At 42.3% G+C, this 144,179-nt stretch overlaps 1 protein-coding gene across 2 annotated transcripts; it reads right to left on the bottom strand.

Annotated features, from left to right (window-relative positions):
• Window positions 1–56,339: 56,339 nt before the first annotated feature.
• LOC124619900 (odorant receptor coreceptor-like) lies at window positions 56,340–135,987 on the bottom strand. Of its 2 annotated transcripts, none has more exons than XM_047146534.1 (8): window positions 135,831–135,987; window positions 122,384–122,641; window positions 110,571–110,714; window positions 98,760–99,265; window positions 83,781–83,880; window positions 78,849–78,962; window positions 64,304–64,459; window positions 56,340–56,629 (listed from the first exon to the last, which is right to left on the bottom strand). In XM_047146534.1, exons 1-8 carry the CDS (start codon window positions 135,858–135,860, stop codon window positions 56,582–56,584), a joined length of 1,356 nt encoding a protein of 451 aa, XP_047002490.1. In that variant the 5' UTR covers window positions 135,861–135,987; the 3' UTR covers window positions 56,340–56,581. The 2 variants fall into 2 exon arrangements, with proteins under 2 accessions (XP_047002490.1, XP_047002491.1); XM_047146535.1 differs by having other exon boundaries at window positions 122,384–122,638.
• Window positions 135,988–144,179: the final 8,192 nt, after the last annotated feature.

Raw genomic sequence — 144,179 nt, 5'->3', positions numbered from 1 at the left:
TAAAAGAAAATAATTAAAATGACACAGACAAAAAACAAAAGTCGGTCGTAAGAGTCGTAACTGGCATCTATGAGCAGTACGTAGAAGTAACAACAACACTGTGTTCATTGAAACTACGCAAGGAAAAATAGTCGGTTGTGTGAAATAGATCCAATTCACTAACGGGGGTATGAATTTACTTATTTGTATTCGTTAAAAACCCAGTCACTCTATCACCTCATTTTATGGTAGGAGGTCATACCTGACTACTACTGTGTCTTCGAAGAGTCGACCTGCGACGGCGGAAGGCCAGCGAGCAGTGAGCACGTCAGCAGACGGCCGACTCCTGGCAACCCTGCCTGCAGACGAACACTTTTGTGTGCTGGCGGTAGTCTCGGTTTATTAAGTACCACTCTCGACGATTTTGTGTCCTCTGCCTGCAGCTTGACATCAATTACAACTACGCACGTAGAGAACTTTCTAAGTACCGCGCTTTGTTGAGGGCCGAGACTACAACGAAGCGGAGATCAATTATTAACTGATACTTGTTATAAACGGCTCCAGACCACTGTGTCATTTTCCAGATTTTCTTCTTGTCCAAATGCCAACGACAGAATGAATTAATCTGTAAATTGCAGAGTGACTTGAATGCCAATGACCTGAGGACAGATTCCCTTCGTAATTCAGTGCTCGTTTACAGTTTACCTCGAATCTCATTCAGTTTTAATTTGCTGTGGGCAATGTCCCGTAACAAACTTCTAGTACCAACATGTGGAGTTGTGCTGCGGAATCTGGCTGCTACGATAGGCACGTAATTTATTTATATGGGAAGCAAAACGTGACTTCCTTGAGTTTTGGATTGTACTGCTCGTCTTTCCTGATTCGACATAAGTTACCTTTATTAATAACAGGAACATTAGAAGCCATGGAAATCCCAACCGCTGCGTGAACCGTTTGCGTTATCAGGGAACGCAGAAAGCATTTTTCAGAGCAGTTTTGTTTTGAATAGACAAGGAGAGTCATATACTACTCAAAATTAACGAAAATTCGAGCAGAGTAAAGTAATTCACCTCCCACAAAAAAATATGATACATGCAGGGTGTAAACGATAACTGTCCACAGCACCTGCAATGCATGAGCGCCACTTGAAATTTTTCGATATCCTCTCGCCCTCTAATATCACCGGCTTTTGTTAGTAATTAGTAGGTTAATTTTTCCTGTCAGGGCAATGACAGTGAAAAGTTATGCAAAAAACTAGTTATATTTCGAATTCGATGTAATCTTAACCCTTAAATGCATGGTTTTCTCGTAGTGCGAAGGCCTTAGAAACAATAACATTTATTGTTAATTTTACGCCGTTAAAACACACGAAAATATGGGGTAAAATTTACACGAATCTCAATTTTACATTCTGTAAGTGCATGGGGTTGGGGTGTTTGGGGGAGGAGACCAGACAGCAAGGTCATCGGTCTCATCGGATTGGGGAATGACGTCGGCCGTGCCCTTTGAAAGGAACCATCACGGCATTTGCCTGGAGCGATTTAGGGAAATCACGGAAAACCTAAATCAGGATGGTCGGACACGGGATAGAACCGTCATCCTCCCGAATGAGAGTCCAGTGTCTGTAAGTGCATGAACAAAGGGTTTTTAATATTCCTGGACTCTTTTAGCCAAAATATAGTGCAGCTTAAGTGGCTTTTGTGGGCCATTTTGAGGCTACAAATGTCCCGTCTCAAACTGTTCTTTTTTCTCGACTTCAGTTACGCCACTACGCTACGTTGTAAACAATTATCTTTTATACCCTATATAGTCAATGTAGGAGGAATGACTGTATCTACAGACATTCCTCCCTTAATCGTCCGATGTCAGATGAATACAAAGGGACACTGCTAGCCTTTAGAAAAACAAATGATCTTACAAAAAAATAAAAATAATACCTCACAAATAAGTTTTGGGAACAAAATTGACGTTCTATTATAAAACAATCCACTGATTCTAGCGCATCACGGACAAACAATTGCAGCACCAAAAAAAATGGTTTGTGCAACATAAACGAAAGTTGTTAGGCATGGTTCTACATCTGAAACATGATATCTATTCAAATATTTCAAGCCGGCCACTGTGGCCGAGCGGTTCTAGACACTTCAGTCCTGAACCACGCTGCTGATACGGTCGTAGGTTCGACTCCTGCCTCGGGCATGGATGTGTGTGATGTCCTTAGGCTAGTTGGGTTTAATTAGTTCTAAGTCTAGGGAACTGATAACCTTAGATGTTAAGTCCCACAGTGCTCAGAGGCATTTGAACCATTTTCAGATATCTCACCAGCTACATGAGGATGTAAATACACTCTGTAACGGTCGCGAGCTTTAGTTAACATTGATATTGGACGTGAGTTGATATAAACCAAGAATGCCTGTAAGGCGACGAAGACGAAGGGGTCTTTCGCAACAGACCTCGCTCACATACCGCTGTTGTAGCCCAGCTTGCTCTATCGACATGTTGCCTTGGCCTCCTCTATCAACACCCTGAGATGACCGACCAAGTGCATCAGACATGGAATTTCGTCCCACAGTCTGACATCCGGGACCTGTACAACACAATACATTCACGTCTGCCCGCTTGCATTCAGCCTTCAGGGGGTTGCACCGGTTATCAATGAACCGGTACTCCACATCTGCAATGGCTTATCTCCTGCTTACATTATCTTGTGATCTTGAAATGTTAACCACTTAAATACGATACCTAGAAAAATTTATCCCCGAAATTTCATTACTCTCCATTAATTATTTTTGGGTGTTGCGACTTTTTTCCGTCAGTGTATCATTAAGCTGTTACTTGAATATCCACCCTTTTTTCGTGTACTTGTGTAGATTCCAGCTGTGTGCTACTGAAAAAAAATTGCTGTTGGTTAGCAGAGAAAAATATTTACCGTAAGAAACCATTCATTTTTTAATTACTACTCCCATTGGGGTCATCTCACAGTGCAATGTCTCAGCAAAAATTCGCTTTGCGATTGAACCAAAATGTTACGATCGATATTTATTAAGGCAGATTGCGTCGGTATAGCAATATACTACAAAAAGGAAGCAGCTACTCGGGAGCTTGTTGACTGCACATGCGGACGTTTTTTTAGGTTAGGAGCTCGTTTGAAGTACTCTGATGAACACTCGCCAGTCGATACATACATAGCGAAATCAGACCGCGTTCAGAGTAAAGACATTTCGACTCTCAAATTTTTTCTGGAAATTGTCAAATTGTTCGTAACAAAGTTCCCTATTTACTGCCTTTGGCGAAATCTTTAGCACTTAAATTATTCTCAGGACTGAGAGGTGGCTGAAATCTGGAGTAGAAAGCTCTGAAATATTTGGCAATTCATGGAAAGCATTTTGTAAAGACACATTAGACGCCATAGATGGGGAAGTGTTCATTGCAGTTTATAAAAATATTGACCCTACTGAGATCGAACTAGAGTGTTGTTGTGAATTTATCTGGACGTGTATAAGAGGTCCACGTGAAATCATGTTAATTGTTGGATGTTTTTGCCGGCAACCTGATTCTCTCGTGACAGTTTTAGAATCATTGACAGTCTTACGCTTAGTAGCGCAGGAATACCCAGCTCATGCAATATTAATTCACGCGACTTTAACACATCGAGCATAGATATCTGAGGATTAAATGCGGAGGATACAGGAAGGTGGTCCTGTGAGGTACTTTCGAGCACTTATCAAAAGCTGCCTTGAAGAGCTCGTTCGACAGGCCACATGCTGTGGATATATGTCAGACCTCGTAGTTATGAACAGGCCTGACTTTATCAGTGACGTCGGCATAAAGACAGGGTTTATTGATCATAACGTCACCACACCTATAATGGTTACTGAAGTTAATAAATCAATTAATTAGGCTGGGAGAGTATTTTGGTAGTATCCCATATAGGCAACTTGTGGACATCATTCAGTTTCGCAGAGGAATTATGCACAATGCTTAAACTGATTGTAAATCGCGCTGTGGAGAATTGACTGCTAATTAAGTGGATTAAGGGGAAAAAAGTACCAGCGTGATTTACTAATAAAATTCACAAAATGATGAGGAAGCGAAGACTGTTTCACTCTAGGTTCAAAAGAGAACCTCCAGTTTTCGTCATTTGTTTCGTAATGACGTAATGCCAGATCGTCACATTGGTCGCTTTTCTCTCGGAAACGTTTACATTTATCGTCTGGAAATTTATGTCACGTGCTGAGGTATCCAGTGGCACCACTAGCAACAAAATAGAAGCTTCTAAGTTGATGCAATCGGCAAGTAAGAAGTAGTACAAGTAAAGTTTTAGTTACCGAAAATTCAATTATTATTCAGAAATCAGTAGCGATTCATGCGTCTGTAGAAAGATATGTGAGCGAATCATGCAGCTACCACCGTCATACCATAGCAAAATATCTTGCCGATAATCGAAGAAAGTTCTGCTCCTCTCGTAAAATCACTGCGCAGGTCAAAGACTTCTATTCAGTCACTCATTGACCAGTCTGCTGTGGCAATAGAAGGAAAGTTGAAGTTTTAATTTCGCGTTTAAGGAGTCGTTCATGCAGTAGCACTATATAAACATAGTTTCGTTTGACCATCGCACGGACTGCCGTATGTGGACATACTACTAATAGGCATTCCTGGCGTAGAGAATCAATTGAAAGAGTTGCAAACAAATAAGTCTCCAGGTTATGATGGAATTCCAATTTCAAATAGTACTATATGGCATCGATCCTTTAATCAGCTTGCCAATCTCTCGCTCATCGCAAAGTCTAAAGTGAGCGCAAAAAGAGCAGGTGCCTCCTGTATATAAGAAGTGTGCAAGTACGGACCCGCAAAATTACAGGCAAATATGCTTGACATCAGTTTGCTGAAGAATTCTCGAAATCATTCTCATTTAGAGTATAATAAGTTTCCTTAAAACAGAAAGCATTTTCCTACAGATCAGGATGGTTTTGGGAAGTATCGCTCGTGCGAAACCGAGGTAGCCCTTTTGTGACATGGTATTCTGTGAACCACAGATAAAGAACAACAGGTGTTCCTCGATTTCCGCCGGCCGCGGTGACCGATCGGTTCTAGGCGCTTCACTCCGGAACCGCGCTGCTGCTACGGTCGCAGGTTCGAATCCTGCCTCGGGCATGGATGTGTGTGATGTCCTTAGGTTAGTTAGGTTTAAGTAGTTCTAAGTCTAGGGGACTGATGACCTCAGATGTTAAGTCTCATAGTGCTTAGAGCCATTTGAACCATTTGAACCATCCTCGATTTCCGAAGAGCTTTTGTCACCGTATCCCACTGCGGCAAGGTAACGAAAGTACTAGCATATGGAATAGGTTCCCGAATATGTGATTGCCTCGAAGACTTCTTAACTAACAGAGCACACTACGTTGTACTCGACGGCGAGTGTTCATTAGTGACACGTGTATCGTCTGGAGTGTAGTCCTGTGTGATATGACGAACAGGGTGAGCAGCAATTTACCCCTTTTTTACTGATAATGCTGTGGTGCATGGGAAGATGTCGTTGAGCTAGTGTAGGAGGGTAAAACATGACAGGCATAATTTCTAGCCGGTGTGAGGAATGACAGACAGCTCTGAATGCAGAAAATTATAAGTCATATCAGATAAGTAGGAAAAACAATCCCATGACTTTCGAATTCAGCATTAATGGTGTGTTGCTTGACATAGTCAGGTTTATTAAACGTATAAGCGTGACGTTGCAAATCGATATAAAATGGAACGAGCATATAAGGATTGTAGCAGAGTAGGCGAATGGTCGACTTCTGTTTATTGGGACAATTTTAGGAAAGTGTGGTTCATCTGCAAAGGAGACCACGTATAGAACTAGTGCGCCCCATTCTTAAATAATGCTCGAATGTTTGGGATCGACACCAGCTCGGATTAAAGGAAGACATCGCAGTAATTCAGAGGCGGACTTCTAGATTTGTTATCGTTAGGTTCGTTCAACATACAAGTATTATGGAAATGCTTCGGGAACTTATAAGGAAATCCCTGGAGGGTAGACGACGTTATCTTCGAGAAGCACTAATGAGAAAATTCAGAGAATTAGTATTTGAAACTGATTGCAGAACGATTCTACTGCCGCCAACGTCCACTTCGCATAAAGACCCTAAGATAATAGGAATTAGGGCTCGTAAGGAGAAATGTAGATGGTCGTTTTTCTCTCTTTCTATTTGTGAGTTAATCAGTAAAGTAACTAACTGGTATGATACAAGGTACCCCCCACTACGTGCCATACGGGGGCTTGTGGAGTATGGACGTAGACGTAGATGCACTGAAACTTGATAAGGCAACATAAATATGGAAATATAAATTTGTAAATATAAGTACCTGTCTTATCTGCATAAAGGTGACAGAGAATAATGTCTCATTAATGAAGGCAAAGGTTCCTCGATAGATTTCTGGACAGAGGAATACTAAATAGCGTTTTAAATGAAGTGGAGTTCTGTAGTTTGCTTCAAGTTCCATATCTACACCTCAAACTTTTTCGGATATTGAAAAAGCATTTCTTTTTATCAGCCATTCAGTTGATTATATGTCACCTCCAGTCTTTTGTGTCTTGTCAGACACTTTTTTCTACGTATGTATCCTACTGCCAACATCCTCTATAATATGCTTTATGAACATCATTCCTCGCTTGGTTTCTACGGTTTGCTGTTCCTATAAGGGTAAGTGCTTTATCGCATATCCTAGTATTTCGTGGCCTTTTCTGGTACGGAATAGCAAACTTCTTTTGGCTTCTTATCTTTCTATTACTTCTGCAGAGTTCGAGTATGTGATCTCTAACGTGGCAGGCCTCTATGGTGGGTGGTGGAACCAAGATGGTGTATGTCAGAAAGCCATTAGTTTACCACCTAGTCTGGGTATCAGTGGAGCAGTGAGTGGATACCTGGTATCATAAAGGAAACGTTGTTGAAACATGCATTTATTGTTCAACAACTATGACAATCATTGTAACTGTATTGTATTGAATTCGGGACCTAGAAACGACGGAGAGGCTTCGTTCCTACCGTAGCCCTCAGTGGTACACAACCCCACAACAGGTCACAGCAGTCCACTCACCCCACCCCCGCCCCACGCCGAACCCAGGGTTATTGTGCGGTTCGGCCCCCAGTGGACCGCCGCCCCCCCCCCTCCCTCCGGAAACGTCACACACCATACGAGTGTAACCCCAATGTTTGCATGGTTGAGTAATTCTGGTGTACGCGTACGTGGGAAAAATGATTCAAATGGCTCTGAGCACTTGGGACTCAACTTCTAAGGTCATCAGTCCCCTAGAACTTAGAACTACATAAACCTAACTAACCTAAGGACATCACACATATTCATGACCGAGGCAGGATTCGAATCTGCGACTGTAGCGGTCGCGTGGTTCCAGACTGTAGCGCCCAGAACCGCTCGGCCACCCCGGCCGGTGCGTGCGTTGAGAAAGTATTTGTGCAGCAATCGGCGACTTAATGTAACTGAGGCGGAATAAGGGGAACCAGCCCACATTCGTGCAAGGCAGACGGAAAACCGCCTTAAAAATCATGGTGATACTAGGGGTGCCGAAAGTTCCTTGGATGTAAGCGGTTGTTGGACATCGGCAGGCGGTTACGCGTCGTACAGCACCGTACGGCTGGTGGAGTGACGACGGCAGCGACTCCACGAGGTTTCTGACTACAGCTACTGGCGGAGGCTCACAGTGCAGACTAATGGCTGCCGTGCTGCGCAGGTCGGGACACTGGTATCGCAGTGACAGGGAGAACAAGGCAAGTGCCATGACGCGATATGTCAGTTGACGACGGTCAAAGTTTGGAGGTATTTTCGAGACACTTCATCTGCATTTTGCCGCTCACTGTTCTCAGACAAAATTTTGGCTCACAAAAGTCTGGCTTTAGGAGCCGAGCAGTGCGGACGTTCCGTGAGTCCGCCTGCAGAACGCGCGTTCTAGTTTCGTTCACCTCCTGTAGCCGTTACTTCCTCACCGTCTAGTAGTGCACAGCAATGGCGAACAGATTTCGTAAAACAACACATTTCACGTACTGCAACGACTACGCAAGACTAATTCTCTCGAAGTACCGCGGTTTCTTTGTGATGTAGCCAAAGCCCTAGAAAATGATACAGTGGGAATCCACATATCAAAAAGGAACAGTATGATGTGTGTTAAGTAACCGATGACGCGGCTTGTGACTGATCCTTCGCACCAAGCAGCAGGGGCTCTGTTTCAGTCTCGCTGATGATAACGCTGAGTCGATCAGTCAGGATTAGGTATGCGAAAAATTTGGGTCTTTGAACTGTTGTTGAAACCCACGGCGGCCAACATCACGGATGCCTTCCGTCTTTATGGCACATTTCGCGGCCATTTAGCTAAGGATGGCCACAATTTCGAACATACTCGGTCCTCAATGGCGTTCCCCAGACAACCATAGACTTACATCGTTATGTACAAACCTACACCATGTGGTCAAATGTATTCGGACACCCGGCTGAGAATGACTTACAAGTTGGTCGCGCCCTCCATCGGTAATGCTGGAATTCTGTATCGTGTTGCCCAGCCTCTGCAGCTTCCTCTCTCAGGTATACGTTCAATCATCTGCTGGAAAGTTCCTTGGGGAATGGCAGCCCATTCTTCAGGAGTGCTGAACTGAGAAGAGGTATCGCTGTCGGTTGGTGAGGCCTGGCACGAAGTCGGCGTTCCAAAACATCCCAAAAGTCTTCTATAGGATTCAGGTCAGGAGTCTATGCAGGCCAGTCCGTTATAGGGATGTAGGGATGTTATTGTCGTGTAACCACTCCGCCACAAGCCGTGAATTATGAACAGGTGCTCGATCGTGTTGAAAGATGCAGTCGCCATCCCCGAATTGCTCTTCAACAGTGGGAAGCAAGAAGGTGCTTAAAACATAAATGTAGGACTGTGGTGCGATAGTGCCACGCAAAACAACAAGGGGGTGCAAGCCCCTCCAAAAAAAAAAAAACGACCACGCCCTAACACCACCGCCTCCGAACTTTACTGTCAGCACTACACGCTGCAGATGACGTTCACCGGGCATTTGCCATACCCACACCCTGCCATCGGATCGCCACGTTGTGTACTGTGATTCGTCACTCAAGCCAACGTTTTTCCATTGTTCAATCGTCTAACGTTTAGGCTCCTTACACCAAGCAAGGCCTCGTTTGGCATTTACCGGTTTGATGCGTGGCTGATGAGCAGACGCTCGACCATGATATCCCAGTTTTGTCACCTCCCGCCTAACTGTCATAGTACTTGCAGTGGATTCTGTTGCATTTAGGAATTCCTGTGTGACGGTCTTGACAGATGTCTGCTTATTACACCTTATGACCCTCTTGAACTGTCGGCGGTCTCTGTCAGGCAACAGACGAGGTCAGCCTGTAGGCTTTTGTGGTGTAGGTGTCCCTTCACATTTCCGCTTCACTATCACATCGGAAACAGTCTACCTAGGGATGTTTAGGTGTGTGGAAATATCGCGTACAGACACATGACACAAGTGACACCCAGTCACCTGACCACATTCGAAGTCCGTGAGTTCCACGGAACACCCCATTCTACTGTCTGACGTTGTCTAATGACAACTGAGGTCGCTGATATACAGTACCTAGCAGTAGGGGTCAGCACAATGCACCTAATATGTAAAACGCATGTTTTTGGTGGTGTCCGGATACTTTTGACCACGTAGTGTATCTCCAGATGTCCGGCCGTTATTTAAGACGGGCAGCTACGAACTTGTTCGATTGGAATGTCTTAACGCCTCATCACGCCCGCTCCACAACCGACGTCCATCCAGTGCAACTTCGCACAACCCCTGAATGCTATATCGGCGCCCTTACCGGACTCCACCAATACAACCGTTGCACAACCTCCACAACAAGAAAAGGCCGTGTCAACACCACCCCCTGGGGAGGCCAATCATCCCGCAGACGACCCGATGGAGTTTACATCAACGACAGTACTGGTGACAGCCTTGTGCCAGAATGGCGCATTTCACACCTGTCTTCCAATCTTGGAGGTTGGTCGCGGAAACAGCGGTCACCCAAGCGCCGTAAAGGCAGACGTCGGATGATCTCCAATCGGGATGCCTCGCCTCCTAATGAAGCCTCAGTTCCTGTGGACGATGACCCAGAATCGACTGGGTTTTTGTATGTCCATCCTTTTGACTGGAGGTCTCTAGGACCACGGCGTTTCACTATTGTAAGAAAATGAAACGCCTACAGCCGTCCTTTTTGAACCGTGGTTAATTTTCAAAGAATATTATTTAGTAATGATTCATCAAGAACATTAACACATTTAATCACACTACGTAAGCATGGAAGTAGTTGCCAGGGAGTAACTGATGAAATCATAACCAAATTCCTTTTAACAAATGGGAATTTTATTCACTTTAATAGTGGCTAAAAGATTTTTTTTAACGAAACAGATTTAAAATTATAATCACAAAGCAACCTATAAATATCAAAGTTACAATTTATTCAGAGGCAGAAAGAAACAAGTTTTGACTGTATGAGCTTTCGGGCAGAGAACTTTGCCGCTCCCTTTTGACACGGCCGTAGTTAGGACCGCTCACAACAGCCTCTGAAAGACTACACTGGTGCAAATCTGCAACACACCAGATAACTTTAAACTAAGAGTTTTAACAATTTACACAAGCACAGAAACTATGCACCCCCCGTAGGAGGGATGGAAATGGTACAAAACGCTAACAATTAAAATATTAACCTTGCCACTGAAGGTGCAACTTGATTTTAACTTCTAAGAAAAGTCTTACGGTGAAAGGGTGGAAACATTATATACTAAAATAATCATTTAAATAAAATCCCATGAAATGTAAACTTATATAAAATTCTACAAGGTTGGCCAAACAATAGTTAAGATGCTCTACAGTACACAGATACCGCCTCTCAAGATCATAGGCAATAATATCAAAGGTTCCAAAGATCAAAACATATTGCAGGTATTATGCCGTTACACTCCAAGCAATAAATTCCTTAACACACCAAATCCGACAAACATGACAAAGGCAGCTACTAACGTACGGTAGATTGATAGGGAGATTACTGAACAACTAGAACCACAGGTTGCTCTAACCCACCCCTAATCCACAAGGGAAAAACGGACCACCTTCCCGCGGGTGGGCAAACGGAGAAGAATGGTGGGACGAACCCAAAGGAAAATGGCTGGTGACCTCACCAAGAAAACGAGATATAACGAATCACTTAACTTCTAATAATCTGCGATTTCTCGAGAAGACCTGGCGCAGCACCCCCAAATCGCTCTCCTGAACCGTCCGTTGCCAGCCGCTTCAACTGACGCTGGAAGGCGCGCCGATCTCCCGTCTCACGGCGTCGCAGCTCGTACCGGCCAGACTGATGTCGTGCGTTGACTCCTGTTGCTCTCGTGTCGACCGCGAAGTCACTATTCCTCGCTATACACCGTGGCCCACTGGACTCACGTGGCGACCTCACATGCGCCGACGCTCAAGACGGACAAGTCATCTTGTGTCTCAATGTCCGACCGACCAACCGATCGATCCAACCGCCAATGACCATTGACTGAGCAAACTCGAGCAGACTGGCGGCCCAATGCGCGGACTCAGATGCAGGAACTAAGCCCCACCGGGCGACCACTTGCTGAGTTCTCTTACTGGCGGAGTGGAAAGACTCGCATTTTGCCTGCTTTAAAGGTTGATCCGAACGACAGACATACTAGCACTCCGAACGACAGACTGACCCTAAGTGCCTAACAAATGCGGACGAGAGACAGACCCATGCTCACCGACTGGCGAGCTCATAGCAGCCCTTAAATGCACGTGAACAGTCAACCTTTACCCTTTCCCACCAGACGGAAGCACCAAAGCTGCGATTACCACAGCGGCGCCACCGCCAGAAACGGAGGGCGATTGCATCACACTATGCGCTGCGGCGCGCTCTTCAAAACAGCAACTTTTAGCACTGCTCACTTATGGTGTTATTGATTGTGTAGCTACCAGTATCGGCCTTTCAATGCCCTATTTTAGGCCATAGTTGACGCTGAAGAGGTTGAGTTGCAATTTGACGGTTGGAGTGCCGAGACCGCAGATACAGATAGTCTGCGTAAACCAGCTGTGTTGAACACTGAAGGAGCATATTTATAGATAGTGATAACCCCTTCCGCATCAACTGCGGCCTGAAAATGGCCCACTGAAACTCTGAAACTGGTAGCTACACAATAAATACGATCATAAGGAAGGCAGTGGGTGTTTCATTTTCTTACTATACCAGTCGACTGAAGTCGACACCACTGTAACCCCGACTCTCACGAACGAATAGCCGCCAGCCCTGATAGCAAGTTAAAGTGTTCTCGAACCAGAGGACGCATCCATCCCTCTGGACGCTTCTTCGTTAATCAAGCACCCTGTACCGTCGCAGCGAACGAATGATTCGCCAGGTCCCCACACATCTGTATGGAAAGACGACATCTAGATTGACCTTGACCCTCGCTTGGTGGCGGCGCCTCCGGCGCCCACGACCTAAACACTGTAACGTACCTACAACTATTATTTAACGTATGTTCGTCTGTGAAAACGGACTCGATAAGCAACCTGAGCTATTAGTAATCAGAACCTAATCTGCATAACACTGTGTGCGTGTTGTATTAGTGTCAGTTTCACAGTCATTTAAGCCTCAACGGATCGTTGCATGAAAACTTAAAACTAACATTTGGATAAGCTATCTGACTGCGTATTCAAATTAAAAAATTTTCGAATGATCCAGAATCTGACTTGTGTGACAGAATTTACTGGATTACAGTACATGACATGTTGTGGTGTGGCAGTGTCTCTGTTTTGGCCCTAAGTGTTGAACTCATCTCTTTAGATGACTGCCTTTTTCCAAGTGGTTTACAGCAATTTGCAGCAGCATGAGGCATCAGCGGCTAAAGCCTATTATTACTAAGAATAAATTTAATAAAGCGGTGGTGTGTTTGGGTATTGTTAACTATAAAAAGACTTGTAAGAAGGGATTTCATAAATTAAGTCTATTTAAAAACTTGATCATCATGACGAATAATAGTTTGATAAGTATAACTATAGCGAAATGCCTGACAATGACATAAGTATCAATAGTGGCTGGGTGCCAGATTAACAAATTATTTGAATTTCGAAGTTGCATTAACATTTAACAACCACAGCACATTTATTAATTCGATGTGGAGGATAATTATTTTTATTTGGAGGGTAAGGGGGCTTCTTTTAATGACAAGCAAAACATGGGATTATTGCAAAGTCGGACTAAAAGTCATGAGCCTAACCCAGCAATTGCGTTTTAGGCTATGCCTGCCAATTGTACCTTGAATTCCATTTTCAAGCGCAGTTAAACAGTCTAAGTCCCTCGGTGGCTATATAAATGAAATCAGGCCTTGAGCGTGCTAAGATCCGCCATCACCGACGTGAGGGCAGCGTGGCACGACTTCAGTCTCCGAGCTCTCGACCAACACTACTGACTCGTCTCTCAACAATGCTTAGAATCGCGCTCCCATGTTTCGCCCTCAGATTGTTAGAGTTTATTTACTTTTAATCTTACACAATGCAAAGAATAGCCTTAAGTTGGCTATATAGTTTTCGATACTCAATGTAATATTAAATGATTGTAATGGAGAGTTCTGACACACTCCTTACAACATACCTAGACTAGAGTCTTGGAGGTTGGACGGAACGGTCTATGACGTCCTTGTCTGCCTTCTCTTACCGACAACGTAATACCGAACCTCCACTTATTGTGCCACCAATCATACAGGGTTGCAATGATCAGTACCACCCATGTCAGTTCGCCTCCGAAATTATCTGTGTTACGAGACATGTCTGGACATCTGACACTGCACTACTGTAGGAAGCGCCACTGGGTGCTCTGCCTCACCTTGCCGGATACATACCTTACACCTCTGTTGGTGACCCTCTTGGCAGGGGCGTGGCTGCACACATTCGTGAAGGAATATCTACACTCCTGGAAATGGAAAAAAGAACACATTGACACCGGTGTGTCAGACCTACCATACTTGCTCCGGACACTGCGAGAGGGCTGTACAAGCAATGATCACACGCACGGCACAGCAGACACACCAGGAATCGTGGTGTTGGCCGTCGAATGGCGCTAGCTGCGCAGCATTTGTGCACCGCCACCGTCAGTGTCAGCCAGTTTGCCGTAGCATACGGAGCTCCATCGCAGTCTTTAACACTGGTAGCATGCCGCGACAGCGTGGACGTGAACCGTATGTGCAGTTGACGGACTTTGAGCGAGGGCGTATAGTGGGCATGCAGGAGGCCGGGTGGACGTACCGCCGAATTGCTCAACACGTGGGGCGTGAGGTCGCCACAGTACATCGATGTTGTCGCCAGTGGTCGGCGGAAGGTGCACGTGCCCGTCGACCTGGGACCGGACCGCAGCGACGCACGGATGCACGCCAAGACCGTAGGATCCTACGCAGTGCCGTAGGGGACCGCACCGCCACTTCCCAGCAAACTAGGGACACTGTTGCTCCTGGGGTATCGGCGAGGACCATTCGCAACCGTCTCCATGAAGCTGGGCTACGGTCCCGCACACCGTTAGGCCGTCTTCCGCTCACGCCCCAACATCGTGCAGACCGCCTCCAGTGGTGTCGCGACAGGCGTGAATGGAGGGACGAATGGAGACGTGTCGTCTTCAGCGATGAGAGTCGCTTCTGCCTTGGTGCCAATGATGGTCGTATGCGTGTTTGGCGCCGTGCAGGTGAGCGCCACAATCAGGACTGCGTACGACCGAGGCACACAGGGCCAACACCCGGCATCATGGTGTGGGGAGCGATCTCCTACACTGGCCGTACACCACTGGTGATCGTCGAGGGGACACTGAATAGTGCACGGTACATCCAAACCGTCATCGAACCAATTGTTCTACCATTCCTAGACCGGCAAGGTAACTTGCTCTTCCAACAGGACAATGCACGTCCGCATGTATCCTGTGCCACCCAACGTGCTCTAGAAGGTGTAAGTCAACTACCCTGGCCAGCAAGATCTCCGGATCTGTCCCCCATTGAGCATGTTTGGGACTGGATGAAGCGTCGTCTCACGCGGTCTGCACGTCCAGCACGAACGCTAGTCCAACTGAGGCGCCAGGTGGAAATGGCATGGCAAGCCGTTCCACAGGACTACATCCACCATCTCTACGATCGTCTCCATGGGAGAATAGCAGCCTGCATTGCTGCGAAAGATGGATATACACTGTACTAGTGCCGACATTGTGCATGCTCTGTTGCCTGTGTCTATGTGCCTGTGGTTCTGTCAGTGTGATCATGTGACGTATCTGACCCCAGGAATGTGTCAATAAAGTTTCCCCTTCCTGGGACAATGAATTCACGGTGTTCTTATTTCAATTTCCAGGAGTGTATTACAGGTCTTGCCAGTCTTCCAACAGAACGAGGAATGGCCTTCTCCTCTATGGACACTCGTGTCATCAACATCTACACTCCGTCTGGTTCCACTCGTCAACAGGAAACGGCCACATGCTATATAGAAGGTACTACACTGTTCTTAAGGCGTTATGCTAATTGCGTATTTAGAGAGGACTTCAATTGTGTTTTGCGCCCCAATTAACACCTGTCAGGATCTCTGCATGATCGTCCGAGATCTCTGGTTCAGTGAGATATGGGAAGATAAGTTTGGCAATATATCAGAGAAACCGTTTTGAAAGTCGATGTGACAGAATTTATGCCTCCCGCGAGGATCTGATTTCCAAAACGCTGAACTGTGGCCTCTGGCTTTTGCAGAACTCAGTGCACGTATCTCCACGATTCTCCTTAAATAGCAACCAATCTGGCGTAATCGCAAGTTGTGGAAATGAACATCACACGTATCCAGGAGGTGGAATGTCAGCGACGGATAATAAAGACTTGGACTATCTGCAAACGGCGACTAACCACTTACAAAACGACCTTAGAGTGGTGCTTAGGGTGTGCCAAGCTCTCCTTATGCAAGACCCTTATGTGATATAGGAAGGTCATAGAGGAATGGCGCCGGACACAACTAACTACTAGTATGCCATCCTCCCGAGACAGGCATCCAAGGACCTGACTGGACCATCCAGAGGGAACGGCAGGAGGTGAAGCACGTAGTAATGATGGCCTGACGTCGTCCACATGAATCTTCATGGAAACGCGTCTACACGACTTACTGGACCACGGGATACTTACTATGTTTCATATCACAACCGACGATAGCTCATAACCAAACTCGTCACGGCACACCCACAGACTCTTCCACCAATCTGAAATAGTCATTGCCATCGTCGATTACTACTGGAGCGTCTATGGCTCCGTATCACCGGCGCAACACCAGATTGTCTTACATCACACGCACCATCCCCGATGGAGAGATTACTCGGTTGATGGAACTGATCACCAGGAACGGAAAGCAAGCTGCCATCGACAAGGATGCCATAAACAAATGTCTCAGTATGGATGGTATGCCTAAAAAGTTCTATCGTGCCTTCCAGACGTTAACGGTCTCTAGATGGACCAGCACATTTTTAGAAATTTTCACGCTGGGCCATGTTACCTCTCCCAGCTTTGTCAAAGGCATCATCATTCCTATGCATAAGCCATACTGTGGTGCAGAGATCACAGACTACAGTCCGTTTATCCTCCTTAATGCGGATTACAAAATGTTTGCCCGCATTTTGGCGGCGCGCCCCCGTCCCCTTCTTCCCATCATCCGTTCACTGGAACGAGCGATCCTACGTGGTCAGGTGACTATGCAGCCAGCAACCGGTGAATGTCTTCATGTGTCAGCAATGGCCACGACGTGAGGGCTCCAGACATCTACAGTCGCAATCGCCTTCGGTAGTGTGTATGAGAAAGTACATCATGGTTTCCTATTCTGGGTGATGGCTTGGATGGGCTTCCCATTCCACTTCCTCAACGTCACATGTGCAGCCCCACAAACAAGTCCACGGTGGCTTAACGAGTCCAGTTCCAGTATGACGATCTATCCGCAAGAGTGTCCGCCTTTGCGCTGGAACACCTCACTGGGAAACTCAAATCTACGCTCTCGGGACTCACGCTATGACAGCACACCTTCCGTTATCCAGCATACGCCGACGATCCGCTCCTCTTGGTTCGCTCGGGAGCGGAAACACGACACACCACTGAAGCAATCACGACATACGGTGCAGCAACAGGAAGCTCGATGAAGATGAATAAATCTGCAGCGCTGCCAATAGGACGCTGCCTCCCCGTTGCTGAACTAGCGCCCTTTCTGCAGGTGCAGACCCTGAAGTACCTGGGCATTGTCTTCATCCCCCACACACCCTGGACGACGATAATGAATCTTCGGGACTTGTTTCAGAGAATTCGTGTCGAAATCTACAACAACCTACTGCGCCGTCCCGATCCTCTTAGGCAGGTGGTCTAACTCAATCGCCATGTTGTTTCAAAAATGGTACATGTGAAACGTCCCCTTTGAAAAATTACTGACACACAATATTTTTTTAGTGCAACGCAATCTGACATTCAATAATCCCTACAAAAGAATGGCCCTGACTAACATTAACCTATACCTTTCACAAATCACTTACCTCACAAAAATCTTCGTTACTCGAACTACTGCAATACAGCGAGCGCCACTACTGCCAGCTAAATAAAAGATTCAAACTACGGAAGGCACTAACTACTGATAGGCATAGTTAGCAAATGAAAGATTTTAATAGAAAACAAACAATGTATTTACCTTAATAGTCATAATATATATAGCAGTTCATGTCATCCAGTCTTACAAATTTCAAAACTCCGCCATCTCTCTCCCCACATCCACCACTGCTGGCGGCTCTCCTCCAACTGCGCAACTCTACGCGCTGTTCACATCCAGCTGCCGCTGCCCAACACTACAGTGGCAGACAACAATGCAAACTAGCCACAGACTGCACACAGCACAGCCATTAATTTTCATACAGAGCGCTACGTAACGTTGCCAATAAGAAAACAGACAGCTTACTTACATAGCCCCCATGCTCCCCACAAAGGTTACAAACTGTTTTGGGCACTGGCCAATACAGATTTGAAAAAATTTTTCATAGTTACAGTAAGAAAGATATCAAATGCACACACTTATTAATACAATGTTGGTCAAAAGCTAAAATTTTCTCACAATCCATAAAGACAGTCCTGATCATTCATCACAGTAAAACTGCCGTTTCTTTTCTCAAAGTCTGAGCAGTAAAAGATAATGCACACGGAAGTAGTGGATTTCCATGCAGTCTTGTAGAAGTAGTGTTGTCCTTCCAACGGAAAGACAGTGCTGACTCTTGACATGCTGACAGGTAATGGGCCACAACAGAGCAAACCCACAGCAGAGTCATTCGACGTTTTGAAGAATATTGGTAGGTAGGTCATCACAGAGCAGACCCACTGTAGTCCTGGTAGAGACTACAGTATTGGTGGGCCACCAGAGGTGCAGACCCACTGCAGTCCTTGTAGAAATAATGGTATTGGTGGGGCATCAAAAATGCAGACCCACTGTAGTCCTTGTAGAGATGGCCAGCAGCCATCTGTTGTGACTGTGCAGGTGCACAATCACCATTGAAGAGTCTTGCGGATAATGTAGCAAGTCCATAACCACCACTTGTGCACTCACAAAGTTTTTGAAATTGTCCTCAGAACCAGCAATGCCGTTATCCAGTCCCTTGCTGAATTATTAACACACGTGCAAACACTAACAGTCCCTACTTCTCTCATCTTGTCCAAATACTATGACCAACAGGAACGTGTGCAGTGAAATGGAACTTACAAGTTACTTAATTTGATGAACTGGTGCCAATTACAATTTTATAACATAAGAATACAATTACAAAGGTACAAAATACATCATTAAAGAACATAATAATACAGATAACATTTGTAGTAACACAAACTTTACAAAAGAATAGAAATAAACATATACATCAGTGTTACAGGAATTATGAAAAAATATCAGAATAACTTTTGAAACATCAACTTCACACATGAGCATTAAAACAAAACAGAATAAATAAAGTCTAAAAATCTTCACAAAGTAAATAACATATTATTAGAAAAATTCTACAACATAACTCTTATTAGTTAAACAGATAAAGACAGGAAAAACGCAAATATATAAGAGTACACAAACACATAGGGGGATAACACAATGGAAAGGACAGGGTTCGTTTTCAGTGTAACATTTGGTACTGCAGTCCAACCCAAAACTTCATTCCATAGATCTTTCGTCTTATTTCAACATTTGTTTTCACCAAAACATCCTATCCAAGCATGCTTTCTGTATTTATATGTTCACATATTTCTTACCTCATTATTTATTTTCCATTATCTTACATCATTTATTTCCAAGAAAATCCTACCTAAACTTGTTGTCTCTAAACCCTACTCTTTTTTGTTCATATCCTCTTTCAAAATACTTTTTTTGGCCAAACCATATTCTTATAGCTTTTCAATGCATTTCTTCCAATTCATCGCAACTCGTTCTCTTATATAGCCTACCCCATTTTGAGCTAACTTAAATCTACTGAGCTCAGATATATATACTAAGGAACGAGGCAATGCAGCAGCACAAAACAATTAACACAAACAGCAATGATAAAAAATACAAAAGGCAAAGCAAGCAGCATAAATTAGCAAAGCAAATGCAATATTACAACTAATATAAGGCAATGCGCAGCAAACAAGAAAAATAAATTCGTAGTAAAACTGGCTTAACAGAGTAATACAAAGTGAAATTTAGTAGCACTATGCCTGGCAAACAGCAACAGCAAATGCAATAACTTATATCTAAACATGACATAGCTCAAGCAGAAAAAAATATTACACTAAAGACAACAATGCATACAAGGGAAATGCATATTTACATCGTAATGTCTATGTAATTAAAGTGGTGCACCACAAAAACTATTCTACAAAAAATTACCAAGTACTTGAAAATAAAATTATATATGCAGTTACTGTTATTAGTCCCTTCTTATTGTTCTTTCCATTACAAGAGCTCCTTTTCCGCAGAATGTGGATCATAAAGTAATTGTTTAAAAGATCTGTTGACAGAAAGTGTTCACATTAGCAAATGCATTTAATTTTATTTTATGAAACCAATGCTGCAAGACAGCTGGAAACCAGATATCAAATGAAATAAGCAACTATGTACAAAGTAAAGCATAAAATAATCATTCAGTAGTCATGAGTCATTTCATAAGTTAGTAGAAATTCTCTCAATTCTCGTAGATAGACACTTGTCCTAATCAGGTGTGCAGATGTAAGAATGTTTCCAAGTTATGAGCGCGTCGTATTTGCGGTGCTTTCTACAAAGGAATGTCAATAGCGAGGTTAATGGCCTCCTCTTTTCTCCACCTGTGCCTCTGAAAGGCACACACTAATGGCTTTTTTTCCAGGCAACTGTCACACGGCTGGGTGCTTACAGTGACCTACCTTCCTTACTGAAATATTTACGACATCAGTTTCCGCTACAGTGACAGTTTGATAGAAATAAGATTTTACAGGTCGAAATATTTGCGTTCCAAATCTGTAGAAACAAAATCCTATAAATATAACAGTGTCCAAAAAAATTTCGCCGGCATTGTGATACATTCATGCATTTACACATGTTTCGTAACTCTTAAAGTATGATTCTTGGTTTCCAACATCATTTTTCACAAGTCAGAGTCCCTAACCACTACTCATTATTCCTTACCTTATTACACATATACATATTCATCAACACGTCTTCAATATTTCATCATAATAAATACATAGCATAATCAGATTCCTCATGTAGCATCATCTCATTGATAATAAACATACCTCAACAACATAATACACATCGTCATCATAATAATAACATCATAAAACCTCAGTCAAATCTCAAAAACGTTGTAGCTTTCTGCAATAATTTCAAAACCTAAAAAAAATTCTCTGCTCATTTAAATAGTGTCATCCACCTCAAACGTACTTTAAATATGATGACCCATACCAAATACCTCATTCAAAGCTCTCATAGTATCAAAATGATTCTGAAAAAATATGAAGAGTTCACAAAGTACATACAAAATACAGTTTCATAAATGTGAAGTTACCCAAATGTGTAATTGCGTAAACATGTGACACTGATGTAGTAAAAAAAATTTTGTTTCTCTGTTTAACAATCAGATAGCTGTGTAACTCTGTGTTAGAGAAATATGGTAACAATGTGTAAAGTTGTATAAGCAAATACCATATTAGCTAGGGCTCCTTGTGCTTGCCACACACATGGTACACAAAGTAAGCGTGTACCCCCCTGAGGATTAATGTAATTATACCCTCAGGTGTTACAGATTACAGAAATGGAATGGCATGTGTCACGGAAAACTTTCATTGTAATTCAAAATTCTTAAAAATAAATGGTTTAAGTACAAAATTAATCACTCAAATGCGTCTCCTGTAGCTCTGAATGTGCGTCTTGCTGTAAGATAATTCTGTGGAACTGTCGTAGTTATCGTCCTCTGTAAGCAAAGTTCTGCTGAAGTCAATGTACTTACCTCATCATAAACGAAAGTGAAATGCTTTGCGTATAGATATCGTAGTTATTATGTACCTTACAGTGATCAAGAAAGTACTATAATGTAACGTATTGTTGTGATACGAAAACGGTTGTCTCATTGTAGTTATACCACAAAAGTTACTACTAAAACATGTTTTACTTTCCAGAAGAATTCAGAAAAACTGTGCAGATATAAAGCAGATACAGCACAAAAGCAACAATGTAAAATGTGTCACACATTAGTAGCGTCGTGATATAATTGTGTAGCTGTCAAAGAAACCAAATGCTTAGTCATCTTTAATCTCACAGAAAGTACTTCAAATAAAGAATGTCTTTCCAAGTAAACCAAAATGTTGCATTAAAATCTCATTAGCAGTACAAGTTCTAAGTACGTAAGCCTGATAGTCGTTATGTAATTGTGCAACTTGTTGCAAGAATGTACAACACTGTGTTGTCTGTTCACTACAACAATGCATTCGTAATTACTGTCTAAATAAGTTGCCCAGGTTCTTGACTTACATGTTAACAGTTTCTAATTGTGACAAAAAGTACTAGTAACGTGAAGTGAAAGATTTTATGGCAAAGACTAAGTTAAAAGCAGATTATCTCTCAATAAACTGTTTTACATATGAAATATGGTGCAATCTTCTACCCTTTCTAGTGCGCAGAGTTTCAACTTCAAAGCAATTATCATGTTGTATACGTCGGTAAGGAATGCTAAAATTTTTCTCAAGGTTAGCGTCTATGTTATTTTTCTCTCAGCCAGCCGGGGCACGTGTCTGCCTGCGGTGCGAGTCATTGTCTGCTATCTCTTTGTTGGCGTGCGTCGTTATAGGGATAAGGAGACCTAACTTCTACAAATTCACCTTGCCCAGAGGGCCATGCCCTGTTTGAATCCCACCAGTTCTGATAAAATTCAGGTCTGTCGTTATGATTATATCGTCTGTCGTCATGTCGGTAGATTCCACAGTTTCTTTCTTGTCGGTCACATGGTGGAGAATTTCTCCCTGAATCGTAACTGCGCGATGAACTGTTGCGTCTGAAATTATTCTGTCTCCCTCGATAATAATAGTTCTGGTTACCATATTGTCTGTTTCTATGATTGTCTCTGTCATATTCATTACTACGGAAATGCGAACTTTCTCTGTAACTATTACTCTGCCAGTGGTTGTCATACGGGTGGTGTCTGTTTTGGTCACGATTTACGTTGTAAGAATAGCCTTGTCGTGTATTATTTCTGTCATCGCGGAATTGTGACAGATGTGACCTGTAATTGTTGTGCTCCTGTTTTCGCGTTCTGCGATTGTCAGTGTCAATTTCCAGTTCTTGTAACAGTCCCTGAAAAGCTTCAATGTCGTCTTTGCAACGTCCTGCTAAAATAATATGTAGTAAATGTTCAGGCAATTTGATTAAGCAAGTGCGGATGAGTTCTGAGGGGCTGTATGGGTTTGAAAGATACTGATTCTTATGCAACATGTCTTCAAAATATTTCATAAGACTGGAAAATTCAAATTGTAGGAAATGTTTCATCATTATGATGCTATGTTTTTCTCGGTCTTGTGTGGCTTGAGACAAATATGCTGAGAGGAAGGCATGGTAAAATTCTCCTTCACTGTGGCAATCGTGAATGACCGATCGCATTCTTACAGCTGGTTCATTCTCTAAGTAGCCACACATAAATTCTAATCTGTGTTCTAATGACCAGTTGGGCGGAAAACAATGAGAGAATTGATGAAGCCACGCTTGTGGATGAATGTCGTTGCCAGAATTCTTAAATGTTTTGAATTTACGTGTAGTAATGAACAGTTTATAGTCAAAATCATCATGTCGGCGAGTCGCATGTTGGTCATTGATACGTCGTTTCGGCGGTTCCATCTCAAAATTCGGTGTACCTTGCCAATTTCTTTCATAATGTCCGAAATGCCCTGTGTTATTAGTTTGGGGCTGTTCCGTATTTCTATGTCCCTCTTCCCCTATTGGAGCGCGAGTGTCCTCTAAAATATGTAATTCATGTATTACCTGTGTCAACTGATCTTGTACTTCCCGGATTTCTCTTTGGTGTTGCGTATTAATTTGATTCTGATTTTTTTTGACTTTCCTAATTTGTTCACACTCGTCTGTGTCATTAAAGACTACTGGTTTTGTGTCATTCAGATTATCATCTACCTTCGTAGAAAAATAATTTAGCTGATCCGAAAGTTCAACTACTTTCTCTGATAATGAACTAATTTCCTCCATGTGTCTTTCTGAACCAATTTTCAGAGTATCTACTGTGTCCTTTAAGTTTTCCTGAGTTTTTGCAAGTTGCGTAACCGAATTGGTAGATGCAACTGAGTCAATTTTAGCTTGCAAGGTGTCGTGATTTTCATGAACTATAGTTTCCAGTTCCTTTATGGCTGCTTCGTGATTCTGTAATGCATTTTCATGACGCGAGAAAATAGGTTGGAAATGCTCACAAATTTGTGTTTTTACGCCATTACAGACTTTTTGACATTTCGATTCGATTTTATGTAACTCAGTAGTTAAATCTTCACGTGTTTGTTCAAGTGTGGTGTCTAACTTTTGAAGATTTGTTCCATTGTGTCTAAGTTTTGAATATTTTGCCCCATTTGTTTCTGATTTTGTTCAAGCGTTGTGTCTAACTTTTGAAGATTTTGTTCCATTGTGTCTAACTTTTGTAGCCTTTGTCCCATTTGTTGCATTAACTGTAATAACAATGCACTGGTGTCTGAAACATGTTCCTCAGTGCTTTTCGGCAGTGAAGTTGCACCGGCAACATTCACATTTTGACAAGCAGAAAATGTGTCTTGACTCATTTGAGAAAACGGTGAGGACCCACAACCTGAATCTGCAGTAGTTGCAAAATTGTGTCCTGTCATTCCCGATTCCTGTGGGGAGCTGTTGCCGACCGATCGATCGATAATGCTTCCCTGTTCACTAATTGCTTCACTGTCTACACCATTGTTTGCCGCCAGCTCCATTTCCCTATGCACAGTTACCAAATTACTACTTTGAACATTAGTTAATTCACTACACGGTGGCGCTAGCACACTGCTTTCGTCTTCATTGTCATTTCTCAGTTTACTTTGGAGCGTAGTATTAGGTTTTTCACATGCCATTATTGTCACAATATTTCACACGACAACACAGAATAGCACAATTTGAAGAGCACAATAAGGAAACACATTAACATAGCATTGAAAATGATATCTCGTTAATTGCAAGCGCAGCTGCGAAAAACTTGGTGCAAATTTACATGCATGCCACAACTGTTTTACTGTACAACAATGAAAGACTGCAACTACAAAGGAGATTCTCTCTACAATTACGTGCTAGCAATAAACTAAAGGTACACTAATTACACAAACTACAAGAAACCATCAGAAGATTCCAGTGAGGTATCCTCGGCTAAGGGTCGACATATGAAACGTCCCCTTTGAAAAATTACTGACACACAATATTTTTTTAGCGCAACGCAATCTGACTTTCAATAATCCCTACAAAAGAATGGCCCTGACTAACATTAACCTATACCTTTCAAAAATCACTTACCTCACAAAAATCTTCGTTACTCGAATTACTGCAATACAGCGAGCGCCACTACTGTCAGCTAAATAAAAGATTCAAACTACGGAAGCCACTAACTACTGATAGGCATAGTTAGCAAATGAAAGATTTTAATAGAGAACAAACAATGTATCTACCTTAATAGTCATAATATACATAGCAGTTCATGTCATCTAGTCTTACAAATTTCAAAACTCCCCCATCTCTCTCCCCACATCCACCACTGCTGGCGGCTCACCTCCAACTGCGCAACGCTACGCGCTGTTCACATCCAGCTGCCGCTGCCCAACATTACAATGGCAGACAACAATGCAAACTAGCCACAGACTGCACACAGCACAGCCAGTGATTTTCATACAGAGCGCTGCGTAACGTTGCCAATAAGAAAACAAATAGCCTACTTACACATGTTACACAAGTCGTACCCCTACCGCACACGACTGGACTTCACTTGCAACGGGCTTCTGCTACTGTCTGACGGTGGGAACAATCTTTAGTCTGGTATGAACCACTTATCCTCCCCTGCATGAGGGAGGAACTGGTCTGCTCAATGTATGGCGCAGAGCTGATGATGCTCTGGATATGCAAACAATGTGGAAACAATGGACTGGACCGGTAACATTCATTACATGAAATTTAATGGAGGTTGTCATCCTGGCGTCCATTCTTCCACCAATGCGGAGTGGTCACATTCATATCTCATTGTCACTTATTTCGACCTTTATTGTGGCCTATAGTTACGTGCTTACCGCTCTCCCGACCACACGACCTCCTACGGGCAAATACTTCTATTTCACCTTGCTAAATCAAGTGTCGCGCAACATGGCCGATCCGCTGGTCAAACAAATGGCGCCGTATACACCAACTTTACATCCCGACACTTGTAAGGCCAATATGGTACTTGGTTACCAATGGCATAATTCCGGCATAGCAGAAGTTACATGCAACTGCATTAGCTGACACTCTATTGTGTGCTGCCTGCCAACATCTGGACGAGCATATTCACCGTCTCACATGCTCGTCAATCCTTGACGTCTGGAAGCTAAGCCGCAAGATGGTATCCGCATTCCTCTGGCTGTGGGTGAACCTAAGACATAGATTTTCCCTGAGGGCATGTACCTTCCAGCTGCAAAAATTAACTCCAAGCTCTGGATAAAATGCTGTGCTGACAGGGACAAATCAGGCCTCGGCCCTTGGTGCAGGTTATAGACTGCCTACACCGACTTGAAACGACGACCCAGTTACAAGATCCTGATTGCCAACTACTTTCATGGTGTATTCATGCCTCCCCACCCGCCCAGTTGGGGTAGCACCATGACGCTTTACCCTCTCTTTGAGTGTCACCTGAACTGGAATTAAATAAACAAAATGAGGGCTCCCCCACCCCATGCTAACTACCACAGACACTCCGTTTCTAAATATCCAACTGGGTAGAGGATCGGGGCACCGTGGCCAGGCCTGAATTACGACTCCTGCCCTCCTTGCCCTTGGGCTCCGCCGATGGACGGGTGTACAGCCCCAATTGCTTCGCCACTGCCCTTCGTTTGCTTATGAAGTACGTTGTACTATAAATACATTTATCCATTGTTCCTCATTGGTTTTTAATAGTAAACTATAAGAAAAAGTGGTTAGGGTCGCGGCTTATTAATTTTGCGACCAGTGTTCGAAATCCAATTACTGTTTTTATTTCGTTGTATTTTTATTGTTTTCATTTATCTACCTATTTACGTTGAAGGTTACTACTCGAATGTTTCTTATCAAATTAGGTGATGCAAGGGCGTTATATGAACTGTAAAATCACAATTGTATTTTAAAGTAAGTGTCATATACTTTTAAGTGATACATGTGTGTACGATGTGTTGAGGGGTTATAATCTTCTTAAATTTTCATATTCAAATATTTCATTCTCATATCATTTTTTATATTAATTCTTATATTTTATTCAGGTGTTAATTCTTAAGGAAGATCTTGTGAATTACTTTGGGGTGTACAGCTATGGTAGAAACATTAGAAACATAGATATTCAAGAAACCATGAACATCGCGCGGAGGTAAATTTGCCACAGTGGCATTCCTTCGTATGAATCTCACTTGGGAAAGGAACGTCGTTAATATTAGTGAATATTTAGCACGCTGGCAATAATTTTGAGGCAAATCATACATAACGGATTACTTTTCCGCAAACTGGAGCTGGTAGTTGATTACGAATCAAGATACACTGCTGGAATCTTACCGAAAACAATTTCAATTAAGTTTTTTTTTTTTTAATTCATTTTTCTGACATACAATTAGTGGACGAATGAGGACAGTGTTTTGTCAATATACACTGGAAAACAAACATTCTTGTAGTTAGTTATCTTCTACAGACACACAAAAACACAAATAAAAGTAATAATCGAATTTCGAACACAGGGCGCAATATTATAAGCCGCGACGCTATCCACTGCGCCATCATTTCATTTGAGAATATAGCGCGGACAGTAGCTGGAAAATACCTCGTAAACTTCGACTGTCGTTTTTCCAGAAACGGTCGGGTATCTACGGGAAAGCCGAGACAGGTGCGCGCTTATTTTGACCTCTCTTCCACCGAGTGACGTTTCTGGGAAGTCGGGTTACGGCACTTGTCATGTTCTCTTCTTGGGCGAAGCCGAAGATCTGGCGTGTATGGGTCACAGCAGCAACAGCAATGTCTGCCCATACGAGTAGAGGCAGGCAGTAAGCGAAGGCGGCTGTGGGGCCGAACAGTCCTGGGCTCGAAGAACAGGCAACCAGGTGGTCCGCCGGTTGGTGGGTGCCGAGTCCACAGCACTCGCCTCAGCGCGAGCATCAGGGGTGCTTTTAGCAGTGGCAGAGTCAGATGGTTGAAATTAATTATGCAATGATCATCATTAAGGTCACCTACCGGATTTCAGCGTCGACGCACCGTGATGTGGGAGCAATGAGGCCATGGAAGGTCTCTGCCGGGAGTCGAGTCTCCTACTTGCCGTAAATTCCGGTGAGGGAGGAGCGATATACTCTGACACCACGTTCAATCACATACCAATTCTGCTCCATAGGGTTCAGATCTGACGAGCTGGGGGACCAGAACATCAACCGGAACTCGCCACAGCGTTCCTCGACCCAGTCCATCACACTCTTGGCTTTGTGAAACGGGACATTATCTTGCTGGAAAATGCCACTGCCGTTGGAACATGATCGTCACGAAGGAGTGCACTTAGTCTGCAATAAACGTACGATCTCCTTGGCCGTCATGGTGCCTTGCACGTGTTGCACAGGATGCCAACCTGAATGTTCCCCACGGTATAATGGAGCCGTCACCAGCTTTTCTCCGTCCTGCAGTACAGTGTCAAGGAGCTGTTTTCCGGAAAGACGGATTCACAACAGCCTCAGCATGACGAAAAAGATATCGGGACTCATCAGACCAAGCAACTTTCTGCTTCTGCACCAACGGTCAGTGTCGATGGTCACGTGCCCATTTCAGACGTAGTTGCCAGTGTCGTGGTGTTAACATTGGTACGCTTATAGGTTCTCTGCTGTGGAGGCCCATCATTAGGAACGTTCCATGCACTGCGTGTCCAGACACACTTGTAGCCTATCGAGCATTTAAGTCTGATGTTAGTTGCGCCACAGTTCAAATGTTCAAATGTGTGTGAATTCTTACAGGACTTAACTGCTAAGGTCATCAGTCCCTAAGCTTACACACTACTTAACGTAAATTATGCTAAGGACAAACACACACACCCATACCCGAGCGAGGACTCGAACCTCCGCCGGGACCAGCCGCACAGTCCATGACTGCAGCGTATTAGTCCGCCATAGTTCGGCGCCTGTCCTATGTTACAAGCTTCCCACTCTACGTCTTCCGGCATCTGTAATGAGGAGTGGCCCACGTCTGGACGTGGTTTCACCTTGGATTCGCCGCGTGTTGAAGACACTCACCACAGCACCCCTCGAAACCCGAAAAGTCTTGTAGTTTCCGAAATGCTCGTGTCGAGTCTCCAGGCCATCACAATCTGCCCTCGGTCAAACGCAGATAGATCTCGGGCCGTCCCCATTCTACACGCAGACAGCACTCTCACTGATACAACATACACCGTGCGTGTGTCTGAATAGCAATCATCCCTCGCCAGCTAACGCTGCTATCGCCTGGACGGGTTTATATCGATAGCATCTGGGTGGTTATAATGTTTCGGCTGATCTGTCTGAAACAGTCTAGATCTCAAAGGCAAGTTTACTACAATGCGACACGGTTCGATCAGCACATGATCACCTTCGGACCTTCTAAACCGTAATATGATACAGGATACAAATTAGAGAGACATATGAAAGTAACTTGAAATTAGCTATAAAAGTAAAAAGTGTAGACAAACCCATATCGATGGACAATGGCTATAAACGGAGCAGGAACTGCTGAATGACGAGATTCAGTTGGTGGAGAGAGCAGCGCAGCCATTTCTTAAATATCGGAAGCTCCTGCTGACAGCTTGACGACAGCCTTAGCCAATCGGGTATAAGCCGAAAGACGAAAGAATTGTGCACAAAAAATGTACTTATAAGTAAAACTACGTAGAACAATTTTATAATTAAGATTAAACAGCTTGTTAATGCGGCTATTGTCAAATAAATATGCCAAGAACTACAAAAAGGAAACAAATAAACATCGCATACATTGAGCATAGGCTGTCCTCTAGAGGCCTGCTGGAAAAATAATTACAGTGTTTTTTTTGTATCTATGGAGATGGTGGACACCTTTCCAACAAAGGTAGAGGAGCTGGGCATTTTCCAAAGAGATGGCGGAGAGTACTAATAGGCTATGTCCAGCAGAGGACCTTCCATAGATGTTCGAAGTAGTTGGCTACTAACGAGATGGTAGACGCTGATCTCGGGCGATTTCCATTGAAGTGACTAGAAACACCGATAAATTATGTTTAGTAGAGAACGCTCCATGGGTGATGTCCGGATGTAAACAAGTGGTATCCGTTACCGTATTTGTCGATCAATAGTAAACAGTTGTTGATCGTAATATTCTAACAAATCCTACCACAAGTGGCATGCGAGACTAGAAATATTAACGAAAATACGTGACTATATTATAAACTGTGAGTTGCGATAATTGTTTAAAAAATAAGTAATGTCACAAATTATTTATCTAAGATAATTCCATGGTGAAGAAGAATAAACTAAAAATGTCGTGCTGTAACTGACCTATTAGTTCATTATTTACAGAATGTAATAAGGTAATAAAAACGCGTAAGTAAATAGCGTACCTTTAAAGAAAAAAATTCATAACCCATTAGATTTAAACAAAATAACACGAAACACATTAATATGGGTCACAATATAAAGAGTGTGAAGTAAATTGTGAACTAGATTTGTATACTTATAAAATCAAGACATCAGAGTAAGTATTCTAAAGCAGTTCGTCAAAAATCTCAAAGATATCTTTGTCTTTGAAGTGTAGCGCTCTTTTATAAGAGATATAAGTCGGTCGTGTGTTTTCATAGTGTGAATAAATTTCGATTTGTACTAACGTACTAGGAAATAGGTGGATTATGTAAAATGTTCTGGTTTCTAGAAATGCAACCTTCAGAGATATTACGTTCGTCAAGATTCTGACCAAACAATGATTTGGTACTTGCAGTTCTAGAACTGTGCTATCTGAAAAATATTAAAAGTTAATACCAGATCACCAGACATATTGGTTACCATAGTCGTTGAGGCGGGATGATACCTGTAAACTCATAGACTTGTACACAGTCATGTTTCCCAAACCGCGGAACTGGTGGTCGGCGAACAGCAGTAGGTTTGACGAGTAACAATGAGTATTGGCTTGGCCCATTCTTGTTTTAGTGTAGCATCTGCTCTGTCTACATAACGGCCGTTATGTAGACAGGAGTGACACCACCAGCAGTCGACCAATGGTGTAAACGACCAGAAGATGACCCCCACGTTGGGTTGAAACCGGTTTGCGGTACAATAATAATAATAAATGCGATTAAGACTGTTTTTGAATTATTGATTAATCATACTAATCGCTGCTTCTCTCCACAACCATGTTGTCCAAAACGAGATACCTACCCCTTAATGTCCTTGAAAGGAACCTGTATGGAGGTCGTGGTTTGACGGTGTGGGGCGGGATTATGATTGGTACACGTATACCCCTGGATGTCTTTGACAGAGGAACTGTAACAGGTCAGGTGAATTGGGTCGTCATTTTGCACCAGTATGTCCGCCTTTTTGGGGGTGCAGTAGGTCCCACCATCCTCCCGATGGATGATAACGCACGGCCCCATCGAGCTGCCATCGTGGAGGAATACCTCGAAGCAGAAGATATCAGGCGAATGGAGTGGCCTGCCTGTTCTCCAGACCTAAACCCAATCGAGCACGTCTGGGATGCTCTCGGTCGACGTATAGCTACACGTCTTCAAACCACTACGACACTTCAGGATCTCCGACAGCCACTGGTGCAAGAATGAGAGGCTACACCCCAGGAGCTGCTCGACCACCTGATCCAGAGAATGCCAACCCGTTGTGCGGCCTGTGTACGTGTGTTTGGTGATCATATCCCATATTAACGACGGGGTACATGCGCAGGAAACAGTGGCGTTTTGTAGAACATGTTTTTAGTGACGGTTTTCTCAACTTGTCACCAAAACCGGTGACTTAAAGATCTGTGTCCTGTGTGTTCCCTATGTGCCTATGCTATTAGCGGCAGTTTTGTGTAGTGCCACGCTGTGTGGCACCACATTCTGCAATTATCCTTAATTTATGAGCATGAGCATGAGTGTGTTTGGCCCAATGAAGTATGACCCCCACGGGAAGTAGTGACTGATGATATGAGGTTATTGTTACAGCCTGGTAGCAGTCTGATGAATCATTATGAAAACATCGTTTTTAAAACATTCATTCACTGTTCTTCAACTACACCAAATATGGTGATAGTAGAGGCATGCAGTGTTGTATAGCCGATGGAGAGTTGACGGCAGCGAGCGGCGGCCCAAAATGCAAAGTACATGCTGTCCTGCTGCACAGTACAGGGCGCACTGAGTCATGCAGAATAACTCAATGGATCCAGGGTGAATGAGATGGCTCACTGCAGCCGCAGTTTCTGCTCACACGAGCAGAGGCAAGCAGCAAGGAGTTTGCCCACACAAGCGAAGGAAGCTAATGAGCTGCACCGTCATGGGCACAAACTGTGATCCACCAGGTGGCCCAGTGGTTGGTGTTCACTAAGTCCACAGCAATGGTCTCGGTGGTAGCAGCAGGTGGTAGAGTCCGGAGGTTGAGACTGGTTGATCCATGTAGACTTGTAGGGCACCTCGGAACTGATTGCTTGGAGACTGCATGTTCATATCGGCATGGCCTCTCCTTGACTTACCAAAGCATGAGTTTTAATTCAATAATGGTATCTGAAGAACAGAAAAACCCTGGTTAACCGACTCGGGTCAACCGATACCCAGGGAATTCCCCATAAGTATACTGTATATTAACGTACTGTGATCCCATTACTAATTCTAACATTCATAAACATTAACGTAGCCTACAAAGAGACTCTTTTTTAAATTCGTTCGATCTTCACAACTTTCAAAAGTACGTACAACAGAAAATACTGTAGATATTTATGGCTTAACTGAAAAAATAGTTAGCCTAAGCAGCTTCCCACTCCCCCTTTTATTTCGATTAACCGGGGACATATTGTATTACCAATTTTTAATTTTCCACTTTGCTGCTGTATGTGTGTCTCTAATATACACTGAAGCTCCAAAAATACTGGTCTAGGCATACGCATTCAAATAGATATATGTAAAAATTCTGAATACGGCGCCGTGGTCGGCAATGGCTGTATAAGATAACAAGTGTCTAGCGCAGGTGATAGATCGAATACTGCTGCTACAGTGGCATGTTATCAACATTTAAGTGAGTTTGAATGTGGTGTTATAGTCGGCGCACGAGCGATGGACACAGCATCTCTGAGGTGGCCATGAAATGGGGATTTTCCCATACCACCATTTCACGAGTGTACCGTGAATATAAGGAATCTGGTAAAACATCAAATCCCCGACATCGCTGGAGCCGGAAAACGATCCTACAAGAACGGGACCAACGACGACTGAAGAGAATCGTTCAACGTGACAGAAATGCAATCCTTCCTGAAATAGCTGCAGATTTCCATGATGAGCCATCAACAAGTGTCACCGTGCGAATAATTCAACAAAACATCATCGATACAGGCTTTCGGAGCCGAAGGACCACTCGTGTGCCCTTGGTAACTGCACGACACAAAGGTTTACGCCTCCCTGGGCCCGTCAACACCAACATTGGACTATTGATCGATGGAAACATGTTACCTGGTCGGATGCATGTCGTTTCAAATTGTATCGAGCGAATGTAAGTGTATGGGTATGACCACAATCTCATAAATCCATGGACCCTGTAGGTGAGCAAGGGACTGCTCATTCTGGTGGATCTCCGTAATTGTGTGGGGCGCGTGCAGTTGGAGTGATGTGCTACCCGTGATACGCCTACATACGACAGGTGACACGTACACATCCTGTCTGATCACCTGCCTCCATTCACGTCCATTGTGCGTTCCGAAGGACGTGGGCAATTCCAGCAGGAAAATGCTACGCCCCATACATCCACGATTGCTGCAGATTGGCTCCTGGATCATTCTTCTGAATGTAAACACTTCCGCTGGTCACCAAACTCCCCCGGCATGAGCATTATTGAGAATATCGGGGGTTCCTTGTAACTTGCTGTTCAGAAGAGGTCTCCATCCCCTCGTACTCTTATGGATTTATGGACAGCCCTGCAGGTGTCAATAGGCTCCAGCACTACTCCAGACATTAGTTGAGTCCATGCCATATCGTGTTCTGGCGCTTCTGCGTCCTTGCGGGGGGCCTGCACAGTATTAGGCAGGTGTACCAGTTTCTTTGGCTCTTTAGTGTATATTGTGATGCTCCAGATGTAATCCTTCATACGCTTTTTCTCAGTCTGACGCAAGTATTTAAGACATTTAGAGCTCTTTTACTAAGAGAGGTTTCTCTGCATGCTTCAATCTACTTCGCAAGTCTTCTTTGGCTCTTGCGTTTTGTGTATCCTTATTTCCTATAGATATAATATTTGATTTGTTTTGAAATGTTACCCAGAACTTTAATGATTTCCTTACCTCAATTAATTAGTTTTACATTCATTACGACGTTTATTCTACTTCAATAATATTATACTAATCCTTGCATACCTCTAATCTTTGCTGATTTGTTCTTCATCGAAACATTAAGCTATTCCTTATATACACTATGTGATCAAACGACTCCAGACACCCCCAAAAACATACGTTTCTCATATTAGGTGCATTGTGCTGCCACCTATTGCCAGGTACTCCATATCAGCGATCTCAGTAGTCATTAGACAGAGAGCAGAATGGGTCGCTCCGCGGAACTCACCGACTTCGAACGTGGTCAGGTGAGTGGCTGTCACTTGTGTCATACGTCTGTACGTGAGATTTCGACACTCCTAAACATCCCTAAGTCCACTATTTCCGATGTGATACTCAAGCGGAAACATGAAGGGACAGGTACAGCACAAAAGCGTACAGGCCGATCTCGTCTGTTGACTGACAGAGACTGCTGACAGTTGAAGAGGGTCGTGATGTGTAATAGGCAGACATCTATCCAGACCATCATAAAGGAATTCCAACGTGCATCAGGATCAACTGCAAGTACTATGACAGATAGGCAGGAGGTGAGAAAACTTGGATTTCATGGTCTAGTAGTTGCTCATAAGCCACACATCACGTCGGTAAATGACAAACGACGCCTCGCTTGGTGTAAGGAGCGTAAACATTGGACGATTGAACAGTGGAAAAACGTTGTGTTGAGTGACGAATCACGGCACACAACGTGGAGATCCGATGGCAGGGTGTGGGTATGGCCTGTTGAACGTCATCTGCCAGCGTGTGTAGTCCAACAGCAAAATTCGGTGCCGGTAGTGTTATGGTGCGGTCTATTTTTCATGAAGGGAGCTTGCACCCATTGTTGTTTTGCGTGGCACTATCACAGCACAGGCCTTCATTGGTGTTTTAAGCACCTTCTTGCTTCCCACTGTTGAAGAGCAAATCGGGGATGGCAACTGCATCTTTCAACACGATCGAGCACCTGTTCATAATGCACGGCCTGTGGCGGAGTGGTTACACGACAGTAACATCCCTGTAATTCACTGGCCTGCACAGAATCTCGAACTGAATCCTATTGAACATCTTTGGGATGTTTTGGAACGCCGACTTCGTCCCAGACCTCACCGACCGACATCGATACCTCTCAGTTCAACACTCCGTGGAGAATGAACTGCCATTCCCCAAGAAACCTTTCAGCACCTGATTGAACGTATGCCTGCGAGAGTGGAAACTGTCATCAAGGCTAAGGGTGGGCCAACACCATATTGAAATCCAGCATTACCGATGGAGGGCGCCATGAACTTCTAAGTCATTTTCAGCCAGGTGTACGGGTACTTTTTATCACTTAGTTTACTTCTAGAAAGGTCGTGTCGACTGTGATGTTTACAAACTGATCTTCCACATTGGTTAAATACGTTTCACTTCTATAAAAAAATGGTTCAAATGGCTCTGAGCGCTATGGGACTAAACATCTTAGGTCATCAGTCCCCTAGAACTTAGAACTACTTAAACCTAACTAACCTAAGGACATCACACACATCCATGCCCGAGGCAGGATTCGAACCTGCGACCGCAGCAGTCCCGGAGCTCCGGACTGCAGTGCCATAACCGCACGGCCGCCGCGGCCGGCTCACTTCTATAGCTATTTCAGATTATTCTTTCTTATGTTTACCTATTTTATCCATAATGTCAAACATACTATTTCTGTAGCACCACCGATACTTCCTTTGTTTTTCTGGTTCAAATGGTCCAAATGGCTCTGAGCACTATGGGACTCAACTGCTGAGGTCATTAGTCCCCTAGAACTTAGAACTAGTTAAACCTAACTAACCTAAGGACATCACAAACATCCATGCCCGAGGCAGGATTCGAACCTGCGACCGTAGCGTTTGTTTTTCTGTTTTCTTCCTTCGGCAAAGGTAGACGAGGTAATACGCTACATTTTCTTTACCTGATGGCAAATCAATTATCACGTATTATGTCGTATATTGTTAAAGTCATTATCTTAGTGTTAGTTCTTCCATCAGTCCTTCATCTCCAGTGTTTACTGATAGGTGTCTGGCCACATTTTACGTAACAGATCAAATAAGTCTACCATTTATAAGCTGCTGATTCATGTCAGTAACTTCGCTAATATCTTACCAACTCCTGCTAACTTATTTGATCTGTAATACATACGGACTTTATCGTGAAATCACCTACTTAGTCCAAGTTGTGCTGACTTTTGATGTGTTTTCTGTGTGCTGTTTGGCCATATCTGACTGGCTTAATTTTTTGTTTTTGTTTTTATGTAAATTTATCACACAAGCTGTTGCAGTAGAACTTTGAAATTTTGGCTGTGGTTGTCGGAACCCAGCCTTATCTCACTGAACAGTAACCTATGTTTCTCCTGGTTGGTAAAATATTGTAAAATCTTTAGGATTTTTTGCCGATTAAGGGGTTTCTAATTGGGAATGATTTAATATACGGGAGAATAAACCAGTTCCTGGTCATGAGTAACACCTTTTATTTTATATAGTCTCTGAGAATGTGAGTATTATTGATTTAGTTGTTTGCAATGGAAAGGTCGAGGTAACAATCACAGCCTTAAATACCAGAGGATGTGTTAAAAGTAACTTATTTTTAAAATTCACTATTAATAATGATTTTATGATCAACAATATCAATGACAGTAGTTTGTATCATGTCCTGGTTCTTTTTCCTCACCTAGAAGCATCTCTCTCACGGTTGCCCTTGCATTCTCGATATTAAATTCAGCTGCATAGTCAGACTTATGTATATGCACTTTGTCTGGGCGTAAAAGATGGTCAATGATATTAACACGAGGAATAATTACAAACCTCTCCAGGACCACCATTTAATGAAGTAAGCATCACCGATGCCTCGGTTCCAAGTTTTCTTTCCAACTAACACATTCTGAGACAGACGAGTACATATGAGGTTGTGGATCAACTTTTTTGTGTTTCGAGACACAACCACGAAGACATTTTTGACAGTACTAGTGTGCGCCAAGTGCCTATACAGTTTTTAGTTGCTTCTATAACAGCAACTGGAATACAACTTCTATGGTACAAGGAATTCCAGGAGCTTGAGTTTTGTTTGCATCACGACATAGGATCGTCTGAATAAGCAAAATGAAGAGGATTATCATGAATCGATGTTCGATAAAAAGATGTTGCCCATATAGCTTGTCTCATTCCCACTTCTCATTGCCATACTATAGTAACACTGAAGTTCATTTTAAATTTTATGTTCATGCAACTCCTAATATTTACACCATCGAGGCGCAAAACAGAGAATCCCAGATGAAAAACTGAAATGTAAAAGCAGTTGATTGCTATGACAATGATACCATCTGGAAGATCAAAGCTATTACTGCAAATGAATGTGATCCACAGCCATCCATATCTCCCATGCCCGACACTGCTACTGTTTGAATGTGGATATATCGCCAGTTAGCTATTATTATCAATTTTTTACAATTTTTAAAAAACTGTAAACAAAAAAATTCTAAAAATAAATTTTTCCGTCATTGTAAACTAAAGAATCAAAATTATTTTGTAGTCATAAAAAGTGGAAACGTGATTATTCATCATGTGGCACCATTACGACTACAGAGATTAACCATAGGTACCTTCTAAGTCATCACATTTAGTTAGAACTTCGTTAAAAAACAAGTGAGGCTCTCTATGCAGCTTCAGTTTATACTGTTGATCAACTCACCTTATGCTGCGAATTCTTGTATTTTCGTCTTCATGTTTAAAATAGAGTAGTTCGTGAGTTGTTCTCCTTCCCTTGCAACAGCTGTTGTGTCGCCTCCAGCGTAACATTTCCCATTTTTAATCTATTCAAATGCTTCTTCCATGAACTTACTACAAATTAGCTGCAACGCTTGCACTTAGCTGTCATGGCTAGGATAATTCTTCTTGCTCTATCTTAGATAGTCAACATCCCTTTCACCCTAGATTGTTTTCTTTGTTGTATGTCAGTGATACGATACAGTCAGCACCAATGACCCCTGTTGATATCACTCGTGTCCAGTGGTATTTACCAGTCTAATCGCGTTTTATATCTACGAATATTGCGAAGATTAAAACTGCCAGGAAGTTTCATATCAGCGCACACTCCGACGCAGAGTGAAAATCTTATTCTGTGAACTTTGGAAGGTAGGAGACGAGCTACTGGCTGAATTAAAGCTGTGAGGACGGGTCGTGTGTCGTGCTTGGGTAGGTCAGTTGGTAGAGCACTTGCCCGCGAAAGGCAAAGGTCCGGAGTTCGAGTCTCGGTCTGGCACACAGTTTTAGTCTGCCAGGAAGTTTCAGTTGTTCAGGTATCTCTAAATACTGACAGTCCCGTCCTTGTACATATATTCCATCGCGCAGTTTGATATTGGCCGTATTGACATATCCAGAAGAATCAATGAACATAGATGGGAAAACAGTTTGCACTTCGATGATACTTCCTTTACTATTGTACAGAACGAAGTGCACTAGCTTCAAACAGTACGGAAAAAAAGAACTGATAGACCTTAAGCATTGTAGTGCATGTAGAGAGGATTTTCTTGTGGCACCTTCCTATTTTGTACTACAGTTCCTCATATTAATTTCGTTTTCTCTGTAATGTGTTATCTATTCCCCACTTTTTTTTACTATTTTATTAATTCTTCCGTTTAGAAATTTTCTAACCAGCGTTCTGTAAATTATGTGGGTCCACTGACGCGTTCTTTGACCGAATATCTGTGGCTCCAACATAATGGAACCTGATAAATCATAGAAAAATATATTCGTTAAATACCGACTATATTCTGCTTTATGTAAACCACATTAATGTAGATCAGCTACGGACCAATGGTCTAGTTCATGTTTGGATTTTCACTTGTAAGCAGTCATCGTTTTAGTCTATGGCCAAATATCGCTTTCGAATATACTTAACACTTGCAAAAGTATTACCTGGCATTGATAGTTTTCTGTCATGGCAGACACAGTGTATAACATCATCTTCTGCTTCCAATCCTGCTTGTACACTTCAAGCTTACACCACAGTATTGGCTACATTTCGCTCGCAGATATGGAATACTGACGTTTTGAGAACTGACCATGTGCGTTTGATGTTCTCTGAAACCGTAGATACTTCGATAACTAATAACACAGTAAGGAGTTGAAGGGAAGTGAATGTCTATAAAGAGGGCAATCAGAGGGCACTGTCTGAGAAGAAATCTCGAGTAATGGAAGAAAACCACAGTTGGTCACCGGAAGAAAAGTACACAATGTGGACTGAGGGTAGACCAAAAGGATATGAAAGAAACGAGGAGTATCGGAGTGAGATAAAATTAACACGAAGCTGGTGGCTACATACTAAACGAATTGAAGGAATTCTGCTATCTTGGTACAAAATAACAAGTGACAGATTCTGGAAGGAGAGCATAGGTAACAGTCTAGCACAGGCAAAGAAGACATTTCTAGTACTACTGGATATAAGGTCCGCCTGTTATGCAAACCGCCGTCACTTTCATATGACCCAAACATGTTACAGCACGTTCGCGCCATGATTAGTGGCCCTTATTTATTCAAATTTGTGAAATATGAACTTACCTTAAGAGATAACTAATCTACGAAAATTAGGCCTGAAGATAGTTTTTTGTCATTACCTTAATTTAAATTATACAGTTATGTAGGAGTCTTGTTGTGCACTGTTAGCTTGTCATCTGCAACTAAATGATGTTAATGACTGATTATCGAGTTAACACATCACTTTTTACCTAAGCATAATTTCCTTGATTAAGATATTTCGCCCCCATATTTGTTATTACTCACGTTTTGCTTTGGAAAATCCTCAGTCATTTGCATTTTCATGAGTTACTGAAAAACACACACACAAAAATTAAATATATTCAGCAAAATTTTGTAAATAACGCTTCCTACTTTGCCAAAACACAGTTTGAACGTTATTACTGTGTGTACAGTTTACATTGTGTTTTGCCAAAGTAAAAAAAAAGTTATTGACGAAACATATTTTGAAAAATGTATCTAGTCTTTTTGTGCGGTTGCCATTACCTTATGAGCACGCAAATGGACAAGGATTTGCCAAAGCAAAACATAAGTTACAGTAAATATACGCACAAAATATCCCGACACAAGGAAATTGCGTTTCGATATAAAATGACGTGTTTACTAACCAACCAAACTGATATTAAGATCCGTTAGTTGCATGTGACAAGATACATGAAAATGTTCAGAAGGTCCTGCATAAATGAACAACGTAAACTTGAGGTAATTACAACTACAAACAAGAACTGGCTTTAGGCCTAATATTTGTAGATTAATTGTCACCTTAAATATGTTCACATTTCAGTATATTCACATTTCACAGGTTTCTACAAATAGAAGCTACTGATTATAGCATAAGGGTGATGAGACATATTTGGGTCATGTGAGAGAAAAGTTTCTTGCATAAGAGGGGAGATCTCATACCCAATAATTTTGTCTCCAAACATGTCAAATGCAAGAGCAGTAAATCCCAATAATGAATATTGCTAGTACTAAACATAGGCTCAATTTCAGGAAGGAATTTCGCAAAATGTATGTTTGAAGCTCAGAATTTCATCGAAGTGACTATGGCAAAACGGGTAAAGAGAACTGAAGCATTTAAGATGTGAAAGGTGATGAAAGTTAAGTAGGCTTATAAGTAACGAGGAGGTTATCCTCAAGATTGGGGAGTAAAGAAATATACGGAAAGCGCTGACTAGAAAAAGGAATAGGATAATAGGACCTGTGTTAAGACTGGAAATAACTACTCTGACATCAGGGGTGGCCATTGACTGATAAGAAACTGTAGGGATAGATTGGATTGGAATATACACAGCAAATAGTTGAAGGCGTAGCATCAATCTTATGTGATATTCACAGGACAGGAAGAAGTGATTGGTGCAGGGTGTATTTAGGCACAAGATCGTTAAGGAAAAAAAAAACTGTAACGTTAGTTCCTGGCGGCATCCTATTCTAAATCACGTATGAAGTTAATGTGATTCATTACGCAATGTCTCCTGGTTTTTACAGTGTCTTTGTTTTTACTACCAACATAATGCAGAGAACATTAGCAGAACAATTTCCTTACTGTTAATCTAGGTAAAGTATAGTCCTGAATGAAACAGATCATTTGTATTCTTAGCATCTCGTTTGTGAATACTACTGTTTCAGTGCAGCTTGGTTAATGATAAATTATTATTACCTTAATGTTTTATTCCTGTTATCATGCGTATAGTGTGTATAGGTTAATTACTGTATTTCGTGATAATGTTTGAGAGGTGGCATGAGCCCCCTCTCATATTTCTATCTTGCGATTTTCGTCTCTAATTGCATGCGGTGAAAAGTTGCTATTCCTTTACACGCGGACTTCCCACGCAGCGTCTCTCGTCACCCAGGTGGTCCGGTGACAGGCGGGCTCTGCCGATCTTGAAAGGGTAAGCCGACGGGTGTGAGGGAGTCGAGTGAATGCTTTCCAGACGCCGACATTGTCAAAAGACACGCCCGGAGAGTCCTGAAGTAGCGGCTGGGCTAGAGGTTCCGTTACTTCGCAGAAACTTAGCGAAAACACTTTCTCGCGGGCTACCAGCGAGGCGTGGGAATGACTTGTGTTCCCAAGCAGCCTTGGCGCGCAAATTACCGCGTTTTCTGCCGTATAGTAACTGTGATTGGCTTGCTCAGGGCATAGCTCCGTGACGTAGCAAAAATCGGCGCAGAAATTGGCGCCAAGAATCTCCATTGGTGGAATGGTAGTGCTCCGGCAATAGAGTGGAATTTTCCGCCGGTTTCCGAGTTGCTGATTGGAACGTTTAACCACGGCCACTGTCGTGGGGGCGGGAATGTTCTATGTTCGGCCTGTACGGGTGCTCTAGAGTAGAGTCGGCTCTCGCCTTTCGGTCGGAGTAGGTTACAAGACTGAGCCCTCGCCGCTCTGGACAGCCGGCCTTCCGTTGGCTGCTTAATATACTTTTATTTAATTGTAACTGTTTGACGAAGTTGCTGAAGTTTCGACTTCAACGTAACTTTCGGAGTACAGTTGGCAATTGAGCGTTCTGCGTACAAGCGGTCTATGTTGTCTGTCTTGAGCAGTTTTGGCTAAAGTTGACTGTATCGGAGTTACAGTGTGACTTCGCTTGATAAAATCAATCACTGTACCGTCAGTGACTGTGTGGTGAGCCGTCTTCGTCTCCCTCAGAGGCGCATTTGTATTGCTAGGAAGTCTTTAGTCTGGAACAACCAGACCAGGATAGTTAGTTTCGGGCTATACTCACGGCATTATCATCACCACGACGGGACGTCGAAGCAACCAGCCATCGCCTCCGGTACGCCAGATCGTGTTCTTGCAGTTAAGAAGACAGTTTGGTAATGTATGTCCGAAGCACCGGCAGATAGGGATTTTCCTAGGTGATAATCAGAGCTAAGCAGAGCACGCCTGTTCGTCTTTCTCTAACTTTGTTCTGTCTTGGGTGTTCATCGTCTGAGTTCTCACTAATGCAGCAGCAATTAATGTTGGGTTAGCTGTGTGCCTCTCTTAAGATTTGAGTGGCCAGGAATTGGCTCGACATACCACTTCGTCATAATCCTCACAATCTAGTTTAGGGACAACTTCACCTTCACAGCGTTTGTTTGAGTATCCAATTTGAGCTAATTTGATGTATTGTAAATGTTTCATAAGTTTTTGTTTATTATTTTGTGTTAGTCTTAATAAATCATATTGTTATTTTGGACAGAACTTTCATTCTCTTAATCGGTAGAGCAACCCTATCATTTCTCACTACGATAATGGAACCTTCGTTTATTTAACTTTTTTATCAAATTAAATTATTGCAGGTGCCAAACTCTTTTCTACTCCATTGGCAGGGTTGATTAGAGTCAGTCCGCGTTTTTTTTTTTTTAATCCATGTGCAACAGCAAAAGTCGGAGTTAGAATAGGGGGGGCTTAGAGCATCATTTACATATGTAGATTCTAGAAGAATTTAGTGTTAAATACACTGCTAGCACCGGCACCTCGCATGTTTAGACACTATCTAGCGACGAGTTTGTGCTTATTTAAATACAGTGATAAACCGAAACATTATGACCACTGCCCACCGCGACGTTGTATACCACTTGGTTGCTTTGCAGCCACGTGACGTGATAGCAAAAGTATGTAACTGGAGCAGAAACGTACGGGGGATCACAATAGCAAAGGAATAAATGACGTCTGACTAGGGCCTCCCGTCAGGTAGAACGTTCGCCGGGTGCAAGTCTTTCGATTTGACGCCACTTCGTCGACTTGCGCGTCGATGGGGATGAAATGATAATGATTAGGAAAACACAACACCCAGTCCCTGAGCGGAGAAAATCTCCGACCCAGCCAGGAATCGAACCTAGGCACTTAGGATTGACATTCTGCTGCGCTGACCACTCAGCTACCGGGGACGGACCTAGAGAAGAAATGGGTTGCAAATGGGGAAATCCATTGAGATAGGCAACTTTGACAAAGAGCAGATTATTATTACTCAGAGCCTGCGAAAACGGCGAAGCTGGTCGAATCTTCATTGTTGCGAGCATCTACAGAAAGAAGTAGGAGGACAGTGAAACTAACACTAGGTCCTAAACGGTTGGACGTTCACGACTCTTCACAGCCATACTTCAGAACAATTAGCGGCTGAAGGCCTGAATTACAAGAGAAGAAGTCAACTACACGTTGAAAGTACAAAAATAATTTTAAAACAACCATTTACAAAAAAATGACTGTAATAAAAGGTACACTGACGGTTGAAGGCCTTATTAAGTAGAATTCCAATTATTAGTCGGTGAAGACCAAAAGCAATAGGAATAATTTAAACAACATATTATTTTAAGCATTTGACACAATCAGACCAAGTAAAGAAGGGAGTGATCCATAGATAGTGTTAACAGAATCGACCTGAGGAAAGTCCCCACAACTGCGTAAGCCATGAGACAGGCAGCCAAGAGTTATGCTCACTTAACAGGATGACAACTCAAACTAGGGACAGCTTAAACGCCAATCAGCGAGTACTGGCTCTGCGGACCTCACTGCTGTCCCCCCCCCCCCCCCCCCCCCCCCCCCCCGCCCCCGGAACTCCGACACACGACGACGCGGAAATACTAGAGGTCGCTCCAAGGATAGTGCCACAGTACTCGCTATCGATAAACGCCGCTGCTGCCACTCACGGACAGACAAAGCGAGCAAACGTAGGGACACCAGTGAACGCTCTAAGAAAACCAAACCACGACGCCAACCTGTCAACGGCACAAACGCGAGCCGGAACACGGCTCAGCGAGGTGAATCACATTTTTGCTCCACTAGGTCGATGGTCGTCTCCACAAATGCCATTATCGAGTTGAGCGGTGGCTCGAAATATGCAGCGAGCCCCGGACACAGGCTTGCGGGAGCAGTATATTACACAATGGGAGACATTCTCAGCGCTTGCATAGGACCTGTGGTACTAATCGAAGACGCACTGACAGCTGAGTGTGAGAACCACCTGTACCCCTTCATGCTTGATGTCTTCCGCGACAACGGTGTCATTTTTCAGCTGTCCGTGTCTCGATCCCAAAACCATTCTACAGCGGTTTGGGAACATTATAGTGAACTCACGTTGATGTCTCGGCGACAAGAGTCGTCTGATGTAAATCCTATTCAACCCAGTTGGCTCGCTATCGGACGCCATCACCGTGTACGGAAATCAGCGGCCCGTTATTTACGCGAAGTACATGACCTATGTGTAGACATCTAAAGCCAAGTACCTCGGCCAGCCGGAGTGGTTGAGCGATTCGAGGAGCTTCAGTCTGGAGCCGCGCGACCGCTACGGTCGCGGGTTCTAATCCTGCCTCGGGCATGGATGTGTGTGATGTCGTTAGGTTAGTTAGGTTTAAGTAGTTCTAAGTTCTAGGGGACTGATGACCTCAGATGTTAAGTCCTCTAGTGCTCAGAGCCGTTTGAACCATTTTTGAACCAAGTACCTCCACAAACCTGCCCAACAAACTATCCAAGCCCTGACACGTAGAGTCAGTGAAGTATTACTTTCCAAAGATTGATAAACAAGGTATTAAGCAGATGGTTGTAATATTTTGCCTCCTCAGTATATGCACCTGACGTATCAACCATCATTGAAGAACTGACAAGAACGTGATTCTCTTCTTTGTGTTTTCAGAACACGGCTTTTGTGTTGTGGCAGTTCCGGCACTAACAACCAGAAAAATTTCGTGTAACTGTGAGCTGGTGGGTGAAACATCTGTTTTTACTTTATTAACCACGCTGTGTGTGTTTTCACTCATTACTTGTTTTATTTTTGTGTTTTTACGTGCTTCAAGCTTCCTATGCGGCAAACGTGTCAAGAAGCTTTTTTTTTTTTGTCATCAGTCTACTGACTGGTTTGATGCAGCCCGCCACGAATTCCTTTCCTGTGCTAACCTCTTCACCTCAGAGTAGCACTTGCAACCTACGTCCTCAATTATTTGCTTGACGTATTCCAATCTCTGTCTTCCTCTACAGTTTTTGCCCTCTACAGCTCCCTCTAGTACCATGGAAGTCATTCCCTCATGTCTTAGCAGATGTCCTATCATCCTGTCCCTTCTCCGTATCAGTGTTTTCCACATATTCCTTTCCTCTCCGATTCTGCGTAGAACCTCCTCATTCCTTACCTTATCAGTCCACCTAATTATTCACTTCCATTTGCTCTTTATATTTATCATTCATAGTGGAGGTTCAGTCTGAGGGTAGCAGGATTTGCTAGTACTGTTGACGTTATTCTTGGTGACTGTGCACTTCCAGAGGAGGTACAAACTACAACCGTTATTTTCGCCGGGGGCATGCAGTTGTACTGTATACTCTTGGGTAAAACATTTTGGAGGTAAAATAGTCTTCCATCTGGATCTCCGGGCAGAGGCTTCTGAGGGACATCGTCATCGGAAGAAACTAACTAACAACAATACAGCGGGCGGAGCATGTAATCTTAGATCCCCTAACCGGGCGGGTAGGATAGAAATTTTGTAATGGAATTGGATAGATTTGTGGTGTCACCGCCAGACACCACACTTGCTAGGTGGTAGCTTTAAATCGGCCGCGGTCCACTAGTACATGTCGGACCCGCGTGTCGCCACTGTGTGATCGCAGACCGAGCGCCACCACAAGGCAGGTCTCGAGATACGGAATAGTACTTGCCCCAGTTGTACGGACGACATTGCTAGCGACTACACTGACGAAGCATCGCTCATTAGCCGAGCAGATAGTTAGAATAGCCTTCAGCTAAGTCCATGGCTACGACCTAGCAAGGCGCCATTAGCCTTACATAGCAATTGATAGTTTGATAGTTATCGTATGAAATGTCTCATCAAGAACGCTGTATACAAATGGTGGATTAAAGTTAAGTATTCCAGCAGCTACGTACTTTTCTTTATAGCATTTATGCAGTATCCTGTTTCAGACCATCAAGTCCGCCTGCTTGCTTAATGGCCGCCTCCCTTAAATAATATGCGTAGTGTTGGCAATTTGTCAACACTACAAGGTTGAAATTAGATATCGTGAGGATTAGTAATATTCGGTGGAAGTATGAACAGGACTTCTGGTAAGGTGAGTACATGGCTATAAAGACAAAATGAGTTAGGGGTAATGCTGGAATAAGTTTAATAATGAAAAACAAAGTAGGAATGTGGTAAGGTATTATGAGTAGCGCAGTTAATCTGTTGCCGTAGCCAAGATGTGCACGAAGTCCACATCCACCGCCATAGTACAAGTTGGTATGACAAATGGCTCCGGAGAATGCGAAGTGATCGGAAAAAATTTATGATGAGATAAAGGAAATCATTCAGATAGTTAGCAGTTAACAGAGAGGAAAATTTAATTGTGGTGAGGGACTGGAATTCGATGGTAGGAAAAGGAAGAGAACCAAAAATAGCAGGTGAATATGGGAAACGAATGAAAGAAGAAGCCGCCTCATAAAATTTTGCAGAGAGCATAATTTAACAATGGCTAACAGTTGGTTTAAGAATGATGAAAGAAGGCTGTATACGTGAAAGAGACATAGGAACATTGGAAGGGCTCATATATTTATTTATTTATTTATTTAACCTGATCAGACTAGGGCCATCAGGCCCTCTCTTATATCGGACCAGTGTTTCACACATGCAGCATTTCACACATCAGAGTTACATCATGAACATAGTTTAAATGAGAAAATTAGCTTACTCTAGTGACAATATGAATAAAGAGTAGTGACTAAGACATAATAAAGTAAATGCGGAAGTATTTTTACAACAGTTGCTATACATACAGATTATGATAAAAGCAATAATAATAACAGTAAAACAAAAAATCAAATAATAATGATAAACATGACTAAGACCTAATAAAGTAAATGCTGGCAGTATTTTTACATCAGGTGCTATACACACAGATTATGGTGAAAGCAATAATAATAACAGTAAAAAAAATCAAATAATAATGACAAACATGAGAAAGATTGGCAATAGTAATGAAGGTTTGTGCAGATGTGCATTAATATTTTGGTGTGTAAAGTAGATGTTTACTAGTATAGCGAGTTTTGGGTAAGGGAGGTTTAAGGATCGGGGAGAGAGGGAAGTAATGAGGTGAAGTGCACTCATGTACAGAGGAAGGCATTACTGTTGCTTAAGTAGATACGTCATTAACTGTTTTTTGAAGCCGGTCATGTTTTTAAGTTCTGTAACATAACGAGGGAGGTTATTCCAGAGTCGGGTTCCCGCTACTGTAAAGGACTTGGAGAAGGTGACTGAGCGATGCAGTGGAACGGAGAGGATTTTATTATGATGGGAACGTGTGTTTCTATCATGTTGTTCCGACATGAGTGTTAGGGAAGAGGAGAGATATGAGGGACAGTGTACATTCATAAGGCAGTAGATGAGACAGAGTGTATGGAAATCTCTGCGTTTGTCTGCACGCAGCCAGGACAATTTTGCATATGCTGGTGAAATGTGATCAAAAAGTCGAACGTCACAGATATATCGGACGCAGGCATTCGTGACCAGTTCTAGACGTCGGGAATTTTCCTGAGAGAGGCCTTGTAGGATAATATCGCTGTAGTCAATGATTGGGAGTATAAGCGTTTGTACTAATTTCTTTTTCAGATCGAAAGGGAAGAGTTTTTATATTTTTGTAGGACATGAAGGGATGCTGATGCTTTTTTGCACACTGCAGTTACGTGCTCCGTCCAATTTAGATTTTCATCTATTATTACTCCCAAACTCTTTGTTGATGGCGCGAAGTTAATATTTGTTCCATTTAGGATAAGAGGTGGTACGGATTCCCGATGTTTTGGGCTAATGAGCTTAGAGTGACCAACAAGTACCGCTTGGGTTTTAGATGGGTTTCGTTTTAGACCTATGTCCTGTGCCGATTTTGACAGTGCATCGAGGTCAGTATTGAAATTTTCAATAGCTTTCTTGAGATTGCTTGGTTTCGCACTTAGATACAGCTGAAGGTCATCAGCATACATGTGGTATTTTCAATAGGTCAGGACCGATGACAAATCATTGACATAAAGAGAGAAGAGTATAGGACCTAATACTGAGCCTTGGGGAACGCCTGACACTACCTGCCGCCATTGTGATTTTATATCCCCAGACAGGACGCGTTGCTGACGACACGTCATGTATGAGCGCTTTGTGAGAAATTTAGACCGCTAAGTTCGGCTAGTAAGATGTCGAAGTCGACAGTATCAAATGCTTTGCTGAAATCTAAGAAGCAAATAATAGTCGCTTCTTGTCTGTCCATGGCAAGTTTCAGGTCATCTGTCACCTTTATCAGAGCGGATGTTGTGCTTCGATGTTTACGGAAACCTGATTGGTATTCGTCTAGTAGGTTGTTAGTAGTTAGGTAGTTGGTGAGCTGGTCATGAACTATATATTCTAAGGCCTTTGATAGTGCAGGAAGAAGGCAGATGGGGCGGTAGTCAGAGGCTGCTGTGGCGATGTCCTTTTTAGGCAGTGGCTTAATTTGTCCCAGTTTCCAGGCCTCAGGGAAAACACTTGTGATTAATGAATCGTTGAAAATGTCTGTTATAGAGGGCAGTATTTGGTCACTAATAAGTTTTACCATCTGGATAGTGATACCATCATGTCCAGTAGATGCTGATCTAATCCGCATTATGGCTTTCTTGACAGTACTGCAAGTGACGTGCTGTAGATAGAATTTTTCTTTGCTACAGTCGTTCATCCCAATGAAGTAATCAATGATTCTCTGTTTTCTTTGCGGATCAATTTTGGTTGCAGGTAATGTGAAGATTCGGTTTAGTTCTTCAGCTGGGACCATGGGATTTTCTGCAACTTTTATTTTGCCTAAACCGAGACTACGGAGATTTTTCCACAGGATAGCTGGTCTACATCTATTGTCAGCTAATGTTCGGGCATGTCTGAGCTTAGCGTTTCTCACCGCTTGACTGACTTTGTTTCGTTTCTGCTTGTATACAGCGTGATTTTCAGGTGTAGGGTGTATCTTGTATGCTCGATGTGCAGCATCTCTGAGATTCATGAGCTGTTTTAGTTCATCAGTCAGCCAAGGTGCAGGTTGGCTTTTTACTTTTCTGGTCTTTATTGGAGCATATTTGTCATATAGCTGAGTAATTTTGTTAGTGAAATCGTGGAGTTTGTCGTTTATGTCCATGAGGGGAGTAGAGGTCATCCCCCAAACTATTTCTTGTGCCTCAGTTTCGAGTTCAGGCAAATTTATGCGTTTGAGGTCTCGGTATGTAGACAGTTTTTGTGTCTTTCTAGGGCATTCTAGTGAATACGTCATGGAAATGATGTCATGGGCAGACATGCCAGGCGCAGATATTTGAGAGGTGCGGATTATTCTGTTCGGAGATTTCGTTGCGAATATATCTATGAACGTGTGACTGGTAGTCGTGTGATGAGTAGGTGCCAGCTGAAGTAGCGTCATATTTGAGGAAGAAAGCATCCTCTTAAATTTCCCAGTGGAAGGACTATTGCACAGAAAATTAATGTTAGTGTCACCATCTATAATTACATGTTCATATGACGATTCGAGACTAGAGAGGGCAGTTTCGAAGCAGGCGAACCCACCTACTTTAGGAGGTTTGTAAAGGACACATATTAAGCACTTTCTGTTAAGTGATTTGATCTCTATGAACATATATTCCACTTGTTTATCTACATTGTTGTCGGATGTGTGTAGTACTGTAGGTGACAAATCAGAGCGTATGTACGCCCCTACTCCGCCCCCTCGTCTGTTGCATCTGTCGTGCCTGAAGTTGTAGGAATACTTGGTTTGAGCCAAGTCTCTGACAAAAGTATTACGTGTATATCAGCAGTTTGAAATATATATTTGAACTCGTCGACGTGAGCTGGCAGAGACTGGACATTTGCATGTGCAATATGCAGCTTGGTGCGTTCGGGTGTTGATTGCCCGAGGAGGCTGCCGACCGATGTTTGCGGGTCGTGGTTGGCGGTGACAAGAGGGTCTGGCATGAGGAATGCGGAAAGCGTGTGAAGGAGAGGCGGGTGAGGGAGTGTCCTCCCAGTTCTGTGCAGTGAAAGCGGCCGGGAGGGGGAGGGGGTAGGTCCCCGGGGAGACAACGGGATCTGCGGCCAAGGTCAGCGAGGTCTGCAACGGTTATGGAAGTAGCCGTGGGCTGGCAGGGGAAGGAATTTCGCTAAATACAACGGGAGTAATCTGCACGTTATGACAGAGTGTGATATTAATTGCACTTATGAGGATAACAACTAAAGTATGATGGTGGGTTGCTAATTAAGGATGGAAGTGAGACTACCTTATGCAATAATTAACAAAATTACGTGAGAAAAACAATTAAAAATGAAAATAGTTATGTGGAGAAAAGAAAAGTTGATAATACAAATAATAACAAATATTACACGAGAAAAAATAATTAGAGATAAAAAAATAGTTATTTAGAGAAACGAACAATTTGATGATACATTAGTTACGATATGATTGACAGTGTAAACAATATAAACATACAGGTTAGTTGCAGCAAGATTAGACATGATTTAGCTTCTAAAGCACAGGCTTTCGAGTTCATTAACACTGCAAATTGTTTTCTTTCCGTTTTCGGTCTTAACCATTATCCTGCCGTCATTTGTCCATACGTTATGTAGCCCAAATTTCGAAATCGCGCTCTTCAAAATGTTTAGTCTTTCAGAGGTCAGATCCTCGCGTACTGTCAGACCCGACTTCGCGAGATTCTTCTTTGCTCTGAAGATTTCAGATCTCTTCCTGTACGACATAAATTTCACTATTATAGGTCTCGGTTTTGTAGAACCTGGCGACTTACGACCCACTCTATGACTTCTGTCAATGTCACTCAGAGTCACCTGCACGCCTAGCTTTTCTTGGACAAAGTTTATCACACGTTCATCTGTGTTCTCCCTGCTGCTCTCTGGAATGCCGAACAGTCTGAGATTATTGCGTCTCTGATATTGTTCGAGCTCGTCCGTCTTCTCGATCAATTTCTGTTCGAGCAGTCGTACTTCCTCCTCACTTGCTTTTAACGATGTGTCCAGTGCACGGACCTCACTCGCATTCGCCTCCAGAGTTTTCTGTATTTTGTCCGTCACTGCTGCAGTGACAGCATCAGTGATGGTTTGAACAACGAGCCCGAGCGTCTCCTTAGCCTGCAGCGCGGCACTCACCTCAGCCTTCACGAGTGCGGCGATGTCAGCGATGCCGGGCGGAGCGGCCGCAGCTCCCGGTGTAGACTCCACGCCTGCGCTGTCGCCGGCCTGGCCGTTGGCTGCACTGCGCGTTGTTCGGCGGTTTTCCATTTTTAGTACGGTTCCGTGTAATTGGTGCTCAGTATGTGATGTAAAATAGGACACTCGGCAGTAGATATACGGCTTTAGTATATGTAGACTAGCCTAACTGCTTAAAACACCTCCAGATTTCACGTAAACTTGCGAGCCAAGCTAACGCACGTCACTCACTCGCCGCCATGTTTGATGATTCATATAATTGTAAGAAAGAGATTTCGGAGCCACATTTTAAATTGTAAGACAGTGGCAGTTGTGGACTCTGAACTATATGTTAAAACTAAAAAAATAGCAAAAAGGTAGGAAATTAAGGATATGAAACCTGAAACAATTAGGCAACGCTTGAATAGAGCAGGGGAAAGGAATACAGTAGAAGATGAATGGGTGGCTATGAGAGGTGAAATACTAACGACACCACAGGATCGTATAGCTAAAAAGACATGGCCTAGTAGAAATCCTTGGAAAACACAACACATTATGAACTTAACTGATGAAAGCAGAATATGTAAAAACGCTGGAAACGGAGCAGGCGAAAGCGACTAGAAACGGCTAAAAAATTAGATTGGCAGGAAATGCAAATTGGCTAAGCAGCAGTGGCTAGAAGACAAAAAAATGGTTCAAATGGCTCTGAGCACTACGGGACTTAACATCTATGGTCATCAGTCCCCCAGAACTTAGAACTACTTAAACCTGACTAACCTAAGGATATCACACAACACCCAGCCATCACGAGGCAGAGAAAATCCCTGACCCCGCCGGGAATCGAACCCGGGAACCCGGGCGTGGGAAGCGACAACGCTACCGCACGACCACGAGATGCGGGCTGCTAGAAGACAAATGTAAAGATATACACGCATATATAACTGAAGGAAAGATAAAACTAAAGACAGGAAAATTAAAGTGGCCTTTCGAAGAAAAAGAAACAGCTGTATGAAAGCCAAGAGTACAGATGGAAAACGAAAACTAAGGAAAAAGTGAAAACTGAAAGGGGAAATAAGTATATACAGGGGCTATACACGGGAAATGAAAGCGATACCGCAGATGAAGAAAGGGATGACGCAGATGAAGATGAAATAGAACATATAATACTGCGAGAAGCAGTTGACGAGGCACTGAAGGACGTAAGTCGAAACAGGGCTTCTGGAATAAACAACATTTCGTCAGAACTACTGATATCCTTACCAAACCATTCAAATAATGAGAAAGATTTTCAGTACATACGAAATACTCTCAGACTTCAAGAAGAATGCTATAATTCCAATTCCAAAGAAATGAGGTGCAGAAAATGTGAAAATTACCGTACTGTCATTTCAACTAGTCATGATAGCAAAATACTAACACGAATCATTTATGGAAGAATGGAGAAACTAGTAGAAGTCGACCTTGGGGAGGATCGTCTTGGGTTCCGGAGAAATGCTGGAAAACAAGAGGCAATACTGACCCGGTCACTTTTCTTAGAAGACGATTTAGAGAAAAGAAATTTACGTTGTAGTACTTCTAGAATTAGAGAAAATTTTGACATTGTTCATCAGAATACATTCTTTGAATTTTTGAAGGTATCAGGGGTAAAATAAATGGAGCGATAGGCTATTTTCAAATTGTACACAACTCAGGCAGCCGTTATAAGTCAAGGGGCACGAAAGGAAAGTATTAGTTGAGAAATGATTGCCTATGTTGTAGTCTATTCACTATGGTATTCAATCGGTGGATTGAGCAAGCAGTAAAGAAAACGGAATTGGGTGAAGGAGCTAAAGTTCATGAAGAAGAAATAAAAGCTTTAATGTTTTCAGACGACATTGTAATCCTTTCGGGGACAGCAAAGGACTTGGAACAGCAAGTTTTTCTACTTTCAGCATTCGATAAATTATTAAAAATTTTGTGTATATGCAAAGACTATCTTAAAACATATTCAGAACGGTAAGAAATTTGATTTTATTTTTGCTCCTGATAGTCATCCTCTAATATTTTATATTTCATTTAGGCTGCATGTATCGATTAAAGAAATTATATGCCGACTCACATCACACCAGAGTGCTGAACTGTTAGTATTATGGATATAGTGTAATTTACGTTTCCTGCCAGCGACATTTGTCATCTTTTTAATACAGATTTGAATCATCAGCTTTCAGTTTCTGGCACAGTTTATATGTCACTAAGAAAGATGTCATTGGCAATGTATACCACTTATCGTGCATCTGTTACTATCATAAGGCCACTGTTTACTTATTAGCTTGTGTGAACAATAATATTTTTCTGCAGATCATCCTGGAACGCATGAAACGTAATATAAGGGCTGTGGATAGCGGATTTGACTTTTAATCAGGGAATCTTAGGGCGCAGGTTCAATCTCAGTTACTGCTTAAATTCTGAATGAAAATCAGCAACAACGGTTGCCGAAGTCTTCCAATATAATGAGTCACCCTAGTACTGTCAATAGCCTTGTCAAAGGAGGGTGTGGGCTGGACATAGTTTCAGACCAATTTATTACTCTAAGGGTTGGAAACTGTCCCTAAGTGACGGAATAATTAGCTGTGATTCTGATCTCTTGGCGGGGTCGGCCAATAGGAGGGTGACCATGAGAAATGATTGAAAAATAAACGAAAGGTAACATTATATAAGTTGGACCGTGGAATACCAGAAGACTGCATATATAGTAGGGTAGTCAGAAAATCTGGAAACGGAAACGCAAAACCTCAGTCCAGATAAAGAGTGTTTCAGCAAGGAGAACCCACAAAATCCGAAAAGGGAAATGCAAAGCTTCAGTATACGTACAGTATGAAGTGTGTCAGTAACCCACGTCATAATTTTTATCTGTTTGTAATAAATTTGTTCAGACAAAAAGAGAATAGAAGCTTTCGAAATGTGGTGCTACAGAAGAATGGTGAAGATAGACGGGTAGATCACATAACTAATCAGGAGGCATTGAATAGAATTGGACAGAAGAGAAATTTGTGGCACAACTCGACTAGTAGAAGGATCGGTTGATAGGGCATATTCTGAGGCATCAAGGGATCCCCAATTTAGTACTGGAGGGCAGCGTGGAGGGTAAAAATTGTAGAGGGAGACCAAGAGGTGAATACACTAAACAGATTCAGAAGGATGTAGGTTGCAGTAGGTACTGGGAGATGACGAAGCTTGCACAGGATAGAGTAGCTTGGAGAGCTGCATCAAACCAACCTCTGGACTGAAGACCACAACAACCACATAATAAATTTACATAAAAACTATATCACATATCGTTATTGTTATATCTTAGCAGAAATATGTCGTGTCATATACATTACCCGTATTTCATACAACAAATGAGTCACGGAATAAAAATTTAAGAAACTTCCCTTTTTTCCCCGTTCACAAATCGAAGATAATCCTCAAACTGGCCAAAGAAAAAGGGAAAATATATCCACAGTTCTTCCATTTTAAATATTGTATTTTATACATAACTACAGAACTGGTGGAAAGGAGATAATTACTGGACAATATGAATTAAAATGGAGTTTTTCGGCTAATTCACCGAACACATACGCTTATTTCTTCCCGAATACTTACTGTCATTTCCATTTCACATATTGATTTTGCTTCAGCCGCTTGTCGCGCTGTTCACAGTACATAATAATCAGTGCACATGTTATTATTCAAGAATATTTCTAATTTTTCACTTGTTCATTCTTACCTCAAACAATATTAAACTTTTTCGGTGATGGTGTATTATTCTTCACCAGCACAATCACTGTTACTCGGTTCCTACAGGTGTGCATCCACACACAGATACACACACACACACACACACACACACACACACACACACACACAGACACACACACTCACACTCACTCACTCACTCACACACACACACACACACACACACACACACACACACAGAGAGAGAGAGAGAGAGAGAGAGACAGAGAGAGAGAGAGAGAGAGAGAGAGAGATGCTAATCCACATATACGAAGGAGCTGTGTGTTTCCCATGAGAAAAGTCGTAATAGATATTTGAAGCAATTTGTAGAAATAAAGGTGCTTAGAATATTGCACAGGAAAAATATGTTATGCTAGATAAAATTTTATTTATCACACACGTGCAGTTAGTGCCTTCAGATTTGATGCAGCGTTACTAGTTTAACAATAAATTTTTAAGTTCCAGTTTGCATATAACTTATAAATCACTTTTTATCTTGCATCTTGTTAATGTCGAACAGATCTTGCAGCATTCTGTAGTACAAATAACATTTTACTCCTATCGCTACAATACAGGTGTAATTATGTCTTAGGTTACTTGTAATTCATATCTAAAATATACTGCATCAAAATGCTGCTCTTGTACATCGAAAAATATGAGGTATAATCTTTTATTAGTGTTAGATTGCAGACTACCTCTAAGAAAAAGACCCAGTCAAGTGTGATATAAATACTAGCATTTGTATTTTACTTAGTAGTTTACGTGGGTGAAGCTTGAAATAAACAGCGGCATGAAGGCAAAACAAAAACAGCGCCAAGTTCATCTTTAGAAGTTAATCATCATGTTGAAGATCGTATACGATGTGTTCAAAATCTGAAAAAAAGATAAACAAATTTTATAATGTGAAAGGTTCCAATGGTTCAAATGGCTCTGAGCACTACGGGACTTAACATCTGAGGTCATCAGTCCCCTAGAACTCAGAACTACTTAAACCTAACTAACCTAAGGACATCACATACATCCATGCCCGAGGCAGGATTCGAACCTGCGACCGTAGCAGTCGTGCGGCTCCAGACAGAAGCGCCTAGAACCGTTTCCACCGTGGCCGGCACCGGCAATGTGAAAGGTAAAATTGAGGAAATATCTGAAGCAGTGCTACAAGTTTCAAATTTTTAGGTACTGGTCTAATAATAATACGGACAGGCATATATAAACTACAAACATCTGCTGAAATACCAGAAAAAATATGCCTGACGATTCTTAGGATAGACACCCCGTATGTATAGTGCAGGAACTACATACAGATTTTCTATTAAAACTGACTGTGACGGAAAAATGCTGTGCTGTGTTACGATATGATGAGAAAATGTATGTATTTACTTCATCCCATAGACCCTCCCCCTTTTATTACCGATCCAGTTCTGTGAGTTTCAACTTTCGTGGTCTCTGTAGTGCAGCGGCAGAGTTATCTTATTAAAAAATTGTGGTAAACATTACCATAATTTATGAGGTAAGACATTTTGACATTACAGTGTGTGGCCAGGCCTTGGTCGAATTTCTGTAATTTAATGACGTCATGGCATATTCTGCAAAAACGTGAAATCTTAATATAATTTATGACATCATACATATTAACATCACACTAAGTTATTGGACACTTCTTAATTTCTATAAATTAATGACATCATGGCACATTCTACAAAATGGAGGGAAATATTAAAACAATTTATGATGTGAAACACTTTGATATTACAGTTTGTGATAGGGACATTGCTGAATTAGTATAAATAAATGACATCCTGACATTTTCTGCAATCACTCTAAAGCGTAACCACCTCCCATTCATATTTCCAGTTTTTGATCGATTTTCTCCCACTTTCCAAGATTGAAAACCAAATACTCCCACAAATACAGGACTGACAATTACCACACTGTGACATTTAAAGAAATTATATACATGTCCCATTTAAACACATTCCACAAACCGTTAGTTAACAACAGATATACTCCTACCATGCATTTTCTGCTAGCACTCGAAAGTATGAACACACCCCTCCATTGCTATATATAACTCATTCAGTTTTGTCGGTGTTCTCTCAGTATTCCAAACACACACATAAGTGCGAGACTGAATAATTAACTCCGTGTGACATTGAACCAAATACAGCGATATCCTACGTAAAACAAACAGCACACTGCATTAAATAGGTACCAGGTCTAAAAGGAACGCTCTCCGGGATTATCAGCATGTTAGAAACAATGAAATCACTATAAGACTACTTTGGAGATATACAACGCTACACGATTATAGTAGACTTGTAAATCATGGAATAAAAATCTGAGTACTCGCTAAATTTACAGTGTAAACAGTTAGCATCTCCACCGCTATTAGACAGGAATAGTCTTGGAGATGAACTTTATTCAGAATTTAAAAAAAAAGAAAAAGAAAACCTTCCGAACCCGAGGTTGGAGCCCCAATGATACCGAGTGGCTACTGTGTCATCCTCAGCCCTTAGGCATCACTGGATGGGGATACGGAGGGCATGTTGGCAGCACACCACTCTGCCGCATGTTGTCAGTTTTCGTGACCAGTGTCGCTAACTCACAATCAAACAGCTCCTCAATTGGCCTCGCAAGGGCTGAGTGCACTCCGCTTGCCGACAGCACGCGGCAGACCCAGACTGTTACCCATCCAAGTGCTAGCCAAGCCCAGCAGCGCTTGACTTCGGTGATCTGACGGGAACCGATGTTACCGCTGTGGCGGCGCTGTTCGCGTACTTTATTTAAGGTAAACCAAAAATGTAATGCGATGTTATATTTATAATCGTACCCATGGTCAGGGATGACTCTGGAAATTGCCAGCTCAGTATCTAATGCCCTTTCCGCTGCCCAAGGGGAAGTACTGGGGCAGTTGTTGTGGTGATAACCGTTAACGTCGGTGTTGCCGATTTCCTCGACCAGCCTCTACCTATTGTAATGGCGATAGAGTGTGCATGGCACGGACGGTAAATCCCAAATCATTTGGCTGTCTCAGAGGTGGACGTTATGTATCGTAAGGGGACGAATTAATGATGGTTGGTGGTTAGTGGACTAGAGAGCGCATGAAATGCCATTATCCTTCTCTCTTTCTCTCTCCCTCTCTCTCCTCTCTGTGTACATCCAGAAAATTGTGCTTCCCTGATTAAAAGGTGATATGATATGTATATATGCAAGGTACAGAAGCCTCTGGCAGAGAGTGAGGGCAGCAATGGCGGCAGTGGACTCTGAGCTGGAAAGCTGCCGTGCCACACCTGATAGCAGATATGATGACACTTGTGTCTCTACAACACATTTTTGCTTGCTTTAAATGAAGTGCAGTTCCTCTACCGCTCCTAAATGTGTTGTGAATGTGAACCTTGAATTTTTATGTCATTATTTACATTGTTACTACATTCAAAAAAGTGTCGTATTTCTCTAAGAGGACGTTATAGAGAGATCATTGTTTTTTAACTCTCTAATAATGCAGGGGCATGTCCCTTGCAAACTTGATATACAGGGTGATTCAGAAAGAATACCACAACTTTAGGAATTTAAAACTGTGCAACGACAAAAGGCAGAGCTAAGCACTATCTGTCGGCGAATTAAGGGAGCTATAAAGTTTCATTTAGTTGTACATTTGTTCGCTTGAGGCGCTGTAGACTAGGCGTCAGCGTCAGTTGATGCTAAGATGGCGACCGCTCAGCAGAAAGCTTTTTGTGTTATTGAGTACGGCAGAAGTGAATCGACGACAGTTGTTCAGCGTGCATTTCGAACGAAGTATGGTGTTAAACCTCCTGATAGGTGGTGTATTAAACGTTGGTATGAACAGTTTACAGAGAATGGGTGTTTGTGCAAAGGGAAAAGTTCTGGACGGCCGAGAACGAGTGATGAAAATGTAGCACGCATCCAGCAAGCATTTGTTCGCAGCCCAGGAAAATCGACTCGCAGAGCTATTCAATTACAATTACAATTCATATTTCAGCAGGATGGAGCGCCACCACATTGGCACTTATCTATCCGTAACTAGCTGAACGTCAACTACCCGAGGCGATGGATCGGCCGCCAGGCAGCCCGTGACAGAGCACTTCATCACTGGCCTCCAAGAAGCCCTGATCTTACCCCCTGCGATTTTTTCTTATGGGGGTATGTTAAGGATATGGTGTTTCGGCCACCTCTCCCAGCCACCATTGGTGATTTGAAACGAGAAATAACAGCAGCTATCCAAACTGTTACGCCTGATATGCTACACAGAGTGTGGAACGAGTTGGAGTATCGGATTGATCTTGCTCGAGTGTCTGGAGGGGGCCATATTGGACATCTCTGAACTTGTTTTTGAGTGAAAAAAACCTTTTTAAATACGCTTTGTAGTGATGTATAACAGAAGGTTATATTATGTTTCTTTCATTAAATACACATTTTTAAAGTAGTGGTATTCTTTTTGAATCACCCTGTATATATTTGTTGCAGTGTACTATTTATGTAACGTGGGATATCGCTGTACTCCATTAAATATCACATTGTGCTAATTGCCCACTCTTGTATTTGTTTGTGTGTCATTGGAATACTGAGAGAAACTCAGCAAAATTGTAATGGCCGTTAAAAGCAATGATGGGGTGTATTCATGCGCACAAGTGCTTGCAGACGGTGCGTAACAGGAGTACATTTGTTGTTAAATAATGCTTTGCAGAAACTGGTTATCGATTTGTTTGGTTATCATATTACTGTAATTATTCAGTCCCATGTTTACACGTGTCTGTGGTAAACGCTCTTCCAAAAGTGGGAGAAGTGGGAGAATATCAAAAAATAGTTCAAATGGCTCGGAGGACTATGGGACTTAACTTCTGAGGTCATCAGTCGCCTAGAACTTAGAACTACTTAAACCTAACTAACCTAAGGATTCGAACCTACGACCGTAGAGGTCGTGCGGTTCCAGACTGTAGCACCTAGAACCGCTCGGCGACTCCGGCCGGTGGGAGAATATCAGTCAAAAGTTGTAGATAGGCGTGTTCAGGCTCTAGAGTGCTGACAGAAAACAAGCTGATATCATTAATTTATAGTAAATCAGCGGCGCCCCAGTCACACACTGTAATCTGAAAGTCACATATGACATCGTGTTATTATTTTCTACGATTTTTCAGATTATGCCTTGAAATCATTAATTTATATTAATTCAGCAGTGGCCTATTCACACATTGCAATGATAAAGCGTCTTATGACATTAAGTCAATATTTCCGACCATTGTGAAGAATACGAAATGGTGTCATGAAATTATAGAGATTCAGCTGTGTCTCTATCACACACTGTATTGTCAAAGAATCTTTCCTCATAAATTAATATTTCCTACCGCTTTTGCAGAATATGCTATGACGTTATTAAATTACTGGTACTCAGCCAAGCAACAGGTACACGCTAATCACATTATTGTAATATTCACCTCAATTTTGAAGTACGATGAATACAGCGTACTGACTTCAAATGATCAAATTCCCACACAAGTTGAATAGTAATAAAATGGCGAGGAGGGCTTCATCTAAGCTATGCTCTTCGTCTAGAGAGAGAAAGGGTAAGAGGTGGAGGGTGGAATCTTCTTAAATAATTATCTTAACCAAAATTGGCACACTCTATGCATGACATCCATTTTCCCGCTATTTTTGTATCACGCAGTTGACAGAGAGATGTGGGTGGTGGTAGGAGAGGGGAGGACAAATAACATGCATCACGTTAAAACCTCACCTTGAATATACCACGTGCAATGGCCCAAGAAGCATGGGAGGGGTATTATGTTACATTCTGACACTGAGTCTACCAGGCATAACCACTCCAGAGGTGACGGTGAGGGTATCAGGCTACACCGTGACCTGGAGTATGGCACTGAAAACCTACCCGTGAGAAGAGTGACGCAGTGAAGAACGGGATAGAAAACTGATGCTGTGGTAAGAGGACCATCTGTCTGGTCTTAGCTAGTGTAAGTGTATCGGACAGAGACTCGATGTCCGTTTCAGAAAGGAAGCAAGACTTAAGGAAAATGAAGATATGTTCATAGGATCTGTTGATCTAGAAAATGCTTTTGACAATCTGAAACGGTGTAAAATGGTCGAAATTTTCAGAATAAATAGGGAAATACGGGTAATATACAATACGCGCAAAAAACAACGAGGGTCGAACAGCGATCAACACAATTTAAAGAATTATATTTTTGACGTAATTTTTGATTTGCTTACCGGTCTAGGCACGAAGTACCATCATCAGGCTACTATATGTTCAAAAAATGCCAGTAAATAGTTAGAACAAAATGCAAGAGAATTTTACGAAACCTGTTTCCTCTGTGAGGGCGCGGATGGTACAGACTGGAAACTTAAAACGTGTAGTTGGCCCCTTACCGCCGGAAAGGAGACCTCACGCTCTCTTCCCAAGTGCGTGTGTCCCATATTAAAAGTCAATGCTGAGCTCTTGAAATCATTTTAAATCAGTGATTTAAAGATTTATTTTGAGATGATACGGGCCCTTGCACAATGATGTTTTAAATGCACTTGACTACCTGTTGTAAGTTGCAGATGCACAAAGTAGCTATGGACGGAAGTAGCTATGGACGGAAGTGGTCTTATCACTTACAGATGTGCAGGACCGCCAGGTGCTGAATATAGTAACTGCATGAAAATGCCGCAACATGATAACGTTCGCAGCAAGGCATGTTTGTATGAATTAGTGTCGTGGTCCTTTGTGGCCTCTTAATATCAAAACTCATCGATGTAGCTTTTCGCAGTTGCCAGTTACCGATGCGCAGTGGTTATCACGACCGTGGCTGGTGGATGAAGCACGACCCAGCGTGGAGAAGTGTGATGCAACATTGCTGAGAGCGCCTGCATACACATGGACACAGCGTGGATGAACTGACTTTAACAGAGTGATGGATACTCACACTGTGACGCTACTCCATCTGAATGCTCGGAGCTTTTCAATAAACGTAATTTAGGGTTTTTAATGTACAACACCATACTTTTGACGACATTTAAATGATTAAAGGATTCATGCTCAGATCGATTTTTATTCTAATATAAACTGTATACAAACGGTCTGAGGGTAAACATGGGTTTTAATGTTTTATTGCAGTGGGCACTATTTTATACTTTGTTTCGTTACTTAATTTGTTAATTTCATATGTTATGTTATTTAATGTATTAGTAATCTTTCACGTTGTGACTTTCTGTAAGAAGTAAAAAATTTAGCTATGTGCATAGGAGGCTCACTTATCATTGCTGCCCCCAACCTGGGTTATTTTGAGGTTGCACTCTGTACCATACCTTACGATCATACAGAGAAAACAAATTTTGTAAATTTTCTCACATTATTTTTCTACGTTTCTAGGTACTGGACTTATTTAATCATAGGATGGGTTGAGGATGGTGCTATGTACCGAAACCGAGTAGGCAAAGTACACAAATTTCAACGAAAGACTGAAACGCATAATTTTTCTAAAGGGAGCACTAAGAACGGAAGGCCAAGAACGAAGTGCTCGGATTAGAAACTGTTAAGACACGGACGCCGTCTTTCGACACTTCTGTTCAGTCTATAAATGGAAGACGCAATACCGGAAATAAAAGAAAAAAATCATATCAGCCATAAGATTTGCTGACGACATTGCTTTCATCAGTGAAAGTGATGAATAATGATATGGACTGTTCAATGCAAAGGTCAGTGTAGTGTGTGCAGACTATGGACTGAGTGTAAACCGAAGAGAGACTAAAGTAGTGATGAGTAGCAGAGATGACATTAGCGATTAATTTAACATAAAAGTTGGTGACCACGAAGTACATGAAGAGAATGAATTATGCTAATTCGGAAGCAAAATAACACAAGACGAACGAAACAAGGAGGTCGTAAGAATCAGACTCTCACAAGCAAATAGGGTATTCCTTGCTACTGGTATTGATTATTGACCTTAATCTGAGGAAGAAATTTTTGAGAATGTACGTGTGGAATCATGGAACATGGGAAAACCTGATAAGAAGAGAATCTAATCGTCTGAGGTGTCGTACAGTAGAAGTAATCATGTTACGTGGAATGATAAGGAACGAGAAGGTTTTTCGCATAATCGGCGAAGTCAGTAACATGCGGCAAACACTAACAATAAGAAGGAACAGGACAACAACGCATATCAGGGAACAACTTCCGTGGCACTAGATGTGAAGGGTAAAAACTGTAAACGAAGACAGATTGGAAAACTTTGGAGAAGAAATTGGGGACGTAAGGTGCAACTGTCACTCTGACTGGTGGCTAAAAATATCCCCAGAATGCAGCAATTTAGTAGCCTTCAGAGGCTGTCGAAACATCTGTTGTTAAATTGCTTTAGTCTTGTATAATGTCTTAGTCGAACACCCAAAAGGATTTTGCTGAAAGTAACATCGGTTGTGGAAAATTTGTAGATCTATGAACCTCAGAGTATCCGGATGCACACATAGAGTTTACCTTTTAGATGAGCTGATTACCAATTAACTTTAATTTTAAGCAATATGCACAGGTGTACGTACCTGAAGGAAAAGGTTCCTGGAGAGAGTGAATACCTTCCCAATCTGTAGCTTAAGAGGGCGTGACACCTGTAGCATGAAGATGCGCAGGGTGCTGCAGAAACGCTTGTCCGCCTCTGACCAGCCACAACTGAAGGCAGACTCCAGAAGCCGCTCGCTCTGAAACACAAATGCCGCCACCGCGTTCTCTGTACAGTAAGGCGAAACTTGTGTCACAATTAAAAATGGCGTTTTTGCCATATCAGAACTAATAAATTAATTATAAGTATTGCACTGACGGAAAAAAATCGCGACACCGAAAAATAATTAACATGGAGTAATGACATTTCAGGAATACATCTATCTTCCGGATTTCCGGAGTATTTCCGGATTTCCGGAAGGCTTTTGACACTGTACCACACAAGCGGCTCACAGTGAAATTGCGTCCTTGTGGAATATCGTCTCAGTTATGTGACTGGATTTGCGATTTCCTGTCAGAGAGGTCACAGTTCGTAATAATTGACGGGACGTCATCGAGTAAAACAGAAGTGACTTCAGGCGTTCCTAAGGTAGTGTTATAGGCCCTTTGCAGTTCCTTATCTATATAAACGATTTGGGAGACAATCTATGCAACCGCGTTCGGTTGTTTGAAGATGACGCTGTCGTTTATCGACTAACAAAGTCATCAGAAGATCAAGACAAACTGCAAAACGATTTAGAAAAAAAATCTGAATGGTGCGAAAATGGCAGTTGACCACAAATAATGAAAAGTGTGAGTTCACCCACATGAGTGCTAAAAGGATTTCGTTAAACTTCGGTTACACGATAAATCAGTTTAATCTAAAAGCCGTAAATTCAGATGTTAAGATTTGTGTGAAGTCCTAAGGGACAAAACTGCTGAGGTCATCGGTCGCTAGACTTACACACTGCTTAAACTAACTTAACGCTAAGGTCAAAACTCACACCCATGCCCCAGGGAGGACTTGAACCTCCTGTGGGAGGGGCCGCACGATTAGTAATATGGCGCCTCTAACCGCGCGGCCGTAAATTCAACTAAATACCTAGGTATTACAATTGCGAACAACTTAAATTGGAAATAACACACAGAAAATGTTGTGGGGAAAGCTAACCAAAGGCTGCGTTTTATTGGCAGGACACTTAGAAGATGTAACAGACCTACTAAGGAGACTGCCTACACTAAGCTTGTCCGTCCTCTTTTAGAATACTGCTCCGCGGTGTGGGATCCTTACCAGATAGGACTGACGGAGTACATCGAAAAAGTTCAAATAAAGGCAGCACGTTTTGTACTATCGCGGAATAAGGGAGAGAGTGTCACAGAAATGATACAGGATTTGGGCTGGAAATCATTCGTTCCGACCGAATCTTCTCACGAAATTCCAATCACCAACTGTCTCCTCCGAATGCGAAAATATTTTGTTGACACCGACCTATATAGGGAGAAACGATCACCACGATAAAATAAGAGAAATTAGAGCTCGTATGGAAAGATATAGGTGTTTATTCTTTCCACGTGCTATACGTGATTGCAATAATAGGGGCCCGCATCTCGTGGTCGTGCGGTAGCGTTCTCGCTTCCCACGCCCGGGTTCCCGGGTTCGATTCCCGGCGGGGTCAGGGATTTTCTCTGCCTCGTGATGGCTGGGTGTTGTGTGCTGTCCTTAGGTTAGTTAGGTTTAAGTAGTTCTAAGTTCTAGGGGACTGATGACCATAGATGTTAAGTCCCATAGTGCTCAGAGCCATTTTTGAATAATAGGGATTTGAGAAGGTGGTTCGATAATCCCACTGCCAGGCACTTAAATGTGATTTGCAGAGTATCCATGTAGATGTATATGTAGATATAGGTAACATAATTAAGTTATTAACAGTGCAGCATCACAGGGTAAGGTAAGTGCGAGATAAGCCATTGCACATAAGACATGATGGTACATTAATAAACAGTGAAACGTCCAGAATATTGAATGAAAACATGCAAACGTGCATACGTTGTGTTGTACGGACGCAGCTTATCAGTTCGTCAAATGGAGTTCCATGCCAGTTTCACTTATTCGGTCAATACAAGGACAGTTAATGCTGTTTGTGGATGATGCTGGAACTGTCATCCGACGATGTCCCATACGTGCTCGATTAGAGACGGTTCCGAGGCAACATGTCGTCACTCTGTAGAGCATGTTGGGCTACAGCAGCGGTATGTGGGTGAGCGTTTATTTTGTTGGAAAACACCCTCTGGAATGCTGATAATAACCGTCAGCACAAGAGGTCGAATCATGAAACTGACATACAGATTTGCAGTCAGCGTGCACAGGATCACCACGAGAGAGTTCCTGCTGTCATACGAAATCGCACCCCAGACCGTAACTCCAGGTGTAAGTCCAGAACGTCTAGCATACAGAAAGTGTGTTGTAATTCGATCTTTTTTTGACACAGGATTTGCGCTTACTCAAATTCATGAGCGCTTATGCCTAGACAGTGTGGATACAGCCACGAGTGAGGGGCAGGTTGGACAACTGTGTTGTCACATTACAAGTGTCCGTGCAAATGTGCAAGATGAAGAACGAAGCGGGAGGCCCAATATCCAGACTAATGCAATCGGGCAAATGGTAATTATAAAACTGCGATGTAATGGATTTACACTACTGGTCATTAAAATTGCTACACAAAGAAGAAATGCAGATGATAAACGGGTATTCATTGGACAAATATATTATACTAGAAATGACATGTGGTTACATTTTCACGCAATTTGGGTGCATAGATCCTGAGAAATCAGTACCCAGAACAACCACCTTTGGGCGTAATAAAGGCCTTGATACGCCTGGGCATTGAGTCAAACAGAGCTTGGATGGCGTGTACAGGTAGAGCTGCCCATGCAGCTTCAACACGATACCGCAGTTCATCAAAAGTAGTGTCTGGCGCATTGTGACGAGCCAGTTGCTCGGCCACCATTGACCAGACGTTTTCAGTTGGTGAGAGATCTGGAGAATGTGCTGGCCAGGGCAGCAGTCGAACATTTTCTGTCTCAGGTAGGGCCGTACAGGATTTGCAACATGCGGTCGTGCATTACCCTGCTGAAATGTAGAGTTTCGCAGGGATCGAATGACGGGTAGAGTGACGGGTCGTATCACACCTGAAACGTAACGTCCACTCTTCAAAGTGCCGCCAATGCGAAAAATAGGTGACCGAGACGTGTAACCAATCGCACCCCATACCATCACGCCGGGTGATACGCCAGTATGGCGATGACGAGTACACTCTTCCATTGTGCGTTCACCGCGATGTCGCCAAACACGGATGCGACATCATGATGCTGTAAACAAAATCTGGATTCATCCGAAAATATGACGTTTTGCCATTCGTGCACCCAGGTTCGTCGTTGAGTACACCATCGCAGGCGCTCCTGTCTGTGATGCAGCATCAAGGGTAACCGCAGCCATGGTCTCCGAGCTGATAGTCCATACTACTGCAAACGTCCTCGAACTGTTCTTGCAGATGGTTGTTGTCTTGCAAACGTCCCCATTTGTTGACCCAGGGATCGAGATGTGGCTGCACGATCCGTTGCCATGCGGATAAGATGCCTGTCATCTCGACTGCTAGTGATACGAGGCGGCTGGTATCCAGCACGGCGTTCCGTATTACCCTCCTGAACCCACCGATTCCATATTCTGCTAACAGTCATTGGATCTCGACCAACGCGAACAGCAATGTCGCGATACGATAAACCGCAATCGCGATAGGCTAAAATCCGACCTTTAGCAAAGTCGGAAACGTGATGGTACGCATTTCTCCTCCTTACACGAGGCATCACAACAACGTTTCACCAGGCAACTCTGGTCTACTGCTGTTTGTGTATGAGAAATCTGTTGGAAACTTTCCTCATGTTAGTACGTTGCAGGTGTCGCCATCCGCGCCAACCTTGTGTGAATGCTCTGAAAAGCTGATTATTTGCATATCAAAGCATCTTCTTCCTGTCGGTTAAATTTCGCGTCTGTAGCACGTCATCTTCGTGGTGTAGCAATTTTAGTGGCCAGTAGTGTACTTTTGGGTTCTTCTCGATGAATTCCGTCGTTTGGGACTCACCGCTATTTACCAAACTGTCACAGGAAAATTCAGATATCCCAAGCGTGTAACGTGGGCGTCGAAAATGTTCATCTATAAACACAAAGAATATTGAGCGGGCCTCGCGGGGTAGCCGCGCGGTCTCGGGTGTCTTGTACGGACTGCGCGGCTTCCTCCGTCGGAGGTTCGAGTCATCCCTCGGGCATGGGTCTGTATGTTGTCCTTAGCGTAAGTTAGGTTAAGTAGTGCGTAAGCTTAGGGACCGGTGACCTAAGCAGTTTGGTCCCGTAAGACGTTACCACAAATTAAAAAAAAAAAAAAAGTTATGCGGATGAGCACTTTTGGACGACTATCTAAGAGATGGATATGCCTGTTTTCTCGTGCTATTACAGGCGACTAGACGTTGATGACCAGTACCAACGCGAAACAGCAATGGCGTCGTGCCACGTTGCCAATACCGGATAAATTAGAGACCGACAAGTTAAGAAATCACGGCTATTGTTTCTGGGACGTAAAACGCCTTCTTTCGATTGATTTCGGAGTACGTTGCTCAAGTATTACAGCTGCAGTGTATTGCGAAATAGATGTGTGAGACGGAACATCTGAGCCTGGTACGAGGAACTGTTGTCCGGGATAGTCCTCTTCATTGTTAATGCGTGCCCAATCACTGCTGCCCACAACGAAGAAAAAGTCCCCAACTTTTCCAAGACTGCGAATACTACGCTTTATTTAGACTTCAAGGTTGATGAACTTCCCTAGAGGTCAGTGGACGTCATGTGACTCAGATTTGCACTATAAGCTTTTCGACCACACTCAGTATGGCGTCGACATAGCAAGTAGTGACTGTTACCTCTTACTGCAGTTGGTGGACAACAACTTGCAGACCAGGAGGGCCACAATTCGTTTCCCAAGCGGAGAACTTATATGAAGAGGGCTTGAAGACACTAGGCCGAAGTTACGAATAGCTTTCGCGAACATTTTGCACCATTTTACTTTGTCGAACACGTTTTGTAGAACAACAAATGCAATGTACGTGTCTCGATTTTCCGTAAGTCTTGTTTCCATTATGAAACGCAAAGTCAGCTGTCTTCCTCTAGTGTCTTTTCCTTTCCTAAAGCCAAACTGAATCTTCTTTCACGTTCTTCTGTATATTATTTTTGTCGAGAGCGCTCATGTACGAACTGATAAGCTGACTGTATAATAGTTTTCACACGTATCTAATATGTCAACTTTCTGAAACATGTGGAAGATTTTTTTATTTTTTTTTTATTTTTGTAGAATACTGATGTCATGTGTCTAGTAACGTAGATTCTATAGGCCAACTTGAACTTGAAAATAATCGTTTGGTTTCCAACTTCCCCAATGACGTGAGATGCCTATGTATTCCGTCTCGTTTGATCTCAAATCTTCGAAAGCTCTCCTGATTTCTGACTCTAACATTAAATCCCTTTTATCTTTCATATCGTCTTCCATTTCATTTACAGTCACGTCCTTAAGCTACGTTCACACAGCGGGATTTGTCGCGGAGATTCGTGCCCGGCACATCTAGCTGACGAGGTGTGGCACAAGTCGCATATCCCTGCGACTTTTACCTGCAACGTCGACGCTAGAATTCCGATAAATGCTCTATTCCGGCACATGTGCCTGTCACCGTTCGCCGAGCGATAACACGGCACAAATCGCAGATATATTTTCTACTGCGCTTGCGCAGTTCACAGGCAGACGCGAGGTGTTGCATCTTGGGTACACGTGATCAGCTCTGTACGCTAGGTAGCAATTAGTGATATAACCTGTAATCTCGTCCTATTTTGCATTCGTTTGCGATGATGGAGTGGATGAAGGACTACACAATGAAACTAATTGAAGAATTTCTTGAAAGACGCTCTTTGAGGGATCCATCATCCTTTGATTATAAAAATCGCAATGCCAAATGGGACGAAATTCATCAGTTAGCGTGTTTATTCGGCGTTTCTGAGAACTTAAGATCTCAATTCCAACGGGAATATAGTAAATCAACGACAAAGCCATCAGAATCGGGCAGAGAAGATGTTTACATATCTAAGTGGTATGCCTACAATTCACTGCTATTCATGAAGGACATAAACACACCAAGAAACAGTTTATCCAGGTTTCACGTAAGTAAGAGCATATTAATTTCTCTTGTTTTTTATTACAAACTTTTATTTACATAACACTGATCAATGTGAATTTGTTCTTTTCTGTAGTGCCTAAAAAAAAATATTTTCGGTGAACACTCACTGAAGTAGCTTCGACACTAAGCAAACAAATGTTGCCACCCCACTTGCCGTTCAGCGGTAACAAAATATGCTGCGCCGGCCGGGGTGGCCGAACGGTTCTAGGCGCTACAGTCTGGAACCGCAGGACCGCTACGGTCGCGGGTTCGAATCCAGCCTCGGGCATGGATGTGTGTGATGTCCTTAGGTTAGTTAGGTTTAAGTAGTTCTAGGGGACTGATGACCTCAGACGTTAAGTCCCATAGTGCTCAGAGCCATTTGAACCATTTTGAAAATATGCTGCAAACTCATTTCTCACTTGCTTTGCGTTTTCGGCAACATTTCTGCCCATTCTTGATAGCGATGCAAGTGGTGGATGGTCTATCCATCTCGCAGGTTCTACAGTCCCTTCATCAGTGTTTTTAGAACTGCCTGGTGGTGAATAAATTAGGCGAGCTTCCGATTTCTTCTTAGGTAGTTGTGAATATAAATGCAGCACGAAACCACAACAGTTGCTTTATGAGGATCAAGATGAAAAACAGACGACAGTATCCCAAAGGCATTTTCGATTACTCTTCGGGCTCTACAGAGTCTGTAATTATATACTCTTTCTTTGCTTCCTTTGTTATGATTACCTGGAAATGGTTCCATTATGTGTTCTTGTAGTGCAAAGGCATCGTCAGCAACAATTACGTAGGGGGTGGACACTTCTCTTCCAGACAGAGGTTCTGGTTCTGGTATGTGAAACTCGCCTGCTTGAAGGGCTTTGTTAAAAGTTGTTCGGTTAAATACACCTCCGTCCGAAATAGGTCCTTGCACTCCCACATCTGCATAAGGGAATTGGCAGTCGACAGCAACTAATGCCATTTACAAAAGGCTGAAAGTGTCTTTATAGTTGTAATTAGTTCTAAAAGCATTGTTCAAATGGCTCTGAGCACTATGCGACTTAACTTCTGAGGTCATCAGTCGCCTAGAACTTAGAACTAATTAAACCTAACTAACCTAAGGACACCACACACATCCATGCAAGAGGCAGGATTCGAACCTGCCACCGTATCGGTCGCTCGGCTCCAGACTGTAGCGCCCAGAACCGCACGGCCACTCTGGCCGGCGCTAACAGCATGAGCAGGGTTAACAATTCGAACATATTTTCCATCTAAAGCCCCTATGCAGTGAGGGAAATTCCAGCGATACTCAAATTCCCGTGCAATTTGCTTCTATTGTGCTTTAGTTTGCGGTACGTGAAAAATGTAAACAAAGATTCTGAACCTTTTTTCCGTTTTTTAGGGTACATCAGAAGAAGTAAGAAAAGACGATGACTCACAACTGGAAGAAATAAGAAGTATGAATACTGCGAGTATTTGAAGTACTTCTAGGACACAGTTGGAGTCACCCCAAATTCCACCGTAGAAGAAAGCGAAAATGATTCAAAATAATTCGTCTGCCGATGCTGCACTTGAAGCTTTAAAGAGGACAAGTGAGCACCTCCTCACGAAAAAGAAGATAAATTGATGTCATTTTCAAAATATATTAAATGTGAACTACGAGAATATCGTAATAAAAAACGTCTTACCACTCTGCAAAAGAAAATACAGGACTTAACATTCGAGGCAAAACTCGAAGAACTAGAAGAATTTGAACAGAGTGAAATTACGGAAATTTTAAGAGAAAACAGTTAAATGTCTACATCTGTGTGTTAACTTCAGTGGTATTTTGTTCTAAGTAATCAATAAAATAAGTTCTTACCTCAATTGCTCTTTGAAGTGCCTTTATAATAGCCTGACACACTTTTGGTATTATTTCACTGATTATGGATTTGGAAATCCTGTGCATGTACATTAAGGAGCTGTACGAATCTCCAGTAGCTGAAAAGCGTAGTGTAACGGCAAGTTGTTCAGCAGGGGTTACAGCCTCTCAAAATTTGTATCCTTCAGTGTGTAGTACTGTGCCGTCATATTTAGTAATGTTTCAAAGTCCGTCGTAAACATACTAAGAAAATTTTTGAAGCCTTGTCTGTCTTGAAGTTTAAGGTCACGCATCCCAGAAGTGTAAGCTCCATGACTACCCCCTTTATTGAGAAAATTACGCACCCACAGATTGCGTTCCTTTTTCCGCATATTCTCCGTATTCACTATTATAATCACAGCTCTAGCGCAAAGAAATAGAACTGCGTCGGCAGCCATGTTCCGTGAAACTGACTGGCTGCACGTCGCCAGTGAAAACGCTGACGTTTGCTACTTGTTCCAAATCGCGAGATAAACGTACCGAGAAACATTTCTCCGCGACTTGTGCCGGGCACGAATCTCCGCGACAAATCCCACAGCGTGAGCATACCTGTAGACAGTTTCTCCCCCTTGTAGAGCTCTTGAATCTACTCTTTCAGTCCATCCGCTCTTTTCTCTGCATTGAACAGAGCAATTCCTCTTGCACTCATAATGTTGGTGCCTTTGCTCTTAATTTCACCTACTGCTATTTTAACTTTTCTGTATGATAAATCTTTCCTTTCGACTAGAATTTCTTCTTGCTTTTCTTTACATTTTTCCCTGCAACTTTCTGATTTAGCGCTACTGCACTTCCCATGTATTTCCTTCCCACGAAATGTTGCATTGCTCTACTGCGGTCTTTTCCCGATCATTATTATGCGTTCTTCTTTCGACGACCAATTAAAGTATCGCTTCTGTTACCCAAGATTTCTTTCCAGTTACCTTCTCGAACCTATGTCTACCCATGTTCCATAATTGCTATTTCGACTGATGTTCATTGCTCTTTAACTGAACAGCCTACTGTTGTGCTCAGTATCGCACTAACTCTAGCCTAAGAGAATTTGAAACGCTCTTCATCAATCCTCAACATCTCAGAATCACAATTCATTCCACATTGGTTCTTCCGACCGATTTTCTTAAATTACAGTCAACTCTTCATTATTACTGCATTGTGATTTAACTCTATATTCGTTTCTGAGTACATCTGACAATCTAATTCCTCACTTCGGAATCTCTGTCTGCTCTTGATGTAATCCAGCGGGACCATTCCCACGTCTCCAGACGTTTCCCGATATACATCTTTTCCCTGTAATTACTGAACAGCGTATTTAGTTTTCACACAGTTATCGACGGATAATGCACGGCTCAAAACTTTGGCGGCCGATGGATAAATGCGTGACGCTGCTGTGCGATTTCACCGTGTAGTAGCATCGCACATGCATCCATCGCCGCCAAAAATTAGAGTCGTACATTTTCCGTCGATAACTGTGTGAACACTAACTACGCTGTTCAATAATTACAGGAAAAAGATGTATATCTGGATACGTACGGGAATACTAAGGCATAAAGTCTTTGCAAATTTTATTCTGTGTACTCAGTTGCACAGTAACTATGCCTCACAGACAGCACCTAAACAATATTCTCCCTGTGGCCGAGCGGTTCTAGGCGCTTCAGTCCGGAATCACGCGGCTGCTACGGTCGCAGGTTCGAATCCTGCCTGGGGCATGGATGTGTGTGATGTCCTTAGGTTAGTTAGGTTGAAGTCGTTCTAAGTCTAGGAAACTGATGACCTCAGATGTTAAGTCCCATAGTGCTTAGAGCCATTTGAAACATTTTGAACAATATGTACAAATGTCAGCATTTGAGAGTGAACGTGAGGTTGGGCTCAAAGAAGCCAGTTGGAGTAATCGGCGAATCCCTGTAATTTGAATAGGACCGATGCCACTATTCGACGATGTTGGCAGGAACGCGTAAATCGCGGCTGAACAAGCGTCGAGAAGGAAAAGGTCGACCTAGAGAGACGGCAGAACACTAGGGCCGAGCAATCATCACGGAGACACAAGAGGACTGTTTTGATCATTATTATGGAGCTTCACTGACCACAGAGACCATTAATGAGCGCCTGAGAGAAACGGGGCTGAACTCACGGCGCCCCTTTAGCGGACTACAATTGACCTCTGTACTACAACTAGCACGTTTGCAGTAGTGTGCGCACATTCAGCCTGGAATCTTATTGACTGGAATCTTCAGGGATGTGTTCGCGCTTCGAACTGAAACCCGATAACTAGCGAAGACGTGGCTGGAGACGCTCCAGACAGCGGTGGGCTAGCAACCTCAACCTGAGGTGCCACTTCATTTCATAGCAGGAACCCTTTGGTTGTCATCCACGGTACCCTTACAGTACAATGGTACGTCGATGATATTCTACTCCCTATTTTTTGCCCTTCATACCAAGTCATCCTGGAATTAAGTTTCAGCAAGATAATGCCCGGTCGCACACGGCAAGTGTTTCTACTGCTTATCTTCGTGCTTGATAAACCTTATCTTGGCCAGGAAGGTCGCCCAATCTCTCCTCCGTTGAGAACGTTTAGAGTATTATGAACAAGGCCCTCCAACTAGCTCGGTATTTTGACGACCTATCGCGCTGGTTGGACAGAATGTGGCACGATATCCCTCAGGAGGACATGCAACAACTCTATCAATCAGTTCCAATAGCTGCTTGCATAAGGGCCAGAGAAAGACCAATGTTCTACTGACTAGCTCAATTTTCGAAGCACTTTTTAATGAATATATCATCCAATTCTTTTAAAATTATAACCATTTTTTCTGTAAATGTACATTTATATCCTGTTCTCTCTGCCTGCTGCTACCGCGCCTATATACCCTCGGAACTTTCTCTTCTATCCCCTCTCCTATACGATGTTCAAATCCCTCTAATTACAGTAGAGTCCCATTAATAAGAACTAATTGGGACCGAATCTTGTTGGGATTGCCGATTTGTTCGTAATAGACTGAATTACACTGACGAGTTTTCTAGAATGAAGTATACCAAGAAGATAAGTAGGTACACCTTGGTAACAGATGGGAACAAGTGTGGGAACAATGGCTCACTCTCACTCCCTGCCCTTGGTGTTGCTATGCATTGTTGAGACCTTTGTAGTGTCAGCGGTCAGTGCACTGCCAGTTGGCTCGCAAAGCGCTTGGTTACGTTAGTTATCGATCGCTGGCACGCGTTAACAGTTGTATTCGTTCAGCTGTAGTGGTGTACGTATTTTCATCATGAGTAAATGTAAACCTACAACTTTAACTCTCAAAGAAAAACTGAATGCTTTGAAGCGGATAGACAATGGTGAGAATGTATCTAAACTGGGAGCGGAACTGGGTGCTGGTAAAGCAACCATTTGTGATTGGAAGAAGAACCGAGTGAAGCTTGAACAGTCCTGTGCAACGTTTTCGGGAAAAACACTCGAAATTCGGCAGACTTTGAAACAGTCCCAGTACGATAAAGTGGATGAAGCTCTTTTCCTTTGGTTTACGCAGGAAAGAGAAAGGGGAACGCCTTTGAGTGGAGCACTGGTTCAGGAGAAGGCTGTTTACCTTAACAAGTTAATGAATGGTGATGAGTCTTTTAGTACGAGTACTGGTTGCTTGAACAGATTCAAAAAACGTCGTGGAATCCTTCAGTTAACAATTACTGTAGAGTATGTAGCGAAGGAATACTTGGGTGAGTTTGAAAAAATGATAAGAGAGAGAAAGTATTCTCCCCATCAAACTTACAACGCTGACAAGACTGGCTTTAATTTTAGGGCATTGCCAACAAAAAGCGTGGCATGAAAAGCAGAAGACCATGCACCTGGTTTTAAAATGTGCAAAGATCGTGAGACTTTATTAGCGTCCAGCAACGGTGCTGGTAATCACAATTTGCCTTTAATGTTGATCGGCGAATCTGCTAGGTCCAGAGCTTTTAAAAACTGCAACATGAAGTCCCTGTCCGTATATTATCACAACCAGAAAGAAGCATGGAAGGATGATAAGCTATTCAAAGAATGGTTTCACGACCAGTTTTTTTCCCTCTGTTCAACGGTTTTCTAAGGAAAATCATTTGTCTCCTCGTGCAATCCTTTTAATTGATAACGGGCCATCTCACCCAGGCATTGAGGAATTAATTGATGGAAAAATTGTGGCGAAGTTTTGCCGCTGAATTTTACACCAGTTCTACAGCCGATGGACCAGGGCGCACTGCAAACATTAAAACTAATTTACAGAAAACAATTTTTAAGAATGCTGATCCAAGATGATAGCATTCCTTTATTGGACGAAATAAAAACTACCAATGTGAAGGATGTTGTTTATTGGACCGCTAAGGCTTGGCAGAATATTTCAGAAAATACTCTGAGAAAATCTTGGAGTAAACTGTGGACATCTCTTGAATTTCAGGGCAACCTAGTTGAAAATGGAGAGAAAAATCTACTGCAAATGATACAGACAATCCCTGGATGTGAAGAAGCTGGTGAAGGAGACGTAGATGAGTGGATGGCATGTTTGGAGAACCTTACTGACGCTGATTTAGTTGCTGCTGTGACTCAAGACCAGGAAGAAGTGGACTGCTGTGACGGAAGTGACAATGAGCCTGAAAGCGACAATGGAGAGCTGGTGCCACACAGTGATGCAGCAGAAGCCCTCGACCTCGCGCTACGTTATTTGGAGCAACAGACCACTGCTACACTTGCTGATTTCATGTTTATGAGACGATGGCGCAACTATGCGTCAGATAACAGACTGTCTTCATTACGCCAAAAAATGAATGAGTTTTTTCATCAAAAATGTAGGGATAAAATGTCTGCTGCATTTTAGTAAGTTTGACAGCTTTTCTTTAATTGTTGTACATTGTTTAAACCTAATGTTTTCTTGCCAAATTTTTCTAATACATGTTTACTGCACTGTGTAAATTAAAACAGTGTGTATTTACAGCAGTTTACCTATCACTGAACTGTACGCAGTAATTCACTCTCTGCCCTACTTTTCTGCTCAAAGCTAATCCTGTTCCCATTATCCTAACTTAAATAAGAAGGCATGTATCTGATGAGACCAAATTCTCGTCTGATCAGATACATACCTTCTTATTTCAGTTGTCTGGTGACTACTGACGGCAAATTCTGGTATGCTGCTGGGCAGTTCGAAGTGAAACTGAAGAGTGGCTGCACGGTAAACTACCTTAACAAACAGTTACAAGGAGTCACGACACGCAACCAGTGTTTTTCCGCGACCATACTAATAATCATAGTCTGCCACCGTGTTTGTTTTTTGCAGACAATTCCGTAAACTGCACTTAAAATATTAGGATTGGAATAGATTCCTTGAAATAAATATTTAGTAGCTCTTGAAGGGAATTATGTGGTAAAGTAATTTAAGAATTGGATGTTTCTGGCCTTCGCTATCTGAAAGCTATCCGGTAGTAAAATGCTTCATAGAAATGAAAAACCATCTTTTCAATTTACCGTTGCTCTTTGGAATATTTGTATGAAATACAATGGAGCGAATTACACCGCAGGTAGGCCGGAGTTTGTGTTTGACAAAGAACGTACATTTACATTTAACGAGACGTGACGTGCAAATTCCTCGCCACTGTTTCACGACCCACTTGTTCGTTGCTAACAATCATATAGAGAATATGGTTCCTCGGGGGAAAGCTTTTAAGCATGTGAAACCTTTAGATACACCGATGAAAATTGGCAGCATATGCTGCTTACAATGAGATATACTCTCAGTTTTCCTTCTCTGAATGCACTTTCGTGACACTCTGCACAAGCTATCAGCACGTCACCCAGCTGTAGACTTAAAATCAATTTGTTAATAAACATTTTCCGAAAAACATAGTCCAAATGACCTTCAGTAATCTTATTATATATTTACATAGATATTCACTCGACGGTATTTTCTCGAACCCCCAAGATTCAAATGATCGAATAACTCTTTTGTGGACAGAGGATCATGTCGTTGAGAGACGGATGAACCTCAGTCTGGTACTCATCGATTCCACTGAAACTCCAGGAGTTTACAAATTAATTTATTTCCTAATTTTAAGTCGGAAAGAAAACATAATTCTTCCGTGTGCTTCGCCACAGATCTTCTGCGTGTTGTATATGCTCCATTGTTGTAGTTGAATTAACTCATCAGTTTATAATATGATGACTGATAACATTTCTGATTTGTCACGCATCCGATTTTAATGTCATATTCTGCCGAACGTTGATGCAATTGTAACCGAAAACATTCCCTTAACAGTGGCACGACAGCCTGTGTACAAAAGGCGATTTTCCAAAATTTTAGCCAAGTAGCTTCAGTGAAAGGAACGGAAAAACTGGTTTGAGTAGCTTGTTTTTGAGTACAAACGAAAGCTAATATAGTTACAAAAGTAATCCTATAGACAATCAATCCATCTAGCGAAACTGACACATAATCTTCCAATCACCGGCATTAGTCGCCTCCACCACGTACCTGGTCTATGATTTCCTGGCCGTACCAGCAGAAGTGGGCGGTCTGGTTGACGTATGCTGGGAAGGTCAGCACTTTCTTCAGAACAGTTGATCTCTTCGCGCCCGGACGGAAAGCCTGGCAAATACAAATAGAAATCTGCATTATATCTGAGCTTCTGAAGAGATTAGTACAACGAGACGTAGCTGTTACATAGGCAGCGAGTGATTCGTGTAAAACTCTTACTGAAATGTCCCCAAAAAAAGTGTTACGTGGCTACACACAGGGGCTTACAGGATTCGCCTTTACAGTACTTCCGACCGGAAGGGGAGTTATTTAGTAGGACAGTCTACATGCTTTAAATATAACAATGGCTATTTCTGAAATAAACTTGTGGCACAGGTAATATAAAAAGCAATGACGTTTCTGGTATGGATCTAGCGCAGCACGAAGAATGATTTGGTGCAGTTCTTCACTCTGGTCTCTGGTGTGCAAGCCTCTTCAGCTCTGTATAGGTACTACAACGTATATCCGTCTGAACCTATTTACTGTATTCAAGCCTTTGGTCTCACTCTGCAATTTCAACCCTCCGCGTTCCCCATCCAGCGGGTATTGTAAAAGACTGGCATTTGAGCACCATTGGTTCTACCCTTCTTGCGATTCCTTGTTCCTCGAAGACACATGATCTGCTTTTCACTCATCATTCACCCTTGTTCGTTTACACTAGCATTGCGGTAAACACGTGCACCGAAGTGTGAGAGTGAAGTGACTCGTCAACTGGAAACGCGTTCCAAATTTGATGTACACTGAACAGCAAGATTCTTGTGGGCAAAACGCTATGTTGCACAGGGATTCACTATGTAAATCTGGCGGTATGTGGAGCAAATGTAATGTCGTGTCCAGGAATACTGAAATTGTGCCAGCAATTTGATCGCCGCGCGGGATTAGCCCAGCGGTCTGGGGCGCTGCAGTCATGGACTGTGCGGCTGGTACCGGCGGAGGTTCGAGTCCTCCCTCGGGCATGGGTGTGTGTTTGTTCTAAGGATAATTTAGGTTAAGTAGTGTGTAAGCTTAGGGACTGATGACCTCAGCACTTAAGTCCCATAAGATTACATAAACATTTCAGCAATTTGATTGGGAAGGAAGGGTATCGACTTGGATCACAGACGGTAATTCGTAGGAAAAGGGTACCATCAACCGTAAGTCTTCGTAACACTTTTATTATTTAAGCAAACAGTTTCGTCGCTTCATTAGCCACATTTTCAGGCCACTATGCAAAAAATATTGGAGCCGTCCGAACTTAGGTGTACTTATTGTAGGTATAGTATATACTGAACTGGATACCGCAGACTTCTATTTATTCGACCTGTACACTGCACACGCCCGAGGACAGTTGCCTTTTTCACGTGGGGTCCTGAAGATGACAATAATGAAGTGTCGAAATTGATTGATTAATAATAAATAAAAATAAAAAATAAATAAATCACAGCTGCTGGTATACTTTTTCTACGAATGATTGATCAGCCGCAGTCCCGCATCCACGTCTACTTATGAGTTTCCAACGATGAGGAGATTCGCGCAGAGGTTCTCGAATGGTTACGTGACCAAGGAGCAGATTTCTTTTGTCGAGGAACTAAACGATTGTTAGAATCATGTGACGGATATTTGCAGACGTGGTGACTATGAAAAACATTGCCATTTATCTACGTTAATTTGAACTCTAACGCAGAATTCAATAGACGTTTCTTGGCCTGTCTCTGTAATGTCTAACTTAATTTATAAAAAATTTAAAACAAAACAAAAAATCAAGCGAATCTTGCTTAGCTACCAGTGTAACATTAACTATAATCATTCCCTTCCTCGTAATTTTGTTCGTTACGGAAATAGGAAGAATAGTACGTCTTGTTTAGTTTGCATACTACTTTTTTTCTTTTTTCGGTTCGGAACTTCCTCTTCTGAAGGCCATTCAAAAATGTATCACTGCAAACCATTCACGATAACATGACGTTATTAGAAACGTAACAAAAGTCCGACTCTGACTCTACTCTCGTAGCACACAGGACAGGTACGTGGGGAAATATAACTCGTTCAGTGTGAACGTAGGTCTCCGCGGCCGTTGTCACAGTCAACAAAATTCTTCTGGGTTTGAGGCCGCACTGTCAACTATAAAATTCCGACGTTGCGGCAGCTGTTGCAAGGCGCCTTCCTCCGGGTGTATTGCTAACTGCTGGATGCTGCTGCTGTTGCATGACAGGGGACTCATGGGCCCCTGTTGTTCGATGGAGTCCAAGCGGGGGGAGCTATGCCTCCACGGTGGCGATTGTCCGTGAGTTGACCTGACTTCATGATGATGTCCTTGCATTCGGTTGGGACGGTGTCTTCTGGACGCATGTGCGACTTATTGGTCGCGAAGCAGGTGGGGCCATCGGGTTGTGTTAAGTCGTTGCACCCGGTGACCCAGTGCTCGGAGGAGCGGATTTGTGGGCTGAGCGAACTTCTCGTAGAAGAGCTGTGCAGCCTGGCGGAACCTATCACGGACAGTAGGTATGTTGGAGACCCGGTTGAGGTCGGCGGACGGGAAGTCCCGAACTGCTGGATGAGCACTAGTTTGTTGCTTATATACTATGAAGGAGTACTGTCATTGGATACGAGGGTGAGGAGGAAAGGGTATTAGTTCATTTTATTGGTCTTTGCACTGCGTGTTGTCATTGGCGGAAATCGTTTTTTTCCACTGGAGTTTCCTTTATTGCTTGCCATTGGTGGAAATCGGCGAAAAGGAAACTGAGCGGCGTCTGCAGCGTAGCGCTGTTTACTAACTGCGCACTATCGACTCTGTTTACCCTCCGCTGTTGTGGCCTACCGCGCGCCTGTTGCTTTGCGAGAGCTGTCCTTCCTCAAAGCTGTCACTGCAGGCAGCCATGACGCTGGAAGTCGGTACCCGTCTTCTCTATTCATATTGTCAGGTCGCTTGGCTATTTCTGTAGCCTCTCTAATCTTCCTCCTCAAACTAAACGGCTGTTTCGCCAGTACGCGGGCCTCTCGAAATTCGATCTTCATCCTACACTGATACTAATGTTCTGCCACTACTGATTTGTTGCATTGTTTGAAGCGGATTTATCTCTCATGTTCAGTTAACTTTGTGCTTATTGGACGCCCACTCTTGCCTACATACACCAGTTCACATTCGCACCCTATTTCATAAACTCCGGCGGCACAAAATTTGTCAGTTGTATATTTCGTCGAGCCCAGAACGTCTTTTATATTGTTGTTGCTACGAAAAATCGGCTTAATACCTGCCCGACGGAGAATTCTGCCCAGACGTTCAGTAACCCTTTGTACGTATGATAGCAGGGCGGTGTTCTGTGCTTCGTCCTGCAGTACCCTATTGCCCTCCTCCTTCGGCGCCATGGGTTTGTGTATCATCCTCATGTCGTAGCCATTAGCTCCAAAAATGGACCTTAGGTTCTGTAGTTCAGTATTCAGATTGTGTTCATCGCCGATCCTGTAGGCTCTCTTAGTTAAAGTTTGCAGGGCCGATTTCTTTTGCGTAGGATGGTGGTGGGAGAATGCATTCAGGTACCTGTCCGTGTTGGTGGGCTTCCTATAAACTGTGTCCAAGCTCCCCTTCAGGCTTACGGTAAACTTCCACGTCGAGAAAAGGAAATACCCCGTTCTTTTCTATTTCCATGTTAAAGTGAATTTTGCTGTGCTGCTGGTTGAAATGTTGGTGGAAGTTCTGAAGCTCTTTTTCTGCGGCAGGCAAAAGAGAGAACCCGTAGCTACACCGTCCGCCTGCTCATAAAAATCCCCTTTCCACCTGAAATAGGTGGTCGTCAAACAGTGGGGCACTAGTCCGCATATATCAGGTGCGATGCTTTCCTCTGAGGTGTTAATGGTGTCCGCCACGGGCACATACGTGAACAAAGACTTCTCGTAAAATCTGATCAAGCGTTACAAATGTAAGCATACGTAATACATACATAATCCCCCAGTTATCGATATTAGTTGACTCTAAACCTGTTTAATGATTCCTGTCCGTACGAGCAGACAGAGATGCCCCATATTAGCAGACTACTGACTAAAAATAGGCTATGTGAACAAGTGGTGGTAAGTTCCTATGGGACCAAGTTCTTGTGGTCATCGGTCCATAGGCTTACACACTACGTAATCTAACTTAAACTAACTTACGTTAAGGACAACACACAAACTCATGCCCGAGGGAGGACTCGAACCTCCCAAGGGGGGCAGCCGCGCGAACCGTGGCAAGGCGCCGAGACCGCGCGGCTACCCCGCGCGGCAGTCAACAAGTCTTCACCTTTCTGTTACAGTAATAGTGGTTATTAGTACTATAGGGAATATAGCAGTACACAGGTATTTAATTACACCCTAAATGAATGCTTGCAAGAAACGTCACATGCCATAAAAAATAAGCATTTATCTGTTTGACCTTACTGATTATTTGAACATATTGTGACTAAGCCGTTTCAATTTTACGGGTAAACTGTGCCAGAAATTTTGCACTGTGTTCTGTTACCGTTAAACGATGAAAAGATGTTATGTGCATTATTTGTTAGACCACATATATAATGTGCCACATCTTTGTCAATGTAACAATTAGTGTCGTCTGGAATCGGACATACGTCAAACAAAGATACATTATAATTATTGGCAGGTTAACGATGAAGAAATTCAGTGAATACGAAACTGAATCCTGGGACCGTTCCCTGCTTTATAGCTCTGGCATGAAATTGAGAATTATTCCTTATTTATTGACAATTACGATTACTGAAAGGTCAATAAGAATCGACACATTGGTCGCACGGAGTATAGCATTGAAGATAGTTAACTGATGAGAATGTGCACTGTTTTCTTTATCCTCCTACTGCCTTGAGATGTACTGTGTTGTCCGTTTAGCTACCTTCCGAGGGTACTCCAAGCAATTGCTGCAGTACTTACGTCCACAAATCCAAGGCCTTGTAAGCAGATGTTTACTGAATTTACGCCCAGCATGAGGACGCTCGATTCACTCATCAGGGATTCCAAGTCGTTGATGATTCTGTAACAACAATGATGGTCCGTTTCTCATCAGTCTGATGTCGAATGAACAGCAAGGATAACAAACTTAGCGCGAACTAACAGCAGCACACTCGCTGTAATTGTTTTCACTTTAGCGGTAACTAAGATTCATGAAAAAATTGGACCTGGGATAAAGTGCGAAAAGACGGTAACTCGTGGATGAGTATACTAAAATATGTGCATACTTTTGGAGTGCTTTCATTCACATATTTTGTCTTTGTGTGAATCTTTCTTTTTTATTTTTTACTTTTTTTATTTACTTCTACCGTGTATATTTGGCCCGTCGTCAATCAACATGTGCAGAGATTCTTAAATGAAGTACGAAGTAATTATATAAAATTAATCTAGTTGGAGTATGTTTAAGTAGTATAAAAGACAAAAATAAAATTCGGGAAAAAATTATGGGAATCTCTGATATAGCCGTGGCGTTTACGGTCGACGTTGCTTTAGAAAGGCATCCAACACGAAATTCAGCGATAGTTAAACGAAGATTTCTTATTAATCGTTATATTATTATTTCCTTAATTTTTGGTATAATTCGGGCAACGGCCTTGCCGCAGTGGATACACCGGTTCCCGTGAGATCACCGAAGTTAAGCGCTGTCGGGTGTGGTCGGCGTTTGGATGGGTGACCATCCAGGCCTCCATGCGCTGTTGCCATTTTCCGAGGTGCACTCAGCCTCGTGATGCCAACTGAGGAGCTACTCGACCGGACAGTAGCGGCTTCGGTCAAGAATACCATCATAACGACCCAGAGAGCGGTGTGCTGACTCCACGCCCCTCCTACCCGCATTTTCTCTGAGGATGACACGGCGGTCGGATGGTTCCGGTGAGCCACTCGTGGACTGAAGATGGAGTGCTTAGGTATAATTCAGTTATGCCAACGGCCTTGGCGCTGTGGTAACACCGGTTCCCGTCAAATCACCTAAGTTAAGCGCTGTCGGGTTGGGCTAGCTCTTGGATGGGTAACCATCCGGTCTGCGAGTGCTGCTGGCAAGCGCAGTACCCTCAGCCCTTGTGAGGCCAACTGAGGAGCTACTTGACTCAGCGGTGCGCTGACCACATGCCCCTCCGTACCCACATCCGGTGACGCCTGTGGGTGAGGATGACACGGCGAGCGGTCGGCACCGTTGGGCGTTCATGGTCTGTTCCGGCGCAGTTTAGTTTCAGAATTCAGTTCTAGAATTTCGTAAACACTACCTACATTTTATTTTGAGCCCTGCGGAAAGATCGAGGTTCAGAGTCATGTAGAATTTTACAGAGGACATCATATTCGCCGTTGTCTGCAGAACTTAGATTTTTCTTTCACATTTGCCCTTTGGGACACTTTTGTAATGCAAAAGATTTTGTTTCATTACATGTCAGACTTTGAAATCTTCCGACATGTCTACACGTCGCCGTCAAAAATAAGGCATTTCAGTGCGGAAATATAGTAACATCAGACGAGTCCGAAGCTCTGTACATCGTGAAATGGCGTAAATGACGTAATGGAAATGAGCGTTTGGCGTCATTGGCAGGGAGGCCCCTTACGGGGCAGGTCCGGCCCCCTTGGTGAAGGTCTTATTACATACGACGCCACATTGGGCGACCTGCGCGCCGGTTGGGGATGAAATGATGATGAAGACAACACCCAGACCCTGGGCGCGCGAAAATCGCCGACCCAGCCAGGAATCGAACCCGGGTGCCTCAGGACGGCAGTCCGTCAAGCTGACCATTCAGCTATTTTTTTCTTTTTTCCTTTTTTTCTTTTTGCACATTTTTCATTGTTTTTTTCCTTTTTTCCACTTTTTTTACCGAAGAGAATATTGAAAAAAGTAAAATAAAAGAAAATATAATTTGATAACAAAAAGTAAATAAAGCACCAACGTTTGCGGTGCGATAAAAATATGGCGGCTGTGCGGTGTTTTTAGACCGCTTTTTTTAAACAGAAATGAAAAAAAGGAAAAAGGATTTTGGAAAGTATGTTTTTCTGCTTTTTTATTTTATTTATTTATTTTAATTTTTTTTATTTTATTTTTTTTATGCAAATGGATAAAAGGAAATCCGTTCCTCTTCGGCTACATGAACAGAATAATAGGAAGTCGTCCCGTTACGACAAAGGATGCTCCATACTATAGCCCGCTGCGAATTTTTCGATGACTGTCGTCTCGTTGCTGTGTTGTTTCCGTTGTTTGTAAAGTCTCAAAAAAAAAGGGAACTGGAAAGAGGTGCTGCGGTTATCTTCTCATGTCATCGATAATCCAGCTGCGAGGCGGATTATGGAATGCGCTCCAAAGAAAATTAGAAAAATATTGCCTATATTTAGGGTTCTGTGGGGGCGGACTGTAAATGACGTGAAATGTTACCAATGGCAACATCCTACCCATAAATCGTTACAAATCAATGTTCTAACTCACTGTTTACCAATTTCTGCTTTCAGCGGCGAATACGATTCTTTTTCAAAATTTTTCGTAGTTAACTGAAGTAAAAGTTGCATGCAACCCTATAAACACCAAAAGCTATATTTATTTGACAGGCGCGAAAACGACGGAAAAGTTGAAATAGATGATTTTTCAGCCCCTGTGTTGTTCTGAATCACGATGCGAAGTTTTTTCAGAATAACACAGGCACTGCAACATCGTATTTATCCGCCGACACCGCGTAAGCGACTTTGAAGATGGATGAGTACAGCTTGTGGACGCATCGTTGACGAAATATGAAAGTTTGGGTCTGGTCGTAAATCGTACATGGCTAGCCATATGGTAAGGCGACGCTCGCTATAAGCGGGAAATCTGGGTTCGAGTACCGATCCTTTACTAATTTTCATTGTCTTCATACCATTTTACAGGTGATGGTTGTCCATATTCACAATTGCGATTACATAAAACGTATTAGAAATAGACGGTCTAGAAGTTGAAAAACAGTTCAAATCGCTAGACGGAGGAAAGGCCACTAGATCTGATGGCACCCCTGTATGATTTTGTATTGAATGTGATGTCTCTTCTAGTGCCAGTTTACCGTAGATTTCTGGAGCAACGGAGCGTTTCGCGCGACTGGAAAAAGGAGATCCTTACAGTACACCGACGTATATTTGTTTTGGATTAATGGAACACGCACTGTTATTTCCGGAGAAAGCAAAGATGTCTATCTCAACCAGAAAAAATGACTTCAACAGTAGAAAAAATAGTTGGTAAACTTGAGTACAATAGACTAAGTGAATGTTCCTTCAATTAGCAAAGAAAATGATTGCTTGATTACTGAACACGGCAGTAGTTTCACTAGGTCAGATTGGCAAACAGGTGTTAAGGACGTCCATATAACCTCTTTATTTCACGACTGTTCAGTTCAGACAACCACGCAGCTAACCAGCGTAATGGAAATGCGTATGACTCAGAAACTACTTGCGTTATTATATGTCATTAAAGCGAAAATAGCAAGAAATATCTGCTGTAGTTACTTGCTGACGTATTAATAGAAAAGGAAATTGTAGACAGGTATCCATGATCAAATTTTGTCTAACGAAGCTTGAGACCATCAAAACAAGGTGAACAGGTATCATTCAATTGACGTAATGCGGCTGAGATTCGTTTTCCATGAATACCTGAAGAATATTGTACAACAAAAGCAAACTGGTGCTTCTCATTTATTATTAATACCTGAAGAGTTTGTTTTATGGAAATGAAATGGAGTCATGTGACAGCCGTTACTGATTTGTCGTCTAATGCTCAGATCCTGCCAGGCATCTTAGAGCTAGTATATTAGTCTGTGGTAGTGCAGTCGTTAGACATACAATTGAGCCCTTTAAGAAATTTTGTTGCTGCACTTTCAGCATCAACTTCAATAATAGAGCCCACTTTTTTTAAAAAAAGTGTTGCATGTTAGCTATTATAGCAGATCATTTATATATCTTTAACTTTATGATCATATTAATATGTCCTGTCGCTTAAATTAAAGAGACTTTTTAAATTTGTCAGGTCTTTGCTGTAACTTTTGTGTCGAGAGATGTTAGGATGACGTGATATTAAGCACTTGTGTCCAATTGCAAAATTTTCGATTCTCTGTTGCATCGTCGGTTGTGGATATCAGTCCCTGTCCTCAACCACTTCTTCAAGCCACGCTCTACGACAGTTTGAAAATATCGATGACGTTTCACGTTTTTAAATATGCATCACCGGACATTGGAAATGACTACTTCTATTACTTCTGTACGACAAATACATTTTTCTTGCATCAGTGGTGTGATTACGGAATTAACTCGCCAGCCGAGTTTTGGGTGCTAGAAGAGTATTACAGGGCAGATTATGCTGGTTTAAAATCAATTATCGCTCTACCGTGGAGAGTCACCGCATGAGCATGCGCCATAGAAAGCTGATTTATGTCAAGCGAGAACAGTGCAAATATTACTCGTGGAACCGCTTTGTCAGTCTGGAAGTCGTAATGACGTGAATTACAGGCTAATACTTAAATGACGAAGCGAGTCGAAAACGATAACGTTGATACTGCTTCGATAGCGCGTGGAATGAAGCAGCTGCTGTTAGTGTGTACCCGAAAAAAATAAATAAAAGCGCCGTTCAAAAGGTTATAGAAGATTATTTTTGTATAATTGTATATCTACATGTTTGAGTGTGACCATAAAGTTTTGCAGTTTCCAATACATACATGCTATGTTATCAGTTATTTTCGCATAAATTTCCCAAATTCATAACAGATCGTTGAAACTTGTCAAACAAATCTAAACTACTCCTCACTTACGAAGAAAAATAAAAGTGAATCTTTGTCCAAGGAATATCAAATGCGTAAAACAATTTGTACATTGCACCATAAATCTTATTATTATTTAAATTAAGTTTTTATGATCTCAAATAGAAAATACATGAGTAGAATATTCAGATGAAACTCTAAAGCACCTGTGTGTCTAAGAAGGCAAAAAATACACAGCACTCGTTTTAATCAGTATACCTGCAAACAAAAATATTAAAGAACAATATTAATGAAAGGAAGTAAAAACAGAAGAAAATATAGATCTACATATGTACTCCGCTAGCCAGCAAGCGGTGTGTGGCACTATTCGCGCCAAAGTCATATCCCCCCCCCCTCCCTCCTCCCTCCCTCTGTTCCTTTCTCGGATCGCACGAGGGAGAAACGACTGCCTGAACGCCTCAGTACGAGCTCTAATTTCTCTTTGAATGGTGATCCTTGCGCAATATGATAGTTGGTGGTAATAATATATGTTCTACATCCTCGGCGAAGATTGGATTTTGGAATTTAGTGAGCAAAAAAATTGTTCACATAGCTCTAAGCACTATGGGACTTAACATCAGAAGTCATCAGTCCACTAGACTTAGAACTACTTAAACGTAACTAACCTACGGACATCACACACAGCTATGCCCCAGGCAGGATTCGAACCTGCGACCCTAGCATGTAGTGAGCAGCGAGCAGCCCCTTCCGTTTAGCGCGTCGTCTATCTGCATTTGTGTCCCACTTCAAACTTTCTATGAGTTTTGTATCGCTCTCGCGATGGCTAACTGTACGAGTCACGAATCTTGTCGCTCTTCTTTCGATCTTATGAGTCTCCTGAAGCAGACCCAATTGGTAAGGGTCCAGTGCAGACAACATTACTCTTAAACTGGACGAACTAAAGTATTGTAAGCAATTTCCTTTGTTTGCATCGCTTCAGGATTCTACCAATAAACCGCAATCTAGAGTTCGCCTTACCCGTTACTTGTTTAATCTGATCGTTCCATTTGAGAGCATTTCGAATAGTCACACCCAGATACATGACGGATGTTACCGCTTCCAAAGACTGGGCATTTATTTTGTACTCGTACATTAATGGGGATTTTCGCTTTGTCATAGGCAGTAGGTTATACTTACTAATACTGAGAGATAACTGGCAGTTATTACACCACGTCAAATTCACACGACTGAAGAAATTTATTCAGAGCAATTGAGAAACGATGTGTAGTATTGTTACGATTTCTTATCTAAAAGAAACAGTAAAACGCTGTTGAGTATTAGTATGCACTATGCTGTTGCATCTGATTTAACTTCAAGCGGTTACTTTGTATTTTATAGAGTTTACGAAGTTCTTGATAAGTATTTACACTGCCCAGTTACACTATTGGGACCACCTGTCAAAAGCGTGGTTAACCAGTTTTGGCAGCGCGCACCGCTGCAAGACGTGCAGGAAAAAAGTCGATGCCGCTCTGGAAGGTACCGCCAGGGATGTGCAACCTGTCGACTCCAGTGCCGTGGTCGGGTGCGGTAGGTTTATCGCTTGACGATCCACGGCTCTTACAGCTCTAACGATGTGATTCCACAGACTCTCAATTGGCTTTAAACCGGGGAGTTTGGTGACCAGGTGAGTAGGGTAAGCTCAGCCTGGTGCTCTTCGTGCCACACACATATCCTGCGAGGTGCGTGGCACGTTGCATTCTACTGCTGGAAAATGCTATTGCGACGAGGAAAAACAAACTGCATGTGGGTGTGGACATGATCTCCAAGGATAGATGCATACATGCGTTGATCCTTTGTGCCTTCCAGAGTGAGGACTTCACCTAGGGAAAGCCACGAAAATATTCCCAGACTATAATCCTACCCCCTCAGGCCTGTAACCTTCAGACGATTGTCGTAGTGAGTGTGTTTTCAGACGTATCACGCCGTAGGTGCCAACAGCCGCCTGATCGGTGGGGAACACAACGTGATTTTTTATTTATTTATTTATTTATTTATTTATTGTTCCGTGGGACCAAATCAAGGAGAAGTCTCCATGGTCATGGAACGAGTCAATACATGAAATTATAACACGATATTAGAAACAGATAAAATGAAATAAAGAAAATCAACAATGTAACACTGGAATTTGCTTAATTTTTTAGCTCTTCCAGGAGCTTCTCGACAGAATAGAAGGACTGAGCCAAGAGGAAACTCTTCAGTTTAGACTTAAAAGAGTTTGGGCTACTGCTAAGATTTTTGAGTTCTTGTGGTAGCTTATTGAAAATGGATGCAGCAGAATACTGCACTCCTTTCTGCACAAGAGTCAAGGAAGTGCAATCCACATGCAGATTGGATTACTGCCTAGTATTAACTGAGTGAAAGCAGCTAACTCTTGGGAATAGGCTAATATTGCTAACAACAAACGACATTAAAGAAAATATATACTGTGAGGGCAATGTCAGAATTCCCAGACTATTGAATAGGGGTCGACAAGGGGTTCTCGAACTTACACCACATATAGCTCGAACAGCCCGTTTTTGAGCCAAAAATACCCTTTTTGAATCAGAAGAATTACCCCAAAAAATAATACCATACGACATAAGCGTATGAAAATATGCGAAGAAGACTACTTTTCGTGTTGAAATGTCACTTATTTCAGATACTGTTCTAATCGTAAATAAAGCAGCATTTAGTTTCTGAACAAGATCCTGAACATGGGCTTTGCACAACAGCTTACTACCTATCCAAACGTCTAGGAACTTGAACTGTTGCCTCTCGCTTATAATATGCCCATTCTGTCTGATCAAAATATCGGTTCTTGTTGAATTGTGAGTTAGAAACTGTAAAAACTGAGTCTTACTGTGATTTAGCATCAAATTGTTTTCCACAAGCCAGGAACTTATTTCATGAACTACATTATTTGATACTGTTTCAATATTACACACAAGATCCTTCACTACCAAACTGGTGTCATCAGCAAACAGAAATATTTTTGAATCACCTGCAATACTAGAAGGCATATCATTTATATAAATAAGAAACAGCAGTGGCCCCAGCACCGACCCTTGGGGAACACCCCACTTAACAGTGCCCCATTGGGACTGAACATCACTACCACTCTCAATATTGCGGAGAATTACCTTCTGCTTTCTGTTCTTAAAGTAAGAGGCGAACCAATTGTAAGCTACTCCCCTTACTCCATAATGGTCCAACGTCTGCAGTAATATTTTGTGGTCAACACAGTCAAAAGTCTTCGTTAAATCAAAGAAAACACGTAGCGTTCGCTACCTCTTATTTCATCCGTCCAAAACCTCACAGAGAAAAGAGAATATAGCATTTTCAATTGTTAAACCATTTCTAAAACCAAACTGAACATTTGACAGCAAATTATGTGAATTTAAATGCTCCAGTAATCTTGTATATACAACCATCTCGATAACTTTAGCAAACACCGATGGCATAGAAATAGGTCTAAAATTGTCCACATTATCGGTGTCTCCCTTTTTATAAAGTGGCTTCACTACTGAGTACTTTAATCGCTCAGGAAACCGACCACTCCTAAAGGAAAAGTTACAGATATGGCTAAGTACTGGGCTAACATACATAGAACAATACTTCAGTATTCTGCTAGATACCCCGTCATATCCATGAGAGTTCTTGGTCTTTAGTAATTATTAACTCAATCTCCCTCTTGTCAGTATCATGGAGGAGCGTTTCAGGTAACAGTCTCGGAACACTATTTTCTACGAAGGCTATACGATTCCCTGTTGGGACTAGGTTTCTATTTAGTTCACCTGCTATATTCAGAAAGTGATTATTAAATACTGTACATATATGCGACTTATCAGTAACACTGACATTCCCACTACGCACTGATTTTATATCCTCGACCTGTCTCTGCAGACCAGCCACTTCCTTTACGACTGACCATATGGTTTTAATTTTATCCTGAAACTTAGATATTCTATCTGCATACCACATACTTTTTGCCTTCCTAATAACATTTTTAAGTACCTTACAATACTGTTTGTAATGGGCTGCTGCATGTAGATCTTGACTGTTTCTAACATTTTGATATAATTGCCACTTTGTTCTACAAGATATTCTTATCCCTCTAGTCAGCCACCCAGGCTGCCTGTTCGTGCTAGTACCCTGTTTTGAACGGTCTAACGGAAAGCAACTTTCAAAGAGCACGAGAAAAAGCATTATATTTATCGTCTACTGTATCAGCGCTATAAACATCTTGCCACTCTCGTTCCTTGATAAGGTTTACAAAGGTCTCTACCGCAACTGGATTAGCTTTCCTAAACAGCTGATGACTATATTTAACACTTGTTGCAGCACAAAAATCTAAAGTTAAAATTTGTGCATCATGATCTGAAAGGCCATTCACCTTTCTGCTAACAGAATGCCCGTCTAGTAATGAGGAATGAACAAAAGTGTTGTCTGTGGTTGTTCTACTGTTCCCTTGCACTCTCGTTGGGAAGAATACGGTTTGGATAAGATTATATGAATTAAGGAGGTCTACCAGCATCCTCTTCCTTGCACAATCACTTATACAATTAATATTGAAGTCACCACATATAACTAACTTTTTGTATTTCCTATAAAGTGAACTAAGAACCTCCTCTAGCTTTAGCAAAAATGTTGTGAAATCGGAGTCTGAGGATCTATAAATAACAACAGTTAGAAGTTTAGCTCCATTAAATTTAATCACACCTGCACAACATTCACACACCTTTTCAGTGCAGTACTTTGAAACATCAATGGACTCAAATGGGATGCCGTTTTTCACATACATGGCTACTCCCCCACACCGCAAAAAGCTCCTCGAAAAGCTGCCAGCCAACCTGTATCCTGGTAAAGGAAGCCTCTAAACTATCTCCTTATTTAAGAAGTGTTCAGATGTACCAATAATTTCAGAGTCAACATCTATAAGCAGTTCACTAAGATGAGGCCGATCGTGACGCTGAAACAGTTCCACGAAATGCACATTCGTGTTGCCAGTCTGAGTGGCTATCTTTTCCAGGTCACCATCTATGTCATACGCCCCATCCCTATCAATACTATTACCAGCCCCACCCACAATCACTACCTGATTCTCTTTAGTAAAATCCCTACATAACCCCCCTATGTTAATAGTCGCCTGAGCCAATCCCGCATTAGGCTTCACAATGCTGGCGACCTGGTACTCACTCCCCAGCACTTCCTGCAACTGCTGGCCTACACCTATGCCATGAGAACTACCTAACAGCAGAACCTTCTTCTTCCTCTTCGACTTTGCAACTGTTCTAGCCACCGTAACTACTGAGGTCTGCTGCATACTTCCTACATCTACAGCTACTAGAGATTCCTCTCCACTAGACTCTGACAGTTGGTCACATCTATTGTAAACACCAATAGTAAAACTATCTGAAAATCTTCTTCTCCTAGCAGATCTCTTACCAACAGCCAGCTCCCATTCCCCAACCCCCTTCTCCCAACTCATCCTATCTAGCTACTCCTGTGCGTTTTTCAACTGCACCTGAAGGGCACAGATCTTACGCTCCTGCTCCCCTATCGACTTACTCTTGTTACATAACCTGCAGTTCCGGGAGAGGATCTCACCAGAATGCCCACTGGCTTCCCCACTGCATTCCTCCCAGTGAAAATACTTCGAACAAGTCTCACACCGCAATCCACTACTCACAAACCTACGGCTTTTTCTAAGTTCCGCTACTACAATAAGACGTTAAAAACCTGACTACAATAATCACAAACTTACTCTACAAGGGAAGTAACTACTATTATTAACAGTATTAATAAACAACAAATGTGAATATAACAAAAGACTAATACAGAAAGATAATCAAACGTCTAATGACACAGTAACGAAGCTGAAAACAGTTCCTAAAAGGTTCCTCTGAAATTATTTCACCAGAAAACACAAGAAACACCGGTTGAAGACTACTAAAGTTCCTAAATAAACCACTATACACAAACAATTAATTAGTACTTAGCTTTCGATGCGCCGCTACAGCTGCAACTGGTCAGCGCGGAATGTAAACACTGGTAAGAGGTTACGTTGCTCGATACGAAACACTCACAAATATCAGGTCACAACACAAGAAAGGCAGAGGTGAATGAAGAAATCACTAATAAGTCACTTATATAGTAAATATTATCACAAAAATCCGTTAAAATATGTATCTGAAACCTAAAAATATATAAAAACTTAGAGAGCGATCTCACACGCAGTCAGTCGCTTATGACGTCACACCAAAGTATGATCTGAAAAGGCCACCTGTCGCCACTCTGTGGGACGTCCATCTACGTTCGTCGCTGACAAACAGCACTCTGCATAGATGCATTAAACGGGCACCTATTGTGCTGGCCTACACCCAGGAACTTTCTCTGACCGATCGTTGAGGAGACACTGTTGGTAGCATCTTGATTCACCTGGTCGGTGTCCGCCCCCGGCAGCTGCGTGGTCAGCGCGACAGAATGTCAATCCCGGGTTCGATTCCCGGCTGGGACGGAGATTTTCTCCGCTCAGGGACTGGCTGTTGTGCTGTCCTAATCATCATCATTTCATCCCCATCGACGCGCAAGTAGCCGAAGTGGCGTCAAATCGAAAGACTTGAACCCGGCGAACGTTCTACCAGATGGAGGCCATAGTCACACGACATTTACATTTTTACCTGGTCGGTCAATTGCTCAACAGTTGCACGTCTGTTCACCCGTACACATCTCCGCGGACGACGTTCACCCAAGTCATCTATGGACCATTGTGCATCACTCTCGCCTCAGCACCAGTTTTCAGTAGCAACATTTAGCAAAGCCCAAGTCATCTATGGCCCATTGTACATCGCACTCGCCTCGGCATCAGTTTTGCATAGCAGCATTTAGCAAAGCACGGTGTACTACAATCACGGCGGCTCGAGGACAGTTTACAGACGTAGCCGTCTCGGAAATACGTCCACCCTTGGCCCGGAATACAACGGTCATGCACTTTCGGACGTCAGATAAATCGCTTCGTATCTGCATTACGACACCAACTGCACTGCTTCCGAATCCCCTCGACACGCTCTATATACCCTGCACTGCTGGTGCTGCCACCTGTTATATGTGTGTGGTTATCGTACATTAACCGCGAACAGAGGCGGTGAACGCATTAATATGACTGGATGGTGTATAATACCTTACGCCAAACCACCTTCTGAAATTTTTACTATCAGAAACAGTCTTGATCATAATTTATTTATTACAGTGACCAGTTTCGACCACTACTGTGATCATCTTCAGACCTACATGTCGTACACAAAGCCTTAATTAGAGGGCTACGTACGTTAAAGAAAATGCATAAAGTTACAAAGCTATAAAACGATGAATTACCAATGAGTAAGAATCTCCTTCTGGGGACAAATCACTACTGGTGAAACTTTTTTTTTTCATGCAGTTGACTAATACAAAGCGTCACCGGTTCAGATCCGGTCCAATTGTCTCGATGGACAAGTGAGAGGAGACTCAAAGCAACAGCTGAATAGCAGCCGAGCATAGCACGTTTAAGGTGTGGCGGTGGAGCTTTAAGATCCTTGCCACCCTCCGACGGTGGAAGTAATACACTAACTCTATCGTCAAAGAACAAAGTGGCTGGACGAGAACAGGCCACTGCTAGTGACTGTACGAAAAGGGACAGAAAAACGTGGTCGTATTGGGCCTATCGACAGTCATAGTCCGAATCCGAGTCCTCCAGGTTGGTGAGAGGAACGGGGTGGGGCGGTGCCAGCGCCGTGGAACTGTGGTGCTGATGATTTGTAGTCCTGCGACAGTATCACGGAGGAAGTCCACTTTACTGTACAGTTGGCGAGCCTTACGGAGAATGGTCGTCTTGAGAAAGACCGTATTTGTCTCCTCATGCAGAGTGACAATCCTGGTGAGCGGAGGGGCGTGAAGACTCCACCTGAGAACTTTATTCTGTAGGCTCTGGAGCGTCAGCATCCGGGACTTACTAATCGTGGCCCACGCACAGGAACCATACGTTACTAAGGGTAGGAGAAACCAGAGCTCGTCTTACTATATACAGGGTGTTACAAAAAGGTACGGCCAAACTTTCAGGAAACATTCCTCGCACACAAATAAAGAAAAGATATTATGTGAACATGTGTCCGGAAACGCTTAATTTCCATGTTAGAGCTCATTTTAGTTTCGTCAGTATGTACTCCAACGTGATCAAATTGTAAATTTTCACAATCAACATGTGTGGGCTGACGAGAATCCGCACGCAATTGTGCAATCACAGCATCAACACAGATTTTCTGTGAACGTTTGGGCAGGCACTGTTGGTGATGTCTTGATTGGGCCTCATGTTCTTCCACCTACGCTCAATGGAGCACGTTATCATGATTTCATACGGGATACTCTGCCTGCGCTGCTAGAACATGTGCCTTTACAAGTACGACACAACATGTGGTTCATGCACATTTCAGTAGAGGTGTTCGTACGCTTCTCAACAACAGATTCGGTGACCGATGGCTTGGTAGAGGCGGACCAATTCCATGGCCTCCACGCTCTCCTGACCTCAACCCTCTTGACTTTCATTTATGGGGGCATTTGAAAGCTCTTGTCTACGCAACCCCGGTACGAAATGTAGAAACTCTTCGTGCTCGTATTGTGGACGGCTGTGATACAATACGCCATTCTCCAGGGCTGCATCAGTGCATCAGGGATTCCATGCGACGGAGGGTGGATGCATGTATCCTCGCTAACGGAGGACATTTTCAACATTTCCTGTAACAAAGTGAAGTCATGCTGGTACGTTCTGTTGCTGTGTGTTTCCATTCCATGATTAATGTGATTTGAAGAGAAGTAATACAATGAGCTCTAACATGGAAAGTAAGCGTTTCCAGACACATGTTCACATAACATATTTTCTTTCTTTGTGTGTGAGGAATGTTTCCTGAAAGTTTGGCCGTACCTTTTTGTAACACCCTGTATAATGGAGGCTCCGCCCACTTGCGACGGAATGATGTCATTGCTAACCAATGGGTTATAAGTCGAATAACAATGTAAAATTTCTTAGTTAAAAGAACATTGTCACTAAACTTTGCTTGTTCAATTAAGAAGCGTTAAAAATATTTAAACATATAGAACTTTATTTTGACAGTACATGGGTTGCCCTCTCAAGGCTTGTTAGTGAACCATTTGGAACCATTGGTTGCCATGGTTAAGTTGGATGCCGTTCAAAGATGTGGCAGCAGGCTTCTTTGCACTGAAGTAGTTGTAAAGTCGATAGGCAATTAGCCGAGCGGTCTCGGGCGCTGCGGTCATGGACTGTGCGGCTGGTCCCGGCGGAGGTTCGAGTCCTCCCTCGGGCATGGGTGTGTGTGTTTGTCCTTAGGATATTTAGGTTAAGTAGTGTGTAAGCTTAGGGACTGATGACCTTAGCAGTTAAGTCGCGTAAGATTTCACACACATTTGAACATTCGATAGGCAAACTATTGGTTGCCATGGTGAGGATAAACGCCAGTCCAAAGATGTGACAGTAGGCTTCTTTCTAACGAAGTTGTTGCAAAATTCCGTCAGAAGCGGGCGGAGCCTCCATTATATATAGTAAGACGTGCACTGGTTTCTCCAGTCGTGATTTACCACCAGAAGGAGGTTCTTAGCCATTGGTATTTCATCGTTTTATACCTTTGTAGCTTTATGTATTTTCTTTAATGTATGTAGCCCTCTAATTAAAGCTTTGTATACGACTTGTAGGTCTGAAGATGACCACAGTAGCGCTCGAAACCGGTCACCGTAATAAATAAATTGTGATCAAGACTGTTTCTGATACAAAATATTTGTAACACATTGATCTCTGTTCACTCCCACAATGTATTCAAAAGTAACCTTCTGAAATGTACATAGGTATTAGAAAGACAAAACATCACAGCCATATAGCTTTAAGTCACTGCTAATACGTTACACATTTTTCAAGGGGGACGACTTCCAGAGAAGTATATTATATCCTAATTAAGTCATTCTGATCATTCACTAAATAAGTCACACAGGAAAGTAAGTCAGGTTAACAAAGTAGCACATGGTTTAGGTGGAGCTATACTCCGCCGTGTTTTGTCATACAACGTGGACTGTTTCGATGTAAAAGACTGTAAAATTAATGAGGCACAAATGTACTTACGACATTATAACTTGATGGTGCTGAATATTCTTCACTAACGTCCTGTAGAGCTGTGTGCTAGGGTCGGCGTCACACTGTGTCTGCACGGCTGCATTCTCATCATACGGTTCACCTTTCTCTGCCACCGGTTTCTTGCTCTTGTACACGATTTCCCATGCAGCAGATATCTTGTCTCCTTCTGCGGACTTCTTCACGAGTCCATCTTCTTTATGCAGGCGCATGTTTGCGATCTTGTTATTCAGTATAGCTATGTCGGCTGTTGCACTGATCATTAAGCAGGCGAAGAAAAGGTCAACTACGACGTTCACCTGTACCACTGTAGCGAGGATGAAGAGCTGAAACACGTACGTTATTTCGTAGTTTGGATGCGTCTGCGTGTCTATAGGCATCCAAATAATGAGCGGAGTTTTCCGTATGACTATTGTGGTGTTTTCCGGCGTTGTTATCAGCGTCGTGGCCAGGGCAGGTTCTACAAACCACATCGGTATGCCCACCAGAGGGAAAATCTGCAACATAGAGTTGAAGGTGTGCTTAAGCGGTACAAGAATATGCGGTAAATGCTCTTGTAGTTAATAATAATTTATGGGAGGAGGTGTCAAAAGCTGTGCTTAGTCTTTCATAGACAAAATCGTTGTTGCAAACGATAAGCTATTACAGTTTTTGTGTTCTTGTAGAGCCGTTGTAGTTGACTAAGTGAACCCCTTTATGGCGTGTGACTCATTAAGTATTCGATCAGCTTTCAACACTCCATAAATGTGCAGGAACACACGGTTTCTCTTAAGAACATAATGGAACTTTGGCGAACTCTCGCTGGAGTCACCCTCGCCAAGCCAACACGACGATACTGACGAGGTAACGTTACGAACTTGACCACATAATTTGACAAAAACGCACACTTACAGTCTATTCCGGGACAAAATTTGGGCCATAATTCCGACACAATGCAGTTCCGACCATATGAATGTGCCGCTTTTAAACAGTCGCCCAAGCTTTTGTCTGTGAACCGCTACGCTCCGCTGCAGCAGCCTAATGCAGTCGCCACGCGGACCGTACATTCGAACGTTATTCCGACGGAACAGCGTGGAAGAAAGCAGTGGGGAGTCATTACGAACGTTAGGCCAATATCGAGCATGACAAATTCTCTGTACGTGCGTCTGAACGTAGACCAGTGAGATAGAAGAAAGCCACTTAGGTCATATGCACGCCATCTTCTCTCAGCACAGAGTTTGGAGACGCTTTATTGATTTTCAGTTGAAGCTAATACTTGCAGTTCTATGAATATACACAGCGTGGCGATGAACTAGCAAAGTGACACCTCGAAAATCCATTGTTTATCGGTTCGATTTGCTGAGATGCGTGTTATGAAAGTACACCATTTCAAGGCAATGGCACATTGAAGATCTACCAAAATCGCCTCACGTTATTTAGTTGTCTTTTCTTTTTGTTTTATTCACCTTCACGTTTTGTGACAGGTTCTGCGACTTTCTTGTTGAGTTGATACAAGTATGTTCTATAACATTACTGCACACACTCTCGCGGGAGTGTGTGTGTGTGTGTGTGTGTGTGTGTGTGTGTGTGTGTGTGTGCGTGTGCGTGTGTGTGTGTATGTGTGTGTGTGTGTGTGTGTGTGTGTGTGTGTGTGCGCGCGTGCTCGATTCGCTTCATCTACTAGAGAGCTTGCAGTAAAATATTTTCCACATTCTTGGTTAGTCTTGTGTTTCACAGGTTCTAGAGATGCTGCCAACGGCGATCAAATAAGAATGACATTAGAGTTTAACTAAAAACTGAGAAAGATTGACTAAATCTTGTCGTACGTGAAGACTACTGTAAATTCGTTTCGCACTATTTGTAATGGAATTTTTGTAAGCTGATGTCCTTACTACCTGTATATGGTATTTTCAGTTTTGCATCATGTTCCTGGATTCTGAAATTTTTATTTATGTATACTGCAGATACAGCAACATGAGTAGAAGGGGGCAGCAGTAATATCTGTCCAACCTGTTCGACAAAGCATATTTTACGCAAAAAAGAACTGATTCATATGAATGCGTTATATCTTAGACACACGACCATACGTGTTCAATATTACGAACATTTGAACACTATTTCTGCATTCATTTAGATGACAAAAGTCATGGGATAGTGAAAATGGGTCTAGGCACTATGGGACTTAACATCTGAGGTCATCAGTCCGCTAGACTAACCTAAGGACATTACACCCATCCATGCCCGAGGCAGGATTCGAACCCGTGACCGTAGCAGCAACGCGGTTGTGGACTGAAGCGCGTAGAACCGCTCGGTCACAGCGGCCGGCTGGGATAGTGAAACGCACATATACAGATGGCCGTATTATCGCGTACACAAGGTGTTCGCACTGGCGGAATTGCCATTTATACTCAGGTGATTCACGTGAAAAGATGTCCGACCCGAGTTAACAGAATATGAACGCAGAACGGTAGTTGGAGCTAGACGCATGGGACTACTTAAAGCCTACTGAAACATCAATGAACCGAGTGATGTTTCCTTGTGAGACCTCTTCCCAAATGTCGGGAAGCACAAGAATCGCTTATTTACCGTCGATATCAAAGCACCTCGCCACAAATCTAAACTGAAAACGGGGCCGTACGACACGAGTAAAAAAATAAAAAATAAAAAAATGGCTGTAAGAGACGAGTAACAAGAAAACATAGTGGCAGTGAATGCCCCCAGTGCTGTAATCCTCCCTCCCCCATACCCCCCTCCAACATTCAACATCGTGTTATATGGGCAAGCTCTAGACGGCACCCAATATCAGTTAAAAAGGACGTGTTTTCATTATGGCGAGTCTTCCTTTCGTGTGTTATAAGCCTCCCACCTGTTTTGTATGAATCACCATTAAAAAATCATTTAAACCATGTATCTTTTAGCGAGCATGGTGTGGTATCAGTAACAAGTCTGGAATAAGAGACTAATGAAATGGAACCACCAATTTGTTACTAATATCGCTACTATCTTCGAATGAGGTATTACAAAACTTATCAAAACAACAATGGACGTTTTAAGAGATAGAAACCTTCACAGTCAGCTACTATGTGCGCTGTTTCTACTAACGTAAGTTTGTTGCAAACCGTGAGATGTATAACTAATGCTATGTGATACTAGATTCACAGTATGTATACCAAATGCAAGTAATGTAAAGGTACAGAACATGCAAACGTCGCGGACGATTAAAAAGCATCAACGGCGCCCAACAGGTGGGGCATCTGTTGCTGTCAATGTTCCCGATGTACAGAGGCGAACAAAGTTCCAGATACAAAATTTCGGAAGTTGTTCACGTATATTATCCTCAGCATTCTGGTATAAGGGACCTGCGGTAACTGCTGGCTCGTTCGAGTCACGGCCTGCAGGAAGTATCACTACGCCGAAATCTGATTGGCTAGAGAGAGCTATATAGGGGCTAGAACCAGGTCGGAAGTTCAGCTCACGCCAGATGCCGACCTCGTGTACGGTAACCGACGAAGGTTACGTCTTCGTCGCGGAATTGGATTGTTACTAGTGTGTGAGTATGTTACCACGAACCTTTGTGGAAAATAGGAAGTGAAATTTGGTTTGCCTCAATTAGGAGACTTTTTTCGTTATTGTTACCTTTCGTTTGTATGTTCAGTCACAAACCTTGTGAACTTACATCAATAAAAATTATGTTGTAAAAAATTGCAAATTGTCAATTAAAACAATTTTATTTACTAAAGCCATTTATCTGCTAAAAATACTTATCTGCACAACAGTGGAAATGAAAACTAAGATGTTGAACTCCTTCACGGTATATGCTGCGAACAACAGCACTGTCTCTCTTTACTCTTCACCATCAAGCTTGCATTCGGCAGTGCTTGGCTCTACACACAGGTCATAAAGTAGTGGGACAGCAACATGCCTATACGAATATGGCAGTAGTATCGCGTACCCAAGATATAAATGGGCAGTGTATTGGCAGAGCTGTTATTTGCACTCGGGAGATTAATGTGAAAAGGTGCCCGACGTGATTATGGCCGCATGGCGGAAATTAACAGACTCTGAACGCGGAATGGTACTAGAAGCTAGACACATGGGATATTCCATTCCGGAAATCGTTAAGGAATTCAATACTCCGAGATCCACCGTGTCAATAGTGTGCTGGGGGCATAAAATGTCAGGCATGACCTCTCACTACGGACAGTGTATCGGCCGACGGCCTTCACTTACCGACCGAGAGCAGCGGCATTTGCGACGAGTTGTCAGTGCTAACAGACAAGCAACGCTGATTGAAATAACCCCAAAAATCAATGTGGGACGTACGACGAACTTAGCCGTTAGGACAGCACGGCGAAATGTGGCTTTAATGTGCTGTGGCAGGAGGCAACCTATGCGAATGCATTTCCTAACAGCTCGATATCGCATGTAGCACTTCTCCTGGGTTCGCGACCATATCGGTTGTACTCTAGATGAATGGAAAACCATAGCATGGTAGGGTGAGTTCTGATTTAAGTTAGTATGAGCTGATGGTAAAGTTCGAGTGTGGCACAGACCCCACGAAGCCATGGACCGAAGTTGTCAAAGGCAGAATGCAAGTTGATGGTGGCTCCATAATAGTGCGGGCCGTGTTTAAATGGAATGCACTGGGTCCGCTCATCCATCTGAAGCGATCATTGACTTGAAATGCTCGTGTTTTTCTACAACAACGATGGAATTTTTATGATGTTACTTATAATCCGTCTTGATTGCAAATTTTTTATTCATTTGACCGGTTTCGGTTCATTCAGAACCAACTTCAGATCTGTAACACAACACCGAAATGGCGGGAACCACGGAAGCAGACCGTAGAGGAAAACAAGTCCACACCAGCACCATAGGTATATAAATCGCCCTATGTTTTTTAGATCGTATAAAAATGATAATTTTACTGTTTTTTTTGTAATTTTGATAAGTACAGATTTTATCTTTGACATCTACGTATTTTAACTAAGTATTTTTTAATAAAAAAATCTACTGAATACAGTATGCGCAAATGGAATGTAACAAATGTACCAGACGCCACCTGTCGGTAATAGTGTTATAATTAATATAAATGACGTGCACTCTGCCAACCAATTTTATGTGACGCAGCATGTGAGAGTCGCTGGATTAGGACGGGTTAATCCTGTAACTGAAATATCAGGTACGTTCTGGCACATTTGATGTTGATTAGATAGGATGAAAAAGATTTGCTTCCCTAAAATAGTGAATTAGTATCATTATTGTTACAGATCTGAAGATGGTTCTGAATGAACCGAAACTGGTCATATGAATAAAAAATTTGCAATCAAGACGGATTACAAGTAACATTATAAAATCACTGATTGCTGTTATCCCATCAGACATTATGTCTGTTTTTGCAAAGGAATTTTTATGGATGACAACGCACCATGTCACTGGGACAGAAGTGTTTCAGACTGATTTGAAGAATATTCTCGACAGATCTAGTGAACGGCTTAGCCATCCAAATTGTGGTATCGATAACTACGACGCCACAACGTAGCTGCCCTCTGCTAGGTTGGCACTGCGACAGACACCGACGACAGCGCACTCTAGCCGCAGCGGGAGGCTCTACGAGCTCCGCTCCAGATTCTGCCCATTTCGATCAAGAGCAGGCGGCCGGGACACTTCGCTTGTTATTGTGACTATGTACTACTTACGACGGGTCTAAGGCTTCGCATCTCAGTGCAAAGTTATCTATTCAGTTCATATTATGGTATAGTAAAACCATTTCTAAGTGCAGTACCGAGAGATTTTCGCCTTTTCCTGCTCCTACTCACTTCCTACATTCGGCCTACCCTTCAGTTTACAGGAGCTGACCCACGCGCCGCATTCCAGGCGGGATACAAAACAAATTGTCTGACATGAACATTTATGGGACATAATCAGGAGGTCAGCTTGTGCACAAAATTCTGCCCCCGCAGCATTTTCGCAATTATGGACAGCTAGAGAGGCAGCAAGGCTCACTATCTCTGCAGCGGATTTCCACGACTTCTTGAGTCCATTCCACGTCGAATTCTGCGCTATTCCAGGCACAAGATCCGACACGGTATTAGGAAGCATCCCATGACTTTAGTCACCTCAGTGTATCATAGGTTTGTTTTTCTGGCAGCGTTAGTTGTATGTTGACAGTCATACGTAGTAGTACAAATAGGTTTACTGATGAAGACGTGGCCGATATGCAGATCGTGATCGCGATGGAAGAACGACACAGTAGCTCTAATCTGATCTGTGCCCGCAGTAACGGTAAATGGAAATGAGCGTTTGGCGTCATTGGCCGGGAAGCCCCTTGCAGGGCAGGTCCGGCCGCCTTGGTGCAAGTCTTATTACATCCGACGCCACATTGGGCGACCAGCGCGCCGGATTGGGATGAATTGATGATAAGACAACACAACACCCAGTCCCCGAGCGGAGAAAATCCACAACCCTGCCGGGAATCGAACCCGGGCCCCTGAGGACGGCAGTCCGTCACACTGACCATTCAGCTATCGGGGCGAACCGCTGTGATGGTAACCGCATCTTACTGCTGTTGTGTCTGTGTGTAGTTGCCTTCAAGATATCGAGCAGAAAGTAAGAATTGTGCCCGAACAGCTCAGTGTGTAGACTACTTACTCACGACAGGGAAGAATTTTCAGCTCGACTCCCGGCCGGCAAACATATGTATGTGGTCTGGGTCAGCTTGTATGCATGTATGTGGTCTTCAGTTAAGCTTATTTATTTATTTTTAATCATTCTTCTGACTGGCTTGGCATTTCCCGCCAATAATTCCTCTCTTGCGGCAGCAAATATATCTCAGCATAGCATCTGCACATGACGTCCTCAATTATTTGTTGGATGTATTCCAAACTCTGTATTCCCCTACAGGTTTTAACCTCTACAGCTCAGTCTAGTACCAGATCCAAATATCCCTGACGTTTTAACTGAAGTGCCATTATCCTGTCTTGTCAGTATTTTCCATATGAACTTTACATTTTAAACTTCATGTTTAGAGAAAACTGAACTTTATAGTGAATTATCTCAATTTTTACCACAGTTTGTTTTAGATTTCAAAAACACCTGTATGTTGTGCAAAATTCGTACAGGTTTCATACCCCTTACACCTGCATGAATTTTGCACAGCATACAGGTGTAAAGCCGGCCGCGGTGGTCTAGCGGTTCTAGGCGCTCAGTCCGGGACCGCGCAACTGCTACGGTCGCAGGTTCGAATCCTGCCTCGGGCATGGATGTGTGTGATGTACTTAGGTTAGTTAGGTTTAAGTACACTCCTGGAAATGGAAAAAAGAACACATTGACACCGGTGTGTCAGACCCACCATACTTGCTCCGGACACTGCGAGAGGGCTGTACAAGCAATGATCACACGCACGGCACAGCGGACACACCAGGAACCGCGGTGTTGGCCTTCGAATGGCGCTAGCTGCGCAGCATTTGTGCACCGCCGCCGTCAGTGTCAGCCAATTTGCCGTGGCATACGGAGCTCCATCGCAGTCTTTAACACTGGTAGCATGCCACGACATCGTGGACGTGAACCGTATGTGCAGTTGACGGACTTTGAGCGAGGGCGTATAGTGGGCATGCGGCAGGCCGGGTGGACGTACCGCCGAATTGCTCAACACGTGGGGCGTGAGGTCTCCACAGTACATCGATATTGTCGCCAGTGGTCGGCGGAAGGTGCACGTGCCCGTCGACCTGGGACCGGACCGCAGCGACGCACGGATGCACGCCAAGACCGTAGGATCCTACGCAGTGCCGTAGGGGACCGCACCGCCACTTCCCAGCAAATTAGGGACACTGTTGCTCCTGGGGTATCGGCGAGGACCATTCGCAACCGTCTCCATGAAGCTGGGCTACGGTCCCGCACACCGTTAGGCCGTCTTCCGCTCACGCCCCAACATCGTGCAGCCCGCCTCCAGTGGTGTCGCGACAGGCGTGAATGGAGGGACGAATGGAGATGTGTCGTCTTCAGCGATGAGAGTCGCTTCTGCCTTGGTGCCAATGATGGTCGTATGCGTGTTTGGCGCCGTGCAGGTGAGCGCCACAATCAGGACTGCATACGACCGAGGCACACAGGGCCAACACCCGGCATCATGGTGTGGGGAGCGATCTCCTACACTGGCCGTACACCACTGGTGATCGTCGAGGGGACACTGAATAGTGCACGGTACATCCAAACCGTCATCGAACCCATCGTTCTACCATTCCTAGACCGGCTAGGGAACTTGCTGTTCCAACAGGACAATGCACGTCCGCATGTATCCCGTGCCACCCAACGTGCTCTAGAAGGTGTAAGTCAACTACCCTGGCCAGCAAGATCTCCGGATCTGTCCCCCATTGAGCATATTTGGGACTGGATGAAGCGTCGTCTCACGCGGTCTGCACGTCCAGCACGAACGCTGGTCCAACTGAGGCGCCAGGTGGAAATGGCATGGCAAGCCGTTCCACAGGACTACATCCAGCATCTCTACGATCGTCTCCATGGGAGAATAGCAGCCTGCATTGCTGCGAAAGGTGGATATACACTGTACTAGTGTCGACATTGTGCATGCTCTGTTGCCTGTGTCTATGTGCCTGTGGTTCTGTCAGTGTGATCATGTGATGTATCTGACCCCAGGAATGTGTCAATAAAATTTCCCCTTCCTGGGACAATGAATTCACGGTGTTCTTATTTCAATTTCCAGGAGTGTAGTTCTAAGTTCTAGGGGACTGATGACCACAGATGTTAAGTCCCATAGTGCTCAGAGACATTTGAACCATACAGGTGTATGAAACTCTAGAATTTTCCAAATCTACTAAAAACTGTGGTATAATTGAGATAATTCACTATAAAATTTTAGTTTTTTCTAAACATGAAGTTTAAAATGTAACAGCTCATTCATTTTCCCATAAATTAAATAAATTCTATAGTTTCATACACCTGTGAGTATGATTTGCATGCTGTGCAAAATTAATCGAAGAATCTCTCTTACTTATGAAAAAGAGTGTACCATTAGCAACAAATGCAGCCAATAGTAAGTGAGAAAATGATGAAATTTCACATGAAAAAAAAATAATTTTTTATGTTTTTGAACTTCCACTGCTGTGAGTGTGAATTCTGAATCCTTTCTGGTCATGCTGACGGAGTTTCATGAGTTTCTTTGTAAAAGTATAGACAATGGAAATTAAAATGTCCTGTGGTGCCTCTCCTGCTTCAAGTCGGCCCGTTTGACGTCGGAGCCCCTCAATTACGGCATACTCGGCGGCAAACCGATGGAAGCATTTGGGTTTAGCGAATGCCTGGAGAAAGCCACGTGCCATCATTTGTAGAGTCAACAACGATGTACGTAGGAGGCAGTGTCACCTTATAAGGGTGTCATTCTAGGTTAGACTGTGGTCCCATTATTGCACATAAGAAAACGCTAAATGCTGAAGGATATGGACACACTTTATACCATTGCATATTGCGTACGGTAGCGAAATAGTTCGGAGGTGGTGATTATTTATGTTACCATAAAAATGATTGTTGTAGAATCTAATCTGTGAGGCGATGGTTTGTGGTCAGTGACATCCCTGAAATGGGCTGGTCAACCCAGAGTCTCAACACGATCGCAAAGGAATACCTCCGAGACGATTTCCTTCGTCGGCTTCGCTTCAGACCGCAACGTCCAACATCACTACCGTCCCTGGTCTTGGCATGCGAGGAAAAATGGGCTGCCGTTCCGTCTTAGACATTCAGACACCTCATAGAAAGTGGCCGCAGCAAATTCTAGGCCTTCGTAAGGGGGAAGAGGCACATACCTGGTATTAATGACCACTACTAGGTGACCGTCCAGGTGGCATCTACATCTACATCCGTACTCCGAAAGCTACCTGACGCTGTGTTGCGGAGGGTACTTTGAGTACCTCTATTGGTTCTCCCTTCTGTTCCAGTCTCGTATTATCCGTGGAAACAAAGATTGTCGGTGTGCCTCTGTGTGGGCTGTAATCTCTCTGATTTTATCCTCATGGTCTCTATGCGAGATATACGTAGGAGGGAGCAATATACTGCTTGACTCCTCGGTGAAGGTATGTTCTCGAAACTTCAACAAAAGCCCGTACCGAGCTACTGAGCGTCTCTCCTGCAGAGTCTTCCTCTGGAGTTTATCTATCATCTCCGTAACGCTTTCGCGATTAGTAAATGATCCTGTAACGAAGCACGCTGCTCTCCGTTGGCTCTTTATATCTTCTATCAACCCTATCTGGTACGATCCCACACGGTGAGCAGTATTCAAGCAGTGGGCGAACAAGTGTACTGTAACCTAATTCCTTTGTTTTCGGATTGCATTTTCTTAGGATTCTTCCAATGAATCTCAGTCTGGCATCCGATTTACCGACGATCAACTTTATATTATCATTCCATTTTAAATCACTCGTAATACCTACTCCCAAATAATTCACAGAATTAACTGCTTCCAGTTGCTGACCTGCTATATTGTAGCTAAATGATAAATCATCTTTCTTTCTATGTATTCGCATCACATTACACTTGTCTACATTGAGATTCAATTGCCATTCCCCGCACAATGCGTCAATTCGTTGCAGATCCTCCTGCATTTCCGTACAATTTTCCATTGTTACAACCTCTCGATACACCACAGCATCATCCGCAAAAAGCCTCAGTGAACTTCCGATGTTATCCACAAGGTCATTTATGTATATTGTGAATAGCAACGGTCCTACGACACTCCCCTGCGGCACACCTGAAATCACTCTTACCTCGGAAGACTTCTTTCCATTGGGAATGATATGCTGCGTTCTGTTATCTAGGAACTCTTCAATCCCATCACACAATTGGTCTGATAGTCTATATGCTCTTACTTTGTTCATTAAACGACTGTGGGGAACTGTATCGAATGCCTTGCGGAAGTCAAGAAACACGGCATCTACCTGGGAATCCGTGTCTGTGGCCATCTGAGTCTCGTGGAAGAATAGTGCGAGCTGGGTTTCACACGATTCACGTGGCATGTTGGTCACTCCACTCTAGACGCTCCATTCTATGAAGAAGCGTCAGAGGCACATATACAGCTTGTGTTCGACAATAAAGGCCACTCTGTCGAAGCCATCTGCACCCTGTTTGCCTCGATACAACAGTCGAGTGGATGTTGAAAGGTTAGCTGCCAGTTGCCGTGCGGCACTAAGACATTAGTGTCGTGCCCTTAAGCCAAATAACGGTCCTCTTTCCTGACATCATTCGTGGTTGGCCCTACCCTGGACTACTGGATACAGTTTTGGTTTCTGTAAACTGTTACCAGGTCCGAGAAACGACAGAAAGGTTCACATTAAGCCATTGGGGAAAGTCAATTTGTGACTGTTCTGCTTCCTTTCTTTTTATGGCCCTCCACCGCAGAGAGTCTGCTAGGCATCTCCTCTGTGCCATACTGCACCGTCTTAACAGTGTACACAGTGATTGGGAATATGGGGCTACCCTGCAAATACGATCTCGTTTCATAGGTGTCCTGACGTCATCGGTGGTGTGGTTTTCCGGTGACAGGAATGCCATCTTCCGTGAAGAACACGACCGTACGGACATCTAGTTGACAGTTTGTGTGATTATATTGTGAATTAGACACAGGACGAGAAATTGGCGGATTGTTGCTTTAATTTTGGACAGCAGTGTATTTAGGATTTGGCGTTGGAAACCGCTGGCTGACGACTGGATACTGTGGACACTCACAAAATTAAAAATGTTTTTAATCTCACGAGAGGTGCAGTGCGTACGGTTTTATGTAGATGATTACAACTATTATGACGTAACTGTATTAAGTCATACCACCCAAACAACGCAGACGATCATCGAGCGCCTGTGGTAGGACTTGCGTAGGTCTGCGCTATTTTCTGTGAAGCGCTTCCTCATGTTCAGAACATCCACCACCAGCTGCTGCACTCGGTTCTGACGTACTAGAATCGACACTATCTGCAATGCAAACAATACATAATATAAACAGGAGACTTTTTAAACACTAGGAAGCTGTGAAAGAAAAGAGCGTAATGCTAGTGTTTAACTGCACACTTTTTATTTTAGTGATTCGAAAAACCTGGAACAGCTATAAGCTGATGATTAATCTAGTTCGTACTGTTGCGCTGGAGAAGCTACTAGTAATTACATACAGAGAGTGTAAAGAGATGTGCAACAAGAATCAGAATCAATTTCAGTTATACGTCAGGATCACGCTTTGTGCTCTGTGGTTTTAAGCTGGAAATTGATGATTGAGGTCGGAAATAATTTAGAGCAACCATTTTTTAACCTGCTTTAAGATATCATGCGCGACATTACGTGACCGGCCGGGGTGGTCGAGCGCTTCTAGGCGCTACAGTCTGGAACCGCACGACCGCTACTGTCGCAGGTTCGAATCCTTCCTCGGGCATGGGTGTGTGTGATGTCCTTAGGTTAGGTAGGTTTAAGTAGTACTAAGTTCTAGGGGGCTGATGACCTCACAAGTTAAGTCCCATAGTGCTCAGAGCCATTTGAACCATTTGACATTACGTAAAGCAAAATATTTCTATCAATTTATTTTGTGAATAATCAGGGTTATAGAGACCAAATGCATATTTCTCATCATAAAAGGAGGATGATAACAGAATTATTCACGCCTCGATATTTTGCCCTGAATTAATTCTAGTTTTTAAAAACTATTTACAGAATTTACAAGTAAGTAATTAGATTTTAACATCATGTCGTTAGACATCATTATCAGCAGTAAATACTTCTCTACTATTAAAAAGTAAATCAATTATTTTCTTTAATATGACACAACAATCTGCTGTCTGCTTGTGCCAATCTTTTCATTACAGATTAACACTCGCACTCAACGCCCTCAGTTACTTATTCTTAACGCTGCCTTCCTGTACAAAACTCTCAATTATTTATTCCAATCACTGTCTTCCCGTACGATTTGTACCCTCTGCGCCTCCCATGGACGTTATTCCCTGCTCTCTTAACTTATACCCTGTCAGCCTTTATGCTCTTCTTGCCAGTGTGTTCCACATATTCTTTCCTTTCCCCCGCTGATTCCACTTAGGAGCTCTCCTGTTCTTACTTTACCAGTGCACTTAACGTCTGATATCCATCTGTCACACAGTATCTGAAAGACTTCAGTTTCCTTCTTTTCAGTTTTTCCATAATTCATGGTTCACTTCCATACAATGCTGTGTTCAGTACATTCAGCTAATATTTTTATTCAAATTATGGCATATGTTTTGCACCAACCAACTTCCATAGAGAGGAATGCTTCCACTGCATGTGTTAGGCTGTTTCTTATCTTTTCCATACTTTGTTCATCATGTGATATTTTGTTGCCAACGTAGCATTCCTTCATTATGCCTACTTTGTGGTGGCTAATCTTATTCCTACTGCTCGTCAATCAATTGGACTTGATACATCAAAACAGACAACACAAAACAAAATACTCTCTTCATTCCTTTCAACAGGTTCCGCCGTTTCCCCATACTTTCACAGAAGACAGAAGTACCATCAACTAATCTTATTATTGATACCCTTTTACCATGAATTTTAACGCCACTTCTGAATCGTTCTTTTTTGTACAATTTCTTCCGCGATACACTTTCTAGGCAGTAGAGGTCAAAGACGGCATACGGCCTTTTTAATACAAAGAATTCTGTAGTTTTTCCCTCATGGTTCTTGTTTGTATAATATTGTCATTCTCTATAGCTTACGACTGTTTTACTGAAAATTTCGTACGTATTGCATTACTTCATATTAATGAACACTATTCTAGGCCGACAAATCCTATGCGATCGATATTATGATGGAAAACCTGTGCAACAATAAAAATGTAGAAAGGTGTTTTGTGGATAACTTCCAGATTACAAACGATGTCACTATGATCATAAATATAAAAATTAAAAGTACAGGTAGTACAACAGGATAAATTAATGGCTGCACCGCAGGATATAGACCAGCTTAAGGGAAATAGGAAATAGGAAGACATCCTCAAAAGACTTTTTTTTAGACTTGGGGGCAGTACAATTAATAATAGTGTCTATGCTGTACATATGGCTTCCTGCTGTAAGGATCTGGTGGTTGTCCATAACTGAAATAAAATTCTTCAATCCGCAGAACGTTTCTATAATCACTGAATGCATGAACTCGATAACCAAATGTCGGAGACCGTCGTACAGAGTGCAATGCACTTTCTTGTTGGCTAATATATAATAGTTGGTAACTGCTGTAATGTAAGTGAAATTGGACTTCAGCACAGGTTCTTCAGTCGCTCGACCACTTTACAACTCGTCCTTCCCATGGGTTATCCACTCCCTTTAGCACCTCGAAATGGTGCAGGAAAATGAATTTTTAGTTCTCACCTTATACACACTATTCACCTTAAAAGCAAATATCTTTGCCAAGATAAAAAGTTGTTGACAAATAAACAATCCGTTGTAAGGTCTTTATTGCGAGTTAGTCATTCTAAAGTCACTTTCTCCAGTCACTACGTCAAGAATAAACTATTCCCTCATTTCTCCCCTAACAGCCACGGAGCAGGAAAAGCAAACAAAGGCATGTTTAGCACAATACATAGACCGCGCATGTCCCTACCCCTGCTGTGTTAACATATGAAAACAACATCTAAATCACGTGACTCGGGGCAGGAAGCCGTGCTGCTGTCATTACGCGTTGTCTGAAGTGGAGCTGACAGTTACAGTTTCTGTCGTTTATAGCTGAAATCAAGTATTTATTTTGACAAGTCAACGAACTGTAGTACTACTCATACACTTGTAGTATTGCAGTTAACACATTTTCTCGAAATACCTGATAACAAAGCAGTGGTTATCGTTTTTACATGTGGTCAAGTTGAAACGTATTGACATTCCTTGTAAAAAGCGACAGAATGGCTGTTCTTTAGTGAATATTTTTTTTTTTTCGCTGTGAATTCTTGTAGTTCGCCGTTTCCACAGAACACAGAAGTGGAAGACAAAGTAACGATTCCGAACGCAGCATAATTTTTCTAACGATTCCATACACAATATGTGTAAATGCTTTAGTAAGCTTTGGTATGAAAGGAAATTCGTTTATGGGCATAATGTCAGGTATTTACACAAAACAAGCACGTATGTTTTCTGACTTTTGCCTAATCCAGTACAGATACCGAAACGATATCAAGATAGGAAGCGTAATATATTACAAAACGTTGATTATACTGGTGTAGTGAGCTAGATATTAATGTTATGGCGTCTCAAAATCTTAGTCAATCACCAAGTTTTAGATCTAAGGACCAATATCCATACTAACTTTCATCTTATGGAAATACTTCTGCAAGTACTTTAAAGTAATTCAGTTACACAACTGAGATTTTCGTCACTTTACCTGATCTGTAGGATACGAAACAACTTTATAATCTAAGCATATGTGAAGGTCTTTACTTCTGCATCTAGTAAAATGGACATCATTTGACTGTAAAAAAAAATGTGCACTATAAATGTGTAATGACATGCTCGGATTCGTGCCCCGAGTCACGTGACTTAGATGTTGGTTTCAGTAAAATGACGTCATGAGGAGTCTATGTTATCTGTGGTCTATGGCACAATATACCCTCCAGAATAATCATTCATTTCTCAGTTTATCGTTCCACAAAATTTTCAACTGTTTCTGAAAAAGTTTGAAGGGCTTCAGTTTTCTTCTTTTCCTGTTTCTCTACTGCTCATAGCTCCACTTCTACACTATGCTGTTTTTGGCACGTAGAGTCTCAGACCTTTTCGTTTCAAATGAAGGCACATGTTTTCTACCAGCTGTTACATGCGCAAACTGCTACGCAACCTATTTTGTAATGAATATGTACATCCCAATAGTCAGTATAGTTCATACTTTAAACCTTCATGAAAACTGCAGACAGTATTCACAACTGCTGATGACTGCTTCGCCAAACTTCTTATTCTCCTTTCCTTTTATGAGCTATTATTTTCTGCAGCCATGGGACGTTCTTCAGTTGTCTCGTGACAGGGAAATTAACTTAGAAGGACCACAGTGTCATACAAATGTTTGACCTTGAAAGCTGTCCTTGAGTGTTTGTAGAACAGGGAAGCCCCAGTGTCCTGTCTCTGCAGAGCAAGGGTACAGGAGGGCAGCCTGTGTTCCGGTAAAGAAACTTCAATGTAGAAGATATTGGAAGAACTCCTTTTTGGCAAGGTAAGATCTAAAAACCAGGTGAAATACTCAGAGCTTGAGACCCAGCGTCTGGCTAATGGTCACAGCCGCACCATGCGGGACTGATATTTTAAGTCTGAGTACGAAATCTATGAGTGGTTCACAGTAATTATTTCGGCAAAAGGCACCTTTTCTCCCCCAAGTCTATGTGCAAGGGTTTCCATTGGCCGCAGCTGGAAATTTGTCCAATGTAACGACAGAGCTTCTCTGCCCACACCATTATCGGTAAACCATGAGAAAACCTGCAAGAAAAGAAATTTGTTAAATTTTTTATAAAATTATTAATGGTCAGAACTCTCAATGTATGCTGCAGTTGGCTGGTGATATTCCTACACCAGTGGCATGAGATAAGATCCACCATATTGCTTACAGGATGTCGTCTGAGAAACGTGCCACTTTAGATTTGCGTCGGTGATGCTTTCTGAAACCATGCCGACTGACAATGAGGTCATTCAGTTCGAGATACTTTATTACCCCAGTGCTCAGAAAACGTTCTAAGATTATAAAACAAATGGACGTGAATGATGTTGGACAATGGTTTTGTGGATTATTTCTGAAAACTTTCTTTTTGACCGGCGTCAGCTATGCTTTCTTCCAACCTCCGTGGAGAGTTCTTTGAACGGAGGATCTGCAGTGTATTTTCGTACAGAGAGGGGCTAACTGAGTCTCAAAATCCATATAAAACCCGTTAGATGCAATTTTTTTACAGAGTGTCACAGAGATTCTATCTGGCATGGAAAACCTGTTAAAGAACTCAGATCGCTAAAATAGTATGGGATTGACCCAAATATCTACATCACCCTTTCTTTTTGTCTCAGTGGTATTAAAGAGGGCCAGTACAGCTAGACCAACCTTTGTAAAGGAACATTCGAAAAAGGAGTTCAGAGTTTTTACCTTTGTTACTAATGCTGCAAGGTGAAAATAGTCAGCCGGCCGGAGTGGCCGTGCGGATCTAGGGGCTACAGTTTGGAACCGCGTGACCGCTACGGTCGCAGGTTCGAATCCAGCCTCGGGCATGGATGTGTGTGATGTCCTTAGGTTAGTTAGGTTTAAGTAGTTCTAAGTTCTAGGGAACTGATGACCACAGCAGTTATGTCCCATAGTACTCAGAGCCATTTGAACAATTTTTTGAAAATAGTCAAGAGGTATGGACGCAGAATAAGAAAACTCTCATGGCTTACAAATTTAAAAAGTTGATTTTAGGCTTAGTCTTAGGTCTTCAGTTCTTCTTCTTCGTGATGCGTTTAGTAGTTGGTAGGTCTTTTGCAACTGCCGCATCTATAGAAAATAGTTTTGTCCTCCGACGTTAAGTCTCGCACCGAAAACTGAAATCTTGTAAAGTTTCTAAAATTATGGGGGGAAGGCAGCCTGTAGAAACTATGTAGCTACGAGTGACATACCAGCAGACCTTCGGAAGAACATCATCTATGCGATCTCGAAGATAGCAGAGGGAATAAATATGTGAACTATCACACAATCAGCCTAACAACTCACGCTTCAACGTTGCTGATAATAATAATAATAATATATAGAATGATAGAAAAATATTGAATATCTGTTAGAAGTCCAACAGTTGGCTGTGAGGCTCAAGAGGTCAGTTTCGCCTTGCGCTTGACAATCGGGATAACACCAAATAAAAATCAAGACACTTTCCTAGGATTTGTTGATCTTGAAAAAGGGTTCGATAACATCAAAGGACACATGATTTTTAAAATCCTCAGAATACTAAGCAGATATGAACTATAGCGGGGAAACCTAGTATGCAGTGTGTGCAACAACCAAAAATGTGCAATGAGAATGGAAAAAACGAGAGAGATGTGCTCGGTTTAAAATGGGGGTAAGACAGACATGCACTTTCAATCTTCCACTCCTAATAAAAATAAAAGGAGCTTTCTCGATCGGAAATAAAATTTAAGTGATGTTAATTATTAAATTCTCTGATGAAAGCATTAAGACCCTCAAGTGAAAGTGAGGAGGAATGACAGAGCATTTTGGGTGCACTGTACAGTCTAATGATCACAAAGTTTGATTTTAGAGCAAACAAACGGAATACAAATGTTATGAGGAGCAACAGAATAATGGATGAGTTGAACATCAAAACTAAGGAGCTTTGTCGTAAACGACTTGAAGGAATTATGCACCTTGATATCATAATAACACGTGGAGGACGAAGCAACGAGGATATAAGAACCATGCCAACAAAGGCAAAGGGGTATTTCTCGCTAACAGGTGTCTTGTAGAATGAAAGATAGGCCTTAATTTGAGAAACATATCTGTGAGTATGTACGTTTGGAAGGCAGCTTCGTCAGCAAGTGAAACATGGATTTTCGGTTATTCGGAAAGAAGAGGTTTAACAAAGCAGCTGAAAAGTGAAACGGACTTATAAGATACGAAAAGGTTGTCCGAAGAAAGATGAGGAATGTAATATAATGGAAACGTTCACGTGAAGAAGTAAAAGGAAGAAGAAGTGTGGCAAGGCAACATCTTGATTACGTTCGGTGCTACTGGACGGAGCCAAGGAGCGAGAAACCGGCACGAAGAGACATTTATTTATTTATATTTTTTAATCATCGTTCATCTGACTGGTCTGATGTGGCTCGCCACGAATTCTTCTCCTGTGCAAACCCTACGTCCTTAATTATGTGCTGAATGTATACCAGTACCTGTCTTCTTCTACAGTTTTTATCCTCTACAGATCCGTTAGTACCATGGAACTTATTTTGTGATGTCTTAACAGACGTCCTGACAGCGTGTCTCTCTTTCTTGTCAGTGTTATTCATATATTCTTCTCCTCACCGACTCTTATCTTATCAATCCACTTAATTTTCAACATTCGTCTACACCAATACATCCCAAATGCTTCGATTCTCTTCTGTTTCGGTTTTCCCCTAGTCCATATTTCAGTGACATGCAACACTGTAATCCAAACGTAAATTCTCAAAAAATTTCTTCCTCAAATTGATATTAGTAGACTTCTCTTGGCCAGTAATTACCTTTTTACAAGTGTTAGTCTGGTTTTTAAGTCCTTCTTGCGCCATTCGTCAAGTTTTATTCTGATGCCTAGGCAGCAGAATTCCGTAACTTGATCTATTTCGTGGTCACCATTTGTCATGTTAAGTTTCTCGCTGTTCTCACTTATTCTACTTCTAATTACTTTCGTCCTCCTTCGATTTACTCTCAGTCTATATTACGTAATCATTAGGTTGTTCATTACTTTCAACAGATTCCTCTCCGCTTTCACTGAGAATAGTAGTCTCATCAGCGAATCTTATCATTGATATCCTTTCACCTTGAATTTTAATCCCTATCCTGCAACTTTCTTTTATTTTCGTCATTGGACATACGATGTATAGATTGAAGAGTAGGGGCGAAAGACTACATTCCTGTCTTACGCTCTTTTAATCTGACCTCTTTATCCTTGGTCTTCCACTCTTTTAGTTCCGTCTTGGCCCTTGTACATATTATGCATGACCCGTCTTTCCCTATAGCTTACCCCTATTTTTGTCAGAATTGCGAACAGCCCTTCGCCACTTTACATTGACGAATGCTTTTTACTTGTTGGCAAATCCTATGAATGTGTCTTGATTTTTTAAGCTATACAGACTAGAATAAATCCAACAAATAGTGGAGGACTTCGCGTGTAAGTTCTGCTCTTACGTTCGCGTAGGAGAGGAAATAGTGGAAACCTGCATCAAGCTACTCACCCGACTGATGCCCTTCCTCCCACGCCACCAAAAAATATCCGTTCTTATTACTCTTTAACAAAAGTATAGCAAGTAAAACAGTTTTATTGTTGGTAATCACGATTTGCTTCTAATGATAATAAAATGAGCAAATACTTTTTAAATCAGAAACCAGCCCCGTTCTTTTAATGTGTCGAACTCCCGTGTATAAAATAGCTTGAAACGTTTGATTACTTTGCAAATGAGTAACTTGTGTTAAATATTTGACGTTAAACGAGTAACACATTTATGGTGAAGACTACCCAAAATGGGTTGGATTTACTAGCGTCGAATTATTCGTCCACATCGTAATCAAAAAGTATGTTCAGTGCTGCACGTGGATACTGTCGGCGAAATCGTAGTAAGGAAATAATGAATTAAAACCTCACGGTTGTTGGTTAAGTTTTATTGCATGAACTACGAACGTGTACTTTTATTCTAAGAATATAAAACGCCTACTGTCTTCCTTATGGTCTTATTTATTGTGTAGCTACGAGTTTCCGCGCTTCAATGAGCCATCTTCAGGCTTTCGTTGACGGTGAAGGGGCTATCACGATCCATATACCGCTGCCTCATTGGCCAATATAACTGGGGTTTGGGTTGTTTGGGGAAGGAGACCAGACAGCGAGGTCATCGGTCTCCCAATATAACTGGTTTACGTAGACTATCTGTAACTGTGATGTCAGCACTCCAAACGTCAACTGCCTTCATCGTGAACTATGGGCTGAAGATGTGGCATTGAAGCGCCGAAACTGGTAGCTTCACAATAAATAGGATCGTGGGTGTTTCATGTTCTTACAATAGCGAAAGGACGTGGTCCCTAAGAGTTTCAGTCAAAACAGTGCTTTTATTATTTTGTGGGCTGTACACAAGAGAACGATTCGGAAAGATTTGAGGTTATTGTTAAATTTGCTGGATATGCTAGTTACATTCTCAACTACTGGGTTAAAACAGTCTGGATAATTTGCACTCCATTTGATACTTGACATATTCTCTGAAACCTTTGACATAGAATTGTAGCTCTTAGTTATTAGATTATTTTAAATTCGGTCAATAATTATCTGAAAAACTGAAAATCAATTTTTGTTAACTTTGGTACCTTATGCTAAAACAGCAAGATGGAATTAATTTGTCATTTAACGTATGAGATATGATTAATAATTTTATGTGTAAGTAATTACAGACCACAGAATTAATGAGACATTTATCTTTGAATTTGGGAAACTAATGAGCGGATATCAGGTTCGATCAAAGTGGTTCCAAATCTCAAAGTGTTTTGAAGGTGTTCAGCTGAGTTTTTGGTTTTATTTTTACTCATTGTGTGGTTTACTCTTCAAACTAACTTTCACAAATGTACGTGCTTCCAAACAAGATGTCATGTATAACGCATGACCGTGAACCTTGGGATATTCGTCTCTGGGAAGATATATCTTTTAGCTGGATTTCAGACTGCATCTCTAACCTACTCATTCCACCTGAAAATCTTATGGAAACGTATCTATGTTGTTTGTAAAAGGTGTATCATGAATAAAAAAAATCTGAACATTTTTTCGAAAGTCCTGATAATGATTTTCAAATTCTTGCATGAAATTTGAAGGTTGTTGTTGTTGTTGTGGTCTTCAGTCCTGAAACTGGTTTGATGCAGCTCTCCATGCTACTCTATCCTGTGCAAGCTTCTTCATCTCCCAGTACCTACTGCAACCTACATCCTTCTCAATCTGCTTAGGGTATTCATCTCTTGGTCTCCCTCTACGATTTTTACCCAGCGCGCTGCCCTCCAATACTAAATTGGTGATCGCTTGATGCCTCAGAACCGATCCCATCTTCTAGTCAAGTTGTGCCACGAACTCCTCTTTTCCCCAATTCTGTTCAATACCTCCGCATTGGTTATATGATCTAGCCATCCAATCTTCATCATTCTTCTGTAGCATCACATTTCGAAAGCTTCTATTCTCTTCTTGTACAAACTATTTATCGTCCATGTTTCACTTCCATACATGGCTACACTCCATACAAATACTTTCAGAAACGACTTCCTGACACTTAAATCTATACTCGATGTTAACAAATTCCTCTTCTTCAGAAACGCTTTCCTTGCCATTGTCAGTCTACATTTTATATCTTCTCTACTTCGACCATCATCAGTTATTTTGCTCCCCAAATAGCAAAACTCCTTAACTACTTTAAGTATCTCATTTCCTAACCTAACCCTACTTAATTAGACTACATTCCATTATCCTCGTTTTGCTTTTGTTGATGTTCATCTTACATCCTCGTTTGAAGACACTGTCCACTCCTTTCAACTTCTCTTCCAAGTCCTTTGCTGTCTCTGACAGAATTACAATATCATCAACGAACCTCAAAGTTTTTATTTCTTCTCCATGGATTTTAATACCTACTCAGAATTTTTCTTTTGTTTCCTCTACTGCTTGCTCAATATACAGATTGAATAACATCGGGGAAAGGCTACAGACCTGTCTCACTCCCTTCCCAACCACTGCTTCCCTATCATGCCCCTCGACTCTTATAACTGCCGTCTGGTTTCTGTACAAATTGTAAATAGCGTTTCGCTCTCTGTATTTTACACCTGCCACCTTCAGAATTTGAAAGAGATTATTCCAGTCAACATTGTCAAAAGCTTTATCTAATAAGGAGACGGCACGACCGTGGAAATGGGGGTGTGTTACAAAATTTGTGTGGTGAAAGAGGTCCCCTAACACCTCACGTGGTTAAAATATTAGGACACACTACTTGGAAAATCCCGAGAAAAATCCCATCCAAAGTTTCTTATGTGCCTTATGAGTATTAAATGTTAGTCCATTGCTGAGGCACCGTCTGGCCTGCATCGTTACGGCTCAGAGACTTACGCCCGTGGTGTCGGGTTCGATTCCTCCTCTGGCACTTTTTTTTCTTCTGTTTCGTTTTCTTTTGTTATTCCACCAATTTTTCAGGACGTTTCCCAAACCTACATGATCTTTAATCAATTAGTTACATTATTGAATAAAAATTCTTTTCTTTTTGGTCAACAACACAATTCACGGCGGTGGGTTTTCCATTTTTCATTGTAAAGTATATGAGGAAAAGAATTGGCTTTTTAATCAGAATAACAACGTCGATTGGGAAACATTCAATTTTTATACATATAATAATTATAAACAAGAACTGCAGTGGATATTATTTTTATTGTTTTTATTTATTTATTTATTTATTTATTACCTTCTAGGCCAGACCTAAGAAACTTTGGATCGATTTTTATCGGGATTTTCCGAGTAGTGCGTCCTAATATATTAACCACGTGAGGTGTTAGGGGTCTTCTTTCAGCACACAAAATTTCGGACAAATCCCCGACAACACGGTCGTGGCGTCTCCTTCTAAGTTTACAAGCGCTAGAACCATAGGTTTACCTTTCCTTAATCCATTTTCTAAGATAAGTTGTAGGATATGGCTGCTTATTTCATCGCATCGTTAGCATTGTGTCTCTAAATCTCAAGTTTCGCAATCGAAGTAACCGTAAGTTTTAGACCTGCGTATCTGTAGGATTGGCCGGTTATGAGAACGAGACTCCAGGGGTTCTAGTATCGCACGCATGACCTCGTATTTCTGCTCCTGGTCACTACCAAACAAAATTGGCAGGCAGTATAAAATCGATCAGAAGGCAGAAGATAATGCAAAAATAATTTTAAAAGCAGATTTATAGCTCACCCTAACTCCCCAGGTGAAACTGCAGGCGGTCGTGAAGACCGCCTCGCCGATGCTATCGAAGTCAGGCGGCGGGTCGACGATGATTTTCACGCAGCCCGCGATGTTGATGAAGATAATCATGAGCAGCACTACAGCCGCGGCCAGCAGCTTGGCGCCCGCGGGCTCGCTGCCCGGCGGCTGCCACAACCCAATTCTGCGCATGATGACGGCGCACGGTCCCAGCAGCGCGTCCACCTCCTCGGTCGTGTCCCACGTCTGCTGCCAGGCACAGGCGTAAAAGACAGAAGAGAACTGCCTGTAGACACTGCCGTAGAGGCAGCTAACGTGGTCACGAAACTGACGAGGGGGAACATGGCAAGTGTCATCACTTGATTTCCCAGAAACTGCGCTCGGTGAAAGAGAAATAAAAAAAAGTGAACATGTGTCTCGGCTTATCTGTAGTTACCGTACAGTTTCTGAAAAAAAAATCTACGGTCAAAGTTCTCGAGCTGTTTCGAGGTACTGTATGCCCGCACGACACCATCAGACGAAATGGCGACCCTGAAAGTAACCTCAGCTTCTGCTTTTTCCAGATGAACTGTATTTACCGCGCACCAAAACCAAAGCATTCACGTGAGTCCGTGGGCACATGGTGAAATATTTATTTCACAATGGACCTCAAGATGTATTGGACTTCAGGAACTACCTACAAGAACGTCATTATGAAATTGTATGGAACCCAAAGTACAGGCAATAATTTTCTAATTACTTAGGGAGTGCCCTACGCGAACCTCCCCGCAGCTGGATCATCAACATGTAGGAGAAGCTGCCCACTGACGGACCAGACAGAAACGCGACTGATTATCGATGAGATAATCTCCGACATACGTGAACACAAAGGATCCTTATGCATCGCGTACGAAGCACATTTTTTTATTCCCCATATACATTACCTCGGCGTCGGAATGTCCTGAGATTATTCGTTTTGTTTACTTACTGCAAGATGCGTGTATATTTACACGTACTTTAGTGTGGCATACATAAAATAAAAATAAAAAATAAATACATAAAAATTCTAAAAATTAAAAAAACCTTCCCAGTATTGTTTTTCCCTAACAACTCCTAATACCTTAACGGCGAGGGGGATACTGTGGCCAGGCCGCTGGCTACAAACTCTTCCCCCTGTGCCCTCCCCTCCATCCCCTCTTTATAACACACTCATCAGAAGAAGTTTTGCAACACCTCGGTTCTGGGAGATCCGGAACCTGTACAGAAAATTGGAATGGAGATCACCATAAGCATCATTTCCGCCCTTTTTAATGCTCATGAAAACCACACATTGCATGTTGTACCAAAATATAGCGAGACCTTCAGAGGTGGTGGTCTAGATTGCTGTACACACCAGTACTTCTAATACCCAGTAGCACGTCCTCTTGCACAGTGTCATACAAATGTTTGACCCTGAAAGCTGTCCTTGAGTGTTTGTAGAACAGGGAAGCCCCAGTGTCCTGTCTCTGCAGAGCAAGGGTACAGGAGGGCAGCCTGTGTTCCGGTAAAGAAACTTCAATGTAGAAGATATTGGAAGAACTCCTTTTTGGCAAGGTAAGATCTAAAAACCAGGTGAAATACTCAGAGCTTGAGACCCAGCGTCTGGCTAATGGTCACAGCCGCACCATGCGGGACTGATATTTTAAGTCTGAGTACGAAATCTGTGAGTGGTTCACAGTAATTATTTCGGCAAAAGGCACATTTTCTCCCCCAAGTCTATGTGCAAGGATTTCCATTGGCCGCAGCTGGAAATTTGTCGAATGTAACGACAGAGCTTCTCTGCCCACACCATTATCGGTAAACCATGAGAAAACCTGCAAGAAAAGAAATTTGTTAAATTTTTTATAAAATTATTAATGGTCAGAACTCTCAATGTATGCTGCAGTTGGCTGGTGATATTCCTACACCAGTGGTATGAGATAAGATCCACCATATTGCTTACAGGATGTCGTCTGAGAAACGTGCCACTTTAGATTTGCGTCGGTGATGCTTTCTGAAACCATGCCGACTGACAATGAGGTCACTCAGTTCGAGATACTTTATTACCCCAGTGCTCAGAAAACGTTCTAAGATTATAAAACAAATGGACGTGAATGATGTTGGACAATGGTTTTGTGGATTATTTCTGAAAACTGATTTCCCAGAAACTGCGCTCGGTGAAAGAGAAATAAAAAAAAGTGAACATGTGTCTCGGCTTATCTGTAGTTACCGTACAGTTTCTGAAAAAAAAATCTACGGTCAAAGTTCTCGAGCTGTTTCGAGGTACTGTATGCCCGCACGACACCATCAGACGAAATGGCGACCCTGAAAGTAACCTCAGCTTCTGCTTTTTCCAGATGAACTGTATTTACCGCGCACCAAAACCAAAGCATTCACGTGAGTCCGTGGGCACATGGTGAAATATTTATTTCACAATGGACCTCAAGATGTATTGGACTTCAGGAACTACCTACAAGAACGTCATTATGAAATTGTATGGAACCCAAAGTACAGGCAATAATTTTCTAATTACTTAGGGAGTGCCCTACGCGAACCTCCCCGCAGCTGGATCATCAACATGTAGGAGAAGCTGCCCACTGACGGACCAGACAGAAACGCGACTGATTATCGATGAGATAATCTCCGACATACGTGAACACAAAGGATCCTTATGCATCGCGTACGAAGCACATTTTTTTATTCCCCATATACATTACCTCGGCGTCGGAATGTCCTGAGATTATTCGTTTTGTTTACTTACTGCAAGATGCGTGTATATTTACACGTACTTTAGTGTGGCATACATAAAATAAAAATAAAAAATAAATACATAAAAATTCTAAAAATTAAAAAAACCTTCCCAGTATTGTTTTTCCCTAACAACTCCTAATACCTTAACGGCGAGGGGGATACTGTGGCCAGGCCGCTGGCTACAAACTCTTCCCCCTGTGCCCTCCCCTCCATCCCCTCTTTATAACACACTCATCAGAAGAAGTTTTGCAACACCTCGGTTCTGGGAGATCCGGAACCTGTACAGAAAATTGGAATGGAGATCACCATAAGCATCATTTCCGCCCTTTTTAATGCTCATGAAAACCACACATTGCATGTTGTACCAAAATATAGCGAGACCTTCAGAGGTGGTGGTCTAGATTGCTGTACACACCAGTACTTCTAATACCCAGTAGCACGTCCTCTTGCATTGATGCATGCCTGTATTCGGTGTGGCGTACTATCCATATGTTATCAAGTTACTGTTGGTCCAGATTGTCCCACACCTCAACGGCGATTCGGCGTAGAGGCCTCAGAGTTGTTGGTGGATCACGTCGTCCATAAACAGCCCTTTTCAATCTCTCCCAGGCGTATCGATAGCGTTCATGTATGGAGAACATGTTGGCCACTCTAGTCGAGCGATGTCGTTAGCCTCAAGGAAGTCATTCACAAGATGTGGACGATTGGGGCGCGAATTGTCGTCCATGAAGACGAATGCCTCGCCAATATACTGTCGATGTGGTTGCACTATCGGTCGGAGGATGGCATTCACATATCGTACAGCCGTTACAGCGCCTTCCATGACCACCAGAGGCGTACGTCGACTCCTCATAATGCCATCCCAAAACAGTGCAGTAGCAGCCCATGTCATCGACAGTTCCTGTCTCTCTGTATCTCCTCCATGTCCCAACAGCATCGCTTTGGTTCACTCCGAGACGCCTGGACACTACCCTTGTTGAGAGCCCTTCCTGGCACAAAGTAACAATGCGGACGCGATAGAACCGCGGCATTGACCACCTGGGCATGGTTGAAGTACAGACGAGTCGTGTGCCTCCTTCCTGGTGGAATGACTGGAACTGATCGGCTGTCGGACGCCCTCCGTCTATTAGGCCACTGTTCATGCATGGTTGTTTACATCTTTGGTCGGGTTTAGTGACATCTCTCAACAGTCAAAGGGACTGTGTCTGTGATATAGTTTCCACAGTCAACATCTCCAGGAGTTTTGGGAACCGGGTTAATGCAAAACTATTTTTGATGTGTATATAACGAAAAGTCGTCTGGTGGATTGCAAAAAAAAGTGGTCTCGAAACAAAAAAAATATGACGCAGTGGTTAGCGTTTAGGCTTATTAATTTTGCACCCGGTTTTCTAAACCCAATTATTGTTTTTATTTATTTTATTTCACTCTATTTTTATTGTTTTCAGTTATCTGTCCATACTCGTAGGTTACTACACGAATGTTTCTTATCAAATTAGGGGATGCCAGGGCATCATGGTGATTGTAAAATCGCAACTGGGTTTCGCCATGTCATAAATCTATTATATAATTTATGTGTGTATGGTGTGTTAAGCGTTTACAATCTTTTTCATTGATATCCCATTCTCATACCAGCACTTATAATAATGCTTATGTTTCATTCATACCGTCATTCTTCATGAAGAAGAGTTGGTGCGTTCCCTTGGTTCATACCAATCGTAGAACCATTCCAAAGAAAGATATTTCGAAAACCACAAGTAACGCACGAAGGCAGGTTAGCCATAGTGACATTTCTTCGTGCATGTCTCACTCGGGTAAGAAACGTTGTTAACATTTCTTGAAGATCTCGCGCGTTGGGAAAAATTTCGCGACAAGCCATGCACAACGGATAACTTTTTAGAAAATTGTGGCTTGCAATTGAGTAAGAATCAATATACACTACAAGAATTTCACCGAAAACATTTTCGAATATTTCCTCTTTTTTTTTTACTTCGTTCATACGACATACAGTCAGTAGATGAATAAATAAAACGTTATGTCTATATACACTATAAAACATTGGTGAAGTAATCTTCTACAGACATGGATAAATGAATGTAAAACAAAAATAAAAGTACTAAGTTGATTTCAGACATGGCACAAAATTAAAAATGCGCCTCTCTAACCACTGATCCATTATTTCGGCTTAGGATATCACTTGCTATAAAGTACCTCCAAAACACTTGGAAAACTTTGACTGTAGTTTTTCTTTTTTTTTTCAGAAACGGTCACCTACGGATAGACTGAGACACGTGATGTCTTCCTTTAATCCTTCTTCCACTGGGCGAAGTTTCTGGAAAATCGGGTTTTGGGACTTACCGTGTTCTCCTCGTGAGTACACAGTCACGATCCAGTTCGAAACAGCGCACATCGTTACATCGCAATGCAAGCACGGAAAACAATAGTGAGAAATGGCGAACGGCACAGAAAGCTTGCTGTTATCGTCATTAAAAATTACAGGCAGGATAGAACTAAAGTGGTGAAATGTGAAGACAATACGTAGGGAAGCTGATGGTGTGCGAGCAACGAGAAGGAACTATGCTGAGCCAAGTATCAAGAAGCGAAGTGCACTTAGTAAATATTCCACTGACGGACAAATATGTTAGCACGCAGCAGTTTCGGCAATGTTATGAAAAATACAACCCTCAACTTTGCGAAAACTTCACTTTGTCTTTCCACAGAACTGAATTTTAAGGCCTAGGATGCAATCTCCATCTACATCTATATACGTACACCGCCAGCCACCACGCCAGAGGCTATCTTCTACTACTTTCCTATTGCACTCGAAAATGGAGCCTTACTTTCTCTTATCTTGCGTCTGCGTTCATTACACGAAGCATTAGACACATTGGCGGCAGCAGAATATTTGCGCAGTCAGCCGCGAATTCCAGTTGTTTCATTCCGTGTTGATAGTTAGTTAGTTACTTTCACATTCCATGGATCATTCTGCATGATAAATCTTAATGAGATGGAGCGAGTCATATCACGTTCACATTAATTTGTAAATGTGGCCACATGTTGAACAGTTATAAATTGTAATTTATTTATTTATTTTAAACACAGATGTGAGCACGTAATTCCTAACCACCATCCTTTACAGAAATAAAAATCCTTCTACTGAATAGAAGGACTTGTCAAGAAGAAAGTTTTTCAGTTTCTTTTTTTTCAGATTTTACTTTGATGTCTGTCAGACATTTTACATTCCCTGGTAAGTGATCGAAATTTTTAGTTGCAGCATTTTGCATCCCTTTTGCGCTAAAGGTAAACGTACTGTGGATTAATGAATTTCATTTTTCTTTTTGGATCATTTTGAACTGTAGAGATGTCTACAAGATGATCATGGGCTGAGCTCCACGTATTATTCTTACAGCTCGTTTTTGAACTATGCAGACTTTCTTAAAGACTATTGTTGCATATGACAATGAATGAAAATATGCAAGATATGTCAAAGTACGGATTTATCTCTCCCGAAGTATTGCAACATTCTAAGTGCAAATGTGGCTGTGCTAAGTTGTTTTAGAAATTGTTTCGCAACGTTACGCCTAGGCATTTAATCAACGTGACTGTGTATAGCAGCGTACCACTAATATTATGTTTCAACACTATGGGATCGTTATACCTACTCATCTCTACTAAATAAAATCTTTCGCTTAAAACAAGTGGCCATTCCTCACACCGGATAGAAATTTAGCATCCTCCCCACTCGCGCAATGACGACACTTTCCCGTGCACTACAGTGTCTTCGGCAAACAGTCGCAGATTAATACTCTCCCCATCCGTCAGATTATTTGTGAATACAGGGGATATGTGACACTTCAATGGGGCACTCCTGACGACATTCTTGTCTTCAAACGACTCACGTATGTGGCAATGTGTTCCGTATGCTCTGACCTTTCTCAAGGGTCTACACTACGGCACTGAGTCAAACGCTATCAGGAAATGTAGGAATATGTGATTTTTTCCAGTTTGCGCCTTTATCCATTATTCGCAGGGTATCGAGCGAAAAAAGGACAGTCTGTGTCCTGCAAGAGCGATAGTTCCTAAATGCAAGCCGGTTTGTGGACAGCAACATTTCCGTTTCAAGGAAATGCGTTGACTGGTTTCAAAAACGGTACATTATACAAAATTTTTTGAAGAAATAAAGCAGAAGTATGAAAATGGTCACTGGTGTATTCAGACGAAGTGTCGATTCATGTGCATTTTACGGTGAATAATTGTTGTCAAAGTGTGCGTGGACTATTCACAAACAAAAGTGCTGGCCCGTTGTGCAATGCAAGGAATGGTTGTATAGGCATGTAGCGTGTTACCGTAGCAGTGTGCTGATACTGAAGAATGCGATATTACTGATTACGTTGCCCGTTTGCGTGGAGAAAACTGTGCGTGCAGCCATCCTGACCAGGTATTCAGTTCGCAATGGCGAACACTGACGTCACAGAAGTCACAGCACAGCGATATGCACTTACATATATAATGGTAGTATCGCGTACACAAAGTACGAAAGGGCAGTGCACTGGTGGAGCTGTCATTTGTTCGCAGGCGATTCATGTGAAGAGGTTGTGAGACGTGTATATTTCTACTATTGACAAACCACAATTTCGGAAAGATGTTGATATTTTATTAACAGGATTAAGTAGGAATAATTAATATTTGTCATTGTGGAATTAATTGTGCTAGCAGGGAATGTCTGCACCAAAGTATTGTTGGCGGGAGAGACCGCACATTGACATAATTTTAAAAAGGGCGGGAGATACCGAGTATGGATACATTTTAAGAAAAGAGCTGGAAAGACCGCGCATTGATACATTTTGTAATGGTAGCAGGGATTGTCTGCACCAGAAAGCATTCTTGGCGGGAGAGACCACACTTCAGCGTTCGTAGGAAGTCAGTAGTAAGCGAGATGTGAAGCGAGTCGGTAGCGGGTCTGAAGCGAGAGGTTGAGAGGAGCGGTGTGTCTGCCAGCCACCAGCTATGATTTACAAGAGTTTGTAAACGGATGTACAGAGACATCAGCTAACTATTATCATAAGAGGAACTAATATTATTGAATTACTTTTATGAGAAACTCAAGACTACTGAAGGTATGTTTGCGCAATGCTAGTTGTAGGATTATTGTAAAAAGTAAGTCCCATTTGAACGTTTGTAAAATCATTTCATTACCAAAAGTCATTACCAAAAGTAAATATTTGAAGAATCGTTTTCAGAATATAATTAATTTTTGTCAGCAATATTGCATTACTGATTATAATCCATATCAAAAACCATCAACGTAAAACTATGCAAAATTTTATTGTTGTCAAGAAAAAATTGAACTATGAATTACGTAACTTCAGTCAAATTAATTAAAGAATAACGTCAGCTTTGCTATTAAAGAATAACGTCAGCTTTGATAATACATACAGCCACTTATTAGACAGCCCACCAGCAGCTAATAGAGTATAGTAATACAGAGTACCGGTAAGCATATTCATGTCGCAGTTCGATGTAGCAGTCAGATGGCGATCCAGTAACAGTAAAAAAGACAAGGAAAAGTCTTGGGTTATTGCAGGTAACGACTGAGGGCCACGACGACGACGCATTCTATGTTTCGTGGAAATAATCAGCAAATCACTGTTAATAAGCAGCATTTAAATTTGTATGCGAAGATTGCACTTATTATTATTGAGAAAGAGAATTAATTTCAAAGGGAAGATTTCATTTGTTATTATTAAGCAAGAGATAGAAATCCTAAGGGAACGTTTCGTAGGTTATTGTAGAAGGGAAAGTTGCGTAACAAAAGAGATATAGAGGAGACTGGAAGGTTTCAAGGTGACCACCGTCATTATGGCCGTATGACGGGAATCAACAGACTATGAAGGCGGAATGGTAGCAGGAGCTAGACGCATGGGACATTCCATTCCGAAAGTCGTCAGGCACTTCAATATTCCTAATAATACAGTGTCAGTAGTGGGCCGAGGTATCAAATTTCAAGCATTACCTTTCCCTCATGTACAATGCACTAGCCCACGACCTTCTCTTAACGACCGAAAGCAGCGGCGTCTGCGTGGATTTGTCAGTGCTAACAGAAAAGCACCACTGCTCAAATAACCACAGAAATCGAAGTACGACGAACGTATGAGTTAGACCAGTGCGGCGAAATTTGACGTAAATAGGCAATGGCAGCAGACAACCGACGCGAGTCTCTTTGCTAACAGCACGACATCACCTGCAGCGACTCATCTGACCTCGTGACCGAATCGCCTGGGCCTAGACGACTAGTAAACCATGGTCTGGCTAGATGAGTCTCCATTTCAGTTGGTGAGACCTGATGGTGAGGTCTAGGTAGACTCCACAAGGTCATGGACCCAGGTTGTCAACAAGGCACTGTGAAATGGTGGTGGCTCAATAATCGTGTGGACGGTGTTTCCGTAGAATGAACTTGCTTTCCTGGCCCAACTGAGCCGTTTATTGACGGGCAGTATTTATGTTCGGATACCTGGAGGCCATTTTCTGCCATACAGGGTATTCATGTTCCCAAACAACGCTGGAACTTATAGGGTGAAAATGCACTATGCCACCGGGTCACAACTGCTTTGAAGAACATTTTGTGCTATTGGAGCGAATTATTTGGCCAACCGGATCAACCGATATGACTCCCATCGAACATTTATGAGACATATTCGAGAAGTCAGTTCGTGCACAAAATTCTGCATGGGCGACATTTTCGCAATTATGAACAGCTATGGATGGAGCGTGGCTCACTACTTCTGCAGAGGAGTATAAACGACATGTTGAGTCCATTCCACGTCGAGCTCCTGTACTACGCCAGGGAAAAGGAGATCCGATACAATATTAGGATGTATCCCACGACTTTTTTCATCTCAGTGTAACGCGGTAACTGTAGCGTGTCAAGTGGTCATCAGCATGAAAGAGAGCTTCGGCTGACGCAGGGAGAAAGGCGGAGCCTGGAAACCGTTCCCGCCCCATCCCCGACTTGATGGCTTGGCAGTCCACACCTGTGATTTGTGCTTCTGCGAAAGAAATACTCACACTAGGTCATAGCGTTCGTCGATCCTTTCAGCGGCGTGTGAGCCATATTCAAATGGCCAGGAAAAACTATTCACTCATTTCAAAATACAAGAAGTCAACGAACAACGCACAATACACGGCAAAGAGGAGTACGCAAAGCATTTGGTAGCGGCTTACCCAACCATAGTTCTAAGAACTCTCCACCACAGCTCCCATACTGATGTGTGATCTTCAGCCGAAGACTTGTCTTCCAGCTACTATCTTGCACCATCAACGCTGCGATGCTACATCCATATAGACCAGTTTACTGCAGTTCAGTTGTGGCCCCCGTCTGCCAAATTTCATCCCCTCGCCTCCCTGTATTACCAAGTTGACGATTCCTTAATACCTTAGGATATGTCCTACCTAGAGTTGTAAAACTACCGTAGATTACCGCAGAGCGCCAAAGCAAGGGTAGATAACGATAGCTTTCCTAGTAACTATGGTCCGTTAAGGTCGTCCCCACGCTGCCTTTAGGGTTGGGAGTGTTGCGTGCCCATCAGGAGTTATCTCGTAAAGATAGATTTCTTTACGTATGTGACCGCTCTTACTAATTTCCCCCACAAACCGAAGTATTCAACTGTTTAGAAATTGAGTAGGATATATAAAAGACCCAATAGCCTACGGAACATTTTTATTCTACATAGTAGCATTTTTGTCAGTTATAGCAAAATTGAAATCGTCAATATTTAATCCAGGTTTTATTCGAAAATTGTTGATCTGTTTTACTTAGTAAAAATTTTCTAAAGCGAAGATCGCATAAAATTTCCTTATTTACAAATTATTGGTTTCGACAGACTTTGCTGTAGGTCTCCAAAAATTTTTGTTTTAAACTTATTCAGTTTGAGCTGGATACGACAATTTGGAGTGAAGTCTAACTGAAAATGAACAAAGTTATGAAGACGTGAAGACGACAGTATAGTCTGTCGAAAAAGGTTGTTTGTAAATAACTAAATTTATATGCTATCTTGGCTTTCCGAAATTTTTACCACAAGCTGTTTTTCTGTTCTTCCTTAGCGACAGGTTCATCTTCAGACGGCTCTTCACGTTTAGATATGCATTTGTAGATGTTTACATTGGCTTTCTGCTCTTTATACCACGTTGTGATGAACATTCCTTGGGGTTGTGGTGCCCTACAGCAAAAAACGATCTGAGGAATGGCCTTTGTAATTGTACCTAAGAACTATTGTAATGTAAAGAAAAATGTAAGTGAGAACTCTTTTAGTTTTAGGTTATTTACGTAGAAAATCTCAACCAAACATGTAACACACAGCAGCTCAAAAATGCTCTTAAGGGTTAGCACTTTCTTCCACTGCCCTTATCAATAGAATACTGTGAAAGATTAGAAACCTTTATCTCAACGGAACAAAAGATAACTGGTCTGTAGCTGCACCATATGCATCGAGCTCAGGGACATTGTAGAGAATAATACACAGTTTTTAGTAAAAATAATTGTTTGCAATGTTATTTACCAATTTTTCTTATCCCTACTCCACCCTTCTACTATTGAATTCACTCTAGGAAGGAAGGAAGGAAGACTGTGCTTAAACGGCTGCCCGTCAATAATTTTATTAGAGACGTAGCAAAAGCTCGGACTGAGAAATCTGCGCAAGGAAATTGATCATATCCTTTTCAGAAGAACCGCCTCAACATTCGTCTTAATCATTTTAGGGAAACTGCGGAGAATTTAACTCTGGGTAACTCGATGGGGCACTTAAGTCCGGTCCTGACCTCAATTTTTTCTTCATATGGACGACAGGTTTTTCGTTAATTGCGGTCTATATTTGGGGAAAGGAGAGTACAGCCCTTCCTTGCGATTTACAGTACAGATCTGATGATAATATATTCTTTCCGTACCAAATTTAGAGGCTGGAAAAATGAAGAAAGTCACTTGGGAATGAATATCATGAACTTGGAGGGGAGGGATATATTTTGCTACGCATTTTTTGGCCACACCAGCAAATAATTTGTTTTTTCTGTTTGCAGTTTGGCCAGCATTAGAACTAACTGTGACGACAGTGAAAATAATACGTAATTTGCAAACATTACATGTTAATATTTACTGTCGGGATTTGTGCTAAAATACTCAGGAAACGCCACTTCTGGCCGGTATTTTCCTCCAAACAGCAGTTTCATTTCCAGTGTCCACCAAAGTCTATTGAAACTAAGCAGTCCCTTTCTAAAAGTCTTTGCCGGCCACGATCGTGTGGACACGTGGCAGCTATTGTTGTGAAGAATAAACACTCCTTACTTTTTCCAAGACGATTCCTATGGCGTGAGGAAGAATACACTGTTACATTAAAAAAGGAAGAAATTGTTTCTATAAAACCTAATTAGAAAAAAAATTAAAATTGGTAACTGATACGGTGAAGTATTCATTCTCTTGTCTGATATCCCTGACATAAATCTCCTTCATATATGTTGACCAATTTATGAAGCACTGAGGGTAATATCGCAATGTGTACACCGCGTATGCAAACCTTACGTAACTATTTCACTTTCATTTTACATTCTGTGGTTTATTCCTGCTTTTACAATAAAAGAACAAGCTACGTATTGCATTACGTTATTTCTCTAGCAGCACAGTTATGTGATTTTATCGTTAGAAACGCCAGACTAACTATAATAACCCAAACTGAAGCGACCGACTGCCAGAGCATAAATAGAACTTACGGTGCATGCAACAATGTTCCAAATTGAAAGCGATGGACGATGGAGTGCCCTGTAACATTTAAACAGATTTGTTGAACTACGTTTCTACCGTCTAGTTTCTCAGCAAATAGGTGAAACTCTTCGAGCGTTAAACATTAACCAAAAATACAGTATCCATGCCCGAGGCAGGATTCGAACCTGCGACCGTAGCGGTCGCGCGGTTCCAGACTGTAGCGCCTAGAACCGCTTGGTCAATGCGGTCGGCAGCAAAATAAAATAATAATAATAATTTTGCAAAGAGGAAGATTGCTTTTTTTTAAAAAATTGACATATTAAAGCAGATTATGTTGCCATTTAATTCTGATAGCTATAGTCATTTATTACGTCAAGTACGCGCCTTTAACGTAATTGCTTTTTTAAAAAATTACATATTACCGAACACACTATGTTGCCATTTAATGCCGATATAGTCAGCTATTGCGTCAATATCTGGTCCATGACGTAATAACACTCAGTCACGATGTCAATTTTTCTTTTTCAAACGGCAAAATCCAATCCACAAAGAGCTAGTGGTTACAACTGACAAAGTCACGATCTTCATTTGAATAAACAAAAAAGTAAAAGTGGTAAGTGAAATATCAATTACGAACAACTGTGAATAGTAACTGATCTGTCAAATAAACTTAATCAAAGCTTTATTAATTACAGTTAACTCAAACGTAAAAAATAACATAAAAGTGTTTTGTTATACATAACAATATATGTGAAAGTGCATAAAAAGTGGAAGAATAATTGTGGTAAATCGTTATAAAATAGATGGAGGAGTGCAGTATAACATTCTTGCAATAAACAGAAACCAATATTCGATACAACGGACTTAAATATTAACTAATAAATTAGTGTAATAGTACATCTGCAGTTTTTCTTTTTTTCCTGTCGATGGTATTTGCCGTCATACCTTTTCGTCTGTGTGCACGTGAGTTGTCATCGCCTGTGCTGCTCCAGAGCAAGTGGAGCCACGTATAAAAGTCGCAGTTAAATGGCAAGGCTTGTGTCGTGACGCGGCGCGTAGCTGTTTGCGTCTAAGCGTCGTGGTGGGTCGCTGGCCAGTAAGTACCGGCCTTGATGTTCCTACCCTGCAGAGTTCTCCAATCACGTAGAGGCCCACAGAGGGAAGAACTTGTTAAGTGCCGTGTATTGCTGACTGCTAACTACTGGACAGTTCGAGCAAGCGGAGTTCGGACGTTAATTGGCGTTTGCCACAGACTACTGTGTTGTCTCTCGGTCAGGTTTTTGTCCCTCAGGTCATTCATTACTGGAGCGCATAAATTTATGAGATGTTCCCTAGAATGTTGAGTAATGTCGTGTGACAGTCAGGAGTATTTTGTGGCCCTGCTGCTCCGCTCTTTTCGAGACTTGAATTCAAAACCCCTAATCTCGGATGATTATAATTTTTACTGACAGACGTACTGGAGGAATTCACTTACCTCTCCTATCTTCAGATTCTTCCGGTGGCTGTCACGCATGATATATTGTTTATGCATGAGGGAATTTACGAGTGCTCTACGGAAATTTCCTGAACGAGCTCATTCCTTAGCAGTGCCCCCAACGAATGCCTGAGCTTTGCCAATGGGACCCTTTCCGGTGGCTGTCACGCATGATATATTGTTTATGCATGAGGGAATTTACGAGTGCTCTACGGAAATTTCCAGAACGAGCTCATTCCTTAGCAGTGCCCCCAACGAATGCCTGAGCTTTGCCAATGGGACCCTTTGATCGCTCTCATGTGTGATTACCAGGAGCATTAATTATATCACTGCCAGATTCATTAGTACTCAAAGAACACTGTATAATATCAAATAAACCATTATCTTCTTACATATGATTTACATCTCAAGTAATGTTACCCACAAGACTTTATAGCAGTTATGACAAATCACTCAGACGCTTTATAATAATAATGAGCGTATGGCATTGGTGGCCGGAAGACCCCTCGCGGGGCGGTTCGGCCGCCGCTCCACAAGTTCTTTAACGCCACTACGGCGCCTTGCGAGTGAATGAAGATGAAATGCTGATGAAAGACACACAACACCCAGTCATCTCGAGGCAGAGAAAATCCCTGACCCCGCCGGGAATCGAACCAGGGACCCCGTGCGCGGGAAGCGAGACGCTACCGCAAGACCACGAGCCGCGGACAGACGCTTTATGATTCATATTTGATAACTGACAAGAATTTCTTCTTCCTCGATTAACAGCTTACGAGTAACAAAATTGTGTAAGTGGTCTATCGCTGTTGTTGTGGTCTTCAGCCTGAAGATTGGTTTGATACTGCTCTTTACGCTACTCTATACAAGTTACTTCACCTTTGCGTAACTACTACAACTTACATTTGAATCTGCTTGATCTACTACGGCAAGTTGAAAAGGAGAGGGAAGAGAGAGCGATATGTGATAAACCCTTTCCCTCGAAAACTTTTCTCCTTCATACGTACGCTTTGTTACCACAGATGACGTGTCACTCATCTCATTTGTACTAAGATTGCAGTACACGCGAAGCTCCTATTTGCTCCCACCGCCCTGATTGGAACGCGTAAGCTCTAATAAATATTCACCAACCTTCAGTCTTCTGTGGTTGTTGTCCCCTGCCCAGAAAACAGCACATAGGTCGTGAATCCGTTACCTTTAGGTTTTAAGAAACTCTTAATGAACTGATAGTATGTGAATATATTTTCAGTTATTTTGTTTATACTGGATGTCACTTGCTTTTTATTAGCAGAACACGAGTAACTGGACAATTTTATTCCACTTTAGAGTCAGAAATAATTTCCATTGTTCAAAAAAAGTAATGAACTGTGTATTTCCGTAGTTACTATCACACTGTTCTCAGATACATGTCCACATAACCAGAAATTGTTAATAAAGTCTTAACTGACACCGACCGCGTGCCCTCCGACACAGCCGAAGCAGCTCTGATCTCACAGCCGAATTACTTTGCTAGCCATCCAAGTTATGCGAGATCCGAAAATTACGGAAGTGCTCCGTCTGCCTTATCGTTTAACAGTCGTTTATTATTCTGTTGGTTATTAATACTTGCGTAATAATGGAATGATAGCGCGTGATCGAGAGAAGCTTGAATTTTAAATGCAAGTTAATACGCTGTTTACTTGTCTAATGTCAATAACAGAAGATTATCTTTTGGGTTCGCAGCTTCCGAATGCAGCAGCCAATCGCGGTGAAGGACCACAATTTAAGCGGTCTTTCACACGATACCCATATGGAACAAACCATCTGTCATCGGTACCTCGCACCACATCACATAGTCTTCCCACTGCTGCCTTCTGAACTGCTATAAGAAGAGTTTCTTGTACCTGAATATGATGGCTGCAAAGCCAGAAATGTTACTAAAATCCCTCTTCAAATTAAAACTCTCGTACTTCCCTCATTTGCCAAACTGACTCTGCCTTGATGCATTGAGATGTGTCGCAACAACGGATCCCTTCTTTCAGTCCAGTGGTCCCACATAATTCTTTGCTATTCAGTTCTATGCAATACCTCGTCGTCAGTTATTCTATCTACACTTCTATTCTTCAGCGTTCTTCTATAGCACCACATTTCAAAACATGGTATTCTCTTCTTAGTTGATCTCTTTAACATCAACCTTTCACTTCTGTTCAAGACTGCACTATAGACAAAGGCATACAGAAAAGACTTCCGATTTACACTCAACGTTAGCAAAATTCTATTTTTGAGAAACGATTTCCATTTTTTAAATGCATGACACAAAGCTGTTTCTTGTCTCTTTTTGTAACAACTGTCTTCGGTTTACAGTATCATCATGGTACAAAAGATGAATTGTTAATTACATGTCATAGCAAATAACATAAATATGGCAATTTACATAATTACAGCCCCTTCTGAACTATTGACATCTACAGACAGGCATCCTTGCAGAAAAGGTGGTGTGTTCATCCACAGTTTGAACTCAAATTGGGGCGCATTTCCTTTTGTACATGCCTGTTTGCGGTTGTGTAGACATTAGTAGTTCAGATTACTTATCTTCCTCACTTCTTTCTCAACATATGCTTATCTTTAACGTCCATAATCTTACACTGTAGGTTAATTTCTGTATTAGTTGTGAATTACCTTGCGGTCCCTGTAATTTATAATTACTACTTTCAGAATTTCAGAGTGAGTATTCTTTAGAACATTCTTAAAAGAATTTAAACTCCATGAACAATCATTTGAATAAGATAGTATCAAGGAGCAGTTTATAACTGGTTCTTCTGTCGATTACCAAAGTCATATCTAGACGTAACAGAAAACTTTAGAGAGAACCTTACCTCACCAGTACTTATTTCACCTTACGATACTTTCATCACTGGAGGAGACTTTTGTCACCTAGCAGCCGAATGTGATACTTACAGTTTTATAAGTAGTGGGTTTGACAAGACATATTGCGAAACCACACTAACTGTTTTTTCTGAAAGCTGTTTACAAAAGAGACTTCGCAATCCGATTTGTGACATAAGGACATTAGATACATAGAGCAGAAACAGATCGAAACTCTGCGAGATATGCCACATTCAGTCTGGTATCAGTAAGGACGAAGCAGTTTTAGTAACAATATTTATCAAAGTAAACTGGGTAGGTGAAGCCAGTACGAATATTTAAGTGTTGGGAAGAATAATAAAGAGGCAATCCTGTCATAGTTCATGAAGGTGCTTGAGACATTTAGCTCCTGACAGGGGCAGGTAGTGAAACTGTGGCTGAAGTTTAGGAGAACAATTCATCAAGGACTGGAAAACTGAGCGTTTCACAAAATGCGAAAAGGCAGTACGCTTAATATAGTATCAGTGGGTTGCTGCTGATGTTAGCTGACTACCAAAAATACGTGATTGTTATAATTTGTGGAGATGTGAAGTGGAATACTCACGTAGAGTCAGTTGTAGGTAATGCAGGAAGCTGACTTCGGTTTGTTGATAGCACACTGGGAAATCGCAGTATGTCTACAAGGATACTGTTTACAAAACATTCGTATCACCTATTCTAGAATATGCTGCTGTTCCTGTAACAGATAGCAATAGCAATGAATATCGAATTATCCATAGAAACCGTGACGAACGGTCTCAGATTTATTTTACTCACTGCAGAACGTCGCCAAAATACTGAATAATCTTAAGTGCATCCTTTCGCAAATACAAGTCAGCTATTTCGTCAAAGCCTATTTTACGAAAAAACTTCAAGAACCAATGTTAAACAAGTAATCTAGTAATATGGTACGGCTCTCGACAATGGATGCGGCGAAGACGACACTGGAGAAACCACAGCGCAAAAAAGGACTAAAGCAGCAGTTTTACCCGCGCGCCGTGTAACAGTATATCGGGAAGAAGCTCTAATATGCGACACCATGGTAAGTACCCTTGCCATGCAATTTATAGTGGTTTGCAAAATATGGATGCACATGTCGATTTAAACCCCCGTAAATAAATCTAGAGGAATGGAGATGGGCAAATAATATGCTCCGCGTGTGAAATCGCTCCTCCGCTTGTCGTAGATTGTTTGTTCTTTATATGACTGTATGCTGTAATCATACTTCTAACGCTTAAGACAACTGCTTTGAAATTAAACAAGAATAGTTCGAATTAGATAAACTGTTTTTTTTTTGTTCGTTCAGAAACGACTTTGCAAACTGTTTTATGTATTTTTGGAAAGATGCACGACAATAGCTGCTTACAATAACTAATAATTATGAACAAAGACTGTCTCGGAATTTATCGCCACTGTAAAATTCCTGCGAAAATAATTTTGGTGGCATCGTGTGTAAACGTGAATGTCATTTATAATCGAGTGACTATATTGTACTCACGTCTAGAATGATATGACCTCCATATTACGTAGTAAGTGAAGTGTCCTGTAGCTGTCAATGTTTTTTATCAGATGGTAAATGACGTAAATATATTAAAAATAAAACGTTAATTATACGTAGTTTGACACTAGTTTGACGGTTCTGCTCTTAAGAATTTACATGTTTTCAACGATTGTGCAGATGAATAGCGATATTATTTTACTAGCTTCAATTTTGTCACAGTTATCTGTGGTTGTTGCATATGTTATTTCCGATTTATCCTTTTCCGTGTTCTAGAGGTTCAGTAAATATTTGAGGTAGTATTTGTGTATAAATTCTGTATGCTCGTTTAATATATCTTGTGGGTATTTTCTCATATGTATACAGAGTTCCAATTTTTCAAGAACATTCTTTGGAAGTTTTGGTATTCAGTGTAGGATCTGGAGTGCATTTTTTTTCTACATCTGTAGTGTGGTTTTGAGTTTTCGATTGTAGAAAGAAGTTCGACTGATTGTTCTCGCTGTTTATAATGTGTTCTTTATATGTTACGTTAAAGCTTCTTTATTTTTGGCTAATGTAATAGTTATTACAGTTGCTATGTGTGTTATTATACATGGATGGGTTATCATATCCGGAAGCTTCCAGTGGTGACCGATCGTAATATTATTGAATTTCGTACTAGTTCGAAAGTATTTGTGGCTTTAAGAAGTGCGTTATTTTGTTGGAGATCCTACGAAGGTAGACTGCTGATACGTTTCTTACTTTTTGCTTAGGCAACGTTTCTCGAGTTAGGTTTATCACGTTATGTATTGTACTCCGTTTTGGTGTTCTACATTAGGAAACATTCCATCAAACACCATTGTGGTCCAGTAATCGAGACAGCAGTCTGGGTGAGACTTGGGCAGCTGAGGAGCACAACGAATATCTAAACTGTGAAAGATCGGTAAGAAACAGCAGCACAAAATGTCAGCCTGATGAAGTGAGAAGGGATCAGATACAAAGGCATCTGGAATGGAGTGATGTCGCACTTGGTACGTAACAGAACCAATGATAATGGTCGTCTGTCTCTAGTCATGAGATCAAAAAATTCTAAAACAACTCCTATATGCCCTGCAGCAGCTACATACTTTCCATAAAATTTACGGCTGCATACACGTTACTATTGCCACACTTTCTCTGCAGCGTTTTAGACGATTCTTGACAACTCCATATCGTGCGACTGTGGTGGCGCTGAAGTCAAACTTACCGAAGACGATACTGGAAAGAAGGTCACTTACAAGCTGCCAAGAAACTTCTGTGGAGGAATTTATTCATAGCGTAGTCAGTCTTTTCGGATTCCAGTGCAAATTTTTGGTCGGTGTCAAACGGCCAATTGTAGAATGCCACATTCGTGGTAAGCATTTCGTGCACATGTCTTAGGGTTACGGACCACGCAGTCTCTTAATTCTTGCACAGAGCCGTCAGAAACTAGTGCGTATCCTGTTTATTTTGAGTCTTCTAGACTTCAAAGAGCAACAGCCTTGCCGCAGTGGAACCCGGGCTCCCGTGAGATCACCGAAGTTAAGCGCTGTCGGGTGTGGCCAGCACTTGGATGGGTGACCACCCAGGCCGCCTTGCGCTGTTGCCTGTTCTCCTGGTGAATTAAGCCTCGTGATGCCAATTGAGGAGCTACTCGACCGAATAGTAGCGGCTCCGGTCAAAGAAAACCATCATAACGACAGGGAGAGCTGTGTGCTGACCACACGCCTCTACTATCCGCATCTTCACCTGAGGATGACCGGCGGTCGGATGGTCCCGATGGGCCACGTGGCCTGAAGACGGAGTGCTATGTATGCTATGCTGTGTAGGCTGCAAAGCATTTCAACATGGTCTGGCACGGATAGTAAATTTAATAAAATTTCCTGTTCTTCTTCATTGCAACTAGAAACGTAGTTTGACTTATATCCTGTTACACTTAAAAATCATTAAATATTCCTCTGGATAACTGATATCAATGGTCCGTATGTTGTTTCAGGGACCTGCGAAGATACCCAGAGAATGGACAGTTCATTTTTACGTGGAATAATTATGCAACAAGCCTTTTGGTTTGATCATCTGTGACACGATAGTACGTTAACACTAATATTCATACGATTAATATGTTATTTCATTAGAAGAGAGCCATATACCTAAGCTTGAGATAACAACTTTTTAAATTCATCTGCCAGATGTATTTCGTCGAAGGCAGCTTTGAAATAGTTCTCTGACTATAAGGAAAGTCGATTACAGACTGACACCTAATACGTGCAAAATTTTTTTTGCAGCTGCGGTATTGCTGGTGACGTGGCCCTGTTTATCGAGTGAGTTTCGTCTCCAGGTAAGATGCATTACATGGTATATGCTTATGACTGAAGTACATAATTGAAAGAAGATCAGTTCTTCAAGATATAATATTTATAACATTCAGCTGCAATCCACGTTGTTGTTTATGTTAAGAAAAATGGCTCAGGTTCCTTTACTTTAAATCTAATGCTGCTTGTGGACTGCTAAAGTATTTCAGAGACTATCTCTATATGAGGAGAACGTGTCACGGTTTGTTTATAGGGAACGAAAATAAGTGAAGAAGTTGAAAGATGAATGTTGTCGCTCCAGCGTATCTTGAACAGAATAGAAAAAAGCGTTATAAATCGAGTATGCTCCTTCTTCTGTCGCCGACAATACACGGAATTTTGTTACCTGGATAACTTTGGTGCAGTGGGTGCTGGACTTGTCATTCAACTGATGTAAGAAAATATATTGTCTCTACTGAAAATGAAAATATTACACGTTCATACGTTCATCCACTGTGGTATATAACTGGTGAGACAGCCTTGCACCCTATACCCCACATCCCTCCCGGTGTGATTATCACGCCTTTGGTTCCTTGGGCAGACTTTGAGGGGACAACGATTCCTGTGGGACGAGCCTGTGCAGCAGGTAGTTACGGACCTCTTCACGCAGCAGGACACGTTGTTTTACCAAACGGGTATCTTCAGTGTGGTGCGTCAGTTGAATGATTACCTCAGAGTTCACGACGATTTTGCCTGGTTGGCATTCCGATTCTCGGCTGTATGGCCTTCGAACTGAAATTTTTTGTTCGCCCCTTCTAAATATTCCTGTTTTTCCTGGCTTTTCCATATGGTATGAACTTGCACTACTGGCCACTAAAATTGCTACACCACGAAGATGACGTGTAGCAGACGTGAAATTTAACCGACAGGAAGAAGATGCTGTGATATGCAAATGATTAGCTTTTCAAAGCATTCACACAAGGTTGGCGCCGGTGGCGACACCTACAACGTGCTGATATGAGTAACCGATTTCTCATACACATACAGCAGTTGACCGGCGTTGCCTGTTGAAACGTTGTTGTGATGCCTCGTGTAAGGCAGAGAAATGCGTACCATCAGGTTTCCGACTTTGGTTCAAATGGTTCAAATGGCTC

This window comes from Schistocerca americana, chromosome 6 (assembly GCF_021461395.2).
Source record: "Schistocerca americana isolate TAMUIC-IGC-003095 chromosome 6, iqSchAmer2.1, whole genome shotgun sequence".
Taxonomy (NCBI): Eukaryota; Metazoa; Arthropoda; class Insecta; order Orthoptera; family Acrididae; genus Schistocerca; species Schistocerca americana.
The sequence above is the reverse complement of the archived record's forward strand: the minus strand, read 5'-3'. Positions and strand labels throughout refer to the sequence as shown.

What these genes read in the sequence shown, in the direction of transcription:
- LOC124619900 (XM_047146534.1), bottom strand. Translation starts at nt 135,860, where the DNA reads ATGACAACTCACGTGCACACAGACGAAAAG. An exon ending in CACCATCAAGTTATAATGTC is followed by an intron (nt 83,881 to 98,759) that starts GTAAGTACATTT and finishes TTGTTGTTACAG; the next exon opens with AATCATCAACGACTTGGAAT. An exon ending in GCCAGGAAATCATAGACCAG is followed by an intron (nt 64,460 to 78,848) that starts GTACGTGGTGGA and finishes TTTGTGTTTCAG; the next exon opens with AGCGAGCGGCTTCTGGAGTC.